Consider the following 144,179-nt stretch of genomic DNA (forward strand, 5'->3'; position numbering starts at 1 on the left):
ATTAAATCATACTTTAAGAATAACAAAAATGATGACACATGGTGAGCAGTGATTGATTTTGTCATTTTAAATTAAATTTCCATGGAAATACTGTCCATATGTGAGTTTCTTTTACTATTTTTAGGCATTTGATTGGTATGTTTAAAATTTGAAATAATTGAATTATTAATAAAAGCCTTTTTTAGGACATTATTAGGAAAATTATTTGTGTTAAAACACCAAAGTAGCATTATCCCTCTTTACGTCATTTAAAACAAATGACAAAAAATTTCTATCCCCAATCATTTTGTCAAAAATAATTTTATGCAGAATTAAGAGAGTTGTAACAGAACTTTTGAAGGGCAGTGTATACACAAGAGTTTAAAGCCATAATTCCCTAATGAGATGTTTGATATGTATGGAAGTTTGAAGAATTTATTTTCCTGTAGTCTTCTTTAAAAATATACAAGTTTTGATTAATAAGACTGATATTTTTTCTCAGAATAACAACATATTATACCCCTACCCCTTAATTTTGAGCTACAAAATGACCATTTTCAGCCGCTTTTGCCAAATTTAACCCTTTATAGAAACAATTGTGATATTAAACTTTTGTTAATATTTTGCATATCAATAGGGAATGGGTTGTTCTTTTTTAAATTAGGCAGAAAAATGGGGGGTCAGTGTGCTTACTTTTTTGCCCCAATTGAATATGTGTTATTTTTCAGTATTTTAGAGTAAAAAATAAAAGTGCTCAAATTACCATTAAATGTAAATATAAAGTGACAAAAGCGTATCACTTCACACAATAATACTCAATATTTTAATAACCACGAACCTAGTAAAGATTAACAGCAAAATTAAGCTCGATACAGCTATAAATGCTGGTGCAGTGATGATTTAGGTAAAGACAATTTCAGTAAAAAATGGTTAAACTGGGGCTCTACTCAAAGAGGAAAAAGACACAATTTCAAAATGGCCGCCAAATGGGCCATTTCTTAAAATTCCTGTATAAAAAAATCGGCTGAAAATAGAAATGTAATTTTTTGACAAAATTTGCATCTGGCAACTTGCTACAGATATTGATAAACTATATTTGAAAATCTCATAACTTTTTTGATCACTGAAACCTCAGAAGAATACATCCTTCAGATATAATATAGACGATATCTTTAATATTCAATAAGAGATTTTATAAACATTACGATATTTTGCACATATTATTAAATAAAGTTGTACCAATTTATATACTTAACAAGATGTGTTTGACATAAAAACATTGCCAAAGAAAAATTTGTCTCTTTTTATTTTATCTTTTTGTTGTTGTTGTTGTTGTTTTTGTATTGCACAGGGTTGATAATGTAAGTACGCTATGGTCCAACGCTATTCGTGTTAATCCTAACTTAAGGCTCAAATAATAAGTTATGTTTAGGGCCCCAGGTTACCTGGTTTCTTTAGCTTTAAACAAATAAAGTACTTGTCTGGTATCAATGTACTTGTCGACGAAATCAAAAATTGTTTCACAGTTATTTAATACAACAGTATTTTTTTTTCTTTTCTATTCCATTAAGGGAGATAACTCGCAACAGCTGCAATCAAAGGGAATACGAAACTAAGCAATGCGTACAACGTCATACATTCCGGGAATGTACCCTGTATCAATCTATTTTTTCAATTGCCAGTCGTAGGCGGATAAATGAATAAAATACCCAACAGAAACCTGATCTTTATTTACTATCAACATAAACTAACATACATATAAAACATCAAGACTCGGAACTGTCGGTCAATTTAACAATGTCGTCAGGGAAAACAGACGTGACTTCATTAATTTCGAGGACGGCAGGACGAAATGGCGGCCTCCGCTAGATTGTAATATATTTTGACGTCCGATTCTTTTTAAAATGTAGGTTTTCTGTTAATTATTGTAAATACAAATAAGTGTCTCTTAAAGTTGTTTTACATTTCATATGAGATAAGATATTATGAAACTCGCCCGTAGTTTTTAATTTTTGCCTCGCCATATTTTTATTTATTTGTATGTATGATAATCTATGGAATGTTCTTGTTCCAGTTGATTCATTAGTATAGTCCTATGTGCTGTAGTAAAAATGTGTTGTTACTTTGTCCGGCCACTCTGAATTTTCCAGGCTAAACGCAGTTTATTATGATAAGACCTCACCAGTACGATGGCCCATATAAGCCGTATATGGCAACTACTTTGCTAAATGTTGGACACACATCTGTGTTGATTGTACCATCGCAACTACTTCAGTAAAAAAAATACTTGCAACATCTTTTTTGTCATTTTACTCGTTTGGCAACTGCTTTACTAGAGCTAACTGTATTGCCATCCTTACGCATGGCCTATATCAGTCGTATTGGACAGTGTCTCGCTTTTGAGACAATTACCATAACATTCCACAGTTTGATAGCGAGCCAAGTTTGAAACCAAAACGATATTTAAGAAACGAAACTTCATTAAGACAAAGGCGATTACAGTTATATACAAATAACATACCCATAGTTGTTATTTAATAAGAGGTCCTCTTCACAAGATTATTCTTCCCCTAGTGTTTGAAAATTTAATCAGTATATTGTAAGTAGTTGAGACATTCCAACAAGTCGAGACATATTGCATTAGATTTTTCTTTATCTCCCAAGTTTTCTAGAGGTTGATCTGGTTTAGCAAGGTTTGGATACGTGAATGCTCAAATTCACAGACAGATTTTATTGCTACATGGCATTATCTGCTCCACACCACCCTATAAAGTTTTCATTATATGGCTCTACCTAAGGGAAATACCCAAGTTTCACCAATTCAATACACCGATATTTGAATTGATGAGATTTATAACAGGTGTATTTAAACTTTCCTCTTAACCCTATCTTGAGGGTATCTTCACATAATTAGATTACTTTCATTTTTTTTTTTTTTTTTTCCAATCGTCATCATTTGACCCAGAATGCTATTGTGTTTAATAAACATTAGTCCTTCCGTCCTCCAATCAAGGATTCTACGCCAAGAAAAGGGGGTTAAATAGTGGGGGGTATCGATAAATATTATTTACTCTGGTTTTCAAATAGGTCATTTAAGCTCCATAAACCTCACACCCAAGGTACAGGTTTTATGTTTTAGATTTTACGTCCCCTGTTAAACATGCCAGGGATCATATAAGGGACGTGCCAGGTTTGGTTGGTGGAGGAAAGCCGGAGTACCCGAGAGGAAAAAGACCACCGGTCCAGCGGGTCAGTACCTGGCTACACTGCTCCCACATGGGATTCGAACCCGCATTCCAGGAGGGTGGGAGGGGATTGTGGTTATATAGATTGTCCCCAAAAGCCAGGACACTCGCAATTATGGCATGACAAAACTGGTTACACTAGTAAAGAAGTTGCCAAACGAGGTTAAAATGACCCAAAAACGTTGTTGACAAACTGTTGCCTGAGACAGTTGCCACGACAATCAACACAAATTATGTCGCCATCGTCGGCAGATATGTACATCGTACTTACACTAGCACATGTATTTCACGTCCGTCCATGGATTCAAATTTTAATTCATTAAAATGGAAGTATATCTACAAACTCCGATTTTCTGATTGCCGATTCGTCTTCTTCATACCTTCTATGAATTAAAAAATCGGAAATGGCATGAATCGACGACATTGTCGTGAAAACACCGTCTACCCCACTCTGTTATATAGCGATTAAATTGTTGCATTTTCAAATATCGAATACATCCATTAATATGATTGTTATATTGCAGTTGATGTCCTACACATGCATCAAATTGTGCAAATGGGATAAATTTTTATCACAAAAATCATAAAACGCGTTCACGAACAAACTTTACATTTCTCCCTAACGATGTATCTTCAAACATGAAGCTATATAAAAAGTAGAGTAAATATAATCAAAGAAAATTATACCAATTTATGCTTATTTCGTATGGTTACTAGGGTAACTGATTTAGAGCTGCAAAATAACACCTTAAAACTGAATCATGGATGCATTTAATATACTGTACATCAAATACACTAAGTTAAATTTCTTAACGCTAAAATGAAAATGATTATTTTGAATCGAGAATACGGAAGCCGTCTGGTGCCACACCAAAAATATATTTATTGTGTTCCCTCACAATAATATTGTAAGGCCACACAATACTATTGTGAGGTGACACAATCTTATTGTGAGGCCACACAATACTTATTGTGAGGGAACACAATCTTATTGTGAGGCCACACAATATTATTGTGAGGGAACACAATCTTATTGTGAGGCCACACAATATTATTGTGAGGGAACACAATCTTATTGTGAGGGAACACAATCTTATTGTGAGGCCACACAATAATTATTGTGAGGGAACACAATGATTACTGTGAGGGAACACAATATTATTGTGAGGGAACCTCACAGTTATAATGTGTTCCATCACAATAATTATTGTGTGGCCTCACAATAATATTGTGTTCCCTCACAATAAGATTGTGTGGCCTCACAATGGCATTGTGTGGCCTCACAATAGTATTGTGAGGGAACACAATAAATACATTTTTCGGTGTGGCGCCAGACGGCTTCCGTACGAGAAAAACCAAAAAATCACAATATAATATGTTTTGTTGTTGAGTAGTGAGTAGACAAAGCAATGAAGCGCAATTGCTATGGTAATGAGAAAGTAAAATAATCGAAGGTGGAATATGGGTAAGTGAATAAAAAGGTTTGCGTAAAACAAGCATAATACTAATTATTAATCATTTATGATTTGTTTTAACATTTTTTCGATACAAATGGCGTAATTCATGATCTTATCAATCAAGCATTAATAATTTGATATTAAATATTTCACAACATGTTTTTTTAATACAATATGATATAGTAAATCCTCTTAATTTCGAGCTGCAGTGAACCTGGTTAATACAATGAGGAATTCGAGTCATCCGTGGTTGGTCAGTCAGTAAAAACTGTGATCTGAAATTATGATAAACCGTACATAATGATGCATGTCAATGACTTTTAAAATTCTGTGTTTCATAAAATTTTGATGGTTTATAGAGATAGTTATTTTCAACCATCCATTATAATATACTACTCAAAATTAGTTATAGATACATGTATGGATAATAATGCACGTGGAAATGCAGCTGCTGATAAAATAATCCAAAGGGCCAACCACCTGTTCGACGAATAGATGATCCAAATATGGTTAAGATAGTTAAATATTTGAAGGAAATTGAAATAAGAAGTATTAAGGGTATTCGTCGAATATCCCTTATGTCTATTAGTGGAATAAGAGGTATTCGTTCTACATATCATGGGATTTGGTATATAAAACATACAACGTACAGGTGAAACTGGTCGACTTATGGAGGTTATTCGAGGTAATTGAGTTAGAGGTAGAGAGGTTATACTGCATTTTGAAATAAGATAAAAAAAACCGAATCGCTTATGTTAAACTATAGACTCAAAATGGACATGTATTAGCGTGGTGTAATCAGAAATATCCAGCCAGTAATGTTTTGTTCACTTCTCTAACACGTAGGCTGTGATTAAAGTACTACCAAGTGTACCATACAAGGACTATGTTCCATCATATCAACATGCACTTGATGTTTTAATGAGGTGGGAATACCTGGTCAAGGTTTTGGTAAAAACTTCTCGCCTTAACGAGAATTTGGCCTGTTAAGAGCTCCCGGTGGCGCACTACGACAGACAGCATGAAAGCTTGGTCATCCCGGCCATTTAGGACTAAAAGGACAGAAATATGATATTGATAAAAATATATATAATAGTTACTAGGAATGACATCTACAAGACATAAATCGAGAATTTAACAATTTATTCAAATCATAACACAATCTTATACTTTAAACATTTTAGAAAACAAATCATATTTGGTGCATGTGCATTGTGTATGATATTTTTGAAAAGCAAAAATGATTTCATTATCCTTTCAAGTAGAAAAGAAACGTCTCCATTGGTTCTGCCTCAAGTTTTGATTCGCATTGAGCACATCATGATTGCTTTTACGAAAATAGAATAAAATGACTCCTTACTAACTGTTCATATTTTTGGCATGATTTGATTAATCCCTCTGAAGGACAATAAATGTTCAAAATGGGAAAAATATACAGATATTAAACTATTTCTTTTAAGGAAGTTCTAGTCTATATAGATGCGTTTTGCAAAGTATCCATTCATATTGCGACTTTCATGCGTATACATGTATATACAATATGGTGGTCTCTTTTTTAAGGTTGTTGAGTTACGACCAAGAAATCCGGTATCAACGATGATTTAATCCATTAGATGTTAAAGCCATTTCACGGTTAAGAGTTGATATTTCCATAACAAAATAAATGACGTCATAATAGTCACGTTTTGGATGTCAGTTGTATCATCATAGACTTTACCTTGGCTTGGTTAGTTTATATAGAAATTGTGACTAGCTAATGTAAATCTTTCATTTCCAATGCATAAGTTACGGAGTGCGGAAAGTTCAATAATATTTGTAGTATCGAATTGTTTTGATGTTGGACACTGTAGTCGAAGTGATTTGTTTCTTCTGCTCTGTTAGTACAGATATCCACAGGACATTTCCGGCCTGAATCCCAAGTGCTGATATTCTATCTTGCTCCACGCTCACACTCTTAATATATTGTCCACCTCTGTCGATCAACAGCAGTCTTCTTTGATTTGCAACAAATGTCAAAACGATTAGATACCCTCTGCTGTCATATGCGGCTTCATCAGCAATGTGATGCTGTCTTAGGTTTGATTTGAATTTAAATTGTAGGAAGTTGTCATACGCCATTAGTTTTGCACAAAACATATCATCATCTTCTTCGTAGTTCACAAGTACAGCTAAGTTGGATGTGACTGGACACTGGCAGACTGTCGGTATTTCCACGTTAATTACGCCTCTTGGAAGTTCATTTAACACTGTTTTAGTATCCATCTTCCGACCTGCGGTTGCGTAGATTGATATGCTATCATTTGCTATAGCCACAATATTGTCTTCTTTTGAAATGCAAAAGCAGGACGGGCATGAACGAAATTTAAAATGCCTAATGGGGCTTTTTGATGTGAGAAGAAGTTCATAGATCCACAAGTCGTCTTCACAGAAAAACCAAAGATTGTTTGTTCTGGGTGATAAAGCAGTAGAAGTCACATTGCATGTGTGCTTAATAGTCCGTTTTGTACGGCCTTGGAAGTCAACAAGCCGTAGCTCTGTCGAGTCATAGTCACTCATCCATACACCTGAGTGAAAGGGATGGATTGATGTACATTCAAATTTAACCTGAAACAGCATCTCTTCTGATGGCTTTTTGAGAAAGTCATCGGTGTGTGCCACACTATTCATGGCAGGTGATTCGAAGTTGCCTTCAACTTCATGCTGTTTCTCAATGCAGTACGAACTAGTGGCTCATTCTCCATGTTCAGTAGAAGTTTGTCTACCCAATTTCTTTCTCAAGTAGTCAGATATTGACACACATGACTGAAAGTCGACTGTGTGCAGTAATGGTTTGTGTGGGAGTTTCAAAACATCAGCAGAAAAGTCGGATGTAACATCATACACCAAGACAGGTGTAGCAACCTGTAACACGGTCTTATACTCTTTAACTTGTCCTAATATATAGCTGTGCCTTTGTTGAAGTGCATCAATGTATTCTAGCAGCAAATGTCTATTTTTCCCTGCCTGGCTTATGTTTTTGGAAACAAACAATGAAAGTGCTTCAAATTTTGTTTCATTTTCACCATTTTTATCTAGCATATTTCCAACCATCTAGATGTTGTGTTTGAGTTGATGCAGTGTTATACGTTCCGTTTCGTTGATGACACTCTGAAGTTCAGCTCTCTTCTGAGGAATTATTTCACCCAGTTCTTTTTGGCTATGACCATTGTGAGTTGAAATACTGCATGAAATACAAATGAGTTCATCACAGTCTAAACAGTATATTTGTACCTCTTTTGTTCTATGTTTAGCACATCTAGAATCCCCTTTCTGTTTCACACACACCTGTCCTAATGTTATTCGTCTTTGTAACGCCATTGTGTATATCACATACAATTGCTGTACCTAGAAAACAACACCTATTTATGGTATAATCAGATGTACGACTACGGTTAGCAGATATCTTGTGGGTCTGTTATCAACAAAGTGACATCATAATCATTAAAGGGATATTCGTTCATATTGTTATCAAGTAAAGGTTGATAATGCTCATATTAGATAAAAACTAGAAAGTTGAATGCACATGATGTAATGTTTATCAAGTATAATGAAACCATTACCGAACCATGCTGCAAATGGAATAAGCAGAAACAGATAATATAGATTATTAGAGATAATGTTTATGAATTTTGACGACGTAATGATTTAAGAACTTCGATTGAATCAATCGAATGTATTGATATATGATTTATCTAATTGTTTTATCTCAGAAACACAAGTGACGAAGGATGGTAATTCTATGACTCGTGCCCTATCCAAGCTTCGAACTTAATATCGATCTACAGCACTCAGTAATCTAGCAATATATAGCTTATATATAGTTTGAATTTACAAACACGAAAAACTTGAAATGAAACTAGATTAATGAATTAATCCTACCCCTGGCTAAATAAGTTCGACATATTTTAACATCAATGCTTTACACATTGCATTGACGAATGTCTCTTTAATGTATATCAATGTCCAAATTTAATTGATATGTAACAAGTGATTAGACTCCCTCGGATTGTACTCCAACATTAATTATCAGTTATCAACTCGGTTATCATAGAAATCTAGTTCAAGTTTAAAGATATGCATTTAATAAAGTAATTTGCATATCACTAAATACATACGTATTCAGGTACAACCACCGCCATATAGGGCAAATACAATGGCATCCAACAAGCCACCGCTGACGCAAAAAGGAGGGGATGCTGTTAGACCAAAAAGGGAATCCAAATGTTCCATTCATGGAAATAGGGAAATAATGTTATGCTGCTTAGACTGTGATCAGCTTTTGTGTGTTACATGCAGTATTTCTACTCACCTCGGGCACAGGCAGGAGGAACTGATAAATATAATACCAGAGAAAAAGTCTTCACTTCAGCATTTCATCAACGATGCTGAAAGCATAAAACTGATTGAACTCGAAAGCGAAATCAGTTTAGTGCAAAGTATGCTGGTTGGTAATGAAGAACATTGTAAAAGATTTCGGGAATTTCAGGAACTTTTATCCTCAAGTGCAAGGCAAGTCATACTAAACAAAGATTTGTTGCAAAAGTACAAGAAAGAACTGGAGAATAGATTTGGAACTCTTCTCGAACGAGCGGAAGAATGTAAAGTAATATTACGATCTGGTACTCCTGTACAGGTGTGCGATGCAGTGAATGATTTTGCTGTAGGAGATCCCAAATTTCCGGACGAAGTTATCTTATTTAAAATTGATATCGGTCCCATTACATCGATGCCCACCGAATCACAGGACGAAAATGGAAAGGCCACTGCTTACCCAGAGACAAGCAACAATGGAGCGTGCTCTAAGGATACTGAAAACCAACAACAATCAGAAAACGTCATCTCCAATGTCATGAAAAAGCAGGACGACGACTTCCTCAAGAATCCCGAACTTCTATTGTTATTCAATAGTACTATAGAGTGTTATACAGTACACCCCATGGCCTTTGGTGTCTGGCTTAGGGCATATCGATCGAAGGAACTACTCCTGGTTGACATTCGAGGGCATGCCAAACGGAGGATTAAAACCGCTCGTGCCATTACATGTACTTCTACATCACCGACAACAAACAATATTTGGTTTGGTTGCGCAGGTGATTTATCGATATATGAAGTATCTCAAGATTCAAAATTGCCAGTCAAGCGTGTTACAGTGGATTCTGAAATTATCGGCCTTTGTATAACAGCGAAAGAACAGGTTGTAGTACTTTCTGATATAAACCTTGTGATCTTCACTCCAAACGGTGGCGTACTTGCCTCATTACTATTGGGAGTTGCGATGACAAGCATTCATATTTCTTTGAAAGCAGGAACCATCTCTCAGTGTCCAATAACAAAGAACCTTGCCATTAATGTGAGGTATGAAGAAGAAGAAGATGATATTTGGTTGGGAAAGTTAATGGTGTATGACGAATCACTTCAACTCAAGTTTGACTACAGTGGCAGAGGAGATCACCTTCCGTGGAAATCTGTCTATGATAGCCGGGGGAACATTGTTGTTTTATCCGCCGGCGCCGTTGAACGAAGGATCCAGCTGCTAAACAGCGCGGGAGAATATGTAAGGACTATATACGTGGACGGATCCATGGATATGGTAGGGATCGGGTTCCGGTTAGATAGATTGTGGGTTTCGATACTTGAAGAGAACTCGAAGAGATTTGCACGTAACACAAAATCGAGCATTTACACCATCGAGTACTTTAAATCTAAGTGAAAGTACACCATGGATTATTGCAAAAGTGAAAGACGCGATGAAATGAAAGAGTCTTGAAGTTTTACATTGGTATATTAGATAGGCTCCGATTTTTCACTTATCTCATTCGCGACTTATACATGAACACGTGGGGTTTGATATATAGCATATCGACTATAGGTTTCATGTTAAGAACCATTGAGTCAATAATGCTTTTGTGACTTCATAACTGGGTCGATTTTGTGCTTGTGAACTTCATTGCCCAAACCTTGATTTTTAGGGAAGCGCTATGGTCATCGTCCTCCTATGAATAACATGCACAACAAATATAATTTCGGTCATTATATATTTTACAGGGACAGTGAAACAAAATATGAACCTCAACAACGCACCGTGATTAATAAATATACTACCATATACATGTGTACACACCAGCGGAAAGTTAAAAGTAATAGTGCATTGCACGAAATAATTGATAAATATACTACCATATACATGTGTACACACCAGCGGAAAGTTAAAAGTAATAGTGCATTGCACGAAATAATTGATAAATATACTACCATATACATGTGAACATACCAGCGGAAAGTTGACAATTAATAGTGTTTTGTACGATATTATGAAAAGATAAATTGAGATGTAAGGGAATTCACTCTTATGTTAGTTTTGTAGTTCCTTCATAAGGTTATTTAGTGTGAATACAGCAGCATTGCTTAGTGAATCCGAAACTCGTAAGCCTGATTATAAAAAGCTAATGTAATCATGTAACAATCATGAAGTATGCAAGTATATTCTAATTTATTTTTCTAAACAATGACCTTTCTGTTTATTGATTTAAACATATTTATTGTGATATTTTATATACAATGACATTGGGAACATGTTTTCAAACTTGTGTGAAGCCCTGTCGATTCATTATTATAATTAGTAGCATAAGAAGGATCACACGATATACATATATATATAACTATTTTCAGAGAGAGACAGAGAGAGGGAGAGAGGGAGAGAGTGGGAGACAGGGGAAGGGAGAGAGTGGGAGACAGGGGAAGGGAGAGAGAGAAATGCAGAAAGAGAGAGGGGGGGAGAAAGAGTAGAGATAGAGAGAGGTGAGATATGTTAGTATGGGGTGGAGTGTATTTATGATACTACATGGACATATGTATATATGCATATAGTTTCTTAATTTCTATAGTATTATGTAATCTCTTCCGATGCTGAGGACAGGAGTTACACTGATGGCTGTTCAAATCTCGCTGCTTTTACAAAGTTCACTTTCTGTTGACATTAGTTCTCCTATTTAGATTTACGAACATTCTTATTTTGGAAAAAGGAACGAAAGAGAAAAAGAAAATAAATATATAACGTAGCATATATTATTATAAAATATCATCTTTCTTCTTTGATTTTATACTACATTCTGTTTAATATTTACAATTTACATGAATTACTGATATACAAGACACAGTGGTTATTATTTAATATGTGGGTGAAGGGTAATGGAGAAAAGATAACCATTAGAACTGATTCTAATCAAATTGTATACTCTATTATTTATATAAGTATCTTTATGTATCCTGACTTTCCATTCCCAAAAAAAGGAAACAAGCATCGTTATCAGAAATATTTATCAATTATTGGAGGTATAAATGTTATCTGGGTGGCAGTCATATAGAATAATGTCTATTATTTGTACTGTTAAACTCTTTATTTTCGAGAGATATGTAATCTCTCGCTTATGTTCGCGAGAGAGTTTCAACCCGAATTCAAATGATTCACAAATAAATATTTATTTACATTTTTACTGTAGCCCTACTATGTAACCTTACCGAGCGCAATTGACATTCATCTGTCTATGAACTGTCATCCGCTTATCATGACGTCATCATCTTTGTCATAATTCAATTGTCGTACCAGTGATCACGGTAGATGGCTATTCAAATGGCTGTTCCGTGTTTAACGGTAATGAATACTGTATTCGTTTTAGTAGATATAGGCATTGAACGTCTTTCAGTTGCCAATATAAATGTCAACTGCACAGAGACAAATTCTATGACGCGCGCTAAGGAATTCTTGACGACAATGTATTCTTTATGCATTATATGTACATAATCTCTTGAGATTTCAACATTATCAAATGGAAATATAAGCATTGGACTGCATTCAATAGGCAATTATGGGAGTATGGATGACAACTGAACAACGGCAAATTCAACCTGAAGCGCTAGTACGCTTCATTAAATTTGCCACTGTCCAGTTGGAATTAACTCACAGAATTACCAACAGTTCGCAAATTTCACATATTAAACGTTAGGCATGAATTAAAGTATAAATGGTATTTTTTCTCTATCAAAAGCAAGAGCAATTAGTATTTTTCTTCAGTTACAAAAGTTACTTACTTTACACTATTGCCACCATTGAAAAATTTGAACTTCTAATTTTACTTCAAGATAAAAATATGAAAAATAATTAATTGCATCCCGCAAAAATTCCGTGCCACTTTATCCTATGAAGTATTGATTGCGCATGCACTAAAGACAAAATACATTATTTTATATTAATTTTTGTGTTAATTAGACGTATATACATGTATACACGATTAAACACCAATTATTGTACAAATGATGAATATCATTTATGAGCTGTCGGTGGTGGAGCGTCTTTAAGCAAACCAAGATATTTTCGCGGTGACTTTTCACGGCTTTATCCCATACTAAAACTGGAGGCGACACAACAGAACTGGTAATTTAGTTATATGATGCTAATCAAAAAGAGCTTCATACAGTTTTACAATGAGATAGTCCAGGGATGTAGCGATCGTAAGTGATCGGAACCCCTGGAGTATCGAAGATGATATGGTTATGGCTGGTACTTGATTTGGGCTAAGGACATTTTTGCGACGAATAACTTTCACGATTTATTACCACTTGCGAAAAACGCTTACAGTATACAACGTTAATACTCCACCAAACTTAATTGATTCACAGTAACATCATCTCGTCATATAATTTGCATTGCGTACAACCGTGCCTGCTTTAATGGATTTGTTTCTCAAGGACTAAAGGAAGTTAGTTACTAAAGAAAAAAACATTCATGGTAATAAGGTATAAAACATTATTGATTCTGTAGGACTTTGTCCCCCTATAACCTGAGGTAAATGTCCGTTATGTTTGTTTACCTGTCTATGGTAGTGGTATATATATATATAGCATCGATAATACATTGAGTCTGTTTAATTGTTCCAAAAATTATTGTGAGTTCATGGCCTGCCATTTCTATTTAATAGATAACAGATTTTGCTATCAAAGCAGAATAAATCTTTGCAACTATTTTAAATATAATGTGAACTTGGGTATTTTAATTCAGCCTTTCATCTGATGTCATAGTAGTCAATCCATTTTTAAAGTTTAGGCAGATTGATATATATATATATATATAATAATAATAAATAAAATCAATGGCGATATATTTGACAACAAAATAATTAAAAAAACTATATACTCATAAAGGAAAGAAGAGAAACACTTTTCATAGCTTATTCATGACTGCATTTATATGAACGGAACACATCTTATAACAACTGGTTATTCTGTTGTATTCAAAAATATAGGTCATATTATTATATATTTTTTTATTTTTTTTTTATATTAGTAAAACACGTTATATTCCTGTTCTGTTAAGTCGTCTGCACCTATATTTAAAGCATTCATCCTCTGAAACGCATTTAAAAAAATCAAAGGCGGGATTTTTTATTATAGATTGTCAGCGATGAATAGGTTAATGTGTATTCTTTTTAGAGAAATATAATAGATATTATTTGGTTTTATTGAAGTGTCAGTAAAAGGGAAACTCAGGACAAATAGCTCTTGATGACAAACGCGATCTTACCTAACGACATTATATTAACATAACATTGGAAGGCATCTGTTAGGACATAAAAAATATCAGACAACTAGAAGTCACTCTATTGAATCACAATGCTTAAGCTATTGTTTCTACTTGCTGGACAATTGATACAAATTGTCAATTGCTTTATCATTTCGGATTATCAATTCGGTTATAACTTAATTTCAAAATCTTACGATGGAATAGATAATGTCGGATTACAAATGTGCGCGAGGCTTTGTGGTATGTCGACCGACTGCCATTCCTTCAACTACAGAATGGATTGTCTCAGATGCACGCTTAATTATGTTGATGTGACTGAAGCCAGTAGTGCATTGTTTCTGCAGGACTCGAGAAATGTTTACGGTGATAGCTGGGCTATCGAAAGGGTAATTCTTAAGAATATAGATGTGTTCATTCCGTAATATTGCATGATGGTGAATTTTGTTTTACATATAAAACACACAACGCCGATAATACTGATTTCGTTTTCCATACTTTTAAACAAATTTTGCAATCTTTATGTTGATTTAAGCATCATATGTATATGTTTTTTCTATTTAATATTATTGCCAATATAATAATGCAAAAACGTACCAAGGAACGGAATATTTTAGGGTTTAAAAATAAAAATAAATAAATAGATTTTAATCATTAAACTACAATTCAGTATTTGTACTGTTAACTAACTAATGTTTGTTGCGACTTTTTTAGCGATATCTTATTTTTGTTTTCGCGGCAATTCAATTACGCGATTTAAGATTTTAAAAAGACCAGCCAGTTTTTGTTTTCCGATTCAGTTTTGCGAAAAATATGTTTAATCCAATCGAAAATAGGTTTGTTTATATTTGTATGATAATTATATATCTCCATATTTGTTGATGGTTAACATCTTCCATTCACGTGATATGAATATTTGATTTCAAAATAGAATTTTGCATTAAAAGTAAATAAGAGTTCAATTTTGACAAGGCAAATTATCAATGCTAAGATGTTAATACACTGAATATCAGGCAATTAAATTTGAACTTATGGAATTTTGGCGATGTGACAAATTAAACTATGTGACTAATCTATCACTGTTTTATTTTGCGCGTCAAAGTTTTACGACCCTACTGATGATAATTCATGTCCCGCTAAATCGAAAAGAAATGTCCCGAAAAGTTACCGTATATTTATTATGACACCACTTCATCATGGCAGGACGTAGAACTTATGGGAGCATGCACAAACCATACCTGTCCGGAGCATACTTCCTGTGTAGTGACAACTTCCGGGGTCAAAGCGTGTATCATATCAGGTAAGGTTGTGACAATTTCGGGATCATATCGTGTATCATATCTGGTAAGGTTGTGACAATTTTGTGATCAAATCGTGTATCATATCTGGTAAGTTTGTGACAATTTCGAGATGAAAACGTCTAACCTATCAGGTAAGTTTGTGACAATTTTTGTGATCAAATCGTGCATCATATCAGCTAAGGTAGTGAAAATTTACGGGGTCAAAACGTGTATCATATCAGGTAAGGTTGTGATAATTTTGTGATCAAATCGTGTATCATATCAGGTAAGGTTGTGATAATTTTGTGATCAAATCGTGTATCATATCAGGTAGAGTAGTGAAAATCTACGTGGTCAAAACGTGTATCATATCGGGTAAGGTTGTGGCAATTTGCAAATTCAAAACGTGTATCATATTAGCTAAGGTTGTGACAATTTCCGGGGTCAAAACATACATTATATCAGGTATGGTTGTGACAATTTACGGGATCAAAACGTGTATTATATCATGTATGGTTGTGACAATTTACGGGATCAAAACGTGTATTATATCATGTAAGGTTGTGACAATTCACGGGATCCAAACGTGTATCATGTCAGGTAAGGATGTGACAATTTACGGGATCAAATCGTGTATCATGTCAGGTATGGTTGTGATAATTTACGGAATCAAATCGTGTATCATATTAGGTAAGGTTGTGAAAATTTCGGTATGAAAACATGTATCATATCAGGTAAGGTAGTCACAATTTCCGGAGTCAAAAGGTGTCTCATATCAGGTAATGTAGTGACAATTTCGGGATCAAAACATGTATCATATCAGGTAATGCGTTGTAATAATTGAGCTGACAATGTAACGATGAAGTATTATTTTGTATCCAACGTTATTTTAGTTAATAGCTGTTTTCTCCAAAGGCAAGAAAAACAATATAATAATGCAGTTTGCCACAACCTCACAAAATGTGGATTCATTCACACACGAAACAAACTCAGAATAAGACGTTAACATTTCCAAACAAAACTGACTGTCATTTCCTTTAATACGACAGATTAGATATAAAACCGTGACAAGGTTTTTACTTGTTTGAGTCCATTAATAATACTTTTTTTATGTACAGTATAGTTTATATATTGTTATTATTATTTCCCTTGAATTTCATCAACGAACAAAATAATAACTTTGTTGGTCAAGGTTATCATAGTGAATATGATTGGCAAGCGAAGTTGCTCAATCATTGTTCCTGTTGATAAAAAATTTTAAAATGGGGAAACATCTTCAACATCATCTTTGGTTATCCACGTAATCAGCCTACACTACGTTGCAGAGCACTGTGTTTTCCGTGGTTGGCAAACGTTGGGGACGGGATAAGTCAACAATTTGCTGTAAACAGGATAAATTCTCGAGTGTTCAATTTTGCAATTAACTTTTCATGATGTTCTTATTTTCGCGCAAATCACACATATCAATTTTTTGAACATAGCCTTATATAGCAAATATTAAGCGCGGTAAAATTGTTTACAGTGAAAAGCCTTTTGCGTGACTAGCGTAAATTTTCCTCACGTAAATTTTCATGTTTACAGTTTGTCTCCCTTGTTTCATTACAGGAGAAATTAAACAATACATTCATTTCAGGATGTGGACCGCCACCCAATGTTACAGGAGCAGACGCTGATGTCGCCCCCTACCCTGTGGCATATATCTATACTTACACGTGCTTGCCGACCTTCCAACTAGTCGGTGGGCCTATCACGTGTTTGACGAATGGTAACTGGACAGAACCAGGTGTTCAGTGTTCCGATACTCAAGGTTGGTACCTATATTTCTACCATTTTAATAACTTTTTACGTAATGATATTCACCGAAACTAACTGTATTATGTAATATATTTGAAATATTAAATTATATCACAGTATAGACACTATGAGCCTTATATCCGCCTTGAAACAACCCCCATTTTGCGTTATTGTTGGATAGTTCATAGCCCCTTTTGTGTTCATATTAGACAGGAACACTGTCCACGTATGTGCAATCGATTATGAAGTTTATTGATAATGCAGAGGAAGGTGTTGAATATAGCTCACCTTGTATGCTTATTTCATGTTTAATATACTAGAGGTGTGTGAAATCATGGGCGAGGTCATTTTTAGTTTTATTTACCAAAATATCACCTGTGTGTTACATGTAGGATGGGTGCCAGCACAGATAACAACAGTCTTGTGATTTTTCTGCGTCAAAATGGATTGAATGTGATTAATACATTAGAAATACGGACTTTATTTACTTATATAAGTAAATCATACAATCAAAAGTAGTGGAACGATTATAGTACTTAGTGTATATTATAAAATGATGTGCAATATGCGGAAAGGATTAATATCATCAATGTTTCTCGGAATCTCCTAAGGAATCATAAAGTTCTGCAAGTGCATAAATAATGAAGAATTATTGTAGATAATATAGATCTGATGGATATTTCGCGCTGGAATGTGTATATTATAGTAAAGTACTTGGGTATATGTTTTGAATCTGTCATCATTTTAGATTATTACCTGTATGCGGAGGATATGGTCGTTGGAATTTACTTGTTGATATTTGCAGTGATATATTTGAGAAAAACATGGATTTTGGTTTTTCTAATTTTCTGTTTTCATTATTAATTATGTATTAAAATCATTGCCTACTAAAGCCTTCCCCTGGTACTTCTTAATATATGTTACCCTTGACAGTCCACTATTAACATACAGCTGTCCCATAAGTTATTTGACAGCTACAGGTAAATAATGGACTGCTAAAGGTAACATCATGGACAATGACAGGTGAGGTCTGTTGCTTCCGTTAGATATTGTACCAAAAAGACAATGGATGATATCACAGCTGTGTTTTATTTTTTAAGATATTAAAAGGAACAAATAATCCTTTATAACGCACTACTGCCAAATATGTTATAGTTACATCCACAATGCAGAAAAATGAGTACGTACATGTATGACCATCAAGTCAAGTTGTGCTCAACTATTACTGTTCCTAAGTTCCTGTTAAGTGATTTATGCAAGTATATTTCCATATTAAAATACAAAAGGTATTGTACATCGCATACATTCTGTGTTTTGACTAATGTTTATAAGGCATTAGTCCATTTGAAAGTTTTTCACTGCTGAATTCATCAAACCTTGATTGTTTTCAAGATATTCATAACATGTCAAAGTCTGCGCAAAGTTATGGCACATATAAGTTTGAACAGATTAGCGTAAATTACATGATATTTTCGACTGCGACGTATATGAAACTTTGTTTCAAAACGATATTATTTAATAATTGTTCGCTTTCTTTATTCCGTCTTTGAATATCACAAAATTAGCTCCCTTGCGGATAGATATCGATTGTTACGTCATTATTTAGTGAGTGCAATTTATATGCTTTCTCTGAAAACAATGACGTTACGCTCGCAAATACATGCCGTCACAATCCAAATGGAACCGCTATTGCAGATTACTTTATCATATGCAAATATGGAATTGAAGGAACTATGAAAGCATACAATACCAAAATTTATGTAACGTAAGTGTAATGATATTAATTTGTTAATATGGATTTTGTTTTCGTTTTGTGGGATACGCTGCATGTAAAGAAACTATAAGGAATATACAATACAGATATGTATGTATCGTAAATTTCATTAAAATATTTGTTAATGTGTATATTTTTATTCTTGATTTTTTGGATTCCGCTTCAGTGGTTATGTGTCCAATGGCTCCAGTGCTGTCTAACGCCACAGCTGTAGGGGTAGGGAGGAACGTTGGAGACAATAAAACATATGTGTGTGCGTCGGGAACCACTGCCAACGGCTCAGGGGACATCACATGTCTGGCGGGAGGGTCATGGTCACCGACTTCTCTGGTGTGTGAGCCGGGTAAGAAAAAAGTTTTCAGTTTTGTTTTTTATTACTTTAACGTCTTATATATTAACTGCCAGGGTCATTTAAGGACGTTTTAGGTCTGTTGATGAAGGAAAGGAGCTGGAGTACCAAGAGAAAAAACCAGCGGTCAGTATCCGGCAACAGCCCCATATGGGATTCGAACTAGCAACCTAAGGGTGAAAGATATGTCGGGACATCTTAACCAGTTTTCCACTGTGGCCCCGGCACACTAACGGCAGCTTTGTATAGTATTATGTAATATATAAGATTTTCATTGTATTCAATGGTCCAACGAAGAAACACCCTTTACCCAATTATATTCCATCTAGTACTGTCTCCGTAATTCTGATGGATCAAGTCTTTTTGTCTCTATTGATAGAGACGTTGATTGTAACGTTGGATGCTTGGTTTCGATCCCTTGTTAGGATATTCGAGAGGCATTGGATGTTCCTCTACATTAGCGCGCAACTCACTGTCGGTGGTTTGATAATTGTATCTTCTCCTCGCCTCTTTTCCCCCACGTGCCTTTGTAAACCCCCTTTGTTCTATCCCTTGACAATGCCATTCTAAATTGATAAAAAATGTCAATATATAGGGATCAACCAACTAAATAAAAAAAGAACTTCGAAATGGCCCCTGTGTATACAAGATTGAGCCCAGGATAGAATTTTAACCCGGCCGCTGATTGGCTGGCTAATTATGAATTTCGAAAGTAAAAATGTTTTCTGACAGGTAATTATTCCTAGATAACCATGATATGAATTTGGAAATTCATATTGCGATTTAGGTTCAAAATATCAACTTTGATAATGAATAGGTAAAAGCATTAGAATTTCAGGATTTTTTAGTGCAAAATAAAGCTACCCTGGTTGAAGTTTGAGCAGAAGGACCCAATTTTTTTTTCTATTTAGTGTTATATGAGAACCTAGACTTTAATTATAGAACACAATAGCTAACTAATATTCATTTGTTTTAATAATACAGTACAAAACTTTAATAAAGTTTAACACTGTTAGGCCATGGGCTAGGAGGGTCCCACATGCACCCCCCCCCCCCCAAATCTCCGAACCAATATTTTTCTGAACCCTTATGACCCACTGATCACAAATCCAAATGTTAACATTGCATAAGTTGGGATGAACTTCCGGTTATGACGTCATCAAGATGGCCGCCATCTCGAATTTCACTAAAAATTGAAAAATAGTCATAACATTAACATTTTTCAACCGAAGTAGACAAATGAGGTATCAAAATGACCACAATAGAACAACAAATACATATCAGGACCAAAAAATCCAATATATGTAGTGATTTCTACGCAGGAAATGAAAACATCGGATTTAAAGCTCAAAAATGGTGATTTTTCAGCAAATTTTTCATATTTTGTTTGACGCAGCAAAAATGTTTCCCAACAACAATCTATTATTTCTAATAAGTTTTTTGACCTTTTATCAATCAGTTTAAACAACAACAACAACAAAAACCAATGTTAACATGGTATAGGTTCCGGTTATGACGTCATCAAGATGGCCACCATCTCGAATTTCACTAAAAAATGAAGAATAGTCATAACACTAATATTTTTCAACTAAAGTAGACAAATGTGGTATCAAAATGACCACAATAGAACGACAAATACATATCAGGACCAAATAATCCAATATGTGTAGTGATTTGTACGGAAGAAATAAAAAAATAAGCTTTTAAGCTCAAAAATGATGATTTTTCAGCAAATTTTTCATACTTCGCTTGACGCAGCAGAAATGTTTCCCAACAACAAATTATTACTCGTAATCAGTTATTTAAACTCCTATCAATCAGTAAAAACAAAAACAACAACAAAAATATATAGAAATGCAAAAAAAGAATTATTGTTATACCCTCAATTTTGTAGATTAGCAGCGTCTCAAAAATAACACAACACCTACTGATAGCGTAACAAATGTAACCTAAGCTAAGCCTGTGTTTCCGTTAATATCATTAACAGTTCCCAAAGCGTTTGTGTCTTTGAAAATGAGCACATTCATTGTTTATTTCCTATGCATAGCATAAGCAAAATGTCATATGGTTACTACAATGTCACTAATATGTCTTTCACTGGTTCTCAATGATAACCATTATCATTGTGCGTGCTTTCTCGCCTCACTGACCTATCCACTGTAGAGACTCGGCATATCTGGTAGCTGGTACATGCAGTCCGAATCAGAGTACTCGAGATATCGGTATTCAATTCGTCGAAAGCCAGATCGACGTCTTCGATGTCGATGAGCTCATGTGACACTGCATTACCAGTGTTGTTCTAGCCTTTTATGACCCATCCATGACCAGAGTTCATATCAGGAACAACAGGTTCAGGGATATGGGATCTCTTTCAGATTCTAACATATCGTACGTATATGCTGTTTCAGACTTCTCCGGCATAATGGAAATTACACCAGATGCACATTCTTCTAATGGTGGAATTGGTTCACTTTAGCACATAACTCCATAATTCGTATGAAGTACTATTCATCAATCTTGTGGACCCTCGTGCAACCATAAATGGCATCGAGGTCATTAATGAGGGCATAAATGTTAAATGTTTTTCATTGGTCTGACTTTTCCCACTCCCTTGAAGGTGCTGGTTGTGTCACATCTGGTGTATGCGCAAAGAGACCATTGAAGACTCTCCAGTAAAAAGTTCTCTAAAGTGCTTTCCAGACTTGGCAAAGAGTGAAACTTCACTGCAGACCTCATTTATGACCTCAAAGAATCCACCTGTGCCACCTATGGTCACTGAGGTTCACAAGAATGAGGAATTGTGCTTCATACGAATTAAGGAGAACCAACTCAACCCTCCGCAGAATGTTGATCTGGTGTCTTTTCCATCATGCCGGGGAAGTCTGGAACCTCATATACCATATGTGAATCTAGGTGAAACTAGGTTGGAAACAGGAAGAGCTCCCACATCCCTGAAGCCGATGTTTCTGATCTTAACTCTGACCATGGACAGTTGACAAGTTAGAACCACGATGGTAACCCGGTAATGTAATGTCACATCAGGTCACCGAGGTCGAAGACGACACTCTGGCGAGAAAGCACGCACAACGAAAATGATTAGCATTAAGAACTAGTGAAAGAAATATGTGACACTGTAGTAACCATCTTATATTTCCTTGCGTTATACACAGGAAATAAACAATGGATGTGCTCATTCTAAAAGACACAATATGTTTCGAAAAGTGTCATGGTATTTACGGAACTTTAATTTGATACCTTATAGCTATTAGTTAGCGTTTTGCTGTAATAATTCAGGTTGAGAGGCTACTAGTCTACAAAATTTCGAACATGAAAATGGATTATTTTGAAGTCCCACTTAGATATTCAGCCAACTTTAAATTCAAATTTGTTAAGATATAAATCGTCAATAGCCAATGTTATATTCAGGAAATTCCAAGACACCAGGAAACTGTAGTGTTAGCGGTTTGGAAAAAATAACAATCATATGCCGCATCCGGTGATGTTTTGTAAACCAAATGATGGTATAACAATTCTCTTTTGCATTTCTATATATTTTTGTTGTTGTTGTTTTAACAGATTGATAAGAGGTCAAATAACTGATTGTGAATAATAATTTGTTGTTGGGAAACAATTTTGCTGCGTCAAGCCAAATATGAAAAAATGCTGAAAAATTACCATTTTTGAGCTTAAAATATTATTTTTTTTCATTTCCTGCGTTCAAATCACTACATATATTGGCTTATTTGGTCCTGACATGTATTTGTTGTTCTATTGTGGTCATTTTGATACCTCATTTGCCTACTTCAGTTGAAAAATGTCAATGTTATGACTATTTTTCATTTTTCGAGATGGTGGCCATCTTGATGACGTCATAACCGGAACTTATACGATGTTAACATTGGTTTTGGTTGTTTTTGTTGCTTAAACTGATTGACAAGTGGTCAAAAAACTTATTAGAAATAATAGATTGCTGTTGGGAAACATTTTTGCTGAGTCAAACAAAATATGAAAAATTTGCTGAAAAATCACCATTTTTGAGCTTTAAATCCGATGTTTTCATTTCCTGCGTAGAAATCACTACACATATTGGACTTTTTTGGTCCTGTTATGTGTTTGTTATTCTATTGTGGTCATTTTGATACCTCATTTGTCTACTTCGGTTAGAAAATGTTAATGTCATGACTATTTTTCAATTTTTAGTGAAATTCGAGATGGCGGCCATCTTGATGACGTCATAACCGGAAGTTCATCCCAACTTATGCAATGTTAACATTTGGATTTGTGATCAGTGGGTCATAAGGGTTCAGAAAAATATTGGTTCGGAGCTTTGGGGGGTGGGGTGCATGTGGGACCCTCCTAGCCCATGGCCTATGTGGTCTATGTAAAATTATTTAGTTGGTTGCTCTCTATAAGGGTCAATAAACCTTCGGTGGTCACTAAGACGTGATTGCATGGCGTGTGCTGTTCGATGTCATATTTGCAGTGTGTTTTGTTAGATAATAGCACTTAAAATGGGCAAGAGACCTATTATTACACGCAGAAAAATCACCAAAAAAACACCCATTCATCAACAACAACATATCACACGCAATGGGGCGTCTTTCCTCGATCATGGCCATTTAAAGGTCGTTTTCATTCGACTGTTTGTAATATTCATAGATTTAAATATTTTGACGTAACATTGGCTTTTTAAAAAACCAGTTTGATATGACAGTATTCGCCAAATTCAATACCCATTCTTTGCTATATTTTGGAATATATTATAAACGAACTTATCTGCTCTCCTTTAATTCCTCACAATGACTTCCCGTAGTCATGTTTCTCTTTGTTAAAATCATTCAAGCATCGTCACCGAAACATACATTCCATATACATCGAACACATGTTTATTAAGCACAGCTATGATATCTCCACACAATTCACTGGAAATTTTATGAGTCAAAGGCGTTATGTTGATGTTATACAAGATACAACTAGTCTAGGAATCAATTTTGGAAGAGTTACCTTTCTTGGAACATATTTTCGAAAAATGATATTGTAATAAAGCATCCTTTGTTAATGATTAACGTACGTTTCATAGTCCTGTGATCTTAGCATTGGAGTGTTTTTCTAAGTCCCTCATACAATCGATTAAAACTGTCATTGAAATCAGTCAAGGAAATATTACGATTCAAATAAATTCAATACGCGACATAATTGTTTTATAGATTAAATTTATCAGATAATCGCTGCAATATTTTTGAAAACACATTCATTAATCAAGCTGGTCGTTTGTATGTATACAGGGTGCAGATTTGATAGGGTATTTCATCATACTGATGGGATTCACGTTTTGACCTCTGTAATGTTATTCTTTACGTTTGGCTACGAATTTGACAAAAAACAAGAAGACACCAGAAAAAATACTGTAATCCTTCGAAATACTTATACCGCTTACACAGGAATTCGCCCTTGAACTTCAACAACAACTGTTAAGCGGACATGAAGCATAATAATCAACCAATCCCCTTAATGTATAATATATATATATATTTTCTCAAACATTTGAATGGTGTATGTTGTAGATTGTACAGGCGCCTCATCACAACCTGCTACTTACAGTCTCCCTTTACATGAAACATCAGCAGCATTTGGGGACTTCATCTGGTATACATGTCAGACCGGCTTAACTCGAGCAAGCGGCGACGGCAAGAGAACATGTGGGCCAGGCGGAGAATGGCTTCCGGAGAATATCATGTGTGGCAAATCAGAGTGATAGGTGGTTAAGAAACTACATTTCCATATTCAAATTGTCATAAAATGGCGTCTTGTGACACAAAATAACTACGCACAACTAAAGGACAATTTGACCATTCGACGAATTAAGCCTATCGCCAGTAGATACGTACGAATCTGTTAACACACTTTGACAACAATCTTTGGAAATATTTTCGCATAAGCTTAATTGTTTCTTTCCACGCACAAAGATTTCCAACGGCTTTTTTTCGATTAACTGACAGAATGGATGTAATAAACATGTGTTTCAACTGTTTCGCGGTGATTGTTTTCCTCAACATATATCCCACAAAACAATAATTTGGTTTACAATATGAAAAACACTCGACAACGTTCTTTATTCAGATTCAACGGCAAACCGTAGGTCAGCGTTTTCCTTTTTTTTACGTGGTACTTTTTAGAACTGTTGTGAGTCTATTAAGGATGTATTCTTCTGAGGTTTCAGTCCCGTTGAAGTCTCGTTTCAACATAGACCAAAGAAGTTATGAGATTTTCAAATATAATTTATCAGTATATGTAGCAAGTTGCCAGATGCAAATTTTGTCAAAAAATTACATTTCTATTTTTAGTAGATTATTTTATACGGGGATTTTAAGAAATGGCCCATTTGGCGGCCATTTTGAAATTGTGTCTTTTTTCGCTTCAAGTAGAGCCACAGTTTTACCATTTTTTCCTGAAATTGTTTTTACTTAAATCATCACTGCGCCATCATTTTTAGCTGTATTTAACTAATTTTTGCTGCAAATCGTTACTAGCTTAGTAGTAATTAAAAATATTTAGCATTAATATGTGAAATGATACACTTTTGTGACTTTCTTTTTACATTTAATGATAATTTTGGCACTTTTATTTTTTTCTCTAAAATACTGAAAAATAACAAAAATTCAAATAGGGCAAAAAAGTAAGCACACGGACCCCCAATTTTTCTTCCTGATTTAGAAAGAACAACCGTTTCCCTATTGATATGCAAAATAATAACGAAAGTTTAATACCAGAACTTTTTCTGTAAAGGGTTAAATTTGGCAAAAATGGCTGCAAATGGTGCATTTTTTAGCTCAAAATTAAGGGGTAGGGGTAGCATATGTTGTTATTCTGAGAAAAAATATTAGTCTATTTGATCAAAACTGATATATTTTTAAAGAAGACTACTAGAAAATGAATTCTACAAACATTCATACATATCAAACACCCCATTAGGAAATTATGGCTTTGATCTCTATCTTATATGGTCAAAACGGCAAAATTCCCATAAAATCCAATATTTTGTTAACTAGGTATCTTTGAGTGACAATAGCTCAATAACGAGCACACGAACATATGTTTTTTCTTCCATTTTCTTTTATGGTATGAACTCCTTTTTCCAAAAATCTATATGAGAAAAAAAATTTAATACAAGAAAATTTTGTACTTTTTAGAACTGTTGTGAGTCTATTAACTTAAACATGTGGTTTAAGCAACAAGATGTGTCTACAATAGAGTTCTGTTTTAAAATAATGTCAATGTATCTATCGTTTCACTTCAGCATGCTATTCAGCCTCTTCGGAGACCCACGGGTGATCACACTACACTACGCTACACTTATCACCCGTGGGCAAACTCATCGTAAAATCCTCGTAGAATATGCTAATTCACATACTAGAATTGACCAATCAGAATACTAGATATATAGTTCGGAACTCTTCAGAATGAAAGCTGGTTTGCCAGCTTGAAGATAAACAAAAAACTGGCGGCACCCATAAAAAACAAGGACAAATCATACAGATATATATCTTCCAAAACTATCTCATATGACCACATAGGTCATGGTAGTATGGTGAGGATGGAAGTATGACACCAAGGGTAGAATGGAGTTGTTGACCACGGTGAGTGTAACCAGCTGTGTTTACGTGGTTACAATATGTAGGTCAAGGCGGTGTTGGCTCCATGACGTTGAGCTACAACATACGTATGCCCTAATTAATACCTTATACCTAATAACATTAAGACTATTAGTATAAAACACTCATATGACAATACCTATTTCTGCCCTAATAAAGCATAATATTATTACAAAAATACCTAATAAAATCCTATACTGCTATGAACGAAGCTAACAACGCTTTTGTTCATAGTTTACCTAACCCATACACACACGTGTATACACCGCACGTGCGCCCACAGTATCGTGTACCCAAACATTCGCCAGGTGCAAGTGTTGGCCATCCTTGTTTCTGCTGCCGTATACTGTATATAACGCTTACTCTGATTGGATGAAATCCCATCGCAAAAACGTACTTGAACCAATCAAATTCTTCATGCATATAAATTACCTACGAGGATTTTACGATGAGTTTGCCCACGGGTGATAAGTGTAGCGTAGTGTAGTGTGATCACTCGTGGGCGTCCGACGATGGCTATTCAGATAAATTATGTATTTCTAGCGACAATGTAAAAGGTTGCGCGTACTGTTTTTATACTTGTGAAAAATTGCTAAACAGAGTTTAAAGACAAAAAAAGTTCAAATCTGGTTGAGATTCGTGACAACAAGAATATATTTCATAGAATTGGCAATTTTTGGATGTTAATCGTAGATATGTAAAGATGTATAACATATGACGGATTGTTATCTTCCTAGAAAACAATAAGATTATACAATGTATTCTAGAAGTAGAAACGTTTTGAATGACAGATGATATGCCCCTGCATGTAGTTATGTTAATTAATATTACGACAAAATCTTAACGAGATTACTTCTTTCAGAACAGCCTATTAGGCTAACAAGTACTAAAGGGACCACAGAATCAAACTAAATATATAGATTTATGCCCTTTTAGGACAGAAGATTTCACAGGGAGGTGAATGTTTCGGAGACTGCTGGTTGGGTATTTAAGTTTCAAAAAAAAAATATTATGTGGGTTGGGCAATACATGTAAATATAGTTGAAACCTCATTTTAGACTATTGATATAAGTTTTGCTGTTATTGTTGTTTTTTAGAAACTTTTATTTTTGTTTCGGAAAGGTGACTGGCTATTAAATATAGACCATCTTTAATATTAATGAGAAATGTACGTTTGCACATTCGGTTAATGGTTTTGTTATATCAGATATAAGCTAGAATAGCACATATTGTATCAACTATACTTTGGATTAAACAACAGGAAAGACGAAATAAATTGACTACGTCATTGTTTGTAGAAAGACATATCAGAACGCCTACCTCTATATTACATACTACAGATTTATTCTGCCCTTGTGGGTTATCGATTGAGACGCTATTTGTTTGCGAGTTTGTCTTTTGTCTAAAAAATATTAACATAACCTTATAAACACAAGGACAGATAACTTTGTAATACCGTATAGCCGGCTATTTTCGCGGATCAAATTCTCGCGATATGGGTATTAAAAGTAGATATTTTCGCGGATCAAATTCTCGCGATATGGGTATTAAAAGTAGATATCATTCAACTATTCCTCATTAATTCGCGGATCAAATTCTCGCGATCATAGCAATGTGTTGCCAAATCGCGAAAATATCGTCTGGGTGAAAATCTCGACTAATGGAAATGAATAGATAACAAAAGTAGAATAAACGTTCTTTGTGTATTTACAAATTGTCCTCTTCTTACATTTTTCCCCCAATCTCTACTAAAATTAGCGTTTGTATGTATTTGTTTGAAGTCAATTCATTTATTGATTTTTAAGGTGTGTCACTATCAATGGTCTTGATTTTGAGTATGTGGATAATCCCTTGAATAGATGTGTCCTTCTGCAACTTGTGTTGTACTTGTTCATTCCTTAATGCGAACATTTGTTAATGATTCGCTCACTTTCTGTTACCATTCATTTGTCATTATTACATCTCAAACTAACCAAACCATTGTGATGCCTATTATACACTAATTGCCGTCATTGTGACGTCACTTGTGTGGTTACCTCAACTGTACTCTGTCAAAATGGCTGCTCCTTTTGATTTAAACTAAACATCTCATCGACAAAGACCCTTGAATGAATAAATAATTCATATATAAACATTAACCTATTGGCTTCTATAGTCGACGAAGATGCCATAGATTTGCAGACAATAATTTCATAAGATGCCATAGATTTGCAGACAATAATTTCATATTGTGCCATATAATGCTAGACCACATAAGATATAGCTGTCATAGAGAAATTTGAGATGTTCTTTGTTGTTATATAATTGTATATTTTACCTATAGATGTGTTGATCAGTTTAAAATCTACCCTAGGCATTGTGGTCTTATTTTTGTGGAGTGACCACCAATTACATATAGTATTCACATGTCAAAGTGTTTATAATCTTCCTTGAGGCAATGGTGCCATTGATAAGCTTAAGTAGATATATTTCATATCAAACTGTCGATATATTGTCAAGTCGTTTAATTGTGATAATATCTTTATGCTATTAATCTTGATTACATCCGGGTTTACCTATTGGACAATGGTCATTTTATTATAAAAACTCATGTCTGATTTATGAACATCAGTTGGATTTCCAACCTTCAAGGCGGTCACTACGGATATTTCTTGGATTACCAGATAGTGAACTGTGTGTGAACATTATTCAAATTCGGAACTTTTATAAGGTGGATCGCCATCTACGGACAACTAATTCGGTGTCTACATATTGGATTACCAATACGAGTGAACTTTCATTTTATTTCTATGTAATGTGCCACATATGTTGATATGTGGGAAAGAAATACAATACAAGAGAAAATCAAATTCTACTTGAATTCTTCGTTTTGTGTCCTGTGATTTATATAATTACCAACGGTCCGAACTGAACTTGAAAACAACACACATTTTCTTTATTAAATATCGATTGTCTGCAAAGCTCCGACTTTTAAATAGACCGTAGATTCAAGAAATATGATTGAATGTTTAAACAGATATTGATATGAATAAGTGACTTTGATATAATATTACTTATAATATTTTTTGTTATTGCATATTTCCCCTTTTCATTCTAAGTCATATTTCTTTCACTTTTATTCACTGTTTTAACATGCTAATGACTAACACATTGTCAATACACTAACCTTTCCACTGCCATATACTGTTGATCTGATAAGATTCTATTAACCGGTCTAAGGTTATTTGCTTTCCTATTAAAGGTTTAGCGGAGATTGACTTATCGCACAGGCGGCGCCAGTGATTGTCATATTAAGATATCACAATTACCTGACAGCACCTCCTCATCTGGCCGATGTGATTAAATAAAGACTAAAATCAAAAGATATTCTTTGTCATAGAGACCAACGAACCTAATCCATTTCCATACACAATAGTTGTGGCATCTCTTATTAAAACTACGGATTTAATAACCGCTTTCATGTTATAACATATAAGTTCTCATATAACACTAAATATAAAAGGTTGGTTCCTTCCGTTCAAACTCCCAACAGGGTTGCTGTGTTGAAATAAGACGCATTCTGAACTAAAAATCCTGATATTCTAATGTTTATAATTAATTATTATAGCAATTGACACTTTGTACCTAAATTCCAATACTATTTTTTAAATCTTAGTTTAATTTTCCAGATTTGTAGCATTTGTTACCTTGGGATAATTATCTGTCAGAAATATCTTCATTTGATAAACATGTATGGAAATTTGAAGTATATATCTGTGTTTGAATTTCTGAAAAACAAGATGCGTGACATTTAACATTTCAACAGAGACAGTCTAATCTTGACTATCAGAGAGGAAATTTTACAAATGCCAAATGAAACCCACATAACCCATTTAAGATATGTTTTTCGTCATAGCTTTCAATATAAAATGAAATTGACTTGAGCTAAACTAAAATAGGTGTTGACACGTATGAATAAAATGTCAACACAATGTGGCTATATAGAGATGGATACCAAATTAATTCCGAGGTGAACGTTCTCTGCTGTGATGAAGACATCGAGTTAAGTTCCTTTAGACGAGACACGTCACAATCTATAAAGTTTGCGGATTCGTACCAGTTATTATAAATTGACACGGCACTGCCAAATGAAACGTGTTTGGATTTTCCCATGATGGAGGCACACATATGAAAAATACACTTCGACTATAAATGTCTAGTGTTTTTGGTGTTACCAATGAGCTGGATATTGATTTAATATCTAAATAGTTCCTAGTGATTTCATCGTATATAAATACTCTCTGTCTTGTTTTCAACAAAGAAAACATTTCGATGACAAATGAATATCTTGAGTTTGTCATCTTGTATCCAAGTGGTACCGGTACAGTTCTGCTGGTACGGCGCGTTCTATTTGAGATACAGCAGATTCCCACAAATGGAACACACGAACAGTTTCTGCTCCTACTTAGTGTTCGTTAATACGAAAAAGTGACGATTGGTTTGTCCATAGTCATTATAGTGTGACCGAGTGGGATTGCTAGTCGGTCATTGATAGCCAATCATTGAATAAGTACATGTAATATCAAATGGTCAAGACAATGACACGTAACTTGCTCATACCGCAGCCTCCCAAACCCAGGCTACATACACATTATATTTCATAAGGAGAGGTTTGTCTTAAAATTGCTTTTGTTGTAAATAGGCCGTTAAACCTATCAACTAATTATGTATGGAAATTATAAGTGAAAAATAAACCCATGTGTTCCAGTAGCATTAGCGTATACTGTATAAAATCTGTATATTAGTGTCTTGTCAATATTGCTTTTTTTCCCTTAATTGTACCATGTTTGTTGGTCTTTAAATATTTTGAAAATCTATATTGGTCACAAGCCCTGCTGGTCAGTTATCTAAAAAACCAAGGGACAAATTTGAAAAAACAGCGTAAAGATCAAGTGTATATCATACACACAATATTCCTACGTCTGCTTTCTTGTGATTATGACCCCTTTAACATCAGGATGGAGTGGAAGACGTTCGCTAGGTATGCCATCCACGCAGTGATCGACACTTCAACCGCTTAATAGCTAAGTAGATTAGTAATGCTGGCGACTTTATCGGCGTACAATTGACAAATATTTGTCAGGCAATGACTGTTCTGATAACGTTTCCAGCTTATCAGATACGGAATCAACTGTGTCACTCTTCATTAGCCACAACCACTAACACAATGGATGTTTGACACGTAACGTAAATTATATGTGATCGCTAACGATGATAGTGTATTCTTTATGTTGAAGTATTGAATAACCACAGTTAACAGGTTTACAATTACAGTCAAACCTGTGTATAAACACCATCCAAGTTAAAGGCGGTCTTTATCGCCAGGTGGTCTTCTATACATAGGTTAATTTATGTTATAAATGATCATTGGGTAAGCTTAAAATGTGGTTGTATTATGCGTGTGATCTTTACACAGAGGTGGTCGCTAAGGTAACTTTGACTGGTCTCACTAAGCAGGTGATCTTTATACAGAGGTGGTCGCTAAGGTAACTTTGACTGGTCTCACTAAGCAGATGATCTTTATACAGAGGTGGTCGCTAAGGTAACTTTGACTGGTCTCACTAAGTAGGTGATCTTTATACAGAGGTGGTCGCTAAGGTAACTTTGACTGGTCTCACTAAGCAGGTGATCTTTATACAGAGGTGGTCGCTAAGGTAACTTTGACTGGTCTCACTAAGTAGGTGATCTTTATACAGAGGTGGTCGCTAAGGTAACTTTGACTGGTCTCACTAAGCAGGTGATCTTTATACAGAGGTGGTCGCTAAGGTAACTTTGACTGGTCTCACTAAGCAGGTGATCTTTATACAGAGGTGGTCGCTAAGGTAACTTTGACTGGTCTCACTAAGTAGGTGATCTTTATACAGAGGTGGTCGCTAAGGTAACTTTGACTGGTCTCACTAAGCAGGTGATCTTTATACAGAGGTGGTCGCTAAGGTAACTTTGACTGGTCTCACTAAGCAGGTGATCTGTATACAGAGGTGGTCGCTAAGGTAACTTTGACTGGTCTCACTAAGTATGTGATCTTTATACAGAGGTGATCGCTAAGGTAACTTTGACTGGTCTCACTAAGCAGGTGATCTTTATACAGAGGTGGTCGCTAAGGTAACTTTGACTGGTCTCACTAAGTAGGTGATCTTTATACAGAGGTGGTCGCTAAGGTAACTTTGACTGGTCTCACTAAGCAAGTGATCTGTATACAGAGGTGGTCGCTAAGGTAACTTTGACTGGTCTCACTAAGCAGGTGATCTTTATACAGAGGTGGTCGCTAAGGTAACTTTGACTGGTCTCACTAAGCAGATGATCTTTATACAGAGGTAGTCGCTAAGGTAACTTTGACTGGTCTCACTAAGTATGTGATCTTTATACAGAGGTGATCGCTAAGGTAACTTTGACTGGTCTCACTAAGCAGATGATCTTTATACAGAGGTGGTCGCTAAGGTAACTTTGACTGGTCTCACTAAGTATGTGATCTTTATACAGAGGTGATCGCTAAGGTAACTTTGACTGGTCTCACTAAGCAGGTGATCTTTATACAGAGGTGGTCGCTAAGGTAACTTTGACTGGTCTCACTAAGCAGGTGATCTTTATACAGAGGTGGTCGCTAAGGTAACTTTGACTGGTCTCACTAAGCAGATGATCTTTATACAGAGGTGGTCGCTAAGGTAACTTTGACTGGTCTCACTAAGTAGGTGATCTTTATTCAGAGGTGGTCGCTAAGGTAACTTTGACTGGTCTCACTAAGCAGGTGATCTTTATACAGAGGTGGTCGCTAAGGTAACTTTGACTGGTCTCACTAAGTATGTGATCTTTATACAGAGGTGATCGCTAAGGTAACTTTGACTGGTCTCACTAAGCAGGTGATCTTTATACAGAGGTGTGTCGCTAAGGTAACTTTGACTGGTCTCACTAAGTATGTGATCTTTATACAGAGGTGGTCGCTAAGGTAACTTTGACTGGTCTCACTAAGCAGGTGATCTTTATACAGAGGTGGTCGCTAAGGTAACTTTTGACTGTGTCTCAGGCTAAGGTATTGTGGTCTTTAAACTTTATACAGAGGTGTCGCTAAGGTAACTTTTGACTGGGTCTCACTAAGCAGATGATCTTTATACAGAGGTGGTCGCTAAGGTAACTTTGACTGTCTCACTGTGTCTACAGAGGTGGTCGCTAAGGTAAGCAGATGATCTTTATACAGAGGTAGTCGCTAAGGTAACTTTGACTGGTCTCACTAAGTATGTGATCTTTATACAGAGGTGATCGCTAAGGTAACTTTGACTGGTCTCACTAAGCAGATGATCTTTATACAGAGGTGGTCGCTAAGGTAACTTTGACTGGTCTCACTAAGTATGTGATCTTTATACAGAGGTGATCGCTAAGGTAACTTTGACTGGTCTCACTAAGCAGGTGATCTTTATACAGAGGTGGTCGCTAAGGTAACTTTGACTGGTCTCACTAAGCAGATGATCTTTATACAGAGGTGGTCGCTAAGGTAACTTTGACTGGTCTCACTAAGCAGATGATCTTTATACAGAGGTGGTCGCTAAGGTAACTTTGACTGGTCTCACTAAGTATGTGATCTTTATACAGAGGTGATCGCTAAGGTAACTTTGACTGGTCTCACTAAGCAGGTGATCTGTATACAGAGGTGGTCGCTAAGGTAACTTTGACTGGTCTCACTAAGCAGATGATCTTTATACAGAGGTGGTCGCTAAGGTAACTTTGACTGGTCTCACTAAGTAGGTGATCTTTATACAGAGGTGGTCGCTAAGGTAACTTTGACTGGTCTCACTAAGCAGGTGATCTTTATACAGAGGTGGTCGCTAAGGTAACTTTGACTGGTCTCACTAAGTAGGTGATCTTTATACAGAGGTGGTCGCTAAGGTAACTTTGACTGGTCTCACTAAGCAGGTGATCTGTATACAGAGGTGGTCGCTAAGGTAACTTTGACTGGTCTAACTAAGTAGGTGATCTTTATACAGAGGTGGTCGCTAAGGTAACTTTGACTGGTCTCACTAAGCAGGTGATCTTTATACAGAGGTGGTAGCTAAGGTAACTTGGACTGGTCTCACTAAGCAGGTGATCTGTATACAGAGGTGGTCCCTAAGGTAACTTTGACTGGTCCAACTATGTAGGTGATCTTTATACAGAGGTGGTCATTAAGGCAGGTTTCCCTACATTACAAAAGTACAATGACCACAAAAAGCTCAAAAATAAAGGTTGTTTTTAGGCATGCAACACAAAATGTTATTTTCTACCATATCTTCACTAGTAATACTGATTTATCTCGTGAAATAAACTTATGTCGTATGAGACCATATCACACGGCAACCCATGCAGTACAATCTCTTGATGTCATGGCGTAAAAACAAAATGACCAGTTTCGCTGTAAAATTTCAATGTAATTGTCAGAAACTAGACTCGTATAGTTGTAAAGAACGAAGTCAGTGGTTTGCGTTAAAATATTATTTTTCACTTGAAACACGTTTTTATCAACCTTTTTCGCCGTATACAAAGACAAATACAAAAGAAGCAAATTGATTTCCAATCACAGATTTCTACTTAGTCAAATTGACGAGATATTTTTAATGCGAACATTGTAATAATAACAACGAGGTATGAGAGAAAAATATACGCAGAATAGTGATATTTTCTACCCTCAGGATTACAAAATGTTGTGCCACGGCACTTTGACATAACCTACATATGTATATCTTAGAGACTGTATCACGTGATTACACATGCAATTCCTTTCAGTCATATCATGGCATCAAAATAATGGCTGTCTTAGAAATATACATAAATAAACAGGATAATGATATTCTACCTTTGGGGTCACAAAATGTTGTGCCTTGGCACATTGGCATAGCCCAGATCTGTATCATATGGTTACCTATGCAATACATTCACGTCACATCAAGGCATCAAAATAATGGCTGTCTTGTCGGTGACATTTCAAAACCTTTTCAGAAACTAGGCTATGGATTTAATGCGAAGGACGCAAGCAGTGGAAAAGGTGTTAATAGCATTGTGCATAAAATAAAATAAATTGATAATCGATTTTCAGTCATAGTTTTCGGTGTTAATGCTAGATGAATGTTCAAAATGATGGGATATGTTTATGGAAAATTGCAGTAACAACGGCCGTTTCAGTCGGTATATAATGCCAGCCGCTGGTATCAATAAGTAGTGTGGTCAAATAAAAGGGTATAATATATTCAAAATACATTTTATCACATAACTGGTCCGTTCAGCCATGGCATACGGTCATGTCATAAATATCGTAAAACACATAATAGCACTATTATGGCGTCACATATAGTTTTGACTTTATAATCTACATATGACGTCGCATCATTGTCTCAGTAGACGGAAAAGTCACACCCTAACCCTAACCCTAGATCTAGTGGCGAATTTAAAACTTTAACTGATATAATTATTTTAACAAAAGTATATGATAAATAGAAGTATACACTCCTGACTATTTAGTTTGAAATTTATCACGCTCTTAAGGCTCGTGACATCAAATGATTGAACTCGTTTGATAAATTTCATATTACACTCATGCAAGATCTTCTTCATACAGGTTCAGAAGGCATATGTTTTCTATATGGGTAAATATAAAGAAAACATAACAACTCAACAACAAACATCTAAGTGGAACTTTGTCGTTCGCGCGGGACCACGAACACGAATGCAAATGTTGCCAATTGTATATAAATGAACCTACATCAGCACAACCTGTTGATAGCGGATTTTTGTATTCGAAAATATGTTGAATATATTGTAGACAAGAAAAATAATATTACAGTATAAATGTCAAATCAGACTTTATGTTAACTAAAGCAAGTAAAAGGAAGTAATATGGGAGATATGCATTTATCCTAGCAATTCTTTGTAACAATAAAAAACAATATTCAATTCAGAAATCGAAAAAGATGACATAACGCTGATAATCTGAATACAAATACGGAAAATATACAGACAGACTTTCTTATGTGTTCATGTTAGAAACCCTACAATGTAAACAATTTTGTTTATCTCTTTCAGGCTCCATAGAAGTAAGCCTTTAACCATATTACTTAATAAGATTCTTCCAAACGAGCTTTCGAGGAAAGGTCTCCCTTTTCATAGTTTCATAAATAATTACGAAGGCATCGAGTACGATATTTTTATAGCAATATCCTCGGTAAGGAAATACATATAGAAGCTAATCACGTGGAGTTCATTGAACTTTTACGGCGAATCAATTTGGTTAAACAGAATAAGGATGATTTTATTATCGGTCGCATTGAATAGATATTTCCATTTTCTATTGAACTCAACCTTCATGAACCTACCAAAGCTTACCATTTTTACTGAACTTTATTAATGCAGCATGGGAATGCAGTTGCCAATCTTAAATCTTTAAAACATAATTATCTCAACTTGTTTCAAGTACTGCTGGTTTATGAATTATCAATAGATCTGTTATATTTTCATATGAAAAATTATTTCAGCTTAAAAATCATTTATATAGCTTAAATTCCCACACTTCGATACTTCCGTGCTAGGTTTGCAATACAAAATGAAAAATAAATATAAATAGTATTGCGAATCCTTTATTGGTTTTCTTTTGGATTTAACGTACTATTAACAGCTAGTTTCATTTAATGTGTGCAATGTGTTGCGGTCTGTATGTTTTGAAAAGCTGTGGTATATTTGTGTCTCTTTGTAATAGTGTTTTAAGAGGATGTGTTATATTTGTGCTGTGTCTCCTTGTGATAGTTGAAGTCTAGCCCTTTTTAAAGTGTTATATCAAGGCATAATTTCGTTATTATTTCGTTGTTTTAAAATCATTTTTCTTTTGTTTGTACACATAATGCATTATTGATTGAGTTTTTCTGTTGTTCTTATTCTTTACTTATTTCACGAGAAATTTAAAAGTAGCCTTAGAAATAGGTTATTATCATTCATTTTAAAATCATATCTCAATCATATGGAGGTTTGACAAAAATATCGTTTATATTCATTCGCATGAAATTGCGGTATTAGAAGTTCCATAAAACATTCTTTAATATTTAACATTTCAAATACATAGTTTGATGGCTTGCCAAAATAAACCCAACGAAGATAGTGTCGACAAGATATTATGTCGATATTCGTGCTCTGTATGTCGTTGAAATTTTTGACGAAAATTTTCCTTTGAATTAATTATACTTCATAAAGACGTAAAACTCATTACATTGTAGTCTCTATTAGGAAAACCAGTAGGAATAATCACGTTCTAAGAGCAAAATTGACATCTCTTTTTTTCCTTAATGAAATGCCATAAAATAAATTTACAGATATATACATATTTGGTGCATTGTTGTGTGTTTTGTGATTAACGTTATTGACAAACCCAATAAGGGTAAAATACCTATACTGGGCGGTCGATATAACTTTTCGGACTCATTCCAGTGAAATGGATATTTGTTAATTTCTTTGTTTAACTAATTCATCTGAGAGTTAGTATATTGATAATACTTATTTTACCAAGAAATATATCTTTAACAGAATATGCGACTAAAGTAATAAATGCATTTTCTTACAGAATGACATCTTTTCTCATTTATTTACTTAAGTCCTGGGAATAAACTGTTGCAGAATTGAACATATAATCCTAACTTCAACACAATATATATATAAATTAAATATTCTTTATCGCGATATCTGGAAAATATTTGTGCCGTCTAAAGTACCTTCAACTTAATTTTGCGTAGAATTTACTTTCGCGATTTTTTCAACGTAAATTCGCGAATGTTTATTTTCGTGAGTTAACATCTACATCATTTATATTGATCACCAAATCCACCCGCAAACGGTTTTTTTTTCGTGAAGTTGATCGGAATTGAAATTTTATAATATAAATCAGCGAAAGAAAGTTAAAGTAAATAAGGAAAAGGGGTTTACATCGTATTCTCTTAAATTCGATATGTTTGAGTCATGTTCAGATCGGTTTATATATTGTTTTGCATATGAAAAATCCATTGCATATGTACGCAAACATCATTAAGCTCTACAGTGATATGTTTAACGTATTAATCAGTACTTTTATCTGACGGTCCAAGACGTGTTTACTTCTATTGATCTGTTAATTATATCAAAATTGCCAAATTTTACTAGTTTCACGTAGAAATGTGAGTCGGTTTGGATATTTGATGCCCGATTGGAATGCGCAAACATTACGCAAAAACATCATAACAATTGCTCAAACAAACTCGCACAATCACTGTTTAGCTTTATCATGCTGATAATCAGAAGTTTCTGAAATATTGGTTAGTATTCCTGTTCAGACTTGATGACTTTCTTTTATCCCTTTGCCAAGTACAAACTATCATAAAAAAGTGGTGTAATATTTTGATTCTAGTGTTTATGTTAAACATCTGTGTTCTAAAACGGAAGTAACACCATTTTGGAACTTTAAAAAATATGAGACATTTGCTTTTATATTAAAAATATTATCTCTGGAAGTTTCTCAATCAGAATGCACGTACATGTTATTAGGTCTCTAAATGATTCATCTAGCTAGTCTAAAATAACAGTATTCTAGAAAACAAACTGAAAAAGAAATAAATATCGAAGAAAGGAGGGAAGAAGCATATTCCCTTGGCGGGTTACACAGAAAGACCCACTTGTGATGCATTAATTATTGTGAAATAATCCCGACAAACCGATATCTTGCATTTACTATCGAATTGTTATCGCTTTCATAATTAATGTTCAATGCAAAGATAAAACTATAAACATTCATAAGATTCATATCGTAAAATGTTCTCTAATTATCATTATTATTTTTGCTTGTAAACACTATTGGTACTACAATAATGTGTTTTCCTATTTCATTTTAGTTTATATACAAAATTTCGCGGTTTATTTAGAGTACACTTTATATCTTGACACATAACTATAAAATTTGTGTTTTCATACACAGGTAGAATCATGTATACACTTCCTTTCGTATTTTTCATTCAAGCGATGAACTGCATTCAGTTCGAAATGATAGGAGGAGAACGCCAGATGGAAAAGGACATATCAAATGAAGCGCGCGAGAGCTTTGTATTGACTTTGCCGTTGTCAGTTGGCATTTATGCTCTCATATTTGCCAACTGAATGTAGTTCAATACTTATATTTATATTTAATAGTAACCTTTGATTAAAATCTCGAGAAATTTTGCATCTAAACTGAAATTTGTTATCGTCAAGAACGGAAAAGCCATTTCAACTGCCTCCTTGCTTGTTCTCTGGCACGACAACGGTGATCAATATAAAGATGGCTTCAAAATCGGCAAATGACATGCAGTTCATACTCTCAACAACGCCAACTGCCTTTGGTAAAACTACATAGTGGGGTTGTAGTGCACATATGTATGATCCATCAAACAATTGAAGGTACCCCTTATCTACAGGACTTGGGAGTGAGATGGTACGTAATAGGTTATTTACCAAATGCAACTTTTTAGACGAAATATTTTTATCTTTTTAGACAAAATATCTTTTATCTTTTTAGACAAAATATCTTTTATCTTTAAAAAATATAAATCGATATTTTCGTTAATAATAATATTTTGTGTCATATTTGACGACGCATTATTTAAAAGCACAAAAATAATAAATAACTACAATTACATTGTCGACATTAAATAACAATGTGTTTAACAAACTGTGATGGTAAATTTGATAATAGATTATATTGAAGCTACCATAAGGATAACAAATTCATTTAATTTTTATGTATCATTTTTCATGGATATGTGTCAAGAACAATGGTGGTCGGAATCTAGATATCAGTAAACATCGCTAATTAGCATATTCATTAATGTAAATATTACGAATTTGATAAAAAAAATTACAATTATCATTCAAAAACATACATGAAATCACATCACATTAAAGAAAATTTCCTAACTACATCATTCCACAATAAAGTAATAATCATCGAAAAATAAATGTGAGTTCTCAATAACATTAAATCTTGCGCGATATCTTGAATTACATTAAAAGAAGTAAAATAACTAGGGGAACATTAAAATAATACACTTGATGAAGTTCTAATAGGTTTATGATATATGTCTTGAGTCAAACATTTTCTTCCCCGTTCGTCAGACAGACGTGCGCGTCGCTTTCTGAGATCTGAAGTGAGTGAGTAAGGACAGTGAAGAGAAAGGTCTACCCGGACTGGGACCCGTGGGGGTGAAATGTAAACATGTCGGGTATGATTGAATATCTGTGTTTGAGCTAGAGATAACAGAGAATACAAACATATACTTAACGGGGATTACCCTGTATGTGTGTATAGCAGGCTGAGGGATACAGCATTCATATTGTTACCGAAACCTATCAGTTCAAATGTGATTTTCATAATAACTTTTTTGAGGCAGTTTTGGATATTAACCTAAAATGAGCTTGTAAGTAGACAATTTTCTAATATCTAGTATTCATGATTTTTTTTTAAATCTATTACTAATATTTTATCCAGTTTCAAAATCCAGTCATATTAGGGTTTTGCATGTTAAAATGTTATGCATTAATAACATTATAAAATATCTTTTAATTTTGGCTTTAAATTAAAGCTTTTATCGGGTTATTTTATTTTCAGTTTAGAATACATGTGAATGTAAGGACTTTCTACTGATAAAGTAAATTAAACTCGACAGATAATTTAGTAGATCTTTAAGAAGAATGGCTGAAGTTTCATAATGGAAGTAATAAACCAGATAACGATTTGAGATAGGGAATTATAAAGTTAAATATATATCATTATACGACAATGCTTGGACAACCTAGTTCATTTGGTTTGTTTATCATGAACAGAAAAAGAAGATGAAAAGAGAAATGTTTATAGTGCAGCATAAAGTTTTATTAAATCGTCTTTACATACGACTTTTCAATACTGCATATTGAGGAAAATAATATAATTGATTGCAAGTACTCTCATTTTCAAAGAAAAACCTAAATTTCCATGATGTACAGAAAGAATAAAAACAAACACGTTTGTGGAAAGACATGACTACATGCATTGAAGCCCATTAAAGTTTGATTACAAAGTAAATGTATACAATTATTTATTATTTTAATGATTATTTTGTTTTTCCCTCTACCCAGGTAGTGTGTAACGGTGTTGTTCCTTGTATAGTCTTGTGTTTTACCGTCTTGAAGCACATATTCAAGACGTGAAGACGGTTCATAATAAGAATGGATATAGAAACGGAATGTAAGTCGAGAATCTATATATCTTTCTATAATACATCCACATCATTCCACGGCAGACATTGAAATATTTACAAAAATGATTAAGATGGGTATACTATTTGCTCAAAAGCACAGCCTAAGTTCTTTGCACAGTGTATCCTTGAATATATAAGATAATTGTATGGTATTTTATTATTATTCAACGTCATGCACATCCAATATACAGTAGACAAATAAATGTTAAACTTCCATGTCTGCCAAAATTATATAAAATATCAATTCTGATATATACACGTACAATCAATTTGATTAAATTCAAATATGATAAATACGATTTAACACTATGAGACACGAAATAGTGTTATCATACAAAAGTGTAACCGCTCAAGTTAAGTTTTCTATCAATTTGTCTGCTATTCAAACGTACATATGATTTTTAACTGCATTAATAAATGATTCAGCATTGTTATTTACTAATGAGAATTATATACATGAAAACATGTTTTGGATATATACACCATTTTATCGTATATTACAGGTGAGATTAAGAAAGAGGCAGGTAATACTGTTTCCGGTCAAGGATCAAAGGACAGAGGATCAAATAAAATTGACCCAAGGTCAGTACAAATAATCCCTTAAGAGAACCCTCACTTCAATCACATCAGCAAACATCCACAACCTCTGCCTCGATTCTCTCCTTTGTGAACGTCCAATGGGCAGTATTTCAAAGAATCGTAAAATATCACCATCTTGATATACACAATGAAGTTGTCGTAGTCAATTGAAATATTTGATACTATTCAACAGTACAATACCTTAGCCTGGCTTTAATTTTGTTTTGAGTCGAAAGATTAAGAAGCAAGAGCATAAACTGAGTTTCTGAATCGTATGATCATTATGGTATTATACACTACCTTTGCGGTAGAATACGTCAGACACAGATGCAGTGAATCAACTAGATGTGGTTGCTGAAAAGAAAGGAAACATAAAAACAGAGGAATGATTTAACGCCTAAATTGATTATAAGGTGAAGTGGAAGTGCAATGTAAGAGGATGAACTTGAAAAACCAGAAGTGTAACAGTTTAAAAAATGGAAGGTTTGGTGGATACATCAAAGGAAACAAATAGGATTTTGTAAACAAAATGATAGAAATAGAAGTGTGTCATTACAAATCATTTATAATAAATTTCATAATGTGATAGCTGTATTGGTTCAGCATTTTTCAGATGGAAAACATTAGATCAATTTTAGGGTAAAACAATTAATGACAAAGATATATAGAATTTAATACAGAAAATGTCAAGAAGAATCGATGATAGCAGATAGATAATATTCCATTAATTACAGAGCTGGGACCAGACAAGTAAAAATACTATACTTTCGCTGTGCTTGTGAAAATTTGATCTGCAAAATATTGAAGAATGGTTCACTCATATATGCCCCCGAACGCCAGAGAGCAAAGAGAACAAAAATTTAAAGCAGCTAAAATTTAATTTGCTCGTAAATGACCGCTTAAACGATTTAACAAAATCAGACATAAAACGTATGTATTTGAAACATGAAAATCATATGGTAGACACATTTGTATAAGAAAAACACACGTGTTATGACAACAATGAATAATAAATATGTAAATACTAAAACAAAAACTATAGTGATGTCATCATTATGAAATTTACATCATCAACAACGGGAATACATTGTACAGTACATTAAAAACCGCGAATGTGACACAGTGGCTAAATTATTATGCTATACATATATACGTATAACAAATTTTAAGAAAAATCCTTACGGACGAAATCCATAAGAAATTAAAACAATAACGACTGACTAGTTCATTCAAGGGAGCTCTACTCAGTCGTTATTGTTTTTATTTCTTACGTTTAAAACGTATATATACGTATACAAGTAACTACTGCCAAAAGAAATTAATTATATCATTCAAATAATGATAAACAATAATGTAACGGAATAAACACAGAGCTTTCATGTTTGTCATGGAAAGTAAAGAAAAAAGGAACGAATGCTATTTGTTCTCCTTGATTACCTTAAAGCAGTATTCATAACTTTTTAGAAGTTTAATCTCCTCAATTCATGAAATATTTCTATTTTTCTGATGAAATAATAAGAAAAAATCATAAGAAAACAACTATGGTTGTCATTTTTATCGATTTTCCTTTGAACCTTTTATTTTCATTTTAATTAAGCATTGATGTCACTATTTTTCAATTTTATCGGGTTATGAAAAAAAGTGTTTGCAAACTGTGTGAATCCGCGTAGCAAACAATTTGTTTTTCATACCCCGATAACATTAAAAAAAATAGTGACATCAGTACTTATAATTAATTTTATACTCTATTTGATAAAATCAAGTATGTTTAAATGTAACATTATAGTGGTTTTTCAAGGGATTCTTTTTTTCGAATCAATATGCAACGTCAATGTCTCTATTGTGACGTCACGATAATTGTCATCACTTGTGCCGTATTCACCTGAATATTTTGAAATCTTTAACTATTTTTGGACAAAACAATATAGACTAGAATCTAAAAGAGACAACGTCCATGCGATCAACATTAACACGTAGTGTAGATATATTCAAATAATTTTGCGTGGCTGTTTGAACATAATCCTAGCGCTTGTCATAATCGCTTGTGCACACATATTAATTCGTGTGTATATTTACCAGTAGAATTAGCCTGAATACCGCAGACAGATTTTGTCCGGATTAATAACAAGGATACACTCGTATTTATACACATCCGATTTGGGTGATCATCTTCATACAAAATTTTTTGGTAAAGTATCACTCTAGAATACATGAAAGGAAATCTATGGTTTTATGAATATGCATATATGTGTTAGAGTATATTTTTAAAATATTATATTAATAGATTTAACTTTCTGGTACAAAGATTGATCCTAGAGAGTGTATAAAACATTTGTTTTTAATATTAAGTGGCATGTGCCTTGTATATACTGTAAATGTGATCTACCCATGATAGTTTAACAGGTAATTTTAATGTTTTTTTGTGTGAGAAATAGGGGCAAAAATATTTTTAAACGTTAAACGCTAATGAAATTATCTAGACATATGTTTGATTGCTTCGGAAAAGTTTACAATCAATCTTAATCAATCTAAGTGTTCCAAAGCCCGATTTAGCGGGTACACTCGCGAAATTACTCCTTCTAAATAATTTCAGAACTCCAACAATGGTTACTGAAAGCACCTGTTACCATAAAGTACTTCGAGTTTACTCATGCATATTAATTTTCCTAACTGGGACAATTGAATTCCTTACACAATGGTTGAGAAAAGAAGCACAGACAAAATTTTTACAAAGTTTCCATGGGCAGTAATTGTAATTTTTTTAAATGTTATTTTAGTGACAACAGGTGTAAATACTCTAAAAAATTATATTTATATCAATTATACATTTACAAAATATTGATCAAATTTAGACTAGACTATGGCTTTAGTTTACGTTATGTTAACCAACAAAGGAGGTCATACACGCTGGTTCAGATTCTTGGTCTTGACCTTCAATTTAGAAAGGTCACCAACTGATACCGAGACTACATTGATAAGTAGTTATAAATTAATGCAATACTTATGACAATATTTATCGATTTCTCATTGTTAAAATATTCTGATGCAGATGCGGGTTTGTAAAAGTTTTAAAAATTATATTAAAAACGTCAAACTTTAACAAATAAATGAATGAAAGTAAAATCTAAAAGCAAAAAAGTATGTATTTTGACTTGAATGGGATTAAACAGGAAGTTTTAATAATTAAAATCCTCATTTTTATCGTCGTTCATAGCTCTCAATGTATGCCTTGTCTCGATTTAATTTCACCATTATTTCCTAAAAAGTAAAACCTGTGAATGAGAATTTGTATATCTAAACCGGTTACTAGACCTACTACCAATATCGATTGACATGGTATCCAAAGCAATGGCTTAGTATCCTTTCTCGATGAAAATGGTACACCATGAAATCCAAAATTCTTCGGAGCGTAATCCTCGCATTTCAAAGTGAAATAAAAGATCCTTAATCACTGATTACGTAAATGAAATCTAGACCTCTTCCGGAGAGCACAAAATTCTCCATGAAAAATCCTTGTTCATGTAAATTATGATGAGCAGTATACCACATGGTCTCAGAAGAACTTGGTACACTGAAATGGAAAGTTTTAATCGGGACTATGGGTTTATATGTACAATTTACGGAAGTTTTTAAGATCGTGTGGATTTTGTAACTTAATCCGCACGACTCTCTCCGTTTTGTTGACCTGGTTTGCTCTGATCGTGTTTCCAAAACCATTCAACTAACCGAATCCTGCACGAACTGTAAAAATGGCCGCCATTCGGATGACAACTCTCCAAACAAAATCGTACCGATTCCTGTTGACAAGAGCAAGATTCGTGAGCACTCAAGCTTAATTTGATTCACGAACTTGAAAGCGAAGCAAAGTTATAGATTCCAAACAATTTAAATTTACTTGTGTAAATGGTGTCTGTCCTTAAGTACGTATACTAATTGTAGTTTTGACAGAGAACAGTGGGCACCGAATGAACCACAATATTTACATAGGGGATTTACTTCTACACTGTAGTGTCTCATCATTGCATGTAAACAACAATTGCTATTAGTCGCTCATTTTGTTTTGCAAATACTATATATACGAGTTTTCGTCATATTATTTGTTCTGAAAATTAGTATTTCTTGAAACATACAGTATGTGTATAACATTCCGAACTTAATTTAAACTTTGTAATAAACTTATTATCCCAATCGAATATTTATTGAGACAATGCTCCGCCTCTGAGTCGAGACCTCGGATACATAAATAAGTAGTAGAAACGTCCATAGTATCAAACATACGGAATGATATGTCGCTATACTTTAATGCCTATCTGTTTTTCTATGTCCAGTTTCGTCAACATTTCCTTAACTTTTAGAAATTCCTTAAATTATACCAAAAAATAAGAAAGAAAAAAATCTTTGATTTAAGTACTATTGATGATGCTTTCTCATGTATAAATGTTTTTCTCATGAATGGGACAGAATCGTGTTTCAAGTTTTCGAAAAAAAAAGTTTCCTTTCGACAAGTAAGCAGTATAGGAAGCCGTTGGAAGAACCTCGTTGTAATGCTTTCGAATAAATGACTTGTGTTATTGTTGAATATTGCAACTGCACTTGGACAAGTAAATATTCCTAAACATGTTTTTTTTTTTAAGTTGAAAAATATGGTTTATTTAATTATATTAAATATGTTCCGATTTTTCGCCACTCTCATTGGCTGATACACTGTCACGTGGAGGGGAGATTTAGCATATCGACTTGATGTTTTCATTTTTGAAAAGCATATTGACTCGATGTTTCCATTTTTAGAAACACCGAGTCAATATTCCCTATTGTGAAGTCACACCCGAATCGATATTCCTATTTTGACGCCACTCTCAAGTCTATATTATGACGTCACAATAGCCCTCCGTCGAGTTCTTCGGGAAGATGTAGGACTTCAAACCATTCTCCATGAATTTCTATATTAATTAGCACGAAGCAAACATTTAAAATAATTATCATATCTAATATGAAAATTAAGGACTTCTGTTTCGGTCCATATGAATATATTACCCTTGTAGAACTTCAAATAATGACCTCGATCATTATTTATTCTACTCGGGAAATATAATAAGACTCTTTCATTCGTGGATATGAAGGATAGGGATATTCTACCCGAGAGTAACAAAAAGGGTAGATTTTTTTCTCCCATACCTCGACGTTTTCTTGCAATTTTACTGCTATTAATTTCCGCCATTTTGATATAAATTCGAAAATAAACGTGACTGTAAGTTAAATCTCCATACATAAAAAATTGCGTGATATTTTCAACGCAAATCCCGTTGTTTGCGTCTTTAAAAGTAAATCCAGCTTAATTCCAAAAAGAAATTCTTAAAATTGTGCCTAGAAAACAGTAATTTTGTTGACGCTGTAACGTCACGAGGCTTTATTGCATGAGTAGCCATGCAATACAGCCTCAGGCGACATGGGTGTATTGCCGTGGACCAGCCAGTATTACACGTGTAGGTATACGATAAAACACCATAGAGACCTCAACAAAGTTCCATAATTGATATTAATGGTATTTATCTATTTCTTCAATGAATGAAACCTGTAGAAACAGCACTGTATTTTTAGTATTCATAAAAGAATTGATTTCATTTTTATATATTTGTAAACTCTGTCGGTATATGAGATAAATGATAAATTGACAACATGTGTCAATGATCGAGACTTGTCAGAAAACTAAAATTAATGTATTATTACAATTACCGAATGCGGAAGTATTTTAGCAATGTGCAATATTAATTTTCTTTTTGCGATGTCACGTTTTCAAGCCACGTTTTTCCTGTGAGGAAAATTGACTAAAATTAAATAAAGCATACAAACAACGAGGATTTTTTTTTTAAATTTTATTATTATTAATTATCAATATTCAGATATACAATGTATGTTTTTTATATAAAATAATTACAAGTCGTTTTATAATATCAGTAATTATAGAATCTGCTCGAGTGTAAGGAGATCGAAATCAACAACTGAAATCGATGATCATATGACTACTGGGTCGCGACCAGTTACCGTGATGTACCAATTACCGTGATTTCGGCGCACACTCTTTTTCCCGCACAATTTTTTTTTTTTTAACAGCTAAATCATGGTAGCTATGCTAGTGTTCATTCAACAAAAAATTGTTCATTTGCAACCGATATTGCCAACACATCTATGTTTTCCTTTTGAAATCAAAGTTTGCAACACTCAATCACAGCGGGGTATGGCTTGAAATCATGACTTACTTGCATATTAATCCTAAAATTTCATGAAATCATCGTTTATTTTGTTTGTCACTCGTTTTCAAAATTCGTCTGCATCAAAGTAGGTCAAAATAATAGGTATACAGTCCTTTTTTCCGTGATGCTTTCGATCAGTACCTGGATCCCAAAATAACCATGCATTACGATTATATCATTCCACTAAAAGATAAAATATTGGTCACTTTAATGAAACACATAGTAAGTTTTGGTGCAATAAGCATGGTTTTAAAATCGCATTTCCTTTCCATTTTGAAATCACGGTAACTGGTACTGTATGTATCGTCAACTGTACCAATTAGCGGTGAAAATAAATGGCGTCTGGTCAAAAAACACATTATAAAAATTAAACAACGACTATTGTTACTGAAGTATCTTGGACTAAAGATAATTCATGTTAATTTTCAACGCCTTCTGTGCGTTAGTTTTGACAAAACCCTTAAAAAACCTCGAGAAAATTACGGTAACTGGTCGCGACCCAGTACGGTACATTTGCATACCGAATAATGTTCAGACAGACTTTCATATATGTGTAATGCTGATTTGTCATTAGATGTGAATCTGACCGATTGACGCAAGATGAAATGAAATAACACTCTACTAAAATTTTACCGTAGGGCTGCTGCTACATAGAATGTTTATGAAGATCGAAATCCCTGTTAAGCCCGTGAATTTACGGTAATTTGACTTACATATCTTTTCCATCATCTTAAGCACTTGTATAAAAATGATTTCACCGCTTTGTACAAGTCATTCTTTGTTAATATCTTCAATATCAAACAGCGCGGCAGTTCTGTGTATATAACCTGGGTGAACTCCTACAAACGGCAGAGCGATATTCAAAGGAAAACAAATCTCAAGCAGTTATTTCAAACATTTTATCAAAGTCAAAACTTAATGCATTTCGGATCGACTGTTTTTCCTGTCTCGACATTGTCTGAGCAGTGACATCATGGAGTGCCACTTGTACAAGATTGATTTGGAGGCGGTAGTGTTTGCATGTTCGCCGAAGTTAATAAATTGTTGTCGATTTCTTGCGCGTTGGTCAATTTCACACAAACAATCACAAACTTGTCAACAAATATGACTTTCGAGTGTTTGTGGTTTTTAAGTTTATGATAGCGGAATGACATCGCGCCGGGAGATGGGGGACATGTTTGAACACCTAGACAACTCGAGCATACCATAGTTGAGATCTTTACCTAGGTTTATTTTGGTGTTTCTTATTGAAGTCAGTAGCTTTGACTGTGTATATATAATTACAAGAAAACTCGCAGCAGGATATTGAACAAATTATATAATAAATAATGCATATATTCAAGATAACGCCAAAAAATACTACATTATGAAAAAAAAAAAAGAAAAAAACATTAGGCTTAGTACATAAACTTGAGTATCAGAGTCTGGATCTATATTTAAAATAGATACAATATCATCCACACAAACTATATCAATGATATCCCTCAGGAAAAAAACAACAACAAAATATTAGTATATAAACATGAGTATCAGAGTCTGGATCTATACTTAAAATAAATACAGTATCATCCACACAAACTATATCAATGATAACCGAGTATCAGAGAGTGGATCTATACTTAAAATAAATACAGTATCATCCACACAAACTATATCAATGATAACCGAGTATCAGAGTCTGGATCTATATTTAAAATAAATACAGTATCATCCACACAAACTATATCAATGATAACCATATAAAAAAAATAATAAAAAAGATTCAGCAATAGAATATCCACGAATGATAAACAAAGCACGAGAACAATGTGTTTTGGCATATGAATCAGTAGAATGAAGAGACGACAGTTCTCTTCAGCACGATTTCTACCACATGTAATCTGATTCAGGAAGCAAACTGTGAAAGTTGTGGTAATGCGTACACTACTTTTTTGAGTGTCGAACACACATCTAACTGCTTGTAGGGAGCTTTTTAATTCTTTACACAAGAATCACAAGTGAATTTATTTATTATTGTGCGGAAATAATGTCTTTTGACTTAAATTGTAATTTTTTATCACATATTTTTACTAGATCCAGCGGAAGTTTTTAGCATGCTTTGATGTAATATCGACTTAAGATTTGTGTGTGTTAATGTAAGTTTTTTTTCGTTTAAAGATAAACTTTATTCCACTGATTCATATACAATTCATATTATACAATTTAGGAATTAAAACGGGAATTTTATTCGTAACAAGTCTTATAAGTTTTATTGTATCATATTTTTTGTTTTATGTGATTGTATATGTTACAAGTATTAACTATCACCTATTGTCTATGTAATTATGTAAGGAAATGACAGATAAGTTTTTCTCACCTATGTCAAATCCTTTATCTTTTTGGTTCATAAAAAATATATAAAGACAATTCATTGTTTTCTTGTGTATTATAAAGCCGAAAGCAAGACATATGGGGTCATTGTCCTGAACAAAACGGAAAACATAAAATGTTATCGAATGTACTTTGATATTCTTATTCTAATCACGATAAAGTTAAATAATCAGTAAACAAAAGATAATTACCTATCACGAGCAAAAATAGACGTTTTGCTGACGGAAATGAAAAAATAATTGAATGCATCGATATTGGCCAGAGCAACATGATTTGAAAAACGGAAAACAAGGTTTGGCGATTAACAATTGATTATCATTTCGGCTTCCTGCTTTCTTTTGTCAAGGTTTGTTCCGTGCAAAATTGAAATATTATGTCACGACAAATCTTAACATAATAGGCTATTGATAGAAAAAGAACATTCTCTACGTATGTTCAAAACAGCTTAATTGATATATTAAAAATGTGATTAAAGTGCATTTCCACTGAAGCTAAGTTGAGTTTACATCAATCTCATTGTCAAAACAAAAGACAGAAGGGTCGGGCGAAAGTTACAACGTATTCTTATCGCATGATTTAACAAAAGACATAAAGACCTGCGGATACGACCAATATGAACCAAAGACATATAACAAAATGTGATTTAGATACATTAAGTAATTATACACAAAGCATGGCAAAATATAACAAAGGTTCTGCGAATTAACCTATTTAAGCGACGCATCAGAATACGTTAAAGGTGAAAAGCTATTACAAAGGAAATGGTAAATAATGATTTAAACGTGCCAACTCGACATGTAATATTCCGTCTTTGCATATTACAGAGTTAGCTCCCTTGCGGGTAGGTATCGATTGTTACGTCATTATTTCGTGAGCGCAATTCACGTCGTTTTCTCCGAAACGTATGACGTTACGCTCTCAAATACATGACGTCACAATCAATACCTACCCGCAAGTGCAGATAACTCTGTAATATGCAAATTCGGAATTAATACAAATCAAACCTGCCTTAGTGACCACCTCTGTATAACGACCACTTGTTTAATAAGACTATTTTTTCAGGTGGCCAATTTAAACACAATTTGTCATGTGTATAAAAACAACTTGGTTATGACAAACATTTTTCTTGGTTCCTTTCGTGGGCTTTAAAGACATATCTGAATATATAAAACTCTTTCATATGTGGATATGAAGGATAGGGATATTGTAACCGAGGGTCTCAAAATGTTGCAAAATCCGAGGCTTGACGAGGGTTTCTAAACATTTTGTGATCCCGGGGGTAGAATATCCCAATCCTTCATATCCACGTATGAAAGAGTATTTTTCTCTCATACTCTTTCATACGTGGATATGAAGGATATTTTTTCTCTCATACCTCGACGCTTTATTGCAATTTAGTACTATGATTTTCCGCCATTTTGAAATAGATTCGGAAAAAAACAACGCGACTTCAAGTTAATTCTCTATAAATGAAAAGTCCATGATATTTTCAACACAAACCCCTTTGTTTGTATCTTTTTAAGTAAATCCAGCCTAGTCTCTGATAAAATGTCAAAAGTACACCCAAAAATAGTAATTTTGTTGACGCAGTGACGTCACGAGACTTTATTGCATGGGTAGCCATATAATACAGCCCACGGCGACATGAGCATATTGCCCTAAACCAGCCAAAATTACACGTGTAGGCAGGAGAGAATATATTTTCAAATTTCCTTTAGTATTGTTCATAATTAACATGTTTACACAATGGTTTTTACCTTCATATATCAACCATTTTCTTTGTATTTAGATGACATCACTTGGTGTTATCTAGTGAACACCTGTCAGTGCATTGATTTGCTGACATAATTGTTTTATACATTGTACTAGTGCAGTGTACAATTATGTCAGAGAGTTTGATACGTAAAATAAATATATTAATTTATAATTTCACAGAGTACGCGCTTGCCGATATCGGGATCGAATATGGATTTCCCAACTTGAGCTTGGTTACATGTCCCTCTCGACATAAACCACAATACAAATTAAGGGCTGACAAAAGGTTTCCTTTATAACATCAGAACAAAGGAATTCAGTTTCAAATGAAATAGACTAGACATAACATACTTATGTCTTAGGGCGGTATCATATTATCCTCGATACCAGGTCAGGTCATCTTATAGGCTAAGGTGTCCGTTTGTTTTGTTACAGTTTCAAATCAAAGCGTTACCGTGACAAACTTCGAACAGAGATCAAAGCCCTGGAGACGCTTATTCCGATAGACAGATCAGCACTTCACCGGAAGTTAGATAGTCAAACTATCTTCCGGTTGGTGATTTCTTACTTCCGCTTAAAGGTTCTATTTAAAGGTAAGCGATCAGATTAATGTTCGAACAAAATGCTGACGAGAACATTGTCTACAGACAGCGGAAACAAAATCCTGGAAAACCTTATCCTAATTCGATATCGGAGATGCATGGAAAAATTCGAAATCGGGGATGTTCAGAAATATATAATAAAAATAAATGCTTGACAAAAAAGGTTTCATGCGTTCCTAAAAGGTATGGGTTCCCTGCTTAGTCTGAGTGATGACGTTTTACCTCAGTTGGAGTTCAATCACAATAACTAGACGAATCATAACCTGGTAAATGACATCCTCGATACTCCAGGGGTTCCGATCACTTACGATCTCTATACTCCGGGACTGTCTCTAAGTAAAACTTATGAAAAGGCAATTTAGTCCAAATGGTATTTTTTCACTGTCAAAAACAGGAGCAGACGATTTATTTTTTTCTTCAGTAGCAAAAGTTACTTACTTTACACCATTACCACTTTTGAAAAGTTTGAGCTTCTCATTTTAATTCAAGTTAAAATTACAAAAAATAATTAATTGCATCCCGAAAAAATTCCGCGGCACTATATCCTATATGGAATGAAGTACTGATTGCGCATGCACCAAAGGCAAAATAAATTATTTTATATTACTTTTTCTGTTAATTAGCCATATATATACACTTTTAAACACCAATTATTGTTCAAGTGATTAATATCATTTATGCTCTGTCGGCGGTGGAGCTTTTTAAGAAAAGGTAATTTAGTCCAACGGTGCACTGTAGTTGACTGTGCGGCTTTGAAGTTGGGCGTCGCTCTCTCTATATAGTAGTCTTCGAAGGCGTGTTTCTGCTGACCTGTGAATGGTTCAGATTTTTTCCTCTGAGCTGCCTTCAGTTTTACTACGAGATAGTCCAGGGGTGTAGAGATCGTAAGTGATCGGAACCCCTGGAGTATCGAGGATGGATAAATGATAGATTTACCGAGATAAAAGCCATGAACTATGATACGATTTCTTATAATAATAATCAACGAGAATCTTTTATGTATTAATCATTTTCATTTCTTTTAATGTGTGACTGTTTCTATTTCACAGCTATAGGGCTCCCTGACGAGGAGGATGAACACACAAATGATTCAGCGGAGAAAGAGGAAAGACATATAGCCAAAAAATACTTTGAGGGTAAAAACATATCTCAGGTAAATAGCATTTAACACATCTTATCAACATGTGTTGTATTTCAAAATGTTAACAATGTTGTATTTTCAATTTGTCTCTCATTCCAAATTGAGAATTGGAATAAAACGCTTACACAAACGGTTCTAAATACATGTCATCTAAAATCGAAATTGTTTATCAAAACATCTACCGTTATAGATACCTAGCAATTATATTCTATCTATAAGAACATACAAACCATTCATGTACAAAAATAAATAATGACTCAATGAATTAATCCATAATGTTAAATATATTCATTAAAAATCGAAACCTTTGTTTCACAATTGATGTTAGGATATCTAGGGATCTTAAAATGCAAAATCCTTGTTGTTTACTACATACCCCTAAAAATGACAAAACCCATGGTCTTTGAGATACAAACTTTATTAGATTTTCCCGGAATTTTTAAGATCCAGACGTCTTTAAAACAATAACATAACAAATAAGCGCATAAATAATTTTCTTAACTTGTCATAATTTCATCATCGTATCCATTTCTTTTTCTAATTGTCTCACCATTCGATGGTTCATGAATAAAAGTTGTCCGTTTGGTAAAAATCGATTAATGACAATGGCTACTTTGTCTGGCTTATTTACCACTTCCAATGGTTGATGTAAAAGTCGCAAATGTTCCTGTAAAAATCGTATCAGCAGTTTTAGTATGTTTTCTGCTAACATACGGTTTTCAGTCTCATTGCAGACGAGAGTACAACACGTATTTCCGGTTCCTTGCCACACGGCGATCGTATTATCTACTTCCGGTAGGCGTATGAATCCCTGTTCCATTTCCGGTAATGTGTCCTCATTACTGAGCCGTTGCATGTCTTGTTCCACCGTCCGATTACTGACAGCTCGCCGGAATTGATATTCCGAATGTACCTGTAGAGAACGAAAATGCTTGCTGTTGAATAAATTCAAGAATAGTTACAACATAAGCTTTATTATTTATCAATTTGACGTTTCCATTACAACACGTGAGTTTGAGCAAAGCAAACATATTAAAGGTTAACATTACATTCGGTAATTCCATCTTCATAAAAGCAGATATTCAGATCCCATCTAAATCTTTGATAAAAGTTGAAAAATTATATCATACATGTACCATGTAATTTTGAAATAAACTATAAACCCAATAACTATGTAAATTACACTAATAGTCACAGTTTTGTTTGATTATCAATTCAATTAATCATAAACTCCCACATCTGGGTTTGGAGTTCGAATTCCATGTGGGTAGTTACAGTGTGTCCTTCAGACAAAACATTTCGGACAGTTAGGGCACAAATACTAACTTCACTTTGAAGGACACTGGTTGATAAAAGAAAGAAAAATGGCATACCACTTGAAATTGGTTTTAAATTTGTTTGTAAAACAATATCTTACCTGTAAAGTATATGATTTAAAAAAAAATGAAATAATAGAATATATGAATTCATAAATTCAAGAAAACTATTTCATTACAGTATAATGAAATTATCATTTGAAAGCACTCAATGCAAATATTTCTTTTTTCCCTCAACCAAACACCATTTTTTTAATATTTCGGTTCCGTTTTCAAGTACATGTAAATTTCTTAATGAGTAGCTGATGAGACATAACTATCCTGTGGCTGCTGGTTGTAATAACCCATAAAACCGCTGACACATCCGAATATAATAGTAGGGGTATTTTCAAATGTACCATCCACAATACTCCAAGAGTTACTATCACTGACGCTATTTACACCCCTGGACTATATCATAGTAAGACTGGTGGCGGTTCAAGATAAACTTATAAAGACTAAGAGGTTTCCTTTGAAGATTACAGAGAGGGTGACGCCCGACTTCATTTAACTACAGTGTACCTTTATACGATTTATTTGATGCACAACAAAGATACTGTAAATCATAGAATCACATTACTTGTGTCTTTGTTGCCTACAGTTTTACTTTATAGTCTGGATAAAACGTCAATGATAGTAACCCCTTGAGTATTGAGGATGCAAATGGCCTTCTTTAAACACAACCTTGTGACGATCAAATAATATTAATTTCCACTCAAGTTTCTTAAACGAAACTAACTCAATATTTATACAAAATACTAGTAAATAGTAAATAGCACACAACATATAGACTATAAAGTAAACATTACCCCTTCACTGGCCTCAATTGCTATTTGTAAAGGGGGCGTGACTTACCTCGGATGCTACTTCCTGTATCGTCTGTTTTCGTAATGATCTGAAATCATTATCGTCTGCTCTCGACTCTGTATTGTTTCGTTGTATAATATCATACACTTGTTGGTACAGTACACGGCACGGCCCTGGCAACAAGGTGTGAATGATAAATGCATTCACCATTTCCGCGATACAGCTAGTTATTGTTGTGGTCTAGCGAAGACCGGATGCTTACTGAAAATTATAATATTAGGCCCACATTACATATATCAATTCCGGAGAGGTCGATCACTAATATTCGAATTGGAAATAACTTAACGTTCCGGATATTATTTATTTTACAATCAACTGGCTTAAATACTGTGACTGAAAAAAGTAATATGCTTTATATTCTATCGTACGTGTTCTCATCTTATAATTTCTGACTAAAGGGAAGTAACTCGCGAATTTGAAACTGAGATTCGGTCGTCCTATTACCCGTTTAAATGGCTTCGGAGAATTAATTATTTTGCCTATACATAAAACATCGACCATGATCCGTCTATGTGGTATTTAAACGAAGTTTAATTACTTCCCATCTAGAAGTATATTATCTTCGTATACAGAGTTACACTTTTATTGATTATGTCTGTGAAAGACACATTATTTCAACAATACACTACGCACTATGCTAGAGCGCATTATGAAGATTGTCTGCAGAGCTCTGGCATCTATATAGACCTTAGATGCCGCAGGAAAATATTTTAATGATCAAAAATCGGTAAAAAATCTTATTCTCCATAGTTCTACACCTGGTACCATGTAAAATATATTTTTACTTATTTTTTATCTAAATCCCTTAAACGAATGGGTCCTTATTGATATACACTGTAACTTATTCTCAGGTTCCTGTGATATTAAGCTAATGACATTTAATATATTCTGAGTCATAAATCAGTATTTGACTTTGATTTAACGCCTATTTTTCAATAAAACATCAGATAAATATTTCTACAGAATGCTGTGCGATTCCTATACTATTACCTATAAATCAAATTTTTAGTACATGTACTTTAATAAAACAGTCAATCTATAGCTAAAGATTTGAAAAGCTTTTCTAAGCCTCGCAGATAAGTACTGTAGATTAAAGTGGGAGAATAAAATTATTCCCTCTTGGAATGTATAAAATATGTATACTTGCATTAAATTATTTAGATAAATTAACCTTTTTATGGTATTTTAAACCTACTGTTAAATAAAATATCAAATAAATATTCATAAAGTATATGTGAAGGTGTGTACGTGATGGCTATGTACTGACACACAGTAGTAGTTATACTTGTCAATCTTTGGTATCTATGTACATGTACTTGCTAGAATAAAGGGCAATATTTTGCTTCCTCCAGAAATATCAAATTGGCAATGGTTTCATGATATGCTGTTATCTTATTGAAATCGATTTGCTTAGCACGGTAAATTCATATCAATATTAATATGAAATAATACTCATTTGAAACTTTATATATTTCGTGCGAATTTCACTGTAACGATATGTCACTTAAACATTTGAACATGGACATGCATCTTGATGATTTAGCTCCCGAAAAGCATATGTCGGCCTATAAGGGAGCTGAAATCTAGGGATCATATATTGCTGGTTAACTTTTGAATAAAGCGCCTTCAATAACCGCCATGTTCAAACCTTCGAGTTTTGTCGGAATTCCGAATCGTTTCACGTGACTGACGTCAACACGTCCTGCACGTGGTGTGCGAGGTTTACTAGTGTAAGCGTATGTGTTTGTTTACGTTTTCCTACTGGCTAATTGGAGCAAATCGTGTTGGTATATGTGAGTATTTGAAACATCTAATGCACACATCGCCGTAAAATATTGCGTATTAACTATTTTAATGTGCGAGCATTATTTTATTTGTAGATCCACTCTGCTAATGTCGACGACATTTATTGTTTATGAAAACATAACTCTCGTGTTACTTCGAGATTGTCGCGACGATTTTTGGAAGAGTCCGGAATGATTCGGCATCTTTTGGGCCTATTTTTTTCGTGTATACGATAAAAAGATGTTTTACGTTTGTTATTAAGCATACTTCCAGTGCTGCAACTTTAGAAAAAAGTAGTAAAATTAGATAGTTTAAACCTCAGACAGACGGAGAAAATGTGTATTAACACTTAAACAGTTTTCATTATGACAAAAAGAGAGAAAGTTATAGAACACACAAATTTAAGACGGGATTTCAAAACTTTAACTTTTTACATTTTAAATGTTTTGATGTTTTCTATAAGCAATATTTGGCGAGGATTTTAACTACGTGTAAAAGTTACATATGTAATAACTCCGCGAAATATTTGAAATGCTGTTGCTTCTTCAGTAATCTATCGAAAATCATAACTTTTGATAAATTAAGCTGTGAAAATCATTCAAAGGCAGGACAAACATTTGATGCTTTATAAGCATTTTCAACAAAACTGAATTTATTCACGGTAATACTTCTTATTTATTTATGCTTTATCTATGCTTAGATGAAGACATATCTAAAGAAGTCACCTTCTCATTACTAATTATTAATAATACTAGGCCTACTGTAAATCACAGATTGGGTTTTTGGACTGCACATAGATGTAAATATGATGATATCGGCATTCATTTCGAGCTCTTATTTGTGCAGGTAAAAATAAAACTTCAGCCTATGCATTTTAAATAGCATAATTACCAAAAGACATTTCAAGTTTTGTAACTCTTAATATGTTAATTTTGTAGGAAAATATCATATCAAAATATCTTGATTCATGAGTATGAAAACTACAGCATATATATATCTTTTACATGTTTATTACTTTGAAGATACTGGACGGCTTTCTGCTGGTTTTAGCTACGGATGGCACTATAATGTATACATCAGACAACGTCCTACAGTATCTGGGGTTTAATCAGGTGCGTATAGACAATTAACAGTTGTCAAACAATGAACATGTACCCGACCTACTATCAATCTGATCTATCAGAGTTACTTCCCTTCGTTTCTCCCCGTCTGTAGCAATTTCTCCCAGAGTGCATTGCGGTTACCCTTATATAAATGAAGGGTAACCGCAATGCACTCAGGGAGAGATTGTGTCAGTAGGCTACTGATTCCGTAGATTTCCGGAAATTTCTTCGAGATGTTGACATTGATAATTGACAGAGTGAAATAAAGGGAAGTAATTATCTGAGTGAAACAAGGGGAGGAAACTCAGATCTGTCAGAATGACCTTTATGGCACTTTTCGTCCAGACGTTAAAAGGGACAATTCGGTGAGGCAGCAAAGTACGGAATAAATGTATCGTTCAATAGTCCTTATGAAACACATATACAAAAATATTCACAAAGGTAGTGGCCCTTTAAGTATTTTAATTGATACCGTTAAAATTTAAAATGGTATTGCAATACGATTAAGCACCCGCTCCAATGTCACATAAGTTAAAGATGCTCCACCGCCGACAGAGCATAAATAATATTCATCATTTGAACAATAATTGGTGTTTAATCGTGTATATATGTGTCTAATTAACACAAAAAATACAAAAAGATTTATTTTGCCTTTGGTGCATGAGTAATCAGTTCTTAATTCCGTATAGGATATAGTACCAGGGAATTTTTCCGGGATGCAATTAACTATTTTTTATATTTTCAACTTAAAGTAAAATAAGAAGCTTAAACTTTTAAATGGCGGTAATGGTGTAAATTAAGTAACTTTTGTAACCGAACAAAAATACTAAATCGTCTGCTCCTGTTTTTAATTGTGAAAAAATACCAATTGTCAGCGGTGGAGCATCTTTAAACAAATGCAATACATGAATACCGAGTAGTTGATGAAACTGTTTTTAGATAGGATAATGTACCTATAAAGGAAATAACACTAATATAAGAGCGATTTCAGTAGAACGAGACAAAAGTTGCTTTATTCAACTGACAAGGGTCAGGGATCGGCATATTTCACATACATTTCATCATAGTGGACTTTTCTAGCATATCAGACAATAAAACCAATATGACTTCCATTAGACCTGGTTTGTTTCGGATATATGAGCATTATCCCTTTAACATTATCTGCGAGCTGCCTTTAGGGTTAAATAATACCGCAGATAATTAAAAGCAGTCTGCCTTTTTTATATCATGGAATGTAGATGCTCTAGACACAAGGAAATGCGAATCACGTTTGGTGACAGACAAAATCTCTATAAGAAGTTTGAGTGTAATAGCACCACAAGGCCTAAACGATTGTATTTAGGCCTAACTGTAAAAGGAAAATAGGATGCGCGTTTTTCTGGTGTGCGTGGTGAATTGAGCCCCAAACGATACAAACATATAATCTTTGAAAATGAAAATGTCAACTAGTCAAAAGCACATGAAATGTGTTCATCGTGACATATAAGCAAACGCAGACGTATGAGAGATCAATAAACACTCCAGGATTCCATATAAGCAAGTCTTGTTACATAACACTGCGATTCACCTGGGTGCAAGAACAAATCTTCCTCAAAAGCAATTTCCATTTAGATTTCTCATCCTTTTTTTTTTTTTTACAAAAATTGTGATTTTTTTCATCAAACAGCAATGAATTACACGGTGTTCATAGGTCTATAGAAGTAAGTCGAGGTCAAGTGGATTATGAAAAAAAACTTATTTCAAAAACAATGCGGCACGAGAAAATATCAATTAAAGAGGAATAAATTTAATCTGTGTAAACAGACAGATATTTTCTACCTGATATGTTGTATTTAATAGGATGTGTTAATTGCACCAGCTGTGCATGCTTAAACACGAGGAAATTTGAAATATTATAGCTAAAGTTTTTGTGATATACATGTATTTGATAGGGAAACAGTTAGAATTTCAGAAAGTATTAAACAAAATCGTAACAAAAAAAACATTTTTCATATTATTAAGAGCGAAAATAAGGACATTGTTGCTTAATGGGGTTTTATACTTCATATTGTTTTTAAATATTCTTATCTAGCTATTTGTCAGAGCAAAGCATCTTTTAGTAAAGGACGTCTACTTCCAATGGTTTCATTTTCCGCGGCCTTTACTTGACGATCGAGTTGAGCTGAGCCATTGTACACATGCACCATGCTCATTATATGGAATTTAATTTTTCATCGTTATATGTAATTTAATTAGCATTGAGTTCATTGTTTGATATTTACGCTGTCACTGTAACCACACTATGTAAACTTACCAAACGCAGTTAGCTTATATCTGGCGTTGTCCAGATGGCATTCACACACCCATAATTACCAAATTTATGGATTTCAGTATTAAATGCCATACGCCAGATCCCGATTTCTAGAAACAAAATAGAATCAGTTAAAGTGAATAGTCGGGCAAAGGAAACCAGTCTAAATGCGTTCTTTGGCCTTCCAAAAGTCATTGTATACCATAATGATGGTCAAGTTCTGCTTACGGTGTCCAGTTTTGACCATTGAAATTTTGGGGAAGCCCCGTGTAAATTTAGCACAGTTCTAAATATAAATTCGCCAAACTCTTTGAAAACGAGGCTGCGTGGAAATGTCAACATGGACATGTGTTTCTCAGTCGTGTCGGTTTCGTTTCGTGTGATAAACCACTAATGCGGTATGCAAATTGTTGTTTTTGAGATGATACATTTGATGCAAATGAAGTATTCTTACATTAATGACAATGCTTTGTAATCATTTTTCGATAAAAGCATCTTGTACATGGAAATCGACACAAATATTCGGCCGATGCAGAGATGGGGCCCCGGCAAGGGGCAATTATTGCAGCATCGCATTCGTCGTATTTTACATCAACCGAATCATGAAGGTTAAATACAAATAATCGTAACAAAATTTCCCATTTAAAACCACACGAAAACGTTCCATAGAACGGCCATGCATGTAGCTGTCAAAGATGTGAAAATAAATTAGCTCATACATAGATATTTTACAAGTACAATATATGTGTTCAATTATTCGTGTAGTTTTTTGCAGAGATTTAATTAAATTATCTATGTCTCTGGGTTTTTTTGTAAACAATATTTGAGTTCTGGAGAGAGATGACATGAATGTCCAGCTGGAAAGAAAGAAACTTTTATGATGTATATGTATCGTACAATGTATATATGTAAACGTACATTCCATGTAGCTGCTATAGAATTACAACTAGGAAATTCTCTCAAACATTGATAATATTTGATTCTTCACATTCATGTAGGCCTATGCTGTGAGAATTAACACATCATATATATTTCCAGAAAACATATAGGCCTACATGTATGTTACTTTCCTTTTCTGTTGTTTCCTGTTCTTTTTTGTGCTCTGGAGAAAAAGATGATTGAGTTGAAGAAAAGTAATTAATTAAGAGAAATGTGTACCACAGTACTTTGTCTGTAGCCGAGGGGTTCTATACTGTTTTAATAGTCCAGTAATTAATAATTAAATTGAAAATTTCAAAATTAAGATGAAATTGTAAATTCCATTTTTGAATGAAGTGGTTCCCCTCCTTTGAGAGTACACAGTGTGTATACCCTTTTTGGTTTTTAGGAATAATACCTGAATAGGAACCTGAAATAACATGACAATCAATCAGGTATGTGTGTGTTGGGGGTGGGGGTGGGGGGCTAAAAGACAGAAGAATCATGAGGTTGGGAAGTTGTAACTTGAGTGGGGGGTTGAAATATAGAATAGCTACAGATAACTGGAAGTGGAAGGGTGCTTTATCATTGATCTGGTCATTGCATATTTGGGGTTTACATGGCTTTTTTTTGGTTATTTAGTCTCATTGATTTTGGAGCAACTTTGAATCCATATGGTACTGTATTTCTTCTGTATTTCACCCTTCGCCCAAGTCACAACTTCCCAATAGGTACCACTTTTTTGTTTAGAACTCAAATCAAAGACAGATGTACATAGTACTACATACTACATTTTAGTCTATGTGTTTGTAATCACTGTTACTACAGTATTAATACATAAATGGTCTATGTACAAGTTACACATAGACAATAAATGTGAAATTTGGTTCAGACAAAAAGATTTTTAACATTTCAGATAACTTGCTAGTTTTATGGTTTTATTTATATGTTGAGTCTACTCTCTTGTAAAGTAGAATTTAGAAATCCTAAGACAATGGTATCTATATTGCTATATGTAAAAAAAATCCTTATATTTTAAAAGTAATTGAAAAGCTATCTCACAAGCCCTGACAAACAAATGGGCAGGCATATGGATGCAAGAATTATAATCACTGGATCTAGAGGACTAATATAAACAAATATTTCTACAAAGTTAAACAATGGAAAAAGTATTGCATCATAATTTTATTTAATGATTACAGTTGAAAGTAACATTTAATAAATTAATACTGTTTAAATGTTCTGTTCATGATCTTCTAGGTCCATATTGGAAAAGTTTACTTTCAAGAGCACTCAAATCAACATTCTTCAGTCTTCATATGATGCTAATTGTATGTATATGTATACATACACTTGTATACAGGTCCAAGGGATGAACTTTCTGTATTCATGTCACTATGCATGCATGGTGCCTGAAAAAAAGAACCAACAATTTTTTATATCTGTTGAATGTGACAAAAATTGAAATGATCAATTTCAAATATATATAAATGAATAAATGTAGGTTCATTCTACAGGTTTTTTTTTTATTTTAGAGAAAACATTTTATAAGTTGTGAATGTGTCACTGATGCATTTGATAGAATCAAATATTGTTTCAAAAAAGATACAAAATTCATTATCTATAGTTCCAACAAAAATTCAGAATAATTATAAATGATACATGGCTGAAGTACATTTCAACTCTGTAAAGTTTGTCATATACACATGTACAAACACTATTTATTATTATGACCAGAAATAATACTGTATGTGTCGATCCTCCAAATACATCTAAAGAACAAGCTAAAACCTACATGTACATATGTATATGTGTATATCAGAACATATACAATACAATTTTACCAATTAACCTACAATGTAAATCCTATATACAATGTATGTGTATAACACTACCAGAACATGTACAGAACAAAAATTTATCAAATTTTACATAAGGCCTATTAGATGCATGTTCTTGTAATTTTAAAGTTGGTTGTTTTGGCGGGAAACATTTTGGGTTCAAAACTACGGTAGCCATGTTTTGTTTACTACGGAGAGTGGTGTGTGTTTGAAAACTGCATCATAGCCGGTGCGGTCGGGAGGACTTTTAGGATTCCCATAGATATTATTATTTTCTTCGCATGTACAGCGATATGTTGACGGAAAGTTTTATTTTTCTAATTCATAAGAAATTATACCGGATATATTAATACCATTTTTACCGATTTTACAGTCACTTGCCCGACTATTCGCTTTAAAGGGACAAAAAATAATTTCATCAACACCTCAGTGGCTATGCATTACATTTGTTTAACGTACGTGACTTTGACTCGGGTATGGGTACAGCGTACAAGTTGTACCTGCTTAATAGTATTGATCAATGATTTGGAATTTCAACAATATCAATCAAAATACTTAACAATGTCGTGGAATTTGTCAACATTTCTTGTTATATGTGTCATAAGCAATGTAGAACAATACATTTATGTTATATTTTGCTTCGTGGTTATGTAACAGAATTAGCCTCTCTGAGTGTCCCTTTAATAAAACGGAATTAAGTCAAAATTTTCACTTAAGTGGCTTCAGGGTTTTATTTTGAAGTCAGTATTTTTTGTTTTCAGAAATCTGGGTCAGATCCAGTAATCCTAACGGGTGTATTAGTATGTGATATTTGGCAATCTGATTGATAAAATTGGTGTTCCGCTGCCCGACCAGCGAGTTCTCCGATACGTTAACGAGCAAAACTGTTGCACGCACGCACACATGACGCTATTTTCATCAAGATTCCCAACTAAAGGAATTCCTTACATTGACAAAAAGTCTCAAGAGAAAAAGCATGAGAGAAAAAACTACATTGTACCAAATTTATGAACAGTCTTCTGGACGTCTGAGCGCTTTTCAAAGAAATCTTTTTTTAGCTATGAAGATTACTTAAGTTAAGTGATATTGATGGAACTTGGATCTGGCGGGTTGATTAGGAATGTTCGTTTGACACAGCAGAGACACCATATATAGCGGAAAACAACATGAATTCAGACAACCTTTGTTAACAGCCGTCAAACATACTAATGGGTTTTTTTAGCATATATCATACAAAGTTTACACTGAATGACCCGTCAGTTTGGTTAATATGGTGTGATGTGAACCTGGTAGATTACTTAGAATAGATATTCAACTAGGGTCAGACACGAAAGAACCATGATTGGCAGTATTTCTGGACAAGGTCGGCGGCATCTGACTCCCTAGGGAAATTGATTTGGGATTTAAAACGTCTGTATGCAAATCCGTCAGACGCACTAATCCAAAATAACGAACTACTGTCATAAAAATAAGGCGGTTATAATTCTTAAACTGGTCCATACATGACAAATGTTGTCCAGAAAAATTATTTTCAGTCTCGTATTTTATTTTTAAGGTCGATCTCCTACACAGATGTATCTACAGTGTTGTTCATCCCGATGACCATTTTGATCTCAAGTCCGTGTTAGAGCAGTCGTCTCTCCCTGGGGTAAGATGGACATAGCAATTTGTCTGTGACCAGTGGTCATTATTGATCTATTATCCGTTATACAGGATATAGGTTAATTAGATAACTAGGTGAAAGACACCAAGAAGGGTCATAGGGAAAAGAGGGCCTATCAAAAATTAGATGTACTACAGTTTCGGCATCATCAATACTCCAGGGTTAACTATCACTAACGTTATCTCTATCCCTGAACTATCTTGTAGTAAAACTGAAGGCAGTTCAGAAGAAAAAAACTGACCAGTCCCATGCCTGCAAAGATTCCTTTTTAATTTACATTAAATGACTTAATCACATGTTTTCTTCTTTTGCCTCCAGTTTTACTATGATACAGTCCAGGGGTGTATATAACGATAGTAATAGTAAACCCTGGAGTATCGAGGATGCAGGTTTGGGTTGTCTTTTCGCATTGTTAATTCGTCAAAGTCTTTGTATTTTTATAAACATTTTGTATTTATTTTATCTGACTTTATTGATGGAATAAAGCCAAATTTGCGTAAAGATATAAAATGATGTACCGTCCCTGCTCATTACATTTACTCATTTTTCCTATGTTTTTTCTTTAAAATTTCATTGTTTTGTTTACCGTTAAGAAGTTTGCTTCTGTTTTCTTACCAATAGGTTGATAGAAATATTGTCCTTTAGAAGGACACGGTTTTCTTAAAAGTTATATAGGCTCGAATCCCATGAGGGGCAGCTGCCAGGCGCTGGTCGATGGTTTTTCTCCGGTTACTCCGGCTTTCCTCCACCAACAAAACTGGCGCGTCCTTACATGACCCTGGTTGTTGATAGGACGTTAAGCTACTAAAACCAAAGCAAAAGTGACACAACGGAAAATTATACTACAATAATGATCTGGATGGAATTGCTATAAATGTTCTACATTTGACAAGAATCTTATCAATGAATAAAATCAGATAGATTAAATGAATCACGGTAAAAATACATAGAATACGTACGTAGGACAGATTAACCGTGCGGAAAGACTTTTGACCTAGCACTGTAACTCACCACGATTCTGGTGGCTTACGATATATTAACTTGTCATACAAAAAATGGCGAGGAAAGAAAAACAGAAGTATAATTATTTCCAGGCTTAGCGTTCCTCTTGTTGAATTATTTAAAGTGGCATATGATACAATGATCATATTCGACATTTAGACTCAGATATATTTTTAATTGCAGTTCATTAGCAAATATTGAAAGATCTAAAAGTGATATTATTAATAATTACATCCGGTGTTTGGTACGATATTGAAGGGTCTCCTTCTATCGATGTTTCAGGATCCCGGATGTCATCAACAAAGGGCAGATAATCGAGACACTGCAAGGTCAACATCATTCATATGCAGAATGAAATGTTTCAACGGGACGGCGGCAGGTTATTTGGTGTGTATTTACTATATAAAGTCTTATTCATCTTAAATATACCACCTTTCTGTACTTGTTACTCCTCCAGACATACTGGCCTATATAGTTGATTGGCGGAAATTGCGTTTATCATGATATACATGCATTCCTTGAAACGTTATGTAATATATTTGATCAAACGTTACGTCCCAATCAATGGCTATGTCCCTTAAGATGATACATATAAAAACTCACGCTTGTTTCCGTAATATAGACTTCACATATACCGGAGACAAATAAACCTATTTTTTCCTTGAATTAATGACCCTCGTAGTAGGTTTTTTGCCTAATTTGGACCTTGGCAGACATTTGCCTTCAGCGAAAGACGCTAAAATAGGTAATCACCACGTGATTGCCCTTGGGCTTTTATATATCTGAAAGGTTAACAATATTTACTTGAGATAATGAAACTTTTTAGAAAATAGTTTTGGTGTACTTTTAGTTATTGACAAGGCTAAAATGATACTAGAAAAATGACATTTTCTGTCTTTAAAATGTAATCTAAATTTATTTGTTATATTTTAACTGCAATTTACATAACATGTAATTATCTATACTCCTGAGGAAATAATATAGCTTGACCGAAAACATGATTTTGATATCATTTTGGATGAAAAGGCACATTGTCCTTCACCGCTCTGGAGAACTTAAAATGGAGTTAACACAGGCCCCTGGGACATTCATTTTTCTTTTTACTTATTTCAAGGGATGATATAAATGTTGTTACATCTGAAATTTATTTTTAATAAACATGGTTCAAATTTCCATTGTTCGTGAAAGAGGTCCTTTATCCCAATGTTGATGTTTTGCAAAACATCAAATGATCAAATATGCAGCTAAACTCTCTATTATGAACTGAAAGATAGGGACTATGACTCAATAGAATAAGTATAATCATAATGTTACTAATATTAGAAAAAAATTATTTGTATTAAGTAAAATAACGAGATTTACGCCTGGATAAAATGATCCAAAATAATTTGCCATTCAACAAATTGTAAAGTAATGAAGAAATGTATCATGGTATTGATTTGAACTGTCACCCCAAACACTATCAATTGCACCGATACGTTAAAGTTGCTCCACCGCCGACAAATGATATCTTTTCTCTATCAAAAACAGGAGCAGACAAATTAATATTTTTCTTCAGCTACAAAGGTTACTTACTTTACACCATTACCACCATTGAAAAATATTAGCTTCTTATCTTAATTCATGACAAAAATTGCGCCTCGAAAAGAATCCTTGGCACTATCCCCTATATGGAATTAAGTAGTAATTGTGCATGCACCAATACGGCGGCGTATTAGGGCCACTTCATATTTTTTTTTATCTTGCACGTACAATTTAGTATCTTGTACGTACAACTTATTATCTTGTACGTACAACTTAGTATCTTGTGCGTACAAGTTAGTATCTTGTATACTGGATGAACAGAAAGCTTCACATTCTTATCTTCCCGAGTTATCCCCCTTCAAGTCACTTTGTCCTGCGGGATGAAATGGAGGTAACTGATAGATCAGACTGGAAAGTTCATGGAATATATGTTATATATATGAACATATCTTTCAGAAAATACATTGCGTTGGAAAAGTTGACAGTTTTTCTGAACTCTCCTCGAAGCCGGTTGGCAGCTTTCTGCAAGTCGTCAGGTTTTATTGTCAGCCTTTTATGCTAACCGGAAATGACATAAACGATGACGTCAAGCAAAATGTATTCTGGAGTAAACATGATATGGATTTGAAGATAAATGAGCTGGATAAAAAGTGAGTGGTACCTGAAAGCCAAATCTCTACACGAGAAAACCTTAAGTATCATTCATTATAATATACTAACACGGTTTGTTCTCGTAAATCAGTTACGGAGTAGACATGATTGCTTGTTGTTGTGTAAAGTCTATAAAACTTATATGGTATACACGGCCTATTCTCGTTAATCAGTCGCATGGAGTCTTTTGATTTCATTTTCATTTATATTACATGCAAATGAAAGAAATGATTATGCAGAAAATCTTATGTTCACCTAAATTTTCTTTTGAAATGCTTTCATTTTTAAAGTTATCTTCAATCCCATACTTTTTCAGAGCGGCAGCCATTACCGGATATGACGTGGATGAGCTAAATGGTCGCTCTATATATGATTTCGTTCACCCGGAAGATGTCGCTGCCTTTGCGTCTTGTCACAAATCACGTAAGTATCCAAGACCAAAGATAATTGTAAATATTATTAAAACACAAAGGTAAACATTGTCTAAACACAATTCTTAACTATTTTCTATCTACGGCGCGTATATATCATTTATGCATTTTCAGTTACGTAAAAAGTAAAACAAACTATAAGAAAGATTTGAACGAACATGGCCACCTTATGTATATACGGTGACATTTTTAGTTTTATATTATACAATGCATCTACAAAATTCAACATACACTATGCCATAGCACAAATATATCTTATACAACATAAAGATATCAAAGCAAGTATAAGTATCCGAAAAATGGCAATTACACGAAATAATACCAAAAGCCTGAGTGGGGGTTGCAAAACTGCGTCCGCCACAAAACCAGCTAGTGAAATTTCCCCACAAAAGTCGAATTTTGTGGTTTCCCAGCGTCAGAACAACTAGGGTAAACGATACTAAGAGAGTGCGTACGTTCCTGGTTTGTCCTCTTTTAAGATTGATACCTTTTGCCTAATCGTGTTGTCTAGACGTCTCCCTTTCACGAGGAAAACCTCTATATAATCATTTCTAACGAGTAGTACACATAAAGAAGATATTTAATGCAGATTAAACCCGCCAGAATTTACCAACATAATCCTTCTGATAATTCTATCAAACTGCCATCTACTCCAACCCCTAGCTGTAATATTTTAGCTCTAAAGACTTTAGACAGAAAATGGTGTTGTCTTTAGAGCTACAATTAGTGCCTATTACTGCTAATGGAGCAAAAATAAATATTGTGCAAACCATTATTAAAACAACTGTATGAATATTATCGAACTTGGTTTATATCACTTACAATAACTTACAACTTACAGGCAATAGAACTCAACCGTATAAAATATCAAATTTACGGTGAGACATTTTTTTCACATTTTAATATGGTGTCCTTTTCCAAAGAAAATTATACGGCAAGTCTACAAAATTACGAATTAGACGTCTTATGAGTAGTAAAGTAAATAATAAGAATGGTCGTAATATTTGTTTGTAACCAAAAATAACCGCCTTATCTGGTTACATTCCCGAGGGAAAGTCAATTAATTACCCATTTTTTGTATAGTTGTAGAGAGCACAGATGTTCAAACAACCTCCTTTCGGTTTGTAACCAAGAATAACCGCCTTATCTGGTTACATTCCCGAGGGAAAGTCAATTAATTACCCATTTTTTGTATAGTTGTAGAGGCACAGATGTTCAAACAACCTACTTCCGGTTTGTAACCAAGGACAACCGTCTTATCTGGTTACATTCCCGAGGGAAAGTCAATTAATTACCCATTTTTTGTATAGTTGTAGAGAGCACAGATGTTCAGACAACCTACTTCCGGTTTGTAACTAAGAACAACCGCCTTATCTGGTTACATTCCCGAGGAAAAGTCAATTAATAACCCATTTTTTGTATAGTTGTAGAGAGCACAGATGTTCAAACAACCTACTTCCGGTTTGTAACCAAGGACAACCGTCTTATCTGGTTACACTCACGAGGGAAAGTCATCAGTAAGAATTCCAAGAAGTTCTCTGTAGTCTTTACCCACTGTCCAGTCAGGTAAGAACAATTTAGGATTTGTATTATCTTAAGGCATTAACCTGGCTTCTAAATTAAGAAAGCAATGATTGAAAATTAAAGAATTAAGCACAGAAAAAATACCGGAATCTACATCGGTTTGGTTAATTTATTATCTTTACTTCCTATTAACAGTCAGTGTCAGTTAAATAGGGCGTCACGTGTGTTTAGGTTTTGCCTTTTATGTATAGATGAATAATTGCCCTTTTTATAGTGCTATATCACTGAAGCATGTCGCCGAAGACACGAAGCTACACCCGAAACCCAGTCATATGACTATATACAGACAACGTTCGAATCCCCGCTCCCTTAATGCTGAGCGCTAAACGTCGTCATCAGTCGCATAATGATTATTGTATATTTTGCAAATCTTATGAGAAGTTATATATTTATTTTTGTTATCCCTGATTGTATTGATTATGTCATTTGATTTATTAAAACATTTATCGAGTACCTTGCAATTGCAATACAGTATTACTTGTATAAACCGGATTTTAACGGGACCATTTTATTTGTTCAGTTTATACATGTGTCCGGTTTATCAGATGTCAGAGCCACGACTCTGTCCCATTATCCATAGCAGATCGTAGATCTGCGTCAATTAATTTGCAGATCGTAGATCTGCGTCAATTAATTTGCAATTAGATTTTGCAATATTTTCAACATAAACTGATCATTTCTTTATCTGCCTTCATATTTAAATTTTGTTTGTAAGCAAATGTCAATGACTCACATTTTCGATACGGTTCATTTGGCCGCCATTTCCCTTCTCGTTATTAAGCCTCATGTTGCGAATACGGCGAGTTTACCATATAAGGCATGACACACATAATTTCTTTCGACAAAAATTTGATGTCGCCGATTTTTAACCCTGCCGGTAACGGAATGGAGGTAGTGATGAATATTCGTTCTACGTGAAAAGTATTCACAACAAGTACAAGTGAAAAGTTGTCACTATCATGCTTTTCCCGTCGGCACCTCATAATGGACGGTAGCTTTGAATCAAAGGCATGAGGGTGTGTGTTTGTTTTGACTACTTCGTGTTATGAAACATCGTCACCGGTTTGCCCTAGTTATCTTTGCAAAGAAAGATATAATAATATTACCAAAATAATTCCTATTTTCAGAGTAGCCAGGTTCCGGATTTTTCAGATTTTAAGTACTGTAAGAAATATGCCGGGACCACACAATTTAATCGGTTTGGACAAGTTTCCGGTTTATACAGGGTCCGGTTAAGACAATAATTTATATATATGATTTAAGTTACACTGTATTTGGAAAAGAAAAATACTGAAAGATAAGATCTTACTCATTAATTCAATTTCTGAATTATGTCAAGCCCAAAATAATTCATGATTGATTCAGTGTCAATAACTTATACCAGTTTATCAACAAAGTTGACACTAACACAAAGGTCATTACTTATACAATTGAGGTAAAACCAAAATCAGAGAAAAAAATATATCTGCGGAAAACGAAAGCTGATCGCATACCCACGAGAACCTTTTGGTCTAATATGTAAAACTTATACAACGTTAGGTCATGTCCTATTAGCCCAAAGCTTCTATATATATTAATAAAAGTATCAGGTTTATGCTATTTTGTCCTCATCTTAACATGACCAGGCCATAAATCCCTCTTGCAACTGTAACGTTACAAAATTCTTTCAATAGTGCTGCAAGACCAAATATAATAATCAAGTGTTTTTTCATGTCTATAAAAAGATAAAGGACTGTCATAAGATATTTTCTCTCTCTTTTTTAACTTTGGTCTACCACATACAACACATTTGTGTTTTCTGAGGCTGTATTACGTGGTTACCCACGCAATACAACCCCGTGACGATATCAAACTAGAAGCATTCTCGGTGACATTCGAATGTCATTTCCAGAAAGCAGTCTGGATTTGAAACATCACACACTATGATAGATATTTGATTGGCTGTCACGGTTTTCCTTTGACTTACTTCTGCAGATTTGATTTTGAAATTGCAGGAGATTATAATTAATAAGATTGTTATATAAACGTCGGTGTATAAGATGAAAATTTTCTCTCATGACTATGTGGATATGAACGATGAGGATATCCTACCCTCGGGATCACAAAATATTATTAAACTCTCAAAAATCGTACAATTTATCACCCTCTCCATCATATCGACACACAAAAAGAGTCTTTTAATCCCCCTTGTCCAACCCTTGGGGTAGAGAGTTTCAGACAAAGCATATATTGTTTGTCTTCCCTCGAATGCAGTCAAACTATCTGCTTTTACTATGTCATACAAAGCAGAATCTCTACTTAGGCAACTGGCTAGTAATATACTGTATAAATCATAATTGACGTTTCTCAGGTTAAAGTAAGGTTTCGTATAGGAAATGGATTATGTTGACAGATCTGTTTATGGCAATGACTCTATTCGCATATGTTGGTTTGGATTTTGAGAGAATAGATGAGAGAGTATCATTATATCGTACACCGGTTATATTAGCAGGGATGCTGTTTTCACGAATTTTGCGAGACATTGCTATGATTGCGTAATTTTGATTAGCGAAATTATGTGAAATGTTTATTTATATTCTGAACACCATAATCTTTTTTTTTTCTTTTTAACTCAAATTAAACTTTGAAATCGAGTCCCCACCACAAACATGCAAGCTATCTAAATGACAAAACATCATTCAAGTATTCCGTCTCTACATGTTACACTGTTATCCCTCTTGCGGGTAGGTATAGATTGTGACGTCATGGTTTTCCGCGCGCCATTTTCTCTGAAAAGCATGACGTTACGCTCGTAATCACATGACGTAACAATCAATACTTATCCGCAAAGACAAATAATTCTGTTATATTCAAACACAGAATATGCAATTTTGAATGATGTACCATGTTTCTATTGAACTTTAAATTGAAATCATATCTGAAGAAGAAACCCTAAGTGTGTCATGTTCTGCTGTTAGGATATCGCACTTATTTATTCTAGTGTCTTCACAAATTTTTGCCGTTATTGTCAACAACGGTGTCAAGTAGCGTTATCCAATCTCTCCCAGTGTTCATTGCAGTTCACTGATTGCGCCGCAGCTGAGCTGATAGACTGTTCTGAGTTAATAAGTGATATTGAGACATATCGAAAAGCCACTATATTAAGCATTATTAATGCAACTGTCAAGATTTCTTTTTTAAAAGACACTAGTTTAATTTGAAATTCTAAGAAGTTGAGAGGTATTCTTGTGTTGAAGTAACATGATGCATAGGGCGTTGGTTATTACACTGCACAAAGCGGATATATTGAACTGATATGAATTTTTTTCTTTTTTTTCCCTTTGAAACTTTTTTTAATTCGACGTTAGGTATTAACTCGGTGAAATATTAAAAGTTCATTTATTTAAAGTTAGTTATGAATAAAATGTTATTTTATATGTAGATCAATTTACATGTAGGTTACTTTTTACCGATTGTCAGGCAGTGTATAGTCATGCCACGTGAGCACGTGTTTCGATTCACTATCGGAGCATACGTCACGTAGTACCCAGATGGTTAAATTGATAGCTGAAAATCCGTCAATTTCATCATAGGGTTTTAATTCAAGCTATTCGATATATATCACCATCATGTGTGTTGAAATATTTGCGAAAGTTACCGATGAAATTTCCTTTAAAAAATGTTTGCAAACTGCGTAAATCAGGTGATATTGAAAGACATAAATGTTGAAATTAATTTTTTGAATTCTTGATCATACAAAATATGTTTTAATATACCATTTAATATATTTTTCAAGGAAATTTTTTATGCAAAATCATTATTTCTTTCGTCATGGCACCATAAGATCGGGTTTTCACACCATTGTTTTCATAGAAAAGGTCAACAAAGCAAATTCAATCATGGGAGTATTGCGGAGGACAATGGAATATATGGACCAGAACAGTTTTAAATTTTTATACACGGCATTAGTTAGGCCTCATATTGAATATGCTGTTCAAGCCTGGTGTCCGTATTTGGAAAGGCATGTAACAACAATAAAAAAAGTTCAACGTCGAGCAAGTGCCAGGTCTCTCAACTTTGTCATATACAGAACGTTTGCGTAATCTCCAACTTCCAACGATAGCATACAGGCGGTCACGTAGGGATATGATTGAAATGTACAAAATACTTTCTAGAAAATACGATAAAGAAGTCGCAGATTTGTTTTCAATCAACCAGGGATCAAGTACCCACGGACATGATTTGAAAGTGTACTAAGAACATTCAAGGTTGTGCGAGAGAGTTGTGAATACTAGGAACAGTCTCCCATCAAATGTTGTTCACTCTAGTTACAGTAAAATCCTGTACATGTTTGTATGTATGTTGTCAGAATGAATCTATGTACCAATATGTATAGAGGTGAAATTAGAAACTCGGATTTTGTATGGCAAAAAAAAATCGTTGTTTTTCTTCTTCTTATTTTGAAAACGTATCCTGCTACCTATATGTGTTGAAAAATAACATATTTATATTTTCGAAAAAGGGAAGCACAAGCATCCTTGATATTCATGTGTTTAATATCACTGTCCTGATGTCCACCTCTGGGCTATCTCGTAATAAAGGCTATTGGCAGTTCAGGAGGGGTGCATATTACGACAGTGATAGTAACCCCTGGATTATCGAGAATGTTGCTCTATATGATAACAGAAGAATAATATTATCTTAAGTTTGCACATTTTTTATGTATTTATCTTATTAAGACAATTGATGTCTTGAAAAACAAACTGAATAATGTGTATATGTATTTTGGTATTGAGTCATGTGTGATGTGTAGAAGAAGATGCGTTCGCTCGCGAATGTAAACAATTATATGTCAGTTGTTCTTCTGTGGTGCCTGCCTTAGGCGCCATTTGTTTTGACCACACCTAAACGTATCTTTACCTCGTGTACCTGAATTAACCAAATCAAGAAAAAGTATATAAACCGTTTTAAGATTGTTATGAGACTGTGCAAGCATTATGCCTATAGTTTTAGGGAATACCGATAAATCTGTCTTGATTTAGTTTGCGGTAACATTCATAACGACAGAAACTATAGAGTTTCCAAAGACATATATTTTCATTTGTAGATAAACCAAATTGATGCGACCGAACATTTTCAGTTGGTATTTCTTACCATATATATAATGTTGAACTATTTGATCATATAAATGATGATCTTGTCACTAACGGAATCAAAAGTCTGGATTTCTTAATTAACAATTAAGTGTATTCATCTGTTATCGTCAGTTGACCGCTTCATTTATTAAGAATGACATCTGATGTCAAGTCCTTCACGACTGACCTAGCCTATGAACAATGGAATGCATAACTTTTATTGATTTTGCGATAGTGAATCATTCGATATGGGGAAATTATGCATTAGTGGACAGCAGTAATTGAACCGGATAATTTTGTTTTGTTTACCTGTGTAGATTCATCCGGTGTCTGTTTGATGTCGGGACACTCGACCTTTATCACAATAGAAGATGATTGAGACATTGATCTCTTTGATGTCAATAAAAGATGATAAATTACGCTCTAATGGCAGAAGAGAAATGGAGAATGGGACTTGGCAGAAGAGAAATGGGGGAATGGGACTTATTTAATATCCGCCATCCGCGGTAACAAGTCAGTGTTGCGTTATAATATTTGATTCAATGATCTACGCCTGACATTTCATCCTGGATGAGGAATTTGAAGTGGGTGGTTGTAGAAAAAAACGTCGTCTTTTAAGAAAGAAATAATCAACTTACATCATAAATACCAACCACTATAAACGACTTTCTTTTGAAAGAAATATTTAAGAATTATTCGTAAAGCGATAATAAAGAGCATTAACCACGTTCGCTCTCATAAGCGAGTCCATTGTGTAATTTTACCTTCATGTTTCGTCACAACCTGTGTCTTCTGTTCTAAGATCAACCTCTGGTGATCTTGTTTGCGACGGATGTATTATTGTTTTATTTACTGAATCAAAATATATAAATTTGTTAAAATGGCAACATATTGACCACCGCCATGATGGGAAGTAGGGGGATGGGGGCGTACAACTAAAATGTACTGCTACTCATTTAGATACAATCTAAATGTTGTTATGGGCTGTGATTTACATCCTAAATTAATCATTAATCATTAATTAACATGTATCAAGTTTTGACAGTCTATTTCATTGAACATTGCTAAAATGACGGTCGGTGGTAAGAAATTAGGTATGAGGTTTTAGTGTTGTGCTAATGAGCCCAGTGGTAAATAAACTAGAATAGAATCCTATCAACGTAGGGCAACCACGTTTGAATATTTGTCCCCTATACTTAAGAAAATATTATCGAATTTCAGTTGTTTTCAAACATTTTCAACTCACCACCATCGCAGAAACGTCGTTATGCAATTGATCAACGTCAATGCACGCCGCTGTTTTGCCGCGGTTATGCCCCACGCATTAATGACGTCAAGTAATCGTGTATTACGTGTGACCTGTCTTATTCCCCCCACAGTGTTTTATAGAATTGTCGTTTCCCTAGCAACCATTGGGTATCCATCTGAAGTATAGGTTCCGGACCTGTAAAATATGGTAAATTTGTCAGATGATCGAAATAAAATGAATTTATCAAATACTAACAAACTCGTTTGGTGATTTGATTTTCATAACTCTTGTGTAAGAATGTTTGAGTATACTATCTTTATTTTTATGTTTTCAGAGAGGAGGATAGTACATTTTTGCAGCAGGAATCGACGCTACGCCAGCGATACGCGATAGACGATCTTCTACACCTGATTCAATACGGCTTCTACACGAACAATACCCGTACTAACACGGGTCGTGCTGAAAGTATAAACCAAAAAGCAAACGGGCAGATATGCACACCCCACATTGGATTCACAGAAGATGTATCTTTGTCCTTCTACAGTGCGCTGGTAAGTTGCCCCTCCACTCTTCATTCCATGAATGATAGACACTCGCCTGTACTACCGTCTACTCATGTTGCTCATAAAATCACTCAACGGGAGAAACAACTCCAATTTCAAGAATTTAGGAGACGTCAAGAGTTTGAACAAGAACGCTTGGTTTCGGGTAGTCAACAGTCAGATTTTACCCCATACTTCTGGCAGCTGCAACAACCTGCGAATGTAGCTCAGCAGCAGCCACCACCAGAAGACTGTATTCGACGACAGCAGCAGTTGAACCGTCCTACAACCGAAATCAGTGTGTGTAAAACAAAAAAAATCAAATCTGAACCGGTTTATGATGCCCCACCGCCGCAATGTTCTTTCAGCCAAAATCCAATGTTTCAATATCATAATCATGAGTCGATAAATTGTAGACCGTGTGTGCCATACGAACCTGCAATGTGTCCCCATCCCATGCCCGACCAACTAGTATTCAGTTTTCCACCTTCCCCGCCTATGTCGCCAAGACGGTTTATGCCGGATAGATTTGCTATGTTTGGTTCCCACCAACCCGGTTACTACCCTGGTTCTGCACCATCTCAACGATTCATATACAATGTCGAACATCATCCTTATCACTTTCCGCCAACATATCAAAATGTGATCAGTGCCTCCAATGGCCAGTCTATATCGCCTTTCAAGACTGGTGGAGTGTCTGCAAACAATTTCCATCCATCCCAAAATCTGAGTGACGCCAATTCGCTAATTCGAACTAAACCACATGCAAATATTAAACTATCTATGCATTGCGATTACTCGACTCCAAAATTTCAGGGTGCATTTGGATCATGTGAACCGAAATTCAGTCCATACTCGTCAAAACATCATCACCGTTCTTTACAACCACAAATACCGTATGTTACATCTCAAATCCATCAACAAGACGCCTGCGGACAAACCAATCAAGTTGAGAGAGAGAGTATTCAGTATGACATAGAAGCATCGATACACATGAAGATTGTAGATAATTCGGTGCCAAAATGTACCGACAGTAAGCAAGAGGTGGATCTACCTTCAATTGGCAGTTTCCTGGATTACCTAAATGAAGGGTGATGTAATATTCAGCTTACGACCTTTGATAAAAGTACATTAGTGCATAAAGATATTTTACACTTGAAAGACGAGGACAGTGTCTATCAAATTAATTCTGAATTAGTGAATATCCTTTGGAAGTTTATTGACCGTGGGATTAGATTTCTGTATTAAAGAACACGACTTTGTACAGTATTCAAATAGATATGGGTGCAGGTGTTCCTAAGTAAATTATTGTGTGGATTGAGTGCATCAGCACGATTTTATTAATAAGGTTGTGTTACAAAATATTCTCCACCTCATTAGTGTTCCTAAATTATCACTGTCATCAACCTTTTCTAACATAGCAAACACTTTACAAGGAATCTTCTTCTGAATTTGATCACTTGCCTTTTATTAGAACGGCATTTGTATATTGATAACTGAACAATTGTATGGAAGTTCCAATACCGACGAGCGCATCTAGCCTCAATAGTGGTGATCTATATGATCATTATTAGTTAGCTACGGCTTTCTAACCTATGTAATGTATGTTTATAGATAATCTATATTAAGGACTTTCCGACTTGCTCGTAGCACGAATTATTTCAAATATCACAAAAAGCGCTGTTAGAGACCGCTAATAAAACGTATAGCAAACACAAAATAGCAAAACACGTAAGACAAACACAATGATGTATTTCCTAAGTGGAAAAGACTTGTAATTACTGTCAACGGGAACACTTGTACAGCCTATACAGCATTATTGAAATAAACATATATATATAATATATAAGAAATAAAAACAATAACGACTGACTAGTGAGCGCTTTCGTCCCATTCGAGGTTTCATGATACTATTAAATGCCTGGACCATCATACTAAAATAGATTCCTACCAAACAGGTAAAATGTATATCCCATGACCCTAGTATGCTTTGAATGACCGTGGGATAAGATTTCTGTATTAAAGAAAACATTGAATGGGGTGAAAGCGCTCACTAGTCAGTCGTTATTGCTTTTATTTCTTATAGATTTCGTCCAGAAGGATTTTTCTTTAAATTTATCATATATAATATAAATATATATAAAGATATCATGGAATGCGCATATATCGAGATTTCCTTCATTGCAAATTTAGTTTGTACTCTATTCGAAGTTTTTTGTTTGTTGTTTACACTTGTGAATGTATAATATATAATGCCAGGGTCTTGGGATATACATTTACCTGTTTGGTAGGAACCTATTTTAGTATGAACGTTCAGGCATTTAATAGTATCATGCGTCAAATCGAGTATGATCCCTACAATACTATGGGGAATACGATATTACTTAAATATCTCTATAATATAAACGAAAGTCAGATACGAGTAAACCGAAAGATACCGATGTCATCGTATCGACCGACACACACCTCATATTTGTTTGCGGATACATATTTCTATACCAACATCAGCAAATGGCCATAGTACACTGCCATACACGATGAAATTATCTCACCTTCTGTACTATCACGAGACACAGGATAGGTCTGTATGGTTTTTTATTATTTCAATGACGTTGTAAAGGCTGTAGGTGTACTACCTATGACACTGATGAAATGCTAGCTAATTAGTACTTTAAAAATCATGTTATGTTTTTCTTACATGTTTTTTTTAGCTTAAGTCATGGCGCGGCGTCCGTCGTCCGTCGTCCGTCCGTCCGTCTGTCCGTCAACATTTCCTTTAAATCGTTACTTTTCATAGAGTTCTGCATGGATTGTAACCATTTGGCCACAAACATCCTTGGGGGAAAGGAAACAGAACTTGTATAAATTTTGGCTCTGACCCCCCGGAGGCAGGAGTGATGAGGCCTAATAGGGGAAATAGAGGTATCCGATTTCAATCTTACAACATGGTTATATGTTGGAATGTCATACAGCATTACATAAACCTTTATTAGTTCCTAAATAATGTTAAATTGATACTGTTAAAATAAGCTGGAATGGTCGATGTTATTTTTTAAATGACTTAACAGATATATCATTGCACGCATAAGAACACAAACAGTACAACAACAATGATAACGTTCCTTCGCTTTATTCCTTACTTTATAAACATGTAATTTACCGTTTGTGCCTTTAATTACGTTAAGTGCTTTTGTTGTTGTGGAATATGAATATTTACCTATTAACTAAAATCATGTCAATAATGTTGAAAGTCTATGATGATACCATTTCTGGATATGATCGTTTATTGAATGCTTTGATACAAAAAGTGCACGTTTGATAAGGATACCTTTTACATGGTTGTCGTTTGCAGAAGTCCATATGCACTATTGAAGACATGTATACATCTAAATACATACAGATTGATATCTATTTCCAGCTATTCTGGATATCGCTGTCTGGTTGCCGGTAAATACCAGACGGATCAGGACTTGAAAGACAATTTGCAACATAATAACCTACTTCTACTGTCTAAAAATCTGGTCTTTAAGGCTTTTGTCCTGTAAATGTGCTTTCAACAGTGGCATGCATGTAAATATTTCGGCTATGTCTTTCTGTGTAATTGGTAGGTACATATTGAATATTACAAAGAGCTTTCTCACTGATATATACTGATGAAGACTCCACTTAAACTAGCATTCCTTCACGTTAGAAAAATGTTGGGTTTTTTTTTCTTCTATTTTTAAAGTCTCTAGTAGAGAAAAAAACAGAACGTAAGGAAGAACCGTTAACTTCCGTAATGCTTTGAAATTTTAATTTCTTGTGTTAAGGAGTGTTCGTGAAACAGGGACCTCTATAGCTTTATTTTGACCACAGGCTCTAGGATCATGAAACAATCTTAGACTTAAGTTTAGACTTAAACACTCAAACATGAGGTAACTTTTTCTAAAGTCGTTTTCGATTGGCTAAGTCTATACTTAAAACTCTTTTTAATTAAGACTGATTCAATGATCCTGGCGCCTGGTGAATCTTACCATACTTATTCTGACATCGAGTACTGCATATGCGTGATTAAAAACAATTATAATAACTAATGATTTTGTCATTTTGTTAATATCATCCATTGTTATGGCTTTCCTATTGAAATGCCTCCGTTCCATACTATACATTAAGCATCTTACAATGCTTATATTACATTGAATGTCACATAGTTAGCAGATTATTCCGTTAATATGGAAATGTCAATTTTAGAAGTTAAACTGGCATTCACATCGATGAAGACGTAGCCTTCTCAGTGGCTACTTATGTACCGGTAACTTTTCGAAAAGAAATATAATCGGTAAAATTATTGTGAGTAATATCGATATATAATTTTCGTATAAGGCTTTCAATGTAATGTAATTAATATGTTAAATTCATTTCGTTTTGTTATTTTCTTACACAGTGATTAAGATGACAGCTATGGAGAAACGTTGGATTAAATGTGAGACTCTGGCCGTGAAAATAAAATCTGCAAAATCGGGTTATTTCATTTTCTGCATTTCGTTTATATAAATGTTTAAAACTAAATAAATCAATATTAGGATTATAATGCTGCGTACAGCTGGTTTGCTCACACCAAACAGCATGTCTTATGTAATCTCCAAAAAATAAGATATCAATGAGTGTTTTGATTCTGAATCTGAAGGTAGGATCATACAATTTGCTACAATAATCAGACGATTTGAGTATTTCATAAAAATTAAGTAAGTTTTGAAATAAAAGCATATGGGTTCGCTTGTAAAAACGTTTTAACGAGCATGAGGGACCCGGCTATAAGGTCAAAGTCTTCAACAAGATGCATAATATAACTGACATTTAGTTATGTTTTCTTTATCTTGTGCAAGGTATATTAAATTTCAATTAAAATCATTTCTTTTGCAATTGACCCATTCTTTGTAGTTAAAAGACAGATAAATGTGTGATGAGCAGCTGTATTCCGTCTTAACATATTACAGAATTATCTCCCTTTCGGGTAGGTATCTTTTGTGACGCCATTATTTTGTGAGTGAAATTCACATCGTTTTCTCTAAAACGTGTGACGTGACGCCTGCAAACACATGACGTCACTATCACTACCTATCCGCAAGGGCAGATATAGTCATATGCAAATACAGAATAGGCTCAGCTTGTTGCTAAAGTTCCATTATCACTAATATCTGCGTAATAGATACTTCGGGTTATCTGAAATCTATGACATCACTGTGTGTGGTGCCACAGTTAAAACATAAAAGGCTTTTTTTTTCTCTATGATAAGTAAAACACACATCAAGGTGTCTGTTGTGAGAGCCTATTCTTTTGATACATACATTTCAATAATCATTTCAATAATCGTTACTAAATCGATAATCAATTTTGAACCAAAGAAAAAACAAATGAATGTTTGGAATAAATCAAATTAAAAAGAATCATTCATAAACCTGTGATATCCATATAAAAAGACAGGTTTATTCTTAAATGAATTTGTAATCTTAAGCGTCTATATATGATCCGTACTTCAAACTGTAGCAAAATATCCGTGATGATATTTCAATTTATTCCGAAGGATGATAAAGTATAATAATAAATTACATACCACTAAATACGAACAAGATTTATAAAAATTAACCTACATGAAATAATATAATACCACAGACTGAGGTAGAAGTTGCGTTAGTGATCTGTTTTTTGGTTAGTTTGTTTTTGGATGTTGCATATTGATCTGCTCGTTTGAATGGTAAATTTCAATGCATATTACAATTGCGGGCAGCAATTTCTCCGACTTACTTTGTGTTCAGCTTCTCCAACGAGTCTTTGTGCTTTTACAGTCTATAATGGAACAATGTAGTTATGAGACCCCTTCCAATCTTATCAGGTGGGCGAAAACTGGGTTGCCACAAAACCGTCTCCATGTGCAGATGTAAATTAGGTATATATTGGAAATATTTGTGTTATGGCCATTACTTACATCATTTTCTGTATAAATAACATATGTGTCTCTGCGTTTATCATTGAATATGCCTTTGCCTTAAGCAATGCCTCATCTGTTGGCACAACCCTTATCGTCAACCCGGTATTATACATAGTAGAAACTTGAGCCCGTATAATGAAATTTCTCGTACATTTTGTAGGACGATGGTCGATTCGGTTTTTGTCTTATAACAAAAGATAATGACTTTATGTAAGCTGTTTATTTTTGGACTGTGTAAAAATCTATGTCTAGCTCTGATTATAGTGATTCAAGGAAGAAATCTGAAAATCAGATATAACTTTGATATGATTTTGAACTTGTGTTGTGCAGCTGTTATCTCCCGATGAACTAGTTTTTATCATAGGGAATATAATCGTTAAAGCTTTCCATTTAATACGGTATGTATCATATCATAGGCAACATATTAAAACTAAATCATTTTAACTTTTTTTTCAAATTAAACAAGTCAAACATACTTGTTACTTTATTTATTTAATTGAATTCATTTTGGAATTTCAACAAGTAAATATAACTAATTTATGATTTACAACTAAACATCTAATACATAACTAGAGGATGTCATCGCGAATGTTGATTTCATTTGTTTAATCAAATTAACGTTCTAACAGCCATGGTCATGTACGAACGGCCTCCAATGTATGCGGTGTGTAATCACAGACAAGCTGTCAGTACATGGAAACTCACAAACCAGAAGTGGAGGGCTTGTGGTAATATGTTAGGACATTTTAACCACTCGACCACTGCGGCCCTTGTTGGAAATACAATAGTGCAATGCCTATGGTACTTTTCATCACACGGTATTATATATCGAGGTGAACTGAGTCTGCTAATGCCCTGTATTTAGAACGCTATGATCTAAAAGGCAATAAAAAACCTCTAAAAACATTCACACATACTACACACTGTACACAGGGTAAACCATCCTTTAATTATTCTAGCTGTTAAGACCGATGAACTGACTAACTATGTCTACTGAAAAATCTAATGTTATGTCAATTAATGATGTAATTATTTCTTAAAAAGTAAACAATAAGAAGCAATCGACACTGAAAGACCACCGAGAAAACCAAACTTTAAAAAAAAGTTAAAGGTTAAAAAATAAAATATCTTTTCCATTTTTAAAAAATAAAATATCTTTTCCATTAACTTTTGGAGATATTTTCGATAAATAAAATAATTTCTATGTTTAATTGAAATTTTCTCCGGTGTTAACGTGTAACCTAGATACTATCTAATTGGCCTTAGTTGTTAATAATCCATTAATCAATAATATAGTTCATTACTAACCATATAGTTCGGACCGCGATGTAGTCGATGGATATGAGGTAATAATTACAATTTTTATTTGTTTCTGGAACTAATTTGCGACTTTTATTAAATGAAATGTGGAGATGAGACGGGAAGTTTTTAATTTTAATACATTGGTTTTCGGTTCTGATTTTAACAAGAGCGATATGAATCTCGGTTTTTATTTGCATGGCGATGGCTTCATATTTCCTTCATTATGAACCTTGGAAGCTTAAATTTCAATGTTCAATATCAAACTTAGTATTAGGTTTGCATCGTATTCAAAATTGTTAATTTACAACCAGTGTTAATTTTTTTTAATAAAATCTGTTCTTAAAGAACAAGTATTAGTTTTTACAACAATTCCCAACATTAATAATTATTTCACAGATTTCAAAATCAAAATAGATGGCGATGAAGGTGGAAATAAACTAATGAGCCAGGGAAACTAAAGCTGAGTAGTTAGTTTCATAAGTGATCAACTTGTCATACTCTCAAGAAGGTGAATGAAGATTTTTTTATCTTAACCTAGCTGTTCGCTTTCTGTAGTATTTACAATTGATGTTGCACGAAAAAGGAAAAGAAAATGGAGAAATGAAAAAATAAAATAATGCATTGCTTTGGACTGATATTGTCATTAAGTTAGGTTCGTTTGTTGTGCCTAACTTCAGATTAACGACAAAAAACATTCATGTAAAACTGACTGAGGTATGTTTGTCGTGTGTATCTTGTGGAAACTCATTTGTATGTTATACTACCATCACGGTGAGGTATACCGCCAGAGATACCGAAAAACACACTCTATGAAGTCATACTATACTAACAACGGGTTACCGTTTTTTTATCTCTTTGTATTTGATTGATTATATTAGTCCATCTACAAGTCATGGTAATTTAAGGTTTATTTGTTTGTTTGTTTGATTAATTAACGTCCTATTAACAGCTATGGTCATGTAAGGACGGCCTTCCATGTATGCGGTGTGATGCGTGTATGTTGTGCGAGGTGCGAGTTTTGGGAGACTGCGGTATGTTCATGTTGTGTCTTTTTGTATTGTGGAACTATTGTCCTTTTTATAGTGCTATATCACTGAAGCATGCCGCCGAAGACACCAAGCAACGCACCCCACCCGGTCACATTATACTGACAACGGTCGAACCAGTCGTTCCACTCCCCGTTTGCTGAGCGCTAATCAGAAGCAGAAACTACCACTTTTATAGACTGTGGTGTGTCTCGGCCAGGGGACAGAACCCAGAGCCTTCCTCACAGAGGCGATCGCTAAGACAGCCTCTCGTGATGGCGGTGTCTTACGTGTGTGAAGTGCGTGTTTTGGGACACCGGTGTATATTCGTGTTGTGTCGTCTTCAATAGTGGAACTCTCGTCATTTTTATAGTGCTATATCACTGAAGCATTCTGCCCATGACACCAAGCAACATACCCCATTCGGTTACATTATATTGATAACAGGCGAACCAGTCGTCCAAAACATTTAAATCGGAGTGCTGACCGAAACTAGTAGTCATCAATACATCTCGAAAATGTTATTAATTTCACAAGTAGATGAAGAAATGAAATGGGTCAGTAGGTAGTTAGATCGAGCAGTGGTTTGAAAAAGCGCTTAAATGCAATTTGTAAATTTTCATAATTAACCTTAATTTCTAGAAATAATCAAATGGATGGGATTGAATTCGTCTTAATAATCAATACATTATCATAAAAATAAAATGATGCAAACAAAGATATAACATCAAAATGACAGACATTTCTGCATCATTTACTGAATGCTAATGAAAATAGAAAAAATATGTCAATCGAAACTAGAACGGTCTCTAGTTGTTTATCAACACAGTCTAAAAATCATGCAAAATAAGAACTTACATAAAAAATACATATTATATCCGCTAAATATTAACTTTTGATAATTTAGACCTCTCTGAAAATGGAGCTTATCTGAAAAACTGTTAATATCACGCTGATGAGGTTGTATAGATATTTTGACATCAAGGACGAATGCAATTCAATTTGGTTTTACCGCAGCATCCAACCTTTCAAGGAACTTTAGAAAAATACAACTCCAATCAAAATGAATTACAACACCATAAGATGAAAGCATGTTAAAATAAGTTACGATGGATGCAAACAGTGAATAGGATTGTTTTTCTTATTTCAGCATCAGTAGAAAATTTATAAAGCCTCTGGGATATTATAATTTCATCGACAGAAAACATAAGACGGCGCGGTCATTATTTAAGAACCTTTTTGTTTGATATATGAAAAGAGCAAAGATTATTAGAAAAGTTTCACCTATCTATTCGTCTTTAACTACCAGCTAACAAACAGTACTGTAGTAGCAATACATGGGTTTGTATCGAGATAGATAGTATGAAGAGTCAGATGACAATTAAAATATGCAAGGTTTCGATATTGTTTTTCTGCAAAACTATCAAGACAAAACTAAATCCTAAAAACTCTGACCGGTCATTGTACACACTGCACTAAATGTCTGAGTTACTGGGTATTGTATTCATATCTTACTGTTACCATGTTTTTGCCTCACTAATCAACGTCGTTGTCGTGCTACGAAAATTCCATATTACAAGACATTTGCCGCCAAATAAATGGATCTGGACGTCATTATCTTAAATTATGGTAATTCAATAATGGATTATTATTTTTATTTAATTTTTTGTGGCGTGGGGGGGGGGGCGAATTATGAGTTGTTTATACTAAATTTTCGTCATGTAAATAACAATGAATTTTTATTTTAATAATTTGATTTATATTGAAGTAATTATAATACTCTATTGAGAAATATTACAACGATATTGGTAATTTTGGTCTTTTTATGATTGCGAAACAATTTAAAAAATTAAAGACGATTTTGCAACACAATATGCCTGTGTTCTACGTTTTTGCCCAGCAGGTTGTGCTCAAGAATAATACCGGTTGTCATTGTGGGCGACTGCATATCTGGAACGTTTTGTCTACTGACTTTCATCTGCTGAAGGCTAATGAAAATAGAAAAAATATGTCGATCGAAAATAGAACGGTCTCTAGTTTTTTATCAACATAGTCTAAAATCATGCAAAATAAGAATTTACATGAAATACATATTATATCCGCTACTATTGATTTTGATATTTTAGACCTTTCTAAAATGGTGTTCAGTTGAAAAACTGTTAATATCACGCTGATGAGGTTGCATAGATATTTTGTCATCAAGGACGAATGCAATTCAATTTGGTTTCGCCACAGCATCCAACCTTTCAAGCTACTTTAGAAAAATACAATTTCAATCAAAATGAATTCCAACACCATTAGATGGAAGCATGTAAAAACAAGTTACGATGGATGCAAACAGTGAATAGGATTGTTTTTCTTATTTTAGCATCAGTCGAAAATCTATAAAGCCTCTGGGATATTATAATTTCATCATCAAAAAACGTAAAACGGAGCGGTCATTATTTAAGAACCTTTTTGTTTGATGTATGATAAGAGCAGATTATTAGAAAAGTTTCACCTATCTATTCGTCTTTTAAGTCATTTAGAACCAGCTTTTAGAATTTGTAGACTTCTTCTATTATATGCCGAATCGCGATGGCTGAATGGTTAAGATGTATATCCAGACATATTACCACAAGCCTTCTACCTTTGAGGTACTGACGCTGGTCGATGGTTTGACTTTCGTTCACCATCTAAACATGACACTTTTTATATGACGCTGGATCAAACCAAAGAATATCACATGATTATTCATGTGTAATTTTGAAGCAGATCATATATTTAATAAAGAAATGCTGACATCCATTAAAATGCCATAGAAGGTTAAATACTTTTGGCCATGGTTTTAAAGTGTGAGTTTATCTATCATGAATATATATATAAGCATATATTTACATTTTCACTGCAATCTCACTATGTAACCTTATCAAGCGAACTTTGCATTCATAAAGTCTATGAACTTCAAGCATTAATTATAACGTCATCATCATTGTGACGTCACAATTGTCGTGCCACAGATCTGGGAAAACGGCTGTTCAAATGGCTGTTCCATCCATGATGATGACGAATATTTAATTCATTATAAATGCAAATCCCTTGGAATTTTATTATAAATTTTTAACCAAATGTAAATATAAGCATTGGACATATTTCAGTTGGCATTCATAGGCCATATGAATACATTGAACAAAGGCAGAGCGGGCTTCATTGAATTTGCCTCTGTCAAGTTGGCAATCATATGGGCTATGCTTAGATAAAAAAACTACTAAGGTAACAAACAGTACTGTAGTAGCAATACACGGGTTTGTATCGAGACAGATAGCATTTAGAGTCAGATACAATTAAAATATGGAAGGTTCCGAAATCTTTTTTTCTGTAAAACTATCAAGACAAAACTAAATCCTAAATCCTAACTCTGACCGGTCATTGTACACACTGCACTAAATGTCTGAGTTACTGGGTATTGTGTTCATATCTTACTGTTAACATGTTTTTGCCTCACTGATCAACGTCATTGTCATGCTACGAAAATTCCATATTACAAGATATTTGACGCCAAATATTTAATATAAATGGATATGGACGTCATTATGAGAAGTTATGGTAATTCAATGATGGATTATTATTTTTATTTATTTTTGTGGCGTGGGGGTGGGCGAATGATGAGTTGTTTATACTAAATTTTCGTCATGTAAATGACAACGTGCCAGGTTTCATGTGTGTGGAAAACCTGAGTATTCAGAAAAGAAATCTCCGCCCAGCGGTCAATACCTGGCAACCACATCAACTTCGTTGTGTACACATAAGCAAAGACATGTACGCATGCAAAATATCACTAGTTTAAACAGGTTATACAACCTAAAAAGTAAACTTGTATGGTAGAGGAGAATGGTGTTCGACCTGTAGATAACGTGTTTTTATCTATATCACCTGGGTCCAGTTGTGTTCACAAAGCCATTAGGCTAATCACAGTGTAACGAGACATTTTTTTCAAATTATGATTAAATAATTTCTTGTAACACCATCTTTAAAAATCATCTTTTGATCAACTGAACACAGTCATTTATATACGCTGATGTAGACCAGCTACAGCGAGGGATACACGCTGCTGTATGTGACGTTTTACATGTCGATTGATAACTCCCAATCGGACTCGACGGTTGACACATGACCGGCGGCAGTTAATTAAATACTGGTCGAGTTTTAGGCAAGAAATTATAAAAAATTTAGATTCAAATGCTACAATCTGGTTCATTTGAAATATATCCATTTCAAGTTAATCCGCCATGCCTGTAGGTGTGTTCAGCTGTACTTGTGTTCAAGTTTTCTACAACATCGCCCTATACCAATATTGGTTCTATTCATGAGGATTTTGTTAACTTAAACTAGCGTAATTGACAGACGGTACCTTCGGCTAGTCTACCATTAAGGAAATATTGGCGAAAAGAACCTACACGAGTGTCATATCTTTCAATGATAAATCGACATTTGTGCTTTTTCCTGTGAACTTTAAAGGATTGCAAACCATGTCCCTTTATTTTTCATTGAAAGATTTAAGATAAGTTTTTACTGTTTAACGTGTATATTTACATGTACTTTTATGGCTAGCATGACCAGTTATGCTATAAAGTTATGTGTGCTGTAATTTTCATACTTACAAATTAAGAAAAGGTCTTAATATTCTATTCACCACCAAAAGTTATATAATCATTTTTAGAATTATAATACTTTCAATGCATTTGTTTAAATTATTTAGTTAATAATTTTAGTTTATGCCAGTGCTGCCAAAAATGAAATGAGTACACAATGTCAAACCATGAAGACAAACCGTGATGTACAATTTCATTTTATCTCTGTACAGTGTTATCAGTCAATTTTCATCAAAAATTACATAAAGGTTAAAAACATGAATTTTACATAAATTACGTGCTGTAACTAATTGTTTGAAGGCATAATAATGTTTGTCGGTGGCTTTGAATAATTTCCACAGCTTAATTCATCAAAGCTGAAGAAACGATAACATGTCAAAATGTTCACCAAGCTATGGCACACATAACTGCTAACTGTTAACTGGTAAAGAATAACAAACTAATCACCGATTGGGCTCGACGGATAAGTCAGACACCGCAGTTCCATAGTTTAACATGCTACAGGGAGAGCACTGAATAATTCCAAATATCAATATCCGAATCGGTAATTTTATGTTTTTTTCTGCTAATGGGTTCTTTTTTATTTTAGAAGACCATGTTCAATTGTCGTGTTTCTTTGATATTTTAGCCTAATGAACGCCTATTGCATATTCATTATGAACGCATTGACATGGTGGAAATTACATTTAAAAGAAATACACACATTATGTGAAGGAAACCCAAAAAATGACTGAAACAAAGAAGTGTTATCACGTGGTTTAGTTAACAGCTTGCTTCCGAAACCATCAGAGTCTATTCATGTGACTGATACATCATCTGGAACGGCCTATTTCAATATTCACAGATGTGTATACGAACATGTGTCACAGATATTTCTACATTTATCAAGTCTTCGCGCTAACCTCATTCGTATTTCATATCATGTAATGTCATTGTGTTTTTGTTTGAGGTTTGATGTAATTGAAATTGATGTATCGGATCTGATTTCTTACCAATATTAATGTTTAAATAAGTGGCGTGCATATGCCTTCTATAAAGAAGGGTTTTTGCTTAATTTGCCCCATTTTACCAGGACAAATATAATACAAATTCGACGATGTCAGCTCCTTAGTTCGATGATACATATCGCTATCTCATTTACTGTTAAATTATATTTACAACGAAGGGTTTTTTATCATTCTTTTTGGAGGAGATGCGGTGGCCGAGTGGTTCAGATGTTCCGACATATTACCACAAGCCCTCCAACTCGCGAGTTGTAATTCCATCTGGGGCAGTTGCTAGGTACTGAATGTTGGTCGGTGTTTTTTGTCTCCGGGTACTCCGGCTTTTCTCCGCCAACAAACCTGGCACGTACTTACATAACCATGGCTATTACACATATCACCACTTAGCGTCGTTCCTTTTCCAGTTGCTGTTAGATGCCAATATAGAAAAATATATAAGATTTAAAATTAGCAAAAGATGAAAAAATGTAGCGGCAGGACCGGAATCGAACCCGGGACCGCCGAACACTAGCATTATAATCAGCTACCTAGATATAGATTATCGACCCAGTCCAGTCCAGCAAAAATAATATTTTTGAACTTTTGTTGTTTCTATGTATATATTGTAATGCTTGCTATATATGGACAATTTATTTTCTACGGACAGAGAGGAGAGACAGCTACTCCGTGTAACCACTTAACTGGGGGTTTACATGGACTAACGTCTGTGATCCGATAAGGTATCTAACAATCCCTTGTGGAAAGGACGTTCCATCAAGCTCAGACTCGTTCAATCATGTCAAAACAATACCTAATCAACAGCGATAAGTCGATTTGTAAAGGCGCTGCCGATATTTTGAATAATCAGTCATAGCTCCAATTAATAGAGGAAGATCTTTATCAATATATAAAACTAGGTGAAGAAATAGACTAGTGTTATGCTCGTTTGCTGTTTTCAGTATAATGCTATTGGTACATGTACTTAGCATTAATGCACTAAAAATAGACAAGAGTATCAATAAAGCAAGGAGACACAACACATACTAAATTCTGTGAAACAAACTCATACATGTATGTGACCCATCCTCGAATGGAAGCAATAAAAAAATAGCAGATTGTTTCTTAATCCATGTTCTATGAAAACACAATGACAATCAAAACTCATTTTATTTTTTAATGACTTGAGTACTGGACGTGATCTTAATGTTCTCAAATTGTTTAATTAATGGTAATTTGGTTTATCTACTATTACATATATCATTTTAAGTTAGCATTGTCTCGCGTTTTAATTTTTATATTTTGCTCGCCAGAGCTAGCAAAATAAAAACTTATTAGACTCTTGGCTTACTTGAAGTCTTATCTTAATTTACCAGAATATGAAGTGACCGTTGATGTAGATGTACCAATTCGAACCAAAACCTACACAATCAGAGAAATGTTGATAAGATGATTTTAAATGTTATTATAACATTCAATCCTACAGGATTGGTGCTTGCTTTAAGCAATGCCTTCATTACCACAGCCCATACAAACGTCTGCTTTATTCACGAGGCCAAATCGATAACACTTCTATCAAGCAGAAAGAAATGTATGTACTATAATGAAAACAAGACATTTTTGTCCATAACACAAATTGTTTCATATTCATTTTCTAGTAAATCCTTCAAAATACGATATAGTTACATCTTGTATTAAAATTCAATAGTTGTTACATATGAATAGATAGAAATAGAACATTAAAAATAGACTCGCTTAGAGTTCTCTGGCACTTTCTCCGCAACATGGCTGCTCTTCAGAGTGTTTTCTTTTCGAATGTACTTCGACAAAACAGTCTGAAGGGTCGTCAAGATGTGGGAAAAGTGCTAAAGATCTTTTTTCAACTATTATGCATTATTTTACATTATATCGCCTTTTAAATATGTCCTTAATGTATTGTAGTATATATGTACGGATAAAAACACTGCTAATGCATAAAAAAGCAATGTTTATTTGGTTCGAAACTAATGACAGCTTAGGTGTCGAGTACGAAACTACGTCTTGTTTATAAGGTCCTGTATTATATTTATCCTGCAACCATTTCACAATCTCTCCCAGGGTTCATAACGGTCCCCACTTTCACCTCTGTCAACGGCTCACGAACTGACCGTCTGTTGACCTCGGGTCACAGAATTTTACGTCATGACGATTGTTGTTTAATACATTGCCCCCCCCCTTCATATATGACGTCATAGTGATTGTTTTGAAACGGCGGACGTATGCAATTGTGACTATTTACTTGCATGTGAATCTAGTGTATCCGCAAAAGAATCCATGATTGTTTTGTTTGATATTGAATGATCAAACGATATAATGTCAGAACTGACAGTCGTTTACACGAAAATGATACAAAAGGAAACTTGTAGCATGTATTTAAGAATTTAGTATGTGCCCGAAATAGGTTTTTCAAGAATCTTGAAATTTCGCTGGGCTGTTTACAGAGGTGAAATCGTAGGGATCGCAATGCATGGGAGAGATTGACCATTTCATTGTATTCAAAAGGTAAACTTAACTGATAATGTAATGTTTTCCCCTAAACCTGAATAACCGTGGTAATCATTAAAGCGTTATTGCAAATCAGAATGTCTACGATGAATGTGGCGTCGTGTCTTTGGCGGGACTAAAGTAACAAGCATTGGAAGGTGCTTGGTTAATATTATCTGGAGCAATTTTTATTGGCTTTGCCGGACAGAAAATTCATTGTGGCATCATGACAGGAACAATAAAGATAAGCCATGGAAAATGACGTGACAATCACAATTTAACGTTGGCATTATTTAAAATGTGGGTTGTAGAAGTTATGTGATAAAATTTGTTTTGTTTTAACGAGAGGTTCGCTTACAAAATAATGACGTCACAGTGAATACCATCCCGTAACTAAGATGCACCTGTAATATACAATGACGTAATATGAGAATAAAGAAATCACCTCCGAAATTTGGAACGCTTAGTCAAGAGTATATCATGTGTTGTTCGAAAAACAAAATAGAACATCTAATGATGCTGTTAAAGAAAGTTATGGATTTGATCGTTAAATTAAGATATTTAAAAATAAGTAATTGTCGAAAATAAATGCAAAACTTGATAATATGAACTTATATACATATATATTCAAAATTTGTGTAAAAGTGGTAACATCTTGAAGAATGCAAGATTTCTAAATTATTTATTATATTCTATATTATATCATTCTATTCGAAAGATAATCTTTGCGACGGAGTCCTGGGTATAAACGATAATATATTTAACCGCATTAGGGCAACCTGATCACTCTCGCAGTTGATGCTGGTCATTGGGGAATGCTTATTGGTCCATTTGCCGATAAGCAGCAACAGCTCGTGAGTCCTCGGAATAATACTTTATCTTGCATTCTATAAACAGAATTTTGTTCATTTTTTTTTATTTTACACAATATCCGTTAAGAAACATGGTTAATATTTTATTATCGGGGCATCTGTTTTCTATTTCATACGATGTACGGGCCAACACGTTTAAATTTAAAAGTTTGCAACTTAATGTAGTTTTTAACTCAAAGCCTTCTCAAATTACACAGACTAGCTCTAATTAACGACGTTCATTAACATATCATACATGGAATAAGCGTCACCAGGATTGTAATCGATAATTGGAAAAATATCTCTGAACAAATTTCAAGGAGAGAAACTATTTAATATCATATTTGGACTGATTTAATGATTTTTTTTTCTTATTAGTAAATAACAATTGGGTGCGTACAGGAGGAAGGATGAAGATGTTGCATCTCAATTCAAATTTAAATGCATATGACTGTGACGCTACCGACTTATGCTTTTTCATTGAAGACATGTTGCCATCACAAACGATTTTACCTATATGAAACAAATAAGTGAATGGAAAAAATGATGACATTTGTGTCAGGACTTGTATTCTTTTTCATTTTTGTAGAGTTTTAGCTGCCTCTTCTACAGTTTGATTTAAGTGATGTTGTCAGCTAGATCCCAAAATATGTCCAATACGAGCTATAAAACATTTCAATATACACTAGGTTTTACACGTGTGTGTCCTTGGTATTTGTAAGAGCCACTCTTTCGGGACAGGTAGTCACGTGCACGTGGCCAGTCGAGTGCATCGAGTACGTTACATGTGTTAGTTTGTGGACGGATTGGTATTTGGATTTCTAGAGAAACATCAAAATGACAGCTTAGAGGAGATGACATGCTTTCATGCTAAAACAGACCGCATACAGATTTACAGGTAAGAGTTTCGCTTAAGTATTATAGGTGATACAGTGGACAACTACTAGGTGTATATATCATGTATAGACTGAGCGCACGTGTGTCGATTCATGTGCTGTCCTCCATATACTCCCTAACTATGGATCTGAATAACAACAAACTTATTATATGCACAGGGGCTCGATTGCGAGAAAATCTTATAAAAAAAATAGGTATCGATTATATATAAAAAGACAAGGGATGACAGCCGCCATCTTTGAATGAGAGGGGTACCTCGATTAAAACGTTAAAAGTCGGCTGATAGCGTACTGTCACATAAAAAGTAAGCATGCGTTACCGTACTCGAATATTAATCTTCGTGACGACACAGTCACTACGTTCCGAGAATCCTGTATTAGTATTTTAATCCAACGAATCCGCAAATATCCATTATAATACGAGGATTATATACGTATTTCAAAATTAAACAGTTATTAATTACAATATGCTACATAATATAACAAAATACTCAACATGCGACATCGTAAATATGCAGAAATTCGAGTTGTTTACAAAACCATGTTTGGTTGTGTTAATGATATCAGGCGCTATTTAGATATTGTGATTGAGTGTTTGAAGAAACGGAGAGATTTGTAACACAAATAAGACTTGCTACAGTTACATGGAAATGTCCGGGGTACGGTGCACTCATTGTCTGATTGAGATAGTCCTTATTGGTGATACAGCATACTATTTTCTACCTTGAAGCGAACAATTTTCCGCCATTTTAATTGAAACGGCAACCAGGTATGTGACGTAGTTTCTCTCCCGTGGATTTGACTATAATAGCGGTATAAGGCTATAATAGAGGTATTCAGCTATACAAAGCGGTATTTAAGCAATAAACTGTTACCAGATTGGACATACAGTTGATATAAAGCCCATCCGGAAGGAAGATAAATAGAATGGCGCCCGTTAGGGCGCCATGAATATTTATCTTTCGGACGGATGGGCTTCATATCAACTGTATGTCCAATCTGGTAACAGTTTATTACTTATATTTCCATTACGATCATTCAAATTCAAAACTATACATGTATATCTTTTGAATTTCCCGCTTGCGCTAGTGTTGACGTCACCAAGTTCAATAAACGGAACAGCCATAGCATCAGCTTCTGAATATAGTTCAACACAAAACGGTTTGAAACAAGCGAACAAATGAAATTTAAGCGATAATATTCTTTAATACATGCTATTTTGTCAACACGAATAATACCGTTAGATTTCATAGACCACACAACTGTAAAACCACTTTTAAAAATATTTGACCGTTATGTATAGGCGTAAGTATACAGTGTATACATTGTCAGTGACGCGGCGGAAACGTCAAATATTCATACGCTTGACCAGATTGGAGTTCATAGCCAGATATTGCCCATCTGGTTTAACATAGATTAAACGGGAAACTGAATGTTGAATGGAAATATATAGCTATACATAGAGAGATACACAGTGTACCTTCCGGCAATTATCATACACGTGACTCATAGTGACAGTTACGGTAGGTAGCAGCATGACCGATATCCTCCACTTGTTCGATAACGCTATTTTCTTCTAAATGTCACCTGTGCATTTTGCTGGGAAAACACTCTTTTTCTAACAAGAATTTCTATTTTCTGCATGTTTTTGCTAATATAGTCTATTTCATCCACCTGAAGACTGTTAAGACTCGCACATGTTGTCACTGCCATCCCACATGTCCACAATGGCTATACTTGCCGGAAGTTGAACTGCGCAACATCTGAAACCAACCCGTTTATTTTCTGGAGATGCTAACTATGGAAGCATGTATCTAACAACGGCTTTTTTTGTGATGTGGCGGGAATATTTGAATACATATATAAACACGATGCTGTTTCTTTTTCTTTCATACAAATAACACAAATGTTTTACCATGGAATATCTTTTATCTGATAAATAATAACTGTAGATATATATTTAGTTCATAGCAAAAAAATATAACCTCTATATTTTTATTAAACAAATTATAAGAAGACAAAACAAGTGTAGGCCTTAGCAAAATAATATGAAATAATATAAGCTATACTATAGATACATTTTAAAATTCTGAAATGGAAGTTAATACCAAAAAAAACATATTTGACCTAATAAGCGCCCAGTGGACTTCAATAATTCTAAGGAAATAAGGGGCGCTTAATGAGACCAAATGTGGATTACCATTTCACAATTGCATTGCACAAAGTAAACTATATATTTAAAAAGAAAGGAAATGAAGAAACTGTTGATTGACATATATTTTGGTTTAAATTTAATTTTGGATAAGTGAAAATGGGGATTGAAAAAGGGAAGTGGGGTATTGATACGGACAGGAGCGCTTACTGGGTCGAATACGGTTATTCTATTGTTTTGTCCTATACACGATACATTGCTATTTTCAGTCGTGGTCTACAGGCGTCAAAATTTCTTGCTGTTTGTGTTTGTGATAGCCACGCGACCAACGCTGCTGGTATCTGTTGACTTGAAAGATATCGGACACAAAAAATTCCCAAGCACATTGTAGAAAGGTTGGCAGGTTCCAAACAAGGAAACTTTTTATTCACGGCGTGTATTGAAACGGTGCCTATCAAAAGAGGAAAAACACTTTTTGATGAGATCATTCCTGGTATAGTTAGTGATTGTTTTAACCGGGAACAATTGTGTGAAATTGCATCTGCGCTTGGGAAAAAAATGTTGTGATTTGTAATAAGATGATTGTAAAATGTGTGACCTATATATGAAAGAGAAAAAAATAACCTCATTTAATTGCCAGGAATGGCTAAGTAGCCGAAATGGAGTTCTAATGTCATTTTTAAAATTAGCAGCCAGACTTCAGGTTTCATGCACAGCAAAAAAGCGTATCATCAGTTGAAAGCCTATACAAGGCTCGGTATGTTGGTAAGCAGAATTGTGTGTAACTTTTTCAATGAAATGTGCCCTGCTGGCTCATATTCCACCATATTAAAATGGCTGGACTCACATAGCAGTGATAAGATTATATGTCCCCAGCAAGGTGATGTTGTCACCTTCTTTGACAACAACCAGGTTCTATGTAGAAATTGGAGAGTACGATTTGATTCTCGTTTATTTGTGAGTGTCATTACCAACATTTTACACATCTTCCCAACACTGGACACTGTTCTACAAAATCAGACTCCCTTATCACCAAAAAACTGGCTTTACAATACACCCATTTCTGCCGAGGAACAACTTAATCTTATCACAAATCTTTTGGACAAATGTGGTACTGATTTCAATAAGTATCGTGATTCTTTCATTTTGGACCGTTTATTGGCAGTTTTCGACGAGCAGAAGTGTGATGCCAACAACACCATTTCTGATTTTGTTGATGATGGTAATAACATGCAAATCGAGCGCAATGCATTACCGAATATGTATGCCAAATTCAAGGATGGCAACCATGATGTTGTCCCAAAATTTGTCATGGGAGAGCCAAGTTTTGTTAATCCTTGCTCTTATAGCTCAGTGAAAACTGTTTTAGAGGATATCCAACAGACGTGTTTGGGAGAAGACAGGAAATGGTCAATTGTAGGCTGCGACGGTCTCCCCTATGTTCTCGGTTCTCGAACACTTGACACACATCCCGAGCTTCAAAGCCTTTTGCTACTTCCTGGTTTGGGACATTACGAGATCAACATGGTCCGAGGTCTTTTCAAGCTGCTGTTTGATGTTATTCTTGTGGACGTTGCCAAACTTCTAAATTTTAAGTCTTTAAAAGCACTCTCTTCATTTAAAAATGCCTTTGATCATCATAAATCCTTTCAAGCCTTGTGTATATTTTTTTTTGGAACTGTTGATGAACTAATTATTCCTTATGTTCGACAATGCATTCTGCAGAATTCTTCACCAACTCTGCATGGATTCTACATGTTTTTGACAGCCGCATCTAACCCCTGCTACTGCTTCCTGAAAGATGTCATCTTTACATATTCCTTATCTTTGATGCTTTTTACCATTATTCTTTGATCTTAATCAACTATATCATCAGGAAATTGAATTCCGAAACTTGCAGTCCCGGGTTCTTGCACCAGATAGTGTTCGCTCCTTCCTCGAGTCCAATGAGTCATTTTCGGTCACAGGAAATGCTTCCCGTGGAGAAGGTGGGGATTTCATCCTTGAGGCATATAATCGTCGCACAAAGAACTGGATGCCCTCTGGAATTCCAGATAAAAAGAGATGGCTTCGATCAGTGCGCAACATCGACAGGCTTGCCAAGGTACAATATGTTAAAACCTGTATTAGTAAAAAAAAATATTCTGAATGATAATTATATCGTATATAATATGTCTTTACATGTATCGACCAACAATAATCTTTTTATGGTGTTTAATACAAATCAACAAACAAAATTCAACATCATATACATCATTCCTTGATTATCGAAGCGAAATTTGCAACCAGTAAATATTGAAACCGTTTTGATTTATCAGCGAAGGCGCAAGGGGGGGACCTGCATATCAAAAAGTTAATAGAACTTTGATTTACGGGGTGTAACCGATACTTCCTGTTAAATGTTGTACACCTAGCCTACATTAATTTGTCCTTGCCTTTTAACTCTATTTCATTTTATTTACCTGTCAGTTGTGGTGGTTCCTCTGCTGCCATAGAAGGGGGAGAAGGAAATCTTGTTCTTTCTTCTTGGTGTTGTTGCACAGGGATATGGGCTGTTTGGTTTGGTGTAGCCTCGCTACAAACACTCGAACACTGCTCCTGTATAAAGTATTATTATTTGTCTTATTACAAGTTTTCAATTTTATTCACTTAAGAGAATTTTATTTTCAAGATTTTCATTTGCACCATCCTCATCCTTTTTAAGCGCAGAACATGAAAAGGACACCAGTTTCTTTGCATGAAAGTTCATTCATGGATCCTAAAGCGCAAATCCTTATTACCGGCTTTGATTAGATTTGATTTGAAGGTTTGGTTTAAATTGAAAGCGATAAATATTTTACCTTCATTAAATCATCGCTATATTCCTCGAATTGTCTATCCAGGTTTGTTCGACGTGTTTGTAAGAATGTTTAATTCCCTCCACTGGAAACGAAAAAACAATTATGTTTAGAACATGTAAATTTGAAATATTTTAAACAGATACGGGAGAACTTTATAGGGAAGGATATCTTGGACACAGGGAAGGAGATGGACCTCCATATGGAAATCCTACAATGGAGAATACATCTGCGGCATTCCAAATACTTGAACTGGGTGTCCGACCACACGTCGTGTTCAGTGGCCAGGAACTTGACGTTGGTCTCTTGAAATTCAGTGCACATTGCAAGAGCAACCAACTGAAATATCTCCAACACATCGCAAATGGAAAAACACCAGGTGATAAAAATTAGTTATTGGTTATCCAGGTTTCATCTAAAAAATTTTTTTAATTTTCAGAGTTTTATTTGCAGTTTTACTTCACTTTCTTTACCTTCGAAATTGATGGGGAAACATATGTTATTAATAAAAGTTAATGTTAGATTAAAAAAAATAAGAACATTGCAATTCTGTCTTTGCATATTACAGAGTAAGCTCCCTTGCGGTAGGTATCGATTTTTACGTCATTATTTTGTGAGCGCAATTCACGTCGTTTTCTCCGAAACGTATGAGGTTACGCTCGCAAACACATGACGTCACAATCAATACCTACCCGCAAGTGCAGATAACTCTGTAATATGCAAATTCGGAATAGATACCTTGAAATAAATCAACACTTAAAATTGTTATTTTCATTGACAAAATTGATTTCCCTCAAAAGGAAAAGAAATAAAACTTGTCCCAAACTTCGTCCTCCCAGAAGATCGACACAAACACCAAGTAAGTATAAGTAAACTCAAAAACTTGTATATAAACACTCTTCGTTTATTTATGTACAGGTAGAATGGGAATATATGGTCATATACGGCCTACAGCATATTATCGATTCCTACATTATTATGAAATATAATGCAAGTGAAACCATGGAATACAGATGAAATATGAAGGTAAAATGACTGGTTATTTGTTTGAATTTAGTAAAGCAATATTTTAATTTCCCGCCATAACCGTTGTTAGATACGTGCTTCCATAGTTAGCATCTCCGGAAAATAAACGGGTTGGTTTCAGATGTTGCGCAGTTCAACTTCCGGCCAGTGCAGCCATTGTGGACATGTGGGACGGCAACGACAGCGTGTGCGAGGTTTAACGGTCTTCAGGTGGGTGAAATAGAATATACTACCCAAAATGCAGAAAATAGCAATTCTTGTTAGAAAAAAAAGAGTGTTTGAAGAGCGTTATTAAGCAAGTGGACAAGTGACACTTTGCATCTGTCTTTGTATATCTAAATACGGCTATTATAGCCTTATACCGCTATTATGGCCAAATCAGGACTTCTCCCGACCTGATATAGCCACACCTTGTGCTCGCAAACGCATTTGCACCTAATCAATGTCGGAACAAACCTCGTAGCATACGCAATACAAAATGCATAATCATGTGCAGTTTGATTGGCGATCCGCAAATTCGCTCCACGCAATCTAACTATTCTACGAAAAGAGGGAATTTGAAATTACATAGGGGTCGATGAGCTCGTCAGATTATTGATAGAGAGAAAATCGAAAAAATGGCTGTCCTTTACAGGGGAATAAACGATTCTTGAAATACAAGTGTTCTTTTTAATCACAATTAAATAAGTTTAAACTTGCATTATCAGCTTTAAGAAAACCCGGAAAACAATGTCCAACCATGGAAAGATTAACAAATCTGATATAACAATTATATAAATTATCCGCTAGTTCGCTTTGAAGATTCAGCTTCCATGCGGATGATTTCCCTTTTTCTATGGAGGGCTTCTTACTTTGTAAGCGACATTTGGTATCATCAGCAGATCTCATTTGAGCTCCTCTTGTAACATGGATTCAGTGCACTTTTCTGCTTCCATTAAATCCTGGTTAATCCTCGCATAACTCATTGAACTTTGTTTTTTATGTATATATGTACGAAGTTTCTTATGTGAAATTCTCGAAAACAGCCGATGTACGTTATCGCGTACCATAGATATACAATTGCTACAATGAGTTGGATTTTGTAGTCACTACAATCCCCACAAAGTCAAAAGAGTAACTAAATTATACGCGACTGATATTGAAAGTATCATGAAAGGCGACTAAATTTGGGATCTTATATCTTCTCTTTTTCCTGACTGACTTTGATGTTCATTACTTCTCCATTTGACAGAGTATCATATTTGCCTTCAGTTGAGCGTTGGCCACTGTACATACAGTATATGCCGTCCTTTTTACACGACTGTTACTATAAAAGGACGTTAAACAAAATACAAAAACAACTAACCTATATCCCAATGCTAATCCAAGGGTGTATGGTTTAGATTGGTGTATTATATTTACGTGCTGTAAACAGCCAGGGTCATTAAAGGACGGCCTCCCATGTATTTGGTGTTTTGTGTGTGTGATGTGTGAGGTGCGTGTTTTGGGAGACTGTGGAATATTCGTGTTGTGTCTTCTTGTATAGTGGAACTCTTGGCCTTCTTATAGTGCTATATCACTGAAACATACCGATGAATTCACCTAACAAAGCACTCGACTTATTCACATTATACCGTCAACGGGCAAACCACTCCTATAATGCTGGACGCTAAGTACCACCGTTATAGACTACGGTGTGTCTCGGCCAGGGGACAGAACCCAGAGCACTCAACAAAAGGCCAAAAGTGTGAAAACGCGTTCTCAAATAAAACAAGAGTAATCATTCATATTCAGTATTTCATTGTGGCAGTTTCTTTAAAGCTATAATTATATTATCATTGATCGCTGTGCCATTACATTTTGGAACTTATACAAATTAACATAAAACGAAACTGAAAAACCAGTTTGGATAACTGAGGTTCATAATATATTCGTTTACATCAGTTAAAGATTGCACTAACAAGTTAATACACGCTCAGAGCTCTAAAGTAGGAGTGCTATGATTTAATTGACGTACAGTAGTTGGTCGTATCGTTTCTTAAGAGCAAGTACCAATAAAATCCAGCTTACAACCCATGTCGAATCAGAGCCAAATTATTATATTTGGGAATTGTTATAGCGGGGCTCCTCCCTAATATTTCCAGAATCACCAAAATACATTCTATCACAGGTTGTATGTATAAAATAAGACGTCATCGAACATTATGTTACATTTCCAGAAAAAAAAAACCTTGCTGCTTAATTATCTCATTAAGTAAACGAAACGTGACACGGAAATCATTGCAATAGTTGCAGACCTTTACTTTACTGTTAATATTATGACGTTGCCTGAGTACCAATAACAGGAACAACATATAGTACAAATGTATATAATAATAAGTACAGAGATGCGAATTAGGTAAACTTATAGATCAAAAGGCGGAAAAAGAAAACCTGTAGACATCATTAAGGCATGGGGAATAAGAAACTCGTCTCCTATTCTCACACTAAAACAGGAATTGATCGGTGGTATATGACATTTGGCTTAAATAGGTAAAATAACTTCCTGTTGACAAGCGAAGAATGTGATCTCATTTCCAATTATGTATTTTACAGGAAAATAAATGTCAGGACAAATGTCCTGTTTTTGCAATTTTTGTTTATGGGGTCGGGTGTGGACTTTGGCCTTACCAATATCGAGTACGTAACAACGCAAAAACACCTACTGTATTTGCATATTACATAATTATTTGCCTTAGTACTCATTATGACGTCATGTGTTTGAGAGCATCACCTCATTCTTTTCTGAGAAAACGACGTGAATTTCGCGCACACAACTAATGACGTCACAATGGATATGTACCCACAAGGGATATAACTCTGTAGTATAAAAATATACAATAATATAATGTGTCGTCCCTTTAACAAGGCAAATCTTTCTATGTTACAAGGATGTGTCAGCAAAATTGCAAATGTCGTTGCTTAAAAGTCACAATGTCATATTTGCGCTCTTTTGTTGATCTAATAATTTTCTATATTTCTTATTTATTTCATATCACCAATATTTTGTGTTTGAATAACGTAACAGTCAAATTGCTACATTATGGAATATATATTTCATCCTTTCATTTAAAAATCATTTTCATTACAGAAAAAATTGCCTTAGCTATCACGTTGATATAACAGCCACCAGTTTGATTAGTATCAGACCATTTTCTTTATAATACAAAAATTAAACTCCATATGTTACACATCATTGCTATTGGTTAGAATTTTGAGATTATTTTTTTGCATTAAAGGTGCTCCACCGCTGACAAATGGTATTTTTTCACTATCAAAAACAGGATCAGACGTTTTAGTATTTTTCTTCAGTTACAAAAGTTACTTACTTTACACCATTACCACCACTGAAAAGTTTGAGCTTCTAATTATACTTCAAGGTAAAAATATGAAAAATAATTAATTGCATCCCGAAAAAAATCCGTGCCATTATATCCTATATGGAATGAAGTACTGATTGCGCATGCACCAAAGGCAAAATAAATTATTATATATTAGTTTGTGCATTAATTAGGCATATATATACACGATTACACACCAATTATTGTTCAAATGCTGAATATCATTTATGCTCTGTCGACGATGGAGCATCTTTAATGAGAGTACTTCGAGTATTATGAAGTCTTACACGAAGAAAGTTTGCGCGGGAAATTTTGGTGAAGCGGCACATGTACAGTCATTGGCTTAACTCAACTATGGGCTAATAAGATATCAATGCGCCTTATCTGAATTTGTTTTATCGTAAACATAAGGAAAAAGGCAAAAAATAATGTCTGATTAGAACCTCGCTTAGTTATTAGTCATAAGCACTATTCTCAATATTTTGGATGTTTATGAAGTCTTAGAAAAAAACCCGATGGATATTCATTTTCATAGACGCTGGACATTTTACACAATTTGACCAGAGTATAAATCACGTGACTTTAAGGATCGTGTTATTTTGTCTTAGACTGTATTTAGCCAAACAGTGAAACGTAAAATTCTTACATGAAGACTACATTGATTTACCCAGATGTACCGACAAATTGCAAATTGCATTTCGCTATAATTACTGTGAAACAAAATAAATTCACGAGAATTGAAAATTGTATACGCTACATTCACTTCCAGCACAATTCTGTTTGTTATTTCAATTAGATATTATTGAATAGATTATTTATGCTATGGAAATATTACACAAAAATGTATTTATTCAAGTTTGGTGTTATGTTCATCATAAACATTTTTTTCAAATTATTTTTTTGCAATCCAACTGCTATACATTATCTCTTCGGAATTCCATTATAAAAGAAAACCTCCTTTCCATAAAAATTATTTGCCCAATCAGAACCGACGTTACAAACTGTAACGTCATTTATATCCTTTATGGTCTGCTAAGGTAATTTTACACCAAGAAAATGCTCGGTATTAGCAGGATTTGATTATTCATTTACGTTTATAATTTCAATACTTCCGTGATGTCAAAAAGGAAAGAATATCTCTATTACTGCTTGCCATCAGTATTGAAACATGGCGATTAGAGGCAGGAAAATGCTTTTAATTTCGACACTATTCTACAGTCGTAAGATTCCCCAGCGAGATTCCGTGGTAAAGAACTGTGTTATAAGTCTTATAAGGCTTCATTGGAAAAATATTTCTGTTTGACTATCGGATTATGCATTTTTGATGGCTGCAATTTAATTACATTTCCGCGGTGACGTCACCTGAAGCTCACAGCTCAGGAAATCGTACACTGCGATTTTATTTGATTATTTTCATATTTATTTGCGTCGTTCAGTACATAAAGGTTTCTTTGTTGACATCCTACTTTACCTTAAGATTCTGATTTGAAAAGTATCGGACCTAGATTGGTTTTATTTCGGGTGTTGTGGACTTTGTACATGTAACTAGCCTCAAATTCTCGAATTCTCCCTAGCATCATGTTAAATGCACCTTAATGCGCCTCCTGGGATATCGATATATGCCAAAATAGTTGACGCAGAAAGTAACCATGACAATATCAAATCAACGCTTTATTTTACTCTACAGTTGATTTAGTGTCATTGAACATCCTGTATCTCATCTCGTATTAGTTTTTTGTAAACTTCAGTATTTCTCGTATCACTCTACTTACATTTTCCCGGAAAGAAGACTTGTATAACTCATCGATCTGTGCTGCGACACTGTCACATTTCCACATAGATCAGTTAGTGACATCTGTGTGGTGATATCAGCGGTATTACCGACTCTCTACTAACGCTGGCGCACGACAGTAACACACGAAGGGCTTTAACAATGCCATAATCGCTGGAGAACACGTAAGTCTACTTTTACTTTTTGTGACAATATTTTCATATTTATTGATGTATTTGTTGTTAGATTTTAAATATTCTCTTATATCTTTTTATAATTGATAAGAGATTTTTTGCGTACTCATTTATTTAACATGCAGTTAAAATCATTTATTTCGTATATAAGCAATATATCATTTTGGACATACCAAAAATGTCATTTTCCGACTCTCCTTCGTTTCCTTTGTTTGTTTGTTTTTTTTGGGGTTTTTTTTACAAATATTGACACCTTTATTAATCATTTAAATACACCTAGGTCCCTTTTAATTATGAAGCGAAAATAGATCTTTCTAATTTTGCAAAATACTGTTCATTGATGACTTAGCGATTGCATACTGTCGAACTAATGCCATTAATACGATCAACACTTTTTCCCTTGTGTCACATTTCTTTAACATAAAAAATGTCTTAGCCATTTTATGTTTACAATAGTAGAAGATAACCCCTTTGGATAAAGACGGGATACACAAGGTGACAACATGAAACACTTTTTACTAAATAACATCAAATTATTCATGTGTACTAATTATTTAAATATGCTATGTATGTATTAATAAAAAAGTATTCACATATGTAAACCAACTTGCATCTATTTAATTAATCGCAGGAGAAATATTTCAAACACAAGAACAATAGAACCATGAAATCTAAATCGTGGTATCAAATAGCTGCGGAAAAGACATTAGACATGAAACGCGAAATATAATCGCCGCTAAATACGTTGGTCCTTTTAGAGAACTGTTAAGAAAGATTATTTATCTAATGCTATGTTATAGTATATTCTTATTTAATTTTTTTAAGGAGTTATTAAACTAAAGAAAATACTACTACTTAAGTAAACGAGAGGCCCATGGGCCTTAACGGTCACCTGATATTTGATAAAAATTAGTTATGTCATTTACTAGCCAACTGATGTTTTTTGTTCATGAAAAAGGAACATAGATCTAATAGGTCTACATACAAAGTTTCATGAAGATTGGTGCATATTAACTCACATTATCGTGTTCACAAGGTTTAATAATTATTACCCCAAAGGGCAATAACTCCGTAATTAATTTAGAGTCGAATCAAGCTGATTTTTAAACTGGTCGGAGATCTATCTAATGTAAGTACCCATACAAAGTTTAGATTAAGCTGGGTGCATATTAACTCAAGTTGTCGTATTCACAAGGTTCAATCATAATTATAAGCGCAAAGGGCAATAACTCCTTAAATTACTGCTGAATCAAGCTCATTTTCGAAATTGTCAGAGATATTTCCAATGTTAGTCTACATATAAAGTTTCAGTGTAAGCTCGATCGTTTCATATTTACTAAGGTCATCGTATTCACAAGGTTCAATATTATCATTGCAAAGGGCAATAACTGTAAGTTACAATAGAATAAAGCTGATTTTCGAACTTGTCCGAGATCTTTTCAATGTTAGTCTACAAACAAAGTTTCATTAAGCTCGGTCCATATTTACTAGAGTCATCGTATTCACGCGGTTCCATTATTATTATTGCAAAAGGCAATAACTCAGTAAGTTACAATCGAATCAGACTGATTTTGAACTCTTTCGAGATCTTTCCAATGGTAGTCTTTATACAAAGTTTCATAAAGCTCGGTTTATGTTTACTCAAGTTTTCGCGTGCACAATGTCTAACAATAATTATTAGAGCAAAGGCCAAAACCTCCGTAAATATCTATCGAATCACGATGATTTTCGATCTCGTCTGAAATCTTTCCATTGTTAGTCTACATACAAAGTTTTTAAAGATCGGTTTATATTTACTCAAAGTATCGCGTTCACAAGGTCCAATAATAATTATAAGAGCAAAGGGCATTAAGTCCGTAAATATCTTTCGCATCATGATGAATTTCAAACTAGGTTGAGATCTTTCCAATGTTAGTCTACATACAAAGTTTCATTAAGCTAGGTTTATATTTACTCAAGTTATCCCGTGCACAAGGAAATGTTTATAGACGACGCACGACTCACAACGCACGACGACTGACAAAACATTATCGCAATAGGTCACCATTACCTATTGTAAGGTGACCTAAAAATAAATTTGAGTCAAAATAATAGGAAAACGTTTCACTTTAGCATCAATTTAATCAACAGTTTAAACTGTCGCTAATGCATCACGCGGTGTGCATGCAAAACACATGTATTACAAAACTAGCACCAGGTGCTCTTATCGGCTAAACATTTCCTCGGCGGTACAACAATGTGAACAAAAACATACATTTTTCTTATGATTACTTTTATATAACACAAAGACCGCATAAATATAACGAACCTAGCCCATGTAGACAGGCTGAGATGCCCAAAGGCGTGTAAAATCGACATATAAGGTTGTTTTAATGAACAGAACGAAAGCAAGGTTAGATTCATAAGAGTGATGTGAGCATCGTAAAGAAGCGTCCATGGGAATGATATATGGAAATCAACAGATTCTGTCTTCTAAGATATGTCAGTGATGTTAGTAATGCCATGCAATTTATTTTGATCTTTGGGGACTTTTGAAGTCATATAAAGGAACTATACATATGTGCTTTGGTTGTCTTGTAGAATATTCCATTTGTAAAACATGAAACATTTATTACTAATGCACATGGGTTTTAAGAAATGAGCGTCGTATTCCTTCAAAGAAACATAAGATAATATCGGAATCTTCGAATCGTCCCGATTCGGACATGTTTATCTGACCGCTTATAAGTAAGTTGTAACAACGCTTTATGACCTTGACATGTTACTTAATAAAGGTCATAAGTGCAAAAGATCACGTGTTTTAACAGCTAAATATTCTGGCATCATCAATTGGTTTAACTTTGTATGCAAGATTTATGTTTGTATTTAGGATATATCTTTTTCTTGTTGTAGTTAGGGATTGATGTTAATCTGCCATCTTCTTATTTTAGGACACTTCACGATTCGTCGACCTAAGATTGCCTAGATATTTTTGTCTACCAGACTAATTAATTATAGCATGATATATTGAGATGACTGGGTCGGATAGTTGAGTTAAAACACGACTTGTCGATAAAATCATCTTGGAAAGTTGTATTACCGCGGCTTGGTATCATTCATATCGTCGTAATAACAAAAAATAAGGTATACGTCGACTCCAAGAGTCGTGTTACGGCTCTACTGGTTGACATCATTATCTAAAAACATAAAATAACATTGTGAAAGACATGTGCCACTATAAATACTTCATCATGCTTTGTCTCTCGTCGTGAGTCGTCTGCCGTACGCAATGCATAGACATTTCTTTCAAATGACTTCTTCTCAATAACCGATAGATTCAGACCCAAGGTCACATGAGTCAAATTAGCTTAAATCTTTTAAAATGATTTAATGATAATAAACTGTAATGATACTTGTACAAACAGGTGAAACACATTTTCTGTCTCGACATTTTACCACAAGACCTCCACCTCTTGGTTGCGAGTTCGAATCCCAAGTGGGGCATTTTTCAAGTACTAGTTTTTCTCCTGGTACTCCTGCATTCCTCCACGAATAAACCTGGCATGTCCTTACATGACTATAGTTGTTAATAAGACGTTAAACCAAATAAATCCGCGACATGCTTGGATAAAAGGATATTTTACATTTAAGGTCTCAGAGATCAAACACGTGTAGATGAAAAATTTCAAACGACTACCTAGTAATAAATTAAAGGCCTAAATATGCTATTCAGAAATTCGGGTTTGTAACATGCTGGACGAATCACTTCAATTTCATTCACTAGAGTGACCTTGACCTATTTGGTTAAATATATTAGAAACTGACTTTTCCAGTCGAAAAATTCTTTTAAATACACTGCCTTGTATGTGTCGGGTCTAACCTTAAATATTACGGTTGAAAAATCAGTGTATTATATGTTTAATTAAGGATTAAAGTCTCTTTCTGGTGGTTCTATCGAAGGATAAAGTTGAGAAGGGTATCGATATTTGGAATGGGCCGCGAAGCGGTCCATGAAACAAATATCGATACCCTACTCAACTTCATCCTTCGATAGAACCACCAGAAAGAGACTTTAATCCTTATATTTACAGTCTTAACTATTATTTTCATAGCTCAAAATTTACCCTTATTAGTGTTTATGGCATTTATAAGACTAAAATTGAATTATATCGTTTGGTTCCGACAGGCATTTGGAACAGCCACTCGAAGTTGCGGAAATTCCCGCCAATTTATCAATGAACGTACAAATAAAATAAGTTCCGTCTGATGAAGCATATATATGGGAATTTCCCGGTATGAAACTATAAATCGTTTTATTTATCTGTTGTTAAAAACACCGTGGTGCAAAGCACTTTGGTTTTAATCTTTTACTTCGTATGATTACACACGCTTACATAATTCATAACGTGGCAGGATATTTAACGTAGTTGTGACGCGGCGTCCGATTCAAACCGCCTGTGTCAAGGAGGTGTGACAAACAGAGAGTTTTTTCAATTTTGTGATCACTTGAGTTCTACTTAATCAGTTCACGTTTGAAATTACTTGAATACACGGATGTTTACATAGTTCAATGTCATTATTTCCGGATTTTGGAGATTTTCAAATGTATCGGACGTCGTTTTGAGGAACATGTACAAACACAGGTAGGCCCACTACTGTAAACGTTTACCGCTCTCAAAATATTACATTATGTAACATATATTTATATTGGTGTTTCAAACACTTCAATAAATATTAGAGATATCTATTACAAGTATTGTAAAGCTACAATTGTAGGATTCCATTTCATTCATATTTCGAAACACCCAAACGTACATTGTGTATGTACAAGGCCTACTCTCGCCGATTCACAGTAGATAACGTACAGGACTTGTCTGTCCCCAGAGGCGAACAAAAATGCATATCGTGCTAGGTCGTTTTGGTTAAACTTATGCAACTCAAAGACTGATGTTGTCCTAACATATCTTATCCATTTGCGTACAACCAAATATGTTAAAAATACAAATAGGATGTAGATCTACATGTTGTAGCGAACAACACAGACTCACCGACACACAACATGTAAACATTGCGACGTCATCGGAATGTGCAAAACTGTACATTGTACAACAGTGTTTATTTATCATACGCACGGAAGCATTGCTCAAAGAGGTACGGTAGTAACATAAACAATGTAGCTTTTCTACATTTGTATTTACACACGTACATGTATATGTGTTAAAACCTATTTTGATACATGTACATGTTCATCGAACCTACGTTCGGTACCGAAAACACCAAAAGGTTCTGATTTGGACCATCATAAATTCATCCGCACGGCTCCAAATTGCGCGTGACATACTCAATCTATCGAGAAATAAAGTTGAGTAGCCTTTGGTTGAAATCAACGGGGGTTATACTATCAATTCACCACTGACTGTAAATATATGTTATGGAAATATTCAGACGACCGCTATAACTTATTAGGTAGCACTGTCAAGTGTACATATTGTAACTAATTCTGGAATGTTCGCTATGAATCTTACAACATAAATAAACAGGAATCAACAAACTGCTGACTTCGCTGAAACCAAGGTGAATGTAATAAAGGGTTATAGCGAAATCATTTCAACAATGTTAATCTTAACCATTTGATAATGGCAGACGTTAAACTCATCTACCTCTGTTCTTGTATTATTTAAATAATGTATATATTTAATATTTTCGAAAATGAACATCAATAACCTAAAAAAGGACAAAATAATTTCAATGATGGCTTTTTGCTGGATTTTTATTGATTAAGAAACTTTATTTTTCAACTCTACTCAAAATTAGATAACCATAAGACCATAAAAACATAAAAAGTCATGTTCCCGGAGAATCATCACAAGCATAATTAATTACGGGAAAATGATATTGCTTCTATAAATATTGAGTGGTTTGTTGAAATGCAAAATTTGGTTTTGTGCAAGACTTCAGAAGTTCTCTCGGCTTTTGTGTATTGTGTATCAAAGATTAGGTTCTTCATCCTCTCCATAACTATCACCAGGATTTGACCTATAACACCCTGATTGCTGCTGAATCCTTATTACATTTGTAACAGATAGCTTAATCATGTTGATCAACTCGAGGTGACATGCATTTGAGCTGATACAATTGTCGTTCAGGCTTTGTTATGCACGCTAATTTATCATTTAATATTCGTGCTGATAAATAAGGCGATTGGTTTAGCTTGTTGTTTTGATAAACATCATATTAACTGTTGCATTTGTTCTAGCTCGGCCTCTGTTTATACAACGGTTAGAAAACATTACAATCAACGGCTAGAAAAGTTGAAACTACCAACACTGGCTTATAGACGCGTGCGGGGCGACATGATTGAGTTATATAAGAGTATATGATAAGGAATGTAATAGTTTAGTCACATTATGGAGGGTTGCCACCAACAGACACAGCGCCAGGGGACATTCTAAAAATATACCCAAACCTGTCAATGAATTTGTTAAGAAAGAACTTTTTTCTCAATCAGATGCGTATATGGAACAACTTGCCAGAATATGTTATATAACCATCCAACAGTAATCTGTTTAAAAATGAACTAGACAAACATTGGCGTAACCAAGAACTTTTATATAATTACAAAGCAAACATCAAACCTTAAAATTACTGTATACCGGAAGTTACATATACTGTTTATAAATCTAATATTTTGTAATTTTGAGACTGATAAAGAGGACTGTTGTTTACTACAATCCTGAACCAGAATAAACTTATATTATCTTATATGGGATGCTTTCACGTGCTGAATGCGTGTGTATGTTTGAGATCACAATATATTTGATTAGCGGCATTGATCATCAGTGACAGTATTAGCCCAATTGGTAAAAACACTGGCTAGGTTACTGAGATTCTGGGTGTGAACCTCAGTCTGGCGCAATAGTTCATCCTCTCGTCAAACGTGGAGGTTGTCGACCCCTGGTTAAAGCCTTGTGAATATGCTTAGCAGAGGGTATGAGTTGTTATGTCTTCGGGGCAAAGACTTGGCGAAAGAAGGAGGAATGTTGTGGAATCAGACGAAGTTGATCTTTTTAGCAACTGGTCAATTGTTAGAACATCCGTTTAGAATACTGTTTCGAGGTCCTGGGGTCGAATACCGGTCTTGACGATACCGTTTTTTTTCTCTTCAGTTACATTTGTGTCGTATCACTTGGTGATAGTCGAAACGCTTCCCACCTCTATACTGATTCCTCACTGACGCATGTGGTCATAAGACGTTAACAGGTCAAATTATACTGACAGTGAATGAACTGGTCATTTCATTATCTTTAGTGTGAGAGTGAGGTAGAAAGCCAATGAATATAACTTGTTTATACATATGTGTAACTAGATCAAGGAACCTATCCCAAAACATTTTTCATAAAGTAGGGCGTTAAGAAGGGGAGCAAATCAAATTCACGAAGTTTCAAAAAATTATTTCAGACACTGACAAGAATGGAAAGACTCAATACAAGCATCTTACAATTTTGAAATAAGCCTTCAATGTAATAGATGCTGGTATGTTTTGACAGGATGAACGTATAACTAATTATTAATTAGGCATACGTACACATTTATTTTGATAAGGACGGATGGAAGGAAGTAATATACGGAAGAGCATTGAGATCGTATACAATGTGTGATATGGCAGGAAAACAAATTATTTTGTTTACATACCCATGTTATGTGGCATCACGTTCGATCTATATCATATTTGTAAATAATTTTAAAACATAATAAATCATCATGAAGTTCGGTGAAACATCATCAAAACACGATGATATCAAAACCTCCCATAAGGTTATATATACAATGTACATGTATTCAGACACGTGATGCATTTCATTCCAGGGAGAGGGAGGCATCCTTAAATTACATGAGCTATAAATAGGGTGTTAAGTCCAATAAATCAAACGAAAGAAAAAAAAGGAAAAATCACAACGTGACTGCAGCTAAACATAATGTAAAGCCACTTATTTTTTCCGCGACTTCATTTATATCATGCCAATATTTAAATCAAATATCAGAATCAGTATTTATTGCAGGGTCATTTAAGAAGATGATAGAGGAAAGTCAGAGTACACAGGGAAAAATCACTGATCAGCAGTCAGTACCTGGGACCTGCCCCCCCCCCCCCCCCCCCCAATGGGATTCAAACTTGTAACCCAAAGGTAGAGGCTTGTGGTATTTTAACACTTGCTCTTAATGACCTGTTGGGTGTCATGCAATCAATATTTAATATATAAATTCTGGGTTTTTTTAAACTTGATTAATTGCCCGGTTTCTTGTTCTCTAAAATGTATGTATTTGTAAGGCATTGGGTGTTCGAAGAGGACAATATTGTCTATAATTATTTATTTCTTACATATATGAGGAAAAACTGTTTCTTTTCGATTAAATGGGGGTAGCAGATTTAGCCTTTTATATGATTATTCATGAACATGCATATTTCCAAGATACATGTACATGTAAGAATACAAAATATTTGATGTCTGTCATACACATATACATGACAATTCCAAATCTTTTATACTGGGTATCATGTCATTATTTATATATCAGAATCAGTTTATCTATTGCAGAAATTTCGATATTGGATTTTAAAATATGATTTGTAATTTCACATATTTTTCATTTAGAAAAATGTAAAGCTACAGTAGTTTATCACTGCTACAAGCATATATTTATAAATTGAACAGATTTTGACTAAGAATTACTACTTAAGCTTTATGCTGAAAGCAAATATCGGACCGAATAAAGTTTTCAAAGTTAAATGATGGCTTCATGATGCCCAAAATATTCATGCAATGTGTAATTATCTCCCCCTACTAACATATTCTTTGAAAAGACAATTGTATATCCTTTCACTAACTGAATATTTTTTACAAGAATTCTTTGAAATTTGATTGCATTGATTGCAACGTTGCATTGATAATATTATATGGTATGCATGTATATATCATACAGATGAAACTCTTTGAAATCAATACGTTTTGAAAATGAAATGATTTTAACTTTTAACATTTTAAAGTTTTAATTACTGAACTTAACAAATGCTGTAACACAGCAAAAACATACATTCTTCACGGAAGAGTATGTACTGTAAAAGCGAAGTTGGACTAATAAGAAAAGATGATATAACTATAGATTGATTCAATATTAAAATTTAAAATTCAATGAATTTGTCCATTACTGCTGAAAACTGACTTTGAAAGGGTGTGCTTTCATTACCAAAGTCTTAATTATTATTTATTATTGAAGTATTACCCGGTAAGCTGTTCTAGCTCCATGACAGAGGCCACATGAGAGATTTAAATTAGGATTGAATAAAGGGAGGTAAATTTCCGAGCATCATGCTAAATATTGAATTCTATTATAACTCATGTTATAACAGTGTGCCTGTAACTAGTTGAAATATATCACATGGCTGAGATATAATAACATTGGGATGGGGGAGGGGGGAGGTGGATGAAGCATCATATTTCACTGAGACGCATGTCCCCATGCCCACGGTAACCGCTCTTCTTCCAAAGAGTTATCTCCCCTTATGATTGTACAACAATAACGGACAAAGAGCGTATATATACTTAAACATGGAAATTCTTAAAAAAAAAAAAAAAACAATAATAACTATACATTTTTATTTCAAATCTTGTAACCTATTTTATTCACCAAAAAAGTGTGTTACCTGTAATGTGTACATGCATGTGCTTTTTGTTAGGATATCAAAATTAGGATGAGACATAAAAAAGTAGGACTACCTTCCGAAGATAGGATCAGCTGTAAAAGAATCGGTTACCGTCCGATGACTAGAATAAGTCTTAAATGAAGCAGCTTTCAGTTTTGAATTGGGAGTGCTAGTTTTATTCCACCTGCAGTAAGTTCTCGTCAATAGTCTTACAGACCTAATGTTGGGTCTGTTGGATGCTGAAATAGAAGAATTTTCCAATAAACGGACTTGACCTTAATATAAAGTCACAGTGTCAAACGGGCTAAAATCTTTGAATTACAACGAGTTATCAATTCATGGTCGTTAACGTCTCTCATTTCATCCGCAACATCCCTTAAGGTGTTGCCCTACTAGTATATGTACAACACATTTCAAAACTGTTAATGCTATGCCATCATCTCCCTTTCACACGTCTCTTCATTTACCTGCGACACTCCTTCAAGTGTCGCCCCACTAGTTTAAAGCAGATTTCACAGTCTCTAGTTCTTCTCATTCTTACTCCCAGAAGCATTCATTACATTGATATGATGTTTTGGCATGTTCTTATTTTATCAATCTACGTTAATACTGCATGTTCTCCCGTTGTCAGTATTATGAGACCGGATTTGGCGTGTTGCTTGGTATCTTCGGCAGCATGCTTCAGTGATATAGCACTATACAAAGGGCAATAGTTCCAGAATACAGGAAGGCACAACACGAATATACCGAAGTCTCCCAAAACACACAACCGTGCTTCATACACGCAAACACACCGCATACATGAGAGGTAGTCCTTATTATGTTACCCACCAGGATCATGTAAGGACGGCTTCCCATGTATGCGGTGTGTTAATCTAAACAAATGTAACAGGGTGCAGGATTTACAATAATTTAATACCTGCCTCTGCCAGGGATCGAACTCGGGACCTCTGGATTACTAGTCTGACGCTAATCGATCGAGCTAAAGCGAAGTTCTCTCTAGCCGAGCGATATATTGCGGCTAGTATTGACCAGGGTTACATACTCCCCCTCCAGGATTCAACTCGTCCTCGAGTTTCCAGGGGTCACAACGATTCCTTCGCAGGTATCGTGAAGTATCATTCCCGAGTCCCTAAATGGGCGCCAATGTAACAGGGTGCAGGATTTACAATAAATTTAATACCTGCCTCTGCCAGGGATCGAACTCGGGACCTCTGGATTACTAGTCTGACGCTCAACCGATCTAGCTAAAGAGAAGTTCTCTCTAGCCGAGCGATATATTGCGGCTAGTATTGAACAGGGTTACACAAACAAACAAAGTGCAGGAAGGCGGTGACGGAAAAGTTAAGTACATATGTAGTATACAGTTCAAATACAAGTTTACATACATTTACTAGATACAGTGCATGAGGTGTTGTTACGTTAACTTGTTTGTTTTGCGAGGAACATCGAAGAAACTACCCCCGGGGACATATTAATAGAAAACAGGGAATGATTTTTATTGTTTTTAATGTGTTCTGGCATTACTGGGCATCACTGCATCACTATTCACCTGTGCGTTCGAATCCCAAATGTGGAAGCTGCTAGGTACTGAATGTACTTGGATGTTTTTATATCCGAATACTCGAGCTTTTCTCCACATTCTTAACTTAGCCCATCATTAAAAGATCATGTCGTGACAGAAAACCCAAACTCACATAGGTATATGTACATATTAAAGTTGTATGGTCTATCACTTTCGCTCTTTTTGTCGTAATGAAAACTGTTTAAGTGTTATACATATTTTTCGCCGTCTGTCTGAGTTTAAAACTTTCTAATTTTACCACTTTTTATAAAGTTACAGCACTGGAAGTATTTTTAATTATAAATGTAAAAAATCTTTTTAACGTTTACACGTGAAAAATAGGCTCGAAAGATGCCGAATCATTCCGAACTCTTCCGAACGTCGTCGCGACAATCTCGAAGTAACACGAGAGTTGTAAAACCAAGAGAAAATGTCAACAATTTTTTCATAAACAAAACATGTGGTCGATCTCAGCAAACTGGATTTACAAAGAAATTAATTCTCGCTCATTACAATATTTGATACACACAATATTGAATTACGTCAATGTGTGAATTGGATGGTTCAAATACTCGCTCTGTGGACATATACCAGCACGATTTGCTCATATTAACCAAAAGGAAAACGTAAACAAACACATGTGCGCTTACGCTAGTTACCTTGATCACCACGTGCAGGGCGAGTGGACGTCAGTCACGTGATACGATTCGGAGTTCCGACAAAACCCGAAGGTACTGAACATGGCGGTGATTGAAGGCGTTTTATTCAAAACCAAGAATATATGATTCCTAGATTTCGGCTCTCTTACAGGCTGCCATATGGTTTTGGGGAGCTTAATCATTAAGTTATATGTCCATGTTTAAATATCAAATATTAAAGCGACATATACTGGTTTATAATATCGCAATACCATACACGTATTTGACCTTTAATGACTAATATTACAATGTTTAACAAAAATTACCAGAACACCATACTATCTATAAACTACAAAAATTAATGGTTGTCAGACGTGTTGTAAACATATATAACTAACGTATATTGTCATAAAGGATGACTTTCATGCTTCATAACTTCACTAATACTACTTTGGCAACATATCAGGGAGAAAGAGGGGAAAGAGAGGGAAAGAGAGAAAAAAATCTCTGTCAGCTATCAGCTGTTTACCGGTATATGCTTTATCAAGTTTCAAGTACATGAATGTATATATATTAACTATAAAACTAAATAACCTGAGTTAACTAGATCGACATGTAAATGGCACGAAGGATGTTTTTTGTCAAAACATGTTAATATTTTTTCTCTATGTCTATCAAGTTTGTAGTACATTACAACATATATTCTAACAAACGGTAACGGCACGAGTTACCTAAATGACAGATATTGTCATCAGTGTCCTTTTCTAACTACAATTTGTAAATATCTTCTTATTAAACATTATGGAAAGTTGTTCAGCAAAATTTGGAGCAAGGATAGGTCCAAAATTCGGATCGCAAATTCACTCAGAAATTTTACTTTGACATGATAATTTACTTTGAAATTTGACTATTGGTTCCAAAACTGTTTTCATAAGGCTTGAACATGATAATTTACTTTGAAATATGAATATTGGTAGAAAAACAGTTCTTATAAGGAACTTCAAGAAAAACATAATTGTAGTATATGATTTAATGAAGGATAGTGACACGCTTACTTTTTACTGTTTTGATGAATTGATACAAATCTATCAGATTAGTACTAATTTTGTGGAATATCACGGTTTTATTATCTGCTATCAGAGAATACCTGAATTCGAATCACTCTGAAATATGTCAAATTTGTTTCCTACTTACAATAAATATTTCATATTGATCTGTACAATGTAATGAAAAAATAACATACTCCTACCGGGAGGAGAAGATGGGAAGACTTAATTCGTTCAGTCGAATCATTTGAAATGGGTTGATATTTCTAAAATTTCCTTTACAGTAACGAAAATTATAAGCTTCAGTGGTTTCAATATATATTATAGCAGATTCACTCAGCAATTTTACTTTGACATGATAATCTACTCTGAAAAAAAAACATTGTGTTACAAATTATATTAGTACATTTGCCTAGTACAGAATAGTACGTACATGTATTACAATTTCATTTATATTTTAAACACCTCCGAATTTTTTTCATTTAATTTGCATAAACAACCAAACGATAAGATTTCGTTATAAAATGACACTTAACCTTGTGAGTGTGTATATCCAGAGTTAGATGTAGATTTTAGTATTGAGGAAATAGCTGAAGTAATTAAGGCTCTGCCTAAGGGCAAAGCTGCTGGCATCGATATGGTTCTTAACGAATACTTCATTGAATATAAAAATATGTTTTTACCAGTTTTGTTAAAATTATTTAATACCATGTTACAAATTGGTTATTTTCCAGAGTCATGGGCCCAAGGTGTCATAATTCCTCTGCATAAAAAGGGGGATATTAATAATGTTAACAATTATAGAGGTATAACGTTAATTAGTCATTTAGCTAAATTATTTACGTCCTTGTTAAATAAGCGCTTGTTAAAGTGGAGTGCTCGTGAAGATATTGTCACCGATGCACAATTTGGTTTTAAGCCTGGGTTTGGTACTAGTGATGCTATCTTTGCGTTGCAAAGTTTAATTATTAATTCTATAGAGCAAAACAAACGACTATATTGTGCTTTTTATTGATTACAGTAAGGCTTTTGATAGTATTAATCATCGGTATTTATGGCATAAACTTTGGAAAAGTGGTATTAGAGGGCGATTACTTAATGTAATTTCATCAATTTATGATAATGTACGTTCATGCGTGAAACTAAATGGTAAACTATCCGCCATGTTCGATTTGCATGTCGGTTTATTACAAGGGGAATCTTTGTCTCCCATGCTATATTCTTTATTTGTAAATGATATGGAAAGTGAATTTATAAACTCGGATTGTCAAAGTTACCCCTTACAGTTACTTAACCTTTTTATGCTAATGTATGCAGATGATACAGTCTTATTTTCCGAAGACGCTACTGACCTCTAGCATATGCTCAACTGTCTACAGACTTGTACGGTTAAATGGAATTTAAAAGTAAACACAGATAAAACAAAATTTGTTATATTTAGGAAAAGGAGAAGAATATTACCTGGTGAAAAATGGACTTTCAATGATAAATCTATAGAAATTGTTGATAAGTTTTGTTACCTGGGTTTGGTTTTTAATTTTAATGGAAGATTTGCTGTAGCACAAGATACATTAGCGTCTCAAGGCAGGAAAGCATACTTTCAATTAAAAAGAAAAATGAAAAACTTTAGCCTTAACACAGAAACAAAATTATCCTTATTTGTTACATATGTTACATGCATATTAAATTATGGTTGTGAAGTGTGGGGGCTAGATGTTTCGCCCCAAGTTGAAAAAATTCACCTCCTTTTCCTTAAAGACATACTTAATGTTAGAAAAACAGTCAATACATCTATGGTGTTTTTCGAAACGGGTAGATATTCATTGTATGTTCAACGTAAGACAGCTGTTATGAAATATTGGTTAAAACTATTGAAAACAAACAATTGCATTCTGAAATCTTGTTATGATGCACTAGTCGAATTGAATAGCAGAAAACCTAATTGTAAAACGAATTGGGTCTATCATATTAAGCACGAACTTTGTAGTTTGGGATTTGGATATGTTTGGAAAAATCAATGTGTTTTAAATGAAAATCATTTTTTGCAAATATACCACCAACGTATTAATGATGTTCTTGTTCAAGAATTATATAGTGCGTTTGATGTATCTCCTAAATGTTATTTGTATAAACATATTGTTCATAATTTTTGTACACAGTTCTATTTAATTAAGCCTGTAAATCATAAATTCAAGAAGTTTTTAAGCCAATTCCGTATGCAATGTCATAGTCTTAATATCGAATCCGGACGTTATAATAATATTCCTAGAAATCAAAGGACTTGTTCATTATGTGATAAAAATGACGTCGAAGATGAAGTACATTTTGTTCTTCTCTGTCCGGCATATTCTGAATTAAGAGAAAAATACATTAACAGATATTTTTATCATAGACCAAGCGTGCATAAGTTTATAGAATTATTCTCTAGTAAAGATGTTAAAATTTTGAATATGTTGGGTAACTTTTTGTTTCGTGCAACAGAGAAAAGAAAAACTCTGCTCACAATTAATTAAATGATAAAATTGCTTTGTATTTGCCGTCAGCATCAACGTAGGTTCTGTTGTGATCACGTCTTTTATACATATGTAGCTTATTAGTATATTGAAATACTGAAATATTGTCCTCCGCCATCTTATACTTGTATACATTGTATGTCATATTATAATGATAATAATTGTACTGTTCCCTATATGCTTGTTATGCATTTGGATGAAAAATAAAAAACTTGAAAAACTTGAATCCTCTAAACAATAGAACAGCCATCTCTAGATCACTGCTTATTGTTTTGATGTGGTCATGATCAATGTATCACACCTTCACGCTTGGCTGCGCACTGCTACAGATACGAAGAGATGTATATATGGGGTGGTTATCTATCCTTTAATCTTTGAAATATTTTTCTCGAAAACCCAACTCCCTACCGCTCCGAACCGCTGTAAATGAAAATTAATGTGTATGAGCAAGGGACGTCAGAAACATTATATAACATGTGTTGAGAATATGTATAACAGTATTTACATTAAAACCTATCTTTTAAAACCACCCAGTGGTCTGAGTAAAAGTGGTCTTAATAGCGAGGTGGTCTTAATTCTGAGGTGGACCAGGTTTCTTCTATGATCATGACGATCAAGAACAGAAACTCTGTATCCTAGCTGACCGGTACATAATATATGTACTGTATTTTTGTTTCAAAATTGAAATTTTATGAAAAATGCAATATACATGTATATATAAATGTATATTATATATATATATATATTTTTTATTTTTTTTTTGTTCAATTTTTTGCATTTAACACATTTACAAATACATGGGACATCAACATAAACTTGACATGACATATACATTACATTTATATAAAAAAAACCATAAGAAACATAACATAGCATGCTGAGTAATGTACATGTACGTGTGGGGGGAAAAAACCAGTTTGATATATTTTGGTTAAGATAAATTTGCAAATTACTAATATTTGATCAATTAGTTTTGTCGGCCATTAGAATCTTAATCATATCATATTTTAATGCATGCGTATCTAATCAAAACCAATAATTTACAAATATTTTTTAAATTTTGATGAATTATGGACATATAATGGACTATTACCATTTATTTCTAGAGCATAGACATATTTTTTTCATTAAATAAGTTAATGGTGTGTGCTTATTTAAATCTTAAAAACTGAATTTCACTGAAGTAATTGTTGACAATCTAAATGAAAATACATTTTTAATAGACATTACTTTCTATTATGTTTTAATTATAATTCAAATACATATCGTTAGTTTAATCAGAGATTTAGATAGTAATTAAATTATCTATGTCTCTGGTTTAATTATCACATAGTATCACCTGAGGTAAATGAGAAACTATGTGTTTTAAAATTGGTATTGATCTGTGTAAATTATTATTAATATTTACGGAAATCGATTTTAATTATCCCGCCATGTGCAATGATTGGTCAAATAATAACTTACGATCACAATCGGTAAAGTGTTTGAAAGACTACTGTGCAATAGTCAAGCGTACTTTTAACTAATGCAAAACACCGATTGTTTACCGCAACAAAATATTGATGACATGATTGACGTACGGTACTTCATAAATATCTGAAATAAGATCAATATATCTCATACATTAAAGAATTTTAATTCCATTGGCGTTACACGTATGAGAAAGAACTGCCTAAATCGTTCGATCTCGCCACCAGGGCTATCGAAAGAACGTTGCATTACTTGTGGTTTCGATCACGTCAACTGCCAGCCTCCAGCGTCACAAGTATGCAAATGATGGCGATTAACACTCTCTCCTAGTACAGGTAGATAATCTGATAATTAGGTCGACGGAAACAAAAGACTGACTGATGTACCTGCGGGTAGTTGGTCACGGGTTGCTGCGTGCGGGAAGGTGAGGCACAGCGAGGTGTGAAGTCACATGTGCCTGTGGTCATAATCAAAGGGTCAATTAGTGTTAATTTAGTGGTCGTTGGGACTATGAAAATTGGTCGTAAAACGGAATAGCGGTGTGATTGTATTTCTGAAGAGAAAAAAAATCGGAACTGAAAATAAGTGGCCGTAATAGTGGGATGTTCGTAATTTAGTGTATATGCTATACAGTACATGTCTATGTTTGGAATAAACTTTTGGAAAATAAAAATAAAATATAAACAAAAAATAAATATAAGGACAAAATAAAAGAATACTTTCAAGCATGGTGAATTAACAGCAAATAAAAATATGAAATAAAAAAAATAAAAAAGTAAGCTGCCTACGACAAGTATTGACCCCGGCCGTCAGCATAGAAAGCTCAGGACTTACCACGACACCACTTGTATATGAGGCTTACCAAGTGAATATTATTAACTTGATAATGAAATGCAGTTCACTAAATTTTCTTATTTTCTTCGCAATCTACTTAAATTGATATTGATGCTGCTGAATAAGTTTACAGAATGATTCTAAATAGTTTATATTGTATCTGGGTGCAAATTACAACTACATATACCACAAATGTGTGGTTATTCAGTTTATTCTTCTAAAAAGGGCAATAGTTCCAGAATACAGGAAGCACAACACGAATATACCAAAGTCTCCCAAATACACACACCCGTTACCCGTGCTTCATACACGCAACACACCGCATACATGAGAGGTAGTCCTTATTATGTTACCAACCAGGATCATGTAAGGACGGCTTCCCATGTATGCGGTGTGTTAATCTAAACAAATGTAACAGGGTGCAGGATTTACAAAAATTTAATACCTGCCTCTGCCAGGGATCGAACTCGGGACCTCTGGATTACTAGTCTGACGCTCAATCGATCGAGCTAAAGAGAAGTTCTCTCTAGCCGACCGATATATTGCAGCTAGTATTGACCGGGGTTACATACTCCCCCTCCAGGATTCAACTCGTCCTCGAGTTTCCAGGGGTCACAACGATTCCTTCGCAGGTATCGTGAAGTATCATTCCCGAGTCCCTACATGGGCGCCAATGTAACAGGGTGCAGGATTTACAATAAATTTAATACCTGCCTCTGCCAGGGATCGAACTCGGGACCTCTGGATTACTAGTCTGACGCTCAACCGATCTAGCTAAAGAGAAGTTCTCTCTAGCCGAGCGATATATTGCGGCTAGTATTGAACAGGGTTACACAAACAAACAAAGTGCAGGAAGGCGGTGACGGAAAAGTTAAGTACATATGTAGTATACAGTTCAAATACAAGTTTACATACATTTACTAGATACAGTGCATGAGGTGTTGTTACGTTATTACCTTGTTTGGTTCTTGCGAGGTAACAATCGAAGTAAAATTCCTACTACGGGGACCTTTCTAATAGTAGAAAATCAGGGAATTATATGTTTATTGTATTTTACTGTATTCTGGCATCACTGCATCACTATTTCACCTGTTGCGTTTCGTTTCCCCAAATGTGGAAGCTGCTTAGAGTACCTGGAATGTACGTTGGTATGTTTTATTTTATATCCGAATACTCGATGCTCTTTATCTTCACAACATTACTTTAACGTGGCCCATCAATTAAAGATCAATGTCGTGACAGAATAAACCAAACAACAAATAGGCTATATGTACATATTAACTGAATTGTGGTTTAAGAAATTAAAATTTAAAGGAGTTCATATTTTTATCCAGCCAGCAACAGTGTCATTTACATGAGACCTTAAATATTCTTTGCACAACTACGGCATGTTTTGCTTATATATGCAATTAATTCGTAAGATTACAGGCGCCAGTCGTATGATTAAAACATGAGAGGGTGCTGTTATGGCGGCCAAGTGAAGCACCGCGCTCCACGGGATATGTAGATAGCTTCTGCTATTCATAACCACTAACTATGAAAATTAGAAAAAAGGCATCCAATCCCTATATATAACAATAGTCTCGCACAAATGTTATCAGATATCAAGTTGTACACGAGGAAACCCTAGTGCTTATCATTACCACTTGATAATCCCGCATTCGTATGCTTGGAAAAAAGAACATATCATCATAAAGCTAGCTTTAGGGTAATAAACATGTTTATTAATTTTAACCGCACGATATTTCTCCGGAATGGTCAACTCCCGGTGCTGACCGACAATTGATACTGCATGTTCTTCCGTTGTCAGTATTATGTTTGTGTACAAATGTATTCATACTCATTTTTTTTAATATTATAATATAATTATTATCCTCTTGGATAACTCAGATTTCATTTCATTATTTTTTCACCTTCAAAAAGGTAAACAGTGAATATTATCTCAAGACATTCACCGCTTCTGTGCGATATAGATCAAGGATGTTGAGGGTTTCAGTTGATTTTGTATTCGACATATATTCGTAAAAATGGCAAGTGGCATAAAAGAACGAAATTTCCTCATATAGACAATATTTCTTCGCTGTAAAATCCGCCTTAGATTAATAGAATTTCCGTGAAAAATTTTGGCCGCCAACCCTCGGCAAGCCTCGAGTTGACCAACAAAATTCTTTCTCTCGGGTTGAGATTAATAGAATCTTTCACCCCTTTAGGGTGAGACAGGAGAATCTCAACCCGAGGGGTAAGATTCTTAAGTTGTCAAACACGAGGCTGTGCCGAGTGTTTGACAGCTTAAGAATCCTATCCCGAGGGTTAAGATCTCCTGTTTCACCCCAAAGAGGGCGAATGGTTCTTCTTCTCTTACCCCGTGCACCACTTTGCGTCTCTAATAAACGTGTCACTTATGCAAACGAGGATGACGTGACCTCAATGAGTCGCCGTCTTCGCCGTCTTTGTGACGTCATTTCATTGTTGCCGTGACGTTATAACACTATTACCGCGACGTCATGATACTGTTGTCGTGACTTCATACCATTGTTGGGCACGTGCAAAGATCTCGTGCAGCTTGTCTTTACCCTAGGGTGAGATAGAAAAATCTCGGTAAAACTATGGAATATTCCTGTCTTGGGTGTAGAGAATAATAAATCTTACATGGGTCTGTGAAGGTGGCAGGGATATTTTAAACCCGAGTGAAAGTTTTGGCCGGTCCAACCCGATGGCTTGTCCGAGGGTTGAACGGCACACACACTCTTTCAAGAGGTTTGAGATACCCCTGTCCACTTCACATGACCCATGTTTTGATTCTTTTTCTCCCTTAATTAGTTAGAAAAATATGATGAAATTCCACTTGGTTTCCCGACTTTTTTCATCGCTCCCATCGGCAGGCACGTCGTTATGAGTAATTGGATTGAACATACAATGCGCGCCAGTAGTTACGCCGCATGTATTGATGACGCCACGTATCTAGCGCGTGTGAGCTGTATTACACCCCCCCCTGTGTAAGATAGAGATATCTTTTCCCCTAGCCAACCACGGAGATATCCCATGTGAAGTATGGGAAGAAATCCCCTAATCCACAGGACGGACCCATGTTAAGATTATTGTTCTCACCCATTTTTAAAAACATAAGATTCAGAAATTATTTTTGTTTAGTGTTGTGACAATTAAATTGCGTCCTCGAAGAATAATCTCTACTGCATATATCGATGACGTCTTGTCAAGCGCGTTTGTAAGCTGTCTTTTCACCTACCCCCGGTAAAAGACAGAGTTATATTTTACTTAGCAACCGGGGATAACCCTGTCAGGGAGAAATATGTATCTGTCCTATAGGTAGGGGCCGTTATCACCTATTGCATTCCGTTTGTAATGATAGTTTAAAGGGCGACAACAATATTTGTGTTATTAACTTTTCTGGTTACTGACCACTCTCTTGACACAGACTCTCTTTTTCGTTTTCGAGTTGAGCTTTAGTGCCTCTGGGAACTAGCCTGCAGGTCAGAAGTTTATCACGGAAAAGACTTGAAATATGATTTGATCTTTGTTTCCATATATCGTCTCCCTTGTCAATGCCTCACCTTTGGTCCGAAGACATACATAGAAACACAATAGTTTATAAAAGTGATAGTTTCTGTCCCTGCGTAACGTTCAGCATAATATGAGTGGAACGACTGGTTTGCCTGTTGTCACGATGATGTTGACAGTATTCGATGGATTGCTCCGTACAAGTGGTTTTACATATTACCAAGACCGGTTACAAGCACGAAAATACCAAAGACATTCCCAAAACATACAAAACATCACCTTCACACATTACATACAAAATGCTACAACGACTGGACACTTAATGGTATTTTTCCTCTATGAAAAAACAGGAGTAGACGGATTAATAGTTTTCAAAAAGATTCTTAACATCATTACCGTCATTAAAAAGTTTGAGCTTATAATTTGACTTCGATATAAAAAAAAATATTTAAAATGATTAATTGTGTCCCGAATTAAATCCACGGAATCATGTCCTGTATGGCATGAAGAACTGATTGCGCATGCACCAGAAGCAAAATTAATCATTCTATATATTGTTTTCGAATCCCATGTGGGGCAGTTGCAAGGTACTGACCGCTGGTCGGTTGTTTTTCTCCGGGTACTCCGGCTTTCCTCCACCAACAAACCTGGCACGTCCTTAAATGACCCTGGCTGTTAATAGGACGTTAAACTAATCAAACAAACAGTGTTAATCTTACATATATGCACACGATTAAACACCAATTATTGTTCAACTGATGAGTATCGTTTATGCTTTGTCGGCGGTGGAGCATCTTTAAATGATATGAACTGTTTAAAAGATATTAAGCCTTATCATCCAACAAATATACATTGATAGTGATGTGATGCATGCAATTATATGACAACTCAAATATCGTTTGTAAAAGTGTGATATTTTCATCAAATGAAAAATTATGAGAGCTAACAACTTCGCATTTTTGTTCAAAATCATCATGTTAGTCGGGTGTGCTATGTTTGTTCAATTTTGATATTCTATTTTCTACTTTCGACATATCTTCTAATAAATCAATCAAAGTACTTCATTGATTTAATTATTTGTTAATTTCCGTTCCGTTACACAAAAATCATAGTGTGCTGTCATCATAAATAGCGAAACGCATTATAACTTGTATTAGTATTTCCATGATATCTTTTAAAGTTAATCTCTGGATGAAATATGCAAAACTTTCCAGCATTACAAGGAGACAGAACACAAAATACTACAGTCTCCTAAACACGCATGTTTTAACACGAAATACTACAGTCCCCAAAAATACAAACGTAATTTCCACGAAATACTATAGTCTCCAAAAATACACACGTTATATACACGAAATACTACAGTTCCCAAAATACGCACGTTTAAACACGAATTACCTATGCTCCCAAAACATTAACACGCACGAACGCGATAAAAACTACAGTCTCCCAAAACACGCACAACAGTTATAACACTGAATATGCTACAGTCTCCCAAAAAATACACACGTTATTTACGCGTAAATTTATAAGTCTCTCCTAAAATACACACGTTAATATAACACGAAATACTGCTACAGTCCACCAAAACACGCACGTTATAACACGAATTACTAAAGTCTCCCAAAATTATACACGTTATATACGCGACGAAAAACTACAGTCTCCCAAAAAAACACGCACGTTAACAACCACGAAATGATACAGTCTCCAAAAACACGCACGGTATAACGCGAAAGAAATTTACAGTCTCCCAAAAACAAGCACGTCTTTATAACCCAAAATGCTACAGTCTACCCTAAAAACACGCACGTTATAACGAACGAGAACAAACTTCAGTGTCCCAAAAACACGCACGCGAAATACTTACAGTCTCCCAAAACACGCACGTTATAACGCGAAAAACAACAGTCTCCCCAAAACACGCACCCTCCAACAAAAAACCAAAAAACTACAGTCACCCAAAACACGCACGTAATTTCCTACAGTGAAAATACTATAGCACTTATAATCCAAAAAATGCACACGTTATATAGCAAGACACCAAAATACACACGTTAGTCGACCCTAAAAAAACACGCACGTTTATAACGGCGAAATACTACAGTCTCCCCGAAACACGCACGTTACAACACAAAAAATTACTACAGTCTTCCCCAAAAATACGCACGTTTACAAACGCGAAATACTATAGTCTCCCAAAACACCGCCCGTTATAACGCGAAAAAACTTACAGTCTCCCAAAACAACACGTTACAACCGCAGGCTACACCCGTTATAACCCGAAATACTACAGTTCTCCCATAAACACGGCAGTTTTATAAACGCGAAAAAACTACAGTCTCTCCCAAAACCACGCACGTTATTAACACGTCTCCCCAAAATACTCACAGTCCTCCCAAAATACACATGTACTCGTTATAAACACGAATACTACAGTCTCCCAAAACATCACGTTATAACACCGATACTACATTCCTAAAACACGCACGATTCCAAAAAACGTTATTACAGAATGCACTACAGTCCTCCCATAAACACGTTAAACGAACTACTACAGTCTCCCAAAAAACGCTCGTTATAACACGAAATACTACTAGTATCCCAAAACAGCCACGTTATAACCCGAAATACTACAGTCTCCCAAAAACACGCACGTCTCTTACGTCGTTATTACGTCTCCGAAAAAAACTACAGTCTCCCAAAACAAGCCCGTTATAACACGAATTACTAAAGTCTCCAAAAATACACATGTTATATACACGAAATACTACAGTCTCCCAAAACACGCACGTTATAACGCAAAAATACTACAGTCTCCCAAAACACGCCCGTTATAACACAAAATATTACAGTCTCCCAAAACACGCCCGTTATAACGCGAAAATACTATAGTCTCCCTAAACACGCACGTTATAACGCGAAAAAACTACAGTCTCCCAAAACACGCACGTTATAACAGGAATTACTAAAGTCTCCAAAAATACACACGTTATATACACGAAATACTACAGTCTCCCAAAACACGCACGTTATAACGCGAAATACTACAGTCTCCCAAAACACGCACGTTATAACACGAAATATTACAGTCTCCCAAAACACACACGTTATAACGCGAAAAAACTACAGTCTCCCAAAACACGTACGTTATAAACACGAAATACTACAGTACCTCCTAAAACACGCACGTTATAACGCGAAAGAACTACAGTCTCCCAAAACACGCACGTTATAACACGAAATACTACAGTCTCCCAAAACACGCACGTTATAACACGAAATACTACAGTCTCCCAAAACACGCACGTTATAACACGAATTACTAAAGTCTCCAAAAATACACATGTTATATACACGAAATACTACAGTCTTTCCAATACACGCACGTTCATTACGCGAAAATACTACAGTCTCCCGAAAAACACGCACGTTTATAACACGAAATACTACAGTGTCCCAAAATACGCACGTTATGTCTAGGGGGACGTTATCCATATCGTCATGGAAGCGATAACAATTTCTCTCCTTTAACATTTTGTTGATTTTTTTACCTTTTTTTTTCATTCCTCGTTCATTTCTATAGTTATAAGTTACATGTAGTTGTGCCTAATTATTGATTTTGAGGATCAGAAAATTAAATAAATGGGCGTACATCAACTCAATGAACATGAAGTCATTTAAAGGAAATAAACCTTGTTGTAAAAAAAATGGAGCTACCTGAATCATTCCAAACATGACATCCTTTGAAAGTGCGACCAACATCTGTGATATCACAAAAGCATTATATTATGCATTGTATCTCTCAATTCAATTTCATTTTAATTAAATAGGCACAATTTATGTCTTTTAAATCGTAATATGATATTTCTTCGAATTGGTTATAGATTAATGAAATAAAACAATAAATGAGTTTGGCGTCTCAACGTTGATTAATTATTTGTTGATTAGCGTACATGGTGTGATGATGAAGCTGTATTGTGGATATTGCAAAACGCAATAAAAATGCCGAGGTTCACAGAAAATCACATTTAGATGTATTTTTTTATGCAGTTACACGTTTTTGATTCCTAGGGTCGTTGGATTTACATATTCCTCTTTGGCTTCGTTTTTTCTTCTTCTAGAATTAAGTTATCAAGTACTGGACACTGATTGTATTCATAAATACCTACAGGTCTGGATCATTAGCTCTCGAGACAGTCATTGCGGGAACGGAGCAACGTTGAATAGAAGGTTTAATTCCTGACATGTATACAGGAAACCATTACGGTCCACTGTCGCACTAGCCTTTGAAAGACTTGATGGAAAACCGGCGGTTTATTGAATAAAATAGCCAAACATCTCGCACAATACAAAACGTTCGTGTAAACGAGAACGGGATAAGGGCTTATATATATGTAAATACATAAAAGATAATTTCTTTTAATTTTGGTGCATGCGCAATCAGTACTTCATTACATAAAGGGCTTAGTGCAACGCAATTTATTTTTATTTTCTATATTTTATTTTTTTATTTTTATTTTTAATATTTTTTACATCAAAATAAAATACATTGTATGAAGCTCAAACTTTTCTTTTAATGATGGGCCAAGTTAAGAATTCGTGTGTGGAGTTTAAATAAACACATAATGTTTTTTCTCAACTTTCTTGTTTAAATAAGAACATGATTTTTTTTCTCAACTCTCGAGTATTTGGATATAAAAACATCCAAGTACATTCAGTACCTGGTTAACTGTAACTACTACACTCCACGGAAAAATGTCATAATACACGTCTTTCATCTTTATTCTAGGTCATAGGTACAATGTTCGAGCATAGTAAATGTTTGTGATTACAAAAAGAGCGAAAAGTTACATGTATTGGGCCTTTGATAGTTTTTCTCTACGAAACAATAAAGCATATCTATGAAACTATAAAGCGCAAACTTAATATTTCCCGAGAACTTTCTTGTTAAGAAACGTGAAATTCCTTTTTCTGCATCCAGGTCATTAATCTTATCAAAAATATGTTGACTTTTAGATACTACAGAAACGTAGTTAAAGGGACTATAACTGTACATTCCATCGTTGAAAACAAATGCCAAGAGTTATGCAACTTATTACATATCCTCAAACTTACACTTTCTCGCAATTAAAAAATTTAAAAGTACCTACAAGATATATACTTAATGCTTTAAGTCGGTAAAATATTTGCCATCAACCGAACGGAGAAAGCCGAAGATTTCACACGTGGACAGGAGAAGCATGCGCACTAACTGGTACGTGCACATACTTCAGTCAGAATGAGTTCACTAAGTAAAAAATACACGTGTCTGCTATAAACTAATCATGTATAATGCGTCGAAAAGAAAACAAGAGCATATGCATATACATCGATGTTGTATGTGTTATAAAGGACGAGTCATTTAAAGAACTTTTCAAAGCATCGTCGGAGTCTTGAAAATGAATCTAGTTCGTCAGATATATCTGTGATTATAAAGAGGGCGTGGGCGATCACGTGGCCGAGGGCAATGGCGGGGACGGAAGAGGAAGGGGGTCAAGGCACAATGCGATTTATTTATTTTATCAAAATCGCAAATTATCCCCATTGAGCTCCAACCATATTTTCCACTTATACATTTATATAGTACTTGTACATAACTCCGAACTTCAACTCTTAGTTTAAAAGATAACACACTTTGCAACTATGGTAGATATATCTATATCTACTTTTTCCTGTTTACTCCCATGACTACATTTAATTAAGCATTGAACGAGCAAGCGCTTCATGTTGAATTTGCTTCTATTCAGTTCGCATTCATATTGGCTATGAATACCAATTGAAAAAAAAAATCAATGGTTATATTTACATTTGGTTACAATTTTATGGAATTTTGCATCTATAATGAAATAATCATTTGTTTTCGTCATGGATGTAACAGTCATTTGATCAACCGTCTTCCGTGATCGCTGGCGCTTGAAACCTTGAAGTTCATTGTCTAAATGACCGCCAACTGCGTTTGATAAGGTTACGAAGTGGGACTGCAGTGGGACTGAAAATGTAAATATTACATGTATGTAGCACGCTTATACATTATCTGTCAAGTCACAGTTTTTTCGTTTGATAATCCGCCATGTTGGTTTAGTTTCCGTTTCCTTCGCACGCGCACATTACTACTTACGGACGGTAATTCATGCATTTTCGATGAGACCTGAAGTATCAGTTTTGCAGTATTTATTGTTACATATCACTAAAGACAATTTATATTTCGCGCGCTAAACTTTACTAATCTTATAACCGACATCCGTAAGGGACGTGTGGGCGTGCAGAACGACAGCCATTAAGACGTGTCAATATATATAATACCGGGTTACATATATGGTAGCGCATACGCAGACTACAGCTTGCGTTCTTCATCCGGGTACGTACGTGTGACGAGGAAGGCCGTCCTATTGAGTGACGGGTCACCTTGACCTGTATGTGGTGACTGATACTGTAGCAACCCATACTATGCAGCAGTGGTCAATGTGAAACAGTTCGGGATGCTGATGCTGGATACCGACGAGCATTATGGTGGTACAGAACTGTGAAATATGCTTATTGGGTGGACTTCAGCCCGCTCAACTGTGCCGTGCGATTAGCGGCACAGAGTATATATGGACTGAGTGGAACACAGCCTACTCTTATAAGCGTCTTTGACATATAGAACAGTTGGAGAACACAGTCCATCCTTGCTATGTTTAGTTATATTATTGTATATATTATGTCTATTTCTTTCAATATATTTTTGTAAGGTGTGCAAGTGAGTGAGATCTATATACTTCTGTCTACTATGTCTTTATTCATTTAAATGGTTTTGTATATAAATTTGTATATTTTGTAAAAAGCATGTGTCTATGGTTCTTTGGAAACCTACAATCGCTCATCCCGTTACATTTATATATAAATCTATATAATTGCTGGTCGGTACTTTCAAATTTTGTAAGTGAGAGAAAGTGTAAGTTTTATGATATATAATAAGTTGCATAACACTTAGTTTCTATTTTCAACGGTGGAATCTAAAGTTATAGTCCCTGTAAATATGTAATGCTCTGTAAAACGTTGTCGTCCAAGTACTGTAATGGGATTATGGTGTATGATATGATGATGGTGCGGTCATCAAAGCTTGTCAGAGATGGATTTGATAGTGGAAGACAGTGGCAATGACGTTGAAACGATGATTGTTATGGAGATTTTGGCAATATTGTATCTGGTGCCGGCGTCTAGAAAGCGTCTGTGTTGAATGCATGGTTTCGCCCGGAGATGATTAGCGCCTCAGAATTGTGAGTGAAATTGTGCGATCTGTCGTATAGCCAAGACACATCATTGACCTAGTTTCACTCTTGCGTAAGGGTAATAAAATGAGTCGGATGACTCGTTGCCTACTGCCAGTATAATGTGAGCGGGTAGGGTGTTCTAGTTGGTGTATTTGATACCATTATGCATTATGAAATCAGTTAACCAACAATTTTTTTTCCTTTAAATTACAGTAAGGACAAATCACATTCTACAGACATCCTTAAACATCAAATATACAGATGAAGATTATGCATTAATAGTTTGACTACTTATTATTTGTTGTTTAGCGCACATGGCGAGATGTCGAGGCTTTGTGCGTATATTGTTGATATTGTGAAGCACTATCTAAATGCCAAACTTCACAGACATGCTTTGAAGTGGATGCAATTACACGTTATTTTCAAAGGTCATTGGATTGAGATATCCCTTTATTAAGTTTCACATACAGATATAGATGACGTATGCATTATTAGTGTTAACAATTTCATATAATACCCAACAATACCGTTATTCTATTTTTAGACTAGTCCAACATAATCACGTATTCGTATGGATGAAAACATTCCTGAATAAGACGTGTAAAAATGTTATACATGTATGCATTGGAAGGTGGTCCGAAAACATTGAGGCAGCATTTTCAGAAGGAAACGATTAAGGCTGTAGCGACTAAACTTCATGTACTTCCCTTTTTAAATTAACTGCTTATTGATGTATAATCCTTAATAATATATATTGTTTTATAAAATCATTATTTAAAATCAAGGATATCAATGAGATACATCTTGCTTTGTCCCTGCTACCCATTTATGTCCAACAGAATTATGCTCAAACCTATTTCATATTTCAGTAACAAAAAATAATGTTTCTCGGGGAACGTGAAATACCATCAACAGGAGCCGTTATTCTCATTTGTCTGCCAAGCTATAGGGTCTTTCCATATTACAAACAACAATAAACTATCACGCAACGACACCCTAGGATGGCATCTATGTCACTTTAGTCCTCAGAGGTAAATAAGATAAAGAAGCAATATAATTTCCTGTCTGTCTCTTGATGGGCTTAGTTTTAATCAGTAAAGCATTTGTCATCTAGAGAAAGTAACGTTAAAATGAAAAATGTACTGTATTAGTTTAGTATTCCGTATAAAGAAACAAATAATTGTATTGGGTCGTGGCGTTGACATTGATATATATACTGTATGGTTTGGCTTTAGTTTATTGTGTTTAATGTCATATGGCAACTAGCGGGTCATTCAAAGGTGTGCCAAAGATTAGGAGGTGGATTGAAGCCAGAGTACTTTAAATCAAATCACCGACCTGTGGTCAGTACGGTACAGCAGTTCAACGTTGACTTTAAAATTGCAGACCACATGTGAGGAGAAATTGGTAATATATCAGAAAACCTCGGCCATGATAAATCTCTGGTAATACGACATTTTGTTTTTTTACCACATAAAGGAAGGTTTCGCCCAATGAAATATAAAGACTACAAATTTGAAATTTATCCTGTATATAGATATAATATTCATATCATTTTGAATGCATACAGCGAACAATATGGGTTGTCAGTTGCCTAGCTTGACCAGGAAAATACCCCTCTAAAAATAGAAGCTTTACATAGAACATGACGTATTTTTTTCCAAAACGAGGCCACCTCAACAAACGGAAGAGTCAAACAAAAAGTCAGATAGCAGTGACAGTCTTGCCACGGCATGTTCAGTAAAAAAATAACAACAACAAATCGAAGTGCGATGGACTGTTTATACATATCATATCATCTAAAACACTTATGTATATATGTTGAAAAACTCACCACGTGCAACAGAATTCGGACAGGTTCCGCTTGAGACGTGGCTTCTGTTTCTTCTATAGCTACATGCCATCTATAATCATTCTCTAGAGATACCGATTCCATTCTAATTTCCTCGTCTTTTTTGCCGATTCAGATACATATTTTTCTCACACGCTTTCGTTCCGCCATTTTGTTTACTTTTAGTGCGTAACAATGCGCGTGCGCGAAACTTCGACAACACAATCTATCGCAGTTTCATTTGCATACTATTCTGTCTGGCTTACAATCGTAATAAATCAAGGATTTCCTTCAATTTTGTATTAAAGACACATTTATTCAATCTCATACACATAAAGAAATTAAATTGAGGTGTTTTTAATAATAGGTTTTTTTCATCTTTTCTTCTGTTTATCGGATTTTACAAAAAAAAAATATTTATTTAGTTGGGTAAAACCTACTTTTAAATGACCCCTTATGTTTTTATGATGAACTTCAAACAAAACATCGATGATCCTTATGAATTTATCTTTACTTAATTTTGTTCAAATATGTACAGTTTCGACAAAAATGTATCTTAAAAAAATATATAAAGAGAATATGTAAATGTCTTTGTCTGAAAATAGCAAATGTGACTGTACGTACCCGGATGATCACCAAGTAAATCACAGTGACGCCACGGGAAATTTATAACATGTCTAGATTAATTCAATGTTTTTACAATGTTAATCCTTATAAAACTGGTTCTTCTTTCCAACATAAAAACACATTATTTCAGAAGAAGTATATACCCTATTCTGATGACTTCTAACACGCACTTGTACGCAAAAACTACAAAAGAGCAAAGTATAACTAAGTAGAGCATACCCTCAGTTGCCTCTAAATCGAACGCTTGTACTCGCTTCGTAGGATTTTAATTAATGTTTATAAAGACTCATTTCTAAAAACGACGAAAATAAGATGACAATACATTAGCATCATTTATAAGTTGACCAACATACCTTGGGACAAAGGTTATACAAAGCGGTCATCTTATGCGATTTAACCCACGTGTTGACTCTGGCACAACAGAGCGTAAATAACGATAAACTACGGCATCTTTAATTAAAAAATATCTCCATAAGGTTATCAACTCTATCATTTGGCAAAATTTGGTATTTTTTTACGATTAAAAATATTACGAACACATACTGGGACTTTAAGGTACCATGAAGAACTTTGTATTAACAAAAAAGAGAGAAATAATTTAATAACTTAAAGGTCAAATAATCATGCGTAGCACAGGTTGCGAAACTTCACGTTCTTTTTGATAAAATTTTTATATAAATTCCCTATTTAGGCATCATTTTATATAACAAATACCATTACATTCATTACAAAAAAAAAATTAATTATTTTTGTATTCCAAGTCCAATCACCATTTGGCATTTAATAAGATCATTCAATATTACCTAATTAACTTTGAATAACCGTACATTCATACAACTGTAACAGTTGGTCATGTTTAAAAAACATCGTTTTAATTCCAATCTTAAATAGTTCGAAGTCGTGCTGTATCGATTTTGATTTTTATATTTATCTTTGTCCGATTCCTCGCTAAATTAGTCGGGTTTTTAATGGAAAGTTCCGTCATCATTCTGCGTCTGATAAAACATCCGTCATTTCTGTCTTCCTGATGTTACTCAATTATCTCTTTATGATATTTTTCTGTGGTTGACAAAATCGCAATAAACAATCTTTAAGACAAGGTACACGAATGGTTTATGTCTTGTTCTTATCTATTAGACCAATATATATGCCCATTATCAGGAAGGGTGTCGCCGTAGGAATTAGCAGGTACCTTAATTAGCCTTATGTCGGAACTACGATAATCAAAGGCCTTCTTTTAACAAGCACACGGTGTTGACATGATATTCAATATCTGTAAAATCTTAGTAACCAAGCAACACATTAAATGTGAGTTTTCCTGAACTGTATGAACTTTAAGAGAACGATCTGTTCTTCAGCAAGCATGCTGTGTCATTAAGATATTAAATCTCTTTAATCAATCATGGCAATTGCTTCTTTGTTAAAGATGAGTTTTTAGTGCAAGCGTGCTCTAGCACTATTGTTTTCCTTGCCGGGTGTGGAGTCTGTGTACATCTGCTATGCGCAGATTCCAACTGCACACGCGATACCGAAGTCACTGTCTTAAACCGTCTCATATATGTTTCTGGTTTAATAGATTTCGCTGTCATTTAGTGACACCACCCTTTTAAAAACATATACTAAGAGATACTTGTCAGCGATGTTCTACTATAAATTAACAACATTGACATTAGACAGTGCGAACCAAATTTCGTTTTGTGTAAACTTCAAGCGGCGTATCATACAAACTCTTGCATCGGTCACAATATTCTAAGCATATGATCAACTTTGGAAACTTCCGGAATAATATAATGCAAATCAGGTTTATATTGTCAATAAAAAACTGACGAAACGGATAACTTTTAGTATCGGTCGAAGATATTTACAGCGTTTAGCCGATTATATTTAATTTATTTCTTATCATCCTAGGTCTTAGGTGTACGTTGCACTATCGCTTACTAACCCGTGACCATATACCGCATTTGCTGCAGTTCTAATAAATACTTATGAATTTACCCAGCCTTGCATAAGAAAAACAGAATAAAAAACATTATACAATATCAGTATGTGTGCCTGAGCTCTAGATCTGATGTTCCCCAGAAAGGCGTTCAAGCAAAACACAGGTGAGTCACCACGTTCACATAGACTGGACAGCGCTATAGCGGACGACTATTTTGAACAGAGAAACAAGTCTATCGTATCAATATCAATAAGATAATAAACAGACTTCTATGTAACAAAGAACACAATTAACAAAGTTCAAAGTAATTTCACTTTTAAAGTTCTGATGAAGTAAAGGAAAGTAGTTATTATAAGGACGTAAACCATTTAATTGCAATATAGTCCGAAGGGTAATGAGCGATAGTGTTACATTTTTGTACGTGCAAAATACCTCAAGGCAAGTGCCTTATAGATGCATATTGTACTGGAAATTAAAGGTTTTAGGAAGTAGTTAGCGAGCACTTAATTTCTAACAGACATATTTCTAGTTTTCGATCTTTTATTACTTTCTAAAAACAGAAGTGTCGTCACTCTGAGATAAGAAAAGCAATAGTTTCTATGATCGAGGATAATAGTTCCTTTATCAATGGTAGTTTTACTTTCCTGTTAAGTGCTTATAATTGGTCAACGTAGTTTAAACTGCTAAGCTATCAGTGTTATATAACCGAGTCGGGGTGTGGTGCTCGGCTGACTGTATCACAAGAAGACACGCCATCACTAACGACAGCGTATACAGGGGAAATAATCCTTCAACGACTAGTATTTGGAGTATATTGACATTCCCTTTTTTGCTGCTAGGCGCAATTCGAGGTATTTTCTTTTTCTCAATACGTTCTAAAAGTTGTATTTCTTGTAATTTTCGCTGTACCGATATGTCGCTTTAACATTTGATATCTGAACACGGATATGTAACTTAATGATTTAGCTCCCAAATATCATATGTCAGCCTATAAGAGAGCCGAAATCTAGGGATAATACATTCCTGGTTTTGAATAAAACGCCTTAAATCACCGCCATGTTCAGTACCTTCGGGTTTTGTCGGAATTCCGAATCGTATCACGTGACTGACTTTCACACTTGGTGATCCAGCTGGTAACTAGCTATAGCGTAAGCGCACATATGTATGTTTACGTTTTCCTTCTGGCTAAAGTGAGCAAATCGTGCTGGTATATGTCCACAGAGCGAGTATTTGAAACATCTAAATCACCCATTGCCGTAATTCAATATTGAATTTATCAAATATTGTAATGCGCGAACATTATTTTCTTTGTAGATCCAGTCTGCTGATGTCCACCACATGTTATGTTTACGAAAAATTGTTGACATTTTCTCTTGGTTTACAACTCTCGTGTTACTTCGAGATTGTCGCGACGATGTTCGGAAAAGTTCGGAATGAATCGGCATCTTTCGAGCCTATTTTTTACGTGTACACTTCCAGTGCTGCAACTTTATAAAAAGTGTTAAAATTAGAAAGTTTAAACCTCGGAGAGACGGAGAAAAATGTGTATAACACTTATACAGTTTTCACTATGACAAAAAGAGCGAAAGTGACAGACCATACAACTTTAAAGACCCTGCAGTTTTGATTCCTTTATTTGACAAATGATATCACTACCAAATAATTTATATAATTAAAATACGGAACCGGTACATACTGCCTTTTTCCATCGTATATGAACCCTTAATTCTACATCTTAAATGTCTACATATTCGGTACATATTAGCAATACATTCATATGCGTAAATTACATAATACTCTCCGTTGATAGTTCTCGATTTACTGGTGATTTAGTATTTAGATTGTAAATTAAAAAGAACTAGAATCATACTCTGGGCACACAGAAAAATAGAGAGGATAGAATTGTGAGAATCGATGAGCTTTGTGATATGTATCATATTGCCTCTTTATATAGAATTTGGTAGACAATAAGAACCAATGCGGTTTCCATGTTGGCTGGCTGTTAACACACTTGTCTCTGTTTTAAGCCAAATTATATATTGCATTCTTTGCTGATATCTGCCCTGTATGAAATTGATTTTATGTTGAATTATTGTTTTGTTATTACAACAGTGTTCGTTGAGTTGATTTAATTCACTTCATGATTTTTTTAACTCGTAATATTGTACATGTCTTTACGTCATCAATACGAGACAAATACGGCACATATAACTTTAGAAGGACATTAGAAGAAAAAATAAGGGAACTAACGCATTTGTAATTTGTTTCTTTATTTCAACCTTCATATTCTGTATTGCGTTTAAAAATATGTTTGACCTAAGATAACAGATCAATCAGATGAAAGTAATGCCCGCACTGTTGATGTAATATTGGGGCGTATTAAACTATAATCCACTCTTGTTGTATACAAACAGTTTCCCTGGCTCCTGAAACACTCGGTGTAGGTTATCATCTCATAACTGTAAAATGGTGTCGCAGTTTGTAACGGTCGCTTCTAATTGGATTGATATTTTGTTATTTAAGTTAATAGGATTAACTAAAATTTACATATGTTCATGTAATTTAAGCTATAGCACAAAACCCATAGTGTACTTTTATCTTAACAAGTTAATTCTGCTGTAATGTCCTCCGCCTTGACAAATATGAGAGGTATCCATAGCATCAC

The 144,179-nt window shown here is 34.6% G+C and overlaps 4 protein-coding genes across 5 annotated transcripts; 3 read left to right on the forward strand and 1 right to left on the reverse strand.

Annotated features, from left to right (window-relative positions):
- Positions 1-8,873: 8,873 nt before the first annotated feature.
- Positions 8,874-10,430, forward strand: LOC138334546 (uncharacterized). The gene has a single exon (XM_069283198.1). It carries the CDS (start codon positions 8,874-8,876, stop codon positions 10,428-10,430), a length of 1,557 nt encoding a protein of 518 aa, XP_069139299.1.
- A 4,869-nt stretch (positions 10,431-15,299) lies between these two features.
- On the forward strand, positions 15,300-26,032 carry LOC138335263 (C4b-binding protein alpha chain-like). Its single transcript, XM_069284268.1, has 4 exons — positions 15,300-15,594; positions 17,208-17,381; positions 19,309-19,485; positions 25,056-26,032. Exons 1-4 carry the CDS (start codon positions 15,510-15,512, stop codon positions 25,244-25,246), a joined length of 627 nt encoding a protein of 208 aa, XP_069140369.1. The 5' UTR covers positions 15,300-15,509; the 3' UTR covers positions 25,247-26,032.
- A 15,458-nt stretch (positions 26,033-41,490) lies between these two features.
- LOC138335264 (uncharacterized) lies at positions 41,491-83,114 on the forward strand. 2 transcript variants are annotated; one of them, XM_069284269.1, is made up of 12 exons: positions 41,491-41,605; positions 42,303-42,411; positions 42,928-43,006; positions 53,815-53,972; positions 55,031-55,134; positions 60,152-60,241; positions 66,837-66,929; positions 68,229-68,333; positions 69,927-70,120; positions 70,438-70,544; positions 71,977-72,118; positions 78,834-83,114. In XM_069284269.1, exons 2-12 carry the CDS (start codon positions 42,393-42,395, stop codon positions 80,134-80,136), a joined length of 2,394 nt encoding a protein of 797 aa, XP_069140370.1. In that variant the 5' UTR covers positions 41,491-41,605; positions 42,303-42,392; the 3' UTR covers positions 80,137-83,114. The 2 variants fall into 2 exon arrangements, with proteins under 2 accessions (XP_069140370.1, XP_069140372.1); XM_069284271.1 differs by lacking the exons at positions 41,491-41,605; positions 42,303-42,411; positions 42,928-43,006; positions 53,815-53,972; positions 55,031-55,134 and adding an exon at positions 58,885-59,137.
- LOC138335265 (AP-5 complex subunit sigma-1-like) lies at positions 55,523-57,558 on the reverse strand. The gene is made up of 2 exons (XM_069284272.1): positions 57,333-57,558; positions 55,523-56,035 (listed from the first exon to the last, which is right to left on the reverse strand). Exons 1-2 carry the CDS (start codon positions 57,492-57,494, stop codon positions 55,628-55,630), a joined length of 570 nt encoding a protein of 189 aa, XP_069140373.1. The 5' UTR covers positions 57,495-57,558; the 3' UTR covers positions 55,523-55,627.
- Positions 83,115-144,179: the final 61,065 nt, after the last annotated feature.

Source organism: Argopecten irradians, chromosome 11 (genome assembly GCF_041381155.1).
Source record: "Argopecten irradians isolate NY chromosome 11, Ai_NY, whole genome shotgun sequence".
Taxonomy (NCBI): domain Eukaryota; kingdom Metazoa; phylum Mollusca; class Bivalvia; order Pectinida; family Pectinidae; genus Argopecten; species Argopecten irradians.

Coding starts and splice junctions, on each gene's coding strand:
- LOC138335265 (XM_069284272.1), bottom strand. CDS start 57,494: ATGGTGAATGCATTTATCATTCACACCTTGTTGCCAGGGCCGTGCCGT. Junction 56,036..57,332: donor TACAGGAAGTAGCATCCGAG/GTAAGTCACGCC, acceptor CGTTCTCTACAG/GTACATTCGGAATATCAATT.
- LOC138335263 (XM_069284268.1), top strand. CDS start 15,510: ATGGGAGCATGCACAAACCATACCTGTCCGGAGCATACTTCCTGTGTA. Junction 15,595..17,207: donor CAAAGCGTGTATCATATCAG/GTAAGGTTGTGA, acceptor CATTCATTTCAG/GATGTGGACCGCCACCCAAT. Junction 17,382..19,308: donor TCAGTGTTCCGATACTCAAG/GTTGGTACCTAT, acceptor ATTCCGCTTCAG/TGGTTATGTGTCCAATGGCT.
- LOC138335264 (XM_069284269.1), top strand. Junction 43,007..53,814: donor TCAAATAAAATTGACCCAAG/GTCAGTACAAAT, acceptor GTTTTGTTACAG/TTTCAAATCAAAGCGTTACC. Junction 72,119..78,833: donor TTTACCCACTGTCCAGTCAG/GTAAGAACAATT, acceptor TTATGTTTTCAG/AGAGGAGGATAGTACATTTT.
- LOC138334546 (XM_069283198.1), top strand. CDS start 8,874: ATGGCATCCAACAAGCCACCGCTGACGCAAAAAGGAGGGGATGCTGTT.